This window comes from Pinus tabuliformis, chromosome 8, assembly GCF_031772625.1.
Source record: "Pinus tabuliformis cultivar Carrire ecotype Pingquan chromosome 8, CPIR1, whole genome shotgun sequence".
Lineage (NCBI taxonomy): Eukaryota > Viridiplantae > Streptophyta > Pinopsida > Pinales > Pinaceae > Pinus > Pinus tabuliformis.
The window spans coordinates 1318066345-1318210523 of record NC_142294.1 but is presented as its reverse complement, the minus strand read 5'-3'; positions in this window follow the sequence as shown (position 1 = coordinate 1318210523).

Sequence of the window (144179 nt, the reverse complement as noted above, 5' to 3'; positions counted from 1 at the left end):
CTAATGATCAATTCAGGTAAAATGAAGGACCTTCACGCCTTCTTGTCCCTCCAATAACCCCATCGTTTATAATGAAAATCATCTCTTGGAACATAAGAGGGCTCAATAGCCAACTCAAACAAAGATTACTTAAGAGGAAGTTACAACAGGAAAAGCCAGACATCATGCTTATTCAGGAAACGAAATGTGCTTCTGATCAGCTGGAGAACATCACCAAAAAGCTAGGAAAATCCATCAAATACATCGACACAGCCAGCCAAGGATGGGAAGGAGGCATTGCAACCTTCTGGGACTCCAGAGCCATTGAAATCATTTCTATGGAAGCTACCAGATCATACATTGCCACTGAATTTCAGCTCACAGGTAATTCTGAAACTTACCTTTGTGTTAATGTCTACGGGCCTCAGCGTTTAGAAGAAAAAATTTCTTTCCTGAACTCGTTAATGAAGTTAAAGCTAAGATACCAACATTCAAAGATCATAATGGGAGGGGATTTCAATATGATTACTACCCTCCTGGAAAAAAAAGGAGGCCTTAGGCGACTTAATCGAGACTCAGAACACTTTGTTGCCTTCATGGAATCTGCTCATCTGGTCGACACCCCCCCAAAAATGGGCTCTTCACCTGGAATAATCGAAGAGGAGGGGAAAGCAGGATAGCCTCTCGTCTCGACCGCTTTCTAATCTCTGAAAACATTTTAATGGAAGGAACAACAGTTGACTCTGATATCCTCCCCAGTGGGGGATCAGACCATTGGCCCATCGCCCTGGAAGCTGCCTTTCTTGAGACCCCCAAAAATCGGCCCTTCAGATTTGAGAAATTCTGGCTAACGCACCCAAATTTCCCTGTTCTCTTAAAAGAATGGTGGGAAGAACCCAGGAACATAAGGGGGACCAAAATGTTTAAACTCCAATCCAAACTAAAACACATCAAACTCAAAATCAAGGAATGGAACACTGCAGAGTTTGGCAATATCTTCCAGGAAAAGCACAGTATTGAAGACCAACTAGGTCAAATACATAAGGACTGGGCTGCGGGGATTAACAGAGAGGACTCTTATGAACAGGAAAAGATTCTAATGCAGAAATGGCAGCTCCGCTGCCAACAGGAAGAGATCCTTTGGAAGCAGAAATCTCGCATCCAATGGTTGAAAGAGGGAGAGCAAAACACTAAGTTCTTTCACAGATCGACGATGGACTACAGGGGGGCTAACAAAATACTCAAGCTTTCCAATGCTTCTGGAGAAATCATTCAAAACCATAATGAGATCTCCACTCTGCTTACTAATCACTTTAAGCAAATTTCCCAGGAATCTCAGGAAGACCGATCGGAAGCCAGAGAGGAAATAATTCAGGCCATACCTCAAATCATTACTCCAGCCCAAAATGCCTCTTTGTTAAGAAAGATCTCCATGGAGGAGGTGGAGGAGGCTGTAAAAGACATGCCAAATGATAAAGCCCCGGGCCCTGATGGCTTTACTATAAACTTCTACAAAGCCTGCTGGCAAACAGTCAAAACCGATGTCTGGGAAGTAGTTGAAGACTCAAGAAGATCAGGCTCAATTCTTAAAGCCCTGAACTCTACCTTCCTAGCACTAATCCCCAAAGAAGAGGAAGCCAGAACTCCGGAAAAATTTTGCCCCATAGCTCTGTGCAACGTGATCTATAAAATCATCTCCAAGGTCATCGCCAATAGACTTAAACCTATCCTCCCTGACATCATCTCGGAGGAGCAGTCAGGCTTCGTGGAAGGCATACAAATTCTGGACAACATCCTCTTGGCCCAAGAGATGCTACATACTTTTCAATCCAGAAAAATCCCTGGTATGATGATTCAGCTCAACCTTTCAAAAGCTTTCGACAAAGTGAATTGGAACTACCTGGAGGCCACGCTAACAGCCTTTGGTTTTGACATTCGGTGGACCAAATGGATTCTCGCCCTTATCAAGTCAACAAATTTCTCTATTTTGGTTAATGGATCTCCCTCGGCCACCTTCTCTCCTTCCCAGGGAATCAGGCAAGGAGACCCACTATCCCCTTTCCTTTTTTTGATCCTCATGGAAGGGCTTAGCAGATACATTCTCAGAGCCAAAGCAGAAGGGAAAATCAATGGATTGCGTCCTCTCCCCTCCACCCCTACAACTACTCACCAGCAGTTTGCTGATGATACCATGCTGCATGGCACTCCAACAGTCAAAGAAGCTAAGGCCTTCAAATCTATCTTATCTCTCTTCAGCATGGCTTTAGGTATGGACATAAACCATTCCAAATCGACTATTTTTTTCTTTAACACTCATGTTTCAATTCAGAACAATCTTTCCGGCATCCTTGGTTTTCGAAGAGGCTCTCTCCCTTCGAAGTATCTAGGAGCCCCGCTCACCACCAAGCCTTGGCAAAAGGTCCATTAGGAAAGGCTCATAGCAACCATGGAAAAAAGATGCTCTCATTGGACCCACAGGGCACTTAACTTTGCGGGACATCTTGTTTTAACTAAAGCCATTCTACAGGCTATCCCCCAATACATGCTCTCTATTCTCCCAGCGCCCAAGGCCATTCTTCAGAAAATCCGATCCATTCAACGTTCCTTTCTATGGAGTGGCAATGCAGAGAAGAGGAAATGGGCTCTCGTAGCCTGGGAGAAGGTTTGTAAATCTAAACTAGCTGGAGGATTAAATCTAATAGACCCTGATATAAGCAACAAAACAGGAGGAGCTAAACTGTGGTGGCGATGGCTGAAAGAGACTCACCTTCCCTGGGCCCAACATTGGAAAGAAAAATATGTCCCCAATTGCAGAGATCAAGACCTCATACGACTTCAAGATTTGCCGGATGGTTCTCCAATCTGGAACCTAGCAAAAAGAAACCGCAACCTTATTCAGGACCACAGCTTCTGGGAGATCCGCAACGGGGAATCAGCCCTCTTCTGGGAAGACGCTTGGCAACAGCATCCAAAGCTAGAAAACCCAGACCTTGAAGACTATAAATCAAACTGCCACAACAGGGGCAAACATACCGTCCATTAGTATTGGACCCCTAATGGTATAAACCAGGATTGGAGAGATTGGACCCTCCCGGAAACTGGAAATCCTCATGGGGAAAATAATAACATTCAAGACCTGCTCCAAGTTCTCCACAAACGAAAAATTCGAACAACCCTGGAAGCAGACAGGCTGAGGTGGGGCATGAAGGGCAACGGCAACTTCACCTTAAAGGAAGCGAGAGAGCAGTTGGAACTCACAGATCAGGGGGAGATTGCACCATGGTCCTCCAAGGTTTGGGATCCCTTACTCTGGCCTAAAATTCAAACCTTTCTTTGGCTTCTTATGAGGCGAAAGATGCTTACTTGGGAGAACCTGCGAAGAAAAGGCTTCGCAGGCCCCTCCATTTGCCCTATGTGCCAGAAAGCAGAAGAGACCATGAACCACCTCTTTAATACATGTGACTGGGCTAACCACATTTGGCAAGAGATAGAAACTACCATGCAGCAAAACAGTCGAGATATGGACTCAATCCAATTTACCATATCCAATTGGCCAAGAAATTACTCTAAAAATCCTCAAATCAATAGTATATGGAAAATTCTGCCAGGTTTCATTACTTGGACAATATGGAAAGAAAGGAACCGAAGAATTTTCCAAAATGAGCACAGGAATATAGAGCACCTGAAAATTACCTTAATGGAGAACAGCCGCCAATTGATTCTAGTAAAAAGAAAAGTCGACCCATCCAATCAAGCCACAATGGAAGATCAGAGAATCTTGAAGGCGTTCAACATTAGCTACGATCAAAACCAGAAACCCCAAGCTAATCAGCCGAACTTCCTCAGCACGCCGAAGGGATGGACTCAGCCCCGGATGGCTTCCTGAAACTAAATTTCGACGAGGCCTCGAGAGGTAACCCGGGACCAGCGGGTATAGGCGGCCTCATTCGAAACCAGAGAGGTGAAATAATCCATATCTACAGTCAAGCATTGGGCGAGGGCACTAACAATGAAATGGAATTCGCAGCAATGGAAAAAGGTTTAAAAATTCTACGAAGAAACCAGGTCGAAAATGCAGTAATTGAGGGCGATTCTGAGATTGCCATTTTGGTGGCAAGGAAAATCTATAGGGGAACGCCAGCCAGCAAGGTCACCAAGCACTAGCGTCTGGCTATGGTCACAGAGAACATAGGAAAACTGCTCGGAAAAATGAAAGGCCTCATCTTCCAGGCGGTAAGAAGAGAGGCGAATTCGGTGGCCGACCACCTGGCAAACCATGGGATCGAAAACCCAAACGGAATGGTGGACAGCTGTTGGCACCAGGTCGAGAGTAATCAATTGAGAGATCATTGCTCTCACCTCGCACGAATCGATTTGGTGGCAGCTAACAAGGAAGAATGTCAGGCCGCCCTTTCTCCACCATAATTGTATGGCAAAGCAGACGGGACGAGAGCCATCAACTCACAGCAAAGAACGAAGGACAACCTGGTTGAGGGAAATAATGTGCACCGCAAGCCAAAAAAATTTGTACCGCAACACGATCCGGAGTGACATAAGCCACCGCAGAACTGCTAGCCAGCAGGACACTTGGCACACCCAGAACCGTGCAGGAGAAGGAGATCGCAAACATTCCCAATCATCGCAATTACCCTCCTCTACTATGAATTACAACATTTATGTTGATCGGACATGCAATTTGCATGTCGCGATCCGCTCTACCGCCCAAAATCTCCTCGCCATTTACTATATATCCGCCCTTGCTCTCCTTTGGAGCCTCATTGCTCCAGCGCTCAATAATCAGTTTCTTTCGATTTGCAATTTTCCTCAGGCAAGTAACAACCAGGAGAGGGCTCTCATGGCGGGGGAAGGCAGCTGAAATCATTCTACTAACAGAGACCTGCAGCGGGCTAAAGAGATGTACGAGCGGAGAACTTCCCAGCGGAACAAGAGGAAAATCATCGATCTGGAGGCGTCGGCTCAAGAGGAAGAGAGCAAGCTCTCTGACCATCAGCTAAGCCAGGAAGTAGACTGGCTGGAAGATCCGGGAACACCCAGCACTCGGGCAACCCAGTTCGTTCGCACCCAAGCAGAAGCGTGGCGTATTAAGACTATCTTGGCTAAGGCCATGGACGTCCAAACTGAGCAGGCCGAGAAACTGCGAACTCTTCAAAAATTTGCCGCCACAATGACCAAAGACCACATGGCTGTAGTTGAAAGCAGCGAATTCAAGCTCAGTGCTATTCAACAGGACATGGATACCATCAATACTAAGCTCACTGTCCTGATCAAGCTGCTCAAGAAAGTCATCGAGCCGGACAATAAACCTCCAGAATTTCAACAAGGAGGACCGTCAAAGGTCAACCAGGACAATGCAACCAACGACAAAGAGGTGCCTGCTCCCCTGAAGAAATTCTGATTAGTCTTCCCTGTCCCTCCGTCGGACTTTGTCATGCTATGCTTTATTTTCAGCTTCTCAGTTTATATGTTAGTCAGTCCTTTTTGGCCTTCGTCGCCCTGCGTGGTGTACTTTTCAGCGGATCTCTATCACTTATGTTTTCTACTCTTTCAGTCCTCTGTTTCAAGCTGTTTTTAGCTGGTAAGGACTGCCTAAACGCGGCCAGTCATCTGCCTAGGCAGAATTTTTGTACAATATGTTACTTTTGTTAATACCAAAGCTTACTTACACAAAAAAAAGACAGCCGAAAGAAAGAAAAGGAGCGACAACAAGAGAATGACAGTGAAAGATTGCAAGAGCAGAGCAAGTGGAGAACTACAGCACAAAATATGGAAGCCTGGAAGACAACAGCAGATGACAACAGCAGTGAAGCAATTGACAAGCACGGAAGGATTACAAAATAAAATTTGGGATCCAGGAGGAGATATCCAGACTTATGACCAAGTGGTCATGAATTTTCTTACATGGGGAGTCTGATGCAGGAGCATCAAGACCTTTTTCTCCATTTGTAAATATGGGGTGTGATAATATTAATTTGTAAATATGGGGTGTGATGATTTTTAATATTTTATTAATTAATTTGAATTAGATAGGAGAAGGTGAGGATTTATGTAAATATCTTTTTATTAATAAAAGGATATGAGGAAATTTAATTAATTGAAGGATTTTAGGGATAAAGATCTATCCTTTAGGGATGTTGAGAGATTTGGGGGTTTGTTGAGGAATTGAAGGGATTGAGCATTTAATTAAATGATTTTTTTAAATTGTATAATTAGGAGGGCTTTTTGAGGAAAAATATATTAGAGATGGTGAGAGAGGTTGATTGAGAACAGGCTTGATCAGCAAGGCTGTAAGCCTTCAACACTTTGTAAAAGGGCCATAGATTTGCATATCTGGCCATGAATTGAACTTTTATGAATGCTTTATGAATGCTTGTTTTTATGTAAATATGAGTATGATTTAGTTATGTATGAACATGTTTGGGTTAATAAATTCTGATATATGGATCTATGTATAATGGCAGAAATCGATGTTATGTAAAGTTGAAATTGCATGGCTGCTGATGGTTCTAGTTTTCATCATACAACTGTTGTACATTAATCCGTTATTGGTGTTTCCAGTGCGCAATTGGTATATGTATTGACTGTTGATGTGTGGCTTCAGATGATATACATTAAACTGATTGTTATGCGTCCTCTGCAGATATAGCAGAGAGCGACCTGTCCTCGCAAACTTCGTGCGTTCCCATTTCTATTGTGTTCGGAGCTGTCTCATATACGCATATACGCCTATACGCATCGATTGTGAATGACTGGTGGTGTAATCAGCAACCACAGGCCGTATGTATAAGGATAGCCGCTGTTCAATTTTAATTAATGACCGATTCAGTAAATACGCATATATATCCGGTTAATATAGATTGCAGCGAGCTTATTTATCCAGTTTATATATATCCAGTTAATATAGATTGCAATTAATATAGATTGAGACTACAGCCAACGTCGAAGACCTCTGGAGCTCGGCTGTGAGCGATAAGAGGGTGAACGAATACATGTAGTGAGACTTTAACTGTTAGTTGACAACAGGTTCGAACGCACCAAAGGTTGAACACATTGATAACAGGGCCGCGGAACTGGCCACGTGTTAGAAGCTGCATCAAATTGTATCTACTTGTATTGAGCTATCGCGGAATTGTATTTGTGTTGATCGAACTGTATAGAGGACGGAGATATACATTAGCCAGAACCAGCATACAAGCCTCGGTTGCCTTCCGGACAGAGACGTATTGTGACAGAGGACGAGTTTTGGAAGTGGAAGCGAAATATTATAACCAGTGACATATGTATCCCTGAGCCACCGTTTCAAAGGAATGATAAAGAGCGCGGTGGAATTGCGACTTGATACCTGCATCGACTTTAAACTACAGTCAACCGAGATCTATATGTTAGTGGAGTTCGGTCCATGGTTTAAAAGTCTGCATCTATGACTAAATCCAACGCTTACAACCGGTATAAACGAAGCAGCATATGGTAAGCTGATACCTGTAGTCCAGTGCTCCATCTTTTGTTTAAAATAAGGCGATATCAGAATGGAGGAGCGCATGGCGTAAGTGAATGTATACATTCTCTGAGTTAAATTCCTTTTGGGTATTCGTTAGTTGCCTAATTGCGGTATGCGTTTGCTTGTGGGATTTATGAAACCGTTCATAAATATGTATATGTCTGTCACATATATATATATATATATATATATATATATATATATATATATAGAAAACTAATTGCGCAGGGAACATATGGCGGAGAATATATACATGAAAGTGTCTATGGTAACTCTGTACCAGAAGAATAAACGTCGAATGATAACTTTTGAGATAGAGAGTTGGAGGTCCTGGTGGGAGCGACCTGGAGAGGCTGAGCCGCATCAGGCCACCATGTGAAAGTGAAGTTGCACTGCGCCACTGCTTAAACATAATGGTGTTGGTGCGGTGTCCTTTGCCAAAGTCCCATTTGCACCAATATTGTAACCAATTTTTCAAACAACAAGTTGAGTTTCCACTATAAATAAAATCATAAAAGCAAGATTAATATTCATTTTAGATCTTATTTTATGAAAACAAGATAAATGAAGGACAACAACTATGAAAGTAGTAAAGCTCTCCCATACTAGACAAATGTTGATTAGAAAAAGACCCAGAAATGATCAATACCAAAACATTCAATCAACTTTAATCTCATAAAATTTCATGCCTTGCAGGACAAATACATGAGCCATGACTGACAAAACATACAAACAAATTATATCCATTAATCGTTTATTGATTTCTTTGACGGCTTGGCTTGAGAAAGAAAAGAGATCACAAAAAATTCTCTGCAGATAGGTAGTTCATTTTGTTTTGAAATATGTATTATATCAAACAAATATAAACAATACATGGAAAGAAATTTGCTTCAAAGGAAAGTAAATTGTGGAAAAAAAGACTCAAATATGCCATTACACATAAAGTTAAATAAATTAAAGAAATGAACTCACTGGATAACTCCATAGCATACTTAAAAGCCACCTATGTTCAACTAATGAAATTATTAACACAGATTCATAGGAACCCTCGATCTATTAAGTGTCTAAGTGGATCAAAATAAATAATTGAGTGAAAACCTATATATTCCCTTGATTTATGAAATTCCTAACAAAATTAAATAATTGAGTACAAATCTCTCCATGCATAGAATATCCAATGTATATATATTATCAATTTTATTTTTCCTATCTTCCACTATTAACTACCTCGAGGAAAAAAAACAATACGAACCTCTTTGCACTTAAAGGATCTAGTATGTGTATCTAATCAGTCTTCTTTTATCATCAATATTGTATATATAATCAGTTTTGTTTGCACTGAGAGAGCACCTAGCTTCTCTTAGTGAAAACAAGAGAATATGACTAGCAGACTTAACTAGGAATGTTTCTCTATTGAACAACACTAGGGTCTACACTATATTTTCAAGGATTGGAAAATCCAACTTCCTTAGGTCAGTAGTGGTTATGGTAGCCACAAGATATAATTTCCATGCCTATCTTGTGGTAGTAACTATCAGAGGAATAGGAAGCATGTTGTTTAACATTATTAGGATCGTAGCAAGGTTGACCTTACAGAAAAGAAGAGAAATCAACTTGTCCAAGACTGCATGCCCAATCCAAAGAAACTTGGACAAGTTTAGGGTCAACCACTTCCACTGATATTCAGAAGTCTGAATGGCAATGTCATTAGAAAGAATTGTACCAACATCTATTAAATGTAATGTGTACACTAGATATTTATCGGCATTTAGAGTCCCCAATCCTGCTCATAAATAGGACTTGATCTCATATCCTCGTTGAATAATTCATAAATGTATGTATTGACTAGTATGTCAGGATCCCTAGGAGTTACTGTGTTGTTGAGGACATGTCTAACTTGATTACTATGATAAGTGTCAACATTGTCATCTATGGTAGGAGGTTCAATCTAGACACACTTTGAGGTCCATCTTGTCTCAAACACAACCATTGCAATGTTTGTGAAATTCAAGTTGGCCATGGCAAAGTATCCAACATCAATCATGGCATTGAAAACATTAGTGTAATATAGCATTGTATTGGCATCCACTGCCTCTTTGTTAGTGGGGAGGGGCTAAAAAGGGTGTAGTCCAATCCTACCACTCCATTTATTTACATGTACACATAAAGGGATATATGTTAAGCATGAGAAAATAATCATTTTTCTATATAAAATCGAGCATGAGCACAAGAGTCGACTTAAAGCTCCCATTGAAGAAGGCTTGAGAGGGTGGAAAGGAATCTAAGATGATGTTAGAAAAATGAGGACTGGAAACCTTGACCTGCCTGTCCAGATTGGCTGCAACGAGAGTAGAATGCAAGAACTTCACGGTAGACAATAGATCTAAGGCAACATTGGGAATAGTAGTAAGAACCTCGCCACCCACACAGATTCCTTTGAAATTGGTGTCTAGAAGGTAGGATTCCACATTCATGTTCACCCAACTAGTTGCAGTGGAGCTTGACCACCTTATCCCTAGCAATTGGTTTTTGGGCACTGTTACTACAACATCTATTACTGTTTTCACCTAAAATGTCAAAGTTCCTTGATCTGCATCATGGAGCTGCACATGGTTCACTTGTTGTACCTTGACATGAAGTGAATTATTACTACATTTGAGTTTCATGCCTTTGAAAACAATTTCATTTGCTTGAGTACCCAACCATACAACCAACTTCTACTCACCCTTGACCTTCCCTTCATTTTTCTTGTCCTCAAAATGACACCACTGAAGCGCAAGAAACCACAGTGAAATATTAGGCTCACATATTGCCCAAGCTGCTTGAGGTCCATGAGATGGACAGTGAAGATGAAAACCGCAGAAGTTTCTCGTTGTCAATGATAAAAAAAACAACGACCACAACAAAAACCTTTCCACACTTACGTTTTTTATCTGCCAGAGGAGGACGAAAATGGGTCGTTCAGATTGGCTCGCATGAACAGTGTTTGGACATAGAAATCCCATAGAGAAAATGCATTCGGCATAATTAAATGAATTCTATTTATAGATAGTGTTATAGTAGTTTGTATATATATATATATATATATATATATATATATATATATATATAGACAAAATGAGCTTTTTCACAACATTTTTTCTCGTTAATTTTAACTAAAAATTGCTAAAGATTTTTAAAAACTTGAGTTTAAGTTTTTTAATATGTAAAACTCAAGTGTCCAAGGGTTTATAGGATACTCAATCCATTTATGCATTCAAAAATATATTCTAAACAACAAAAAATAAAATTCTTTCTTGAAATTCTTTTCCAAATTCTAATGAAAAAGTTTATTTCATCTATAAGTTAGACTATGTACCTATATATAATATAAAAAATAATATTTATAATAATATTTACGCCGATAGGAATTTTTTTGTGAGCTTGCAGTGGGACCCTAGCCAATCCAATCGCTCAATTTTCTTCTTCCTAGGACCAACTAGAAATTGCCATTTGGGACTAGCACCTAGACAGTCAACATTGCCTATACCTCCATAGTCTCCCAGCAATCAATTTTCACTTCATGTATGCCTAGGTTGTTTGTTTGTTTCGGTATTGAATTGAATTGAATAGGCATGGAGGTAAGGAATTCATTCAATATCTCCATTCAATTTTTCCTGCTGCATTTGGTGTTTTGGGTGGACTTCCACAATCTCCATGTAATCAATTTTCACTTCATGTATGCATAGGCTTCCTGCTTCTGCATTGACTCTCCCTCATGCAATGTCTTCAACATAAAACTCTATAATCTTCTTGAAGATGAGCTCCATCATTGAAAAATCTTCCTCAAGTGATTATTCTCGATTGTGGCTCTAGCTCAAAGATATGGCAAACATCTATAGCTACTTCAAGGCCTTCACACTATACCAATGTAAATCTAAATCATTCCACGATGTTACCCCTCATGAGCTTGGGTGAATCCACTATAATGAGTTCCCAACCTTTATGTATTCCTTGTTTAAGGACAGGGAATTTGATGCATACCAGCGTTGGAAAACTTCTAGTTGTGCTCTATTAAGCACATGAAGTGAACTCCTGAAGGGACTTCACCTCTCCAACCACATGCTAGGGGTTCCATGCTCCAAAGAAGGCCTGAAAGTGGCTCTATAGCACCTGTCAAGGGTTTCCAAGGCATTTGGCTATTGGTAGGGACTTACAATCCTCATGACCAGGGCCCTTGGGGCAAGAATGGAGGCTACTGAAATTACAAGGCTGAGATTCCTCTGATACATGGCTAAGAGTCTTTAAGGTTGCGAGGGGTGTTTCCCTTGGAATCAACACATAGCTCACATGCTAGTGCATAGTCAAGCAACTATTATAGTTTGTATATGCGCATAACCTCTACAGATGCAGACCATGTCAGCATGAATCCTCTATGTAACCATTATTCATTAATAAAAGTGGTTCTTATGATAATCTTTGTCATATTATTGGTTCATATCTTTTTAGATCCTTTTCTTTGTTCCTTCAAGGATGTACTATATATCTATATCTATATATATATATATATATATATATATATATATATATATATATATATATATATATATATATATATATGATTTATTCAATCACAACAAAGTATGCTCAGGACTTCCTTAACACACCATTCTATCCCATAAATGTAACCTAATCTTTCTTCTTAAGTGTAGACATTACATCTTATATCATATAGGAGCTTAAGGGTGAAAGGAAGTCAACATTTATCTATGAGAGATATGGGCTTTACATGTGCTTAAATCAAGGAATCACATACTAAGTCATTCGAGCTTGTGAATCAATCCCTTGTACAATGTTAGTGGTTGTAAGACCTACAACAATAGTAATTATACCACTGTAACATGAAAGATTCTCTTTGCTACTTATTAGCAAGGAAGTGATTAACACACACATATTATTTGCAAGAAGCTTATGCTGAACATCATAAATGGTGTCATCTCATGAATTGTAACTTCATTTCTAGATTACAATGACTCTTCAGCAATACCAAGCTGCATATATCAGTTAGCCTATGTAAGAATTGAAACTCCACTCAAGGTTGAAATTGGCTTAGAATCAATGTTGGTTTGTGTTATATTCTTTCCACGACTAGCCCTAGTAGTTAAAATGGGGGTTAGGGACGGGGTTGAGTTCCCCCTTCGTTGTGTCGGGCACAGCGGGGGGGCAGTAGCCCCCCTCTACGAGGTCTGGGGCAACACCCTGGGGAATTTTTTTTGGACCATATATTAGGTGGGCGAACCTGTGGTGAACCTACCTATGGTTTTGTGCATGGATTTCGCACATGGTTTTGGGCACGATGGTTTTTGGTCCATGGTATTTTTTACATCTAGTCAAGGGAACTACGATTGTGTTCTAATCCAAAGTTAATGGATTGGGGTTTATGGATGCTTCTACATGTATATATATGTATTTTAACATTGAAAGGAACATAATGAAAAATCGATCTAGTAGTCTCGGTTTTGGGATCCAGGGAAAAATATCTGTGTATATTTGTTTTATGTATTATTCTCTCACAATTTTTTATTTTCTATTTTTAGAATTCATATGCAAGTAATTTATGAATAGGGTTGAAACCTACAATCAACTCACACAAAAATAATAATAATTATCTTTGGCCATTAAGGACATGAAGCACTTATATTTTTTCACACATTTTAACTAGCCATGCGGTAGATAAATGAAAGTGAGCAAACTTGTCATGCAACCATCAGCATATCAATCATTCACATTTCAACATGAAAACCACACAAAAGAACTTATCTTGGATTTATAATGAAGATGACAAATTGAATTTTAGACTTCAACTCTCCACACAACCGTAGATAAGTTGCAGCCAAGCTACTTGCAGCTGCCACCCGAGAGCTAAATTACAAGGGTCTGAGGTGGTCTTGCTCAAGAGAATTAATGTCAATCTACCAGCTAAAACAGGGACTCCAGAGGTACATCTTCCTCTACCCACCAGCTAATCAAAAACTCTCTAATGTAGATGGAGTTCTAAAGGCCAACTGCCTCTACCCTCTAGCTGTCTAATGAAGGACACATAATACTCGAAGAAAAACTAGAGTCTTGTTGCCTCTCCTTTCTTTTGCGCTGCCTCCTGCGACTCTATCTCGTTTCTTTCTGAATTCAATCTTCTTCTTTGTCTACTATTCTTATTTTTCTACACATGACTCTCATGTGTTCCTCGATTAAAAATCACCCTAATGAGTCTCCTCTCCTTCTACTTTCTGCAGCTGCACAGTTTCCTGCCAACACTCTGTCTCTCATTAATTTTCCTATTCTTTTGTTGTTTGTTTTTCCTTGTTGTGGTTTCCAAGACAACATGGGCTTGTCCCTCATATTGAAGCTAATTCATTTCCAACTGAAGTCCCATTCCAAGTACCATCCTTGTCCTTCAATTCTCAACAACCATCCTTTAATGGTTGTCATATACTTCAGACTTTTCTTCCTTCAACAAGTAAGGTGAAATTCCCAAGAAATTGACCTCCACAGACCTCTTGGAATTTGTGTCCCTTACTCAACCCATTTATTTTTTTATAATTCAGTTACATAATGATCCATTCCTGGCTGGGTTGTTACAGACCCCTCTCTCTTGGGGAACACCATCCTCGATGCTCTCTGTCCATTACATAGATAAACATGCTAAATAATGAAAACAACTACATATTGTCCTTGGAGCTTTATATTTATAGCTCTTTACAACATTTAATTATATTTACATCTTTATTATTCACAGTTGTGTGCCCAGTAACTAACATATTATAAAGAAAATGTTAATCAGATCAACCACTTCATGTAGTTCTTTGCAATTTCCTAGTGTTTTTGCTACACCAAATTCGACTTGGATTCTTTTCTTCGTTCTAGAGGGAAGTATTCCTCCAATATTCAACATTGTTGTTCCTTGTACTCATGTTCCATTAGAAAATAGTTCCTAGCTCATTGATTCTTGATACAACCCCAATGTGATTATGATTCTAATAAGCCATATCATGACCAATAATCCCAACTCATTTTCCAGCCTTGCCTTCTCTGCTTCTCAGTCCCTTGGGAAATTTGGTTACCCTTCTATATGTAGTCACTCACCTTCTAAGTTTAGGCATCCCCTTCTCTGCTTTGCAATCCCTTCGGTGATCCATCATTTGGAAAGGCTTCCTCGTGTCAAAAGGAGTTCAAACTCAAGGCACGTCCTTGCCTTCAAAGCTACCATACAGTCATAGCATTCTTCATGGTAATCAATTGAAATCATTGGTGTTAGTGTATCGTAGTGGCCCCATCCTTGAAATATTTAATCACTGTGCCACTACACATTTGACGTATTTCAACTACGCTAATTATCTTGCATCCAAGTCCCTCCACCCATCTGGGTGATTTCATGCTTTCCTGCATCATAGGACAAATGAATCCATAAGTTCCATCATTAAGAAAATTCAAAAATTTTAAGCCATACCTCATCAATAGTTTTCTCGTGAGGTGAACTTGGATTTTTTCCTTTAATTCCTATTATAGCCAAATTAGGTTAGCTCATGTACCAACCATTATAATTCAAATTATTGAATTTAAATTCCTAACAAAATCATGAAATCATGAAATATTGATACTTATCTTGGTTTACTTATTGATGTTTTCTTTGCATACATTGAATTCGTAGTCTATCAGGAAAGCACCTAGTGTCTTATCTTCACTTTGACCACGTACACACACTAGATCGATTGCCTGTCGACAAGTATCCAATGCATTCTCCTCACTTTGATCACATACATACACCAGATCAGTTTCCCATTAGCAAGTATCCAATGCCTTCTCTTCATTATTGTCACATAAACACACCAGATCGGTTACTTATCCTCAATCATCCAATGGCTTCTCTTCACTTTTATCCGATACACACACTAGATCGGTTTCCTGTCGGCAAGTATCTAGTTTCTTCTCTTCACTTCTCTTCTCTTTGACCTAAAATTTATTAAGTGACTCATCGACCTCAAATGAGCACTTAAGCCCAATTTCAATCTAACAATTATGGGCACTACCACCTAGGTAGTATTCTATCGATATGAATGTTGTGTAGGCCTAGGCAGTCTCATGCCTTTTTGTGTGGCACTACACAATATAATGCCCTAGACAACCCCATACTTGTATCTTTCGAACACTTTAACATATACACAACACATAGGCCCAGATAGTCCCATGCATGTCCTTGTTGGCATTATGATGAATGTGTTGTACTTGATGGCAACCCACTTTTAGCAGAACAACTCACTTATATATATATAACTAGATGAATCTACAAAAGAGATATCAGATGTGACAGAATACATGACAGCTCAAAGGAATCAGTTCTGAAATATAATATACAATGACAACTCATTAAGATGACAGTTCTCAGTATGGAAAGTTAACTTTGCCATCAAGTCCAAAGGGGGAGATTCTTGGCATTATGATACAGGTGTTGTCCTTGATGGCAACTTACTAAGATGACAGATCACAGCTCAGGCTCACAGAATGAAGAAAAAGAGATATATGTAGGTTCCTCTTAACAAGGTCATGTATACACGCGGGATAGCCGATAAAAAGTCGCATATGCGTATGCACGCACTTTCATGCACGGAAAAGCGCGTACATGTGGGAAAACTTATTTTTAGTCCATGGTATTTGGACCTATGGTTTTGGACCATGGTATCTCGTCCAAAGTATTGACCCCAGGTATTTGGTCCAAGGTATTGGTTCTAAGTGGTTTTGGACCATGGCATTGAGTAAGGCCTAATACTATAAAAGGAGGAGAAGATCATTAGGCAAAGACACATATAAAGTCCTGAATATCTGATGAAGTATGAGATCTAGTATGCAAGTTATGGGTTCATGATGCTTTGCTTGATCTGAGCCAAGGAGGAATCTCAGCGGTTGATGGAGAACAAGATCTAAGGATAGATCTGGATCTAATGGCTTGGAACGAATCATCTCTATACGGTTTGATCACGCTTATTCTAGATCTGTATACTAACACATGTAATGTTTTGTAAATATTATGATTTGGGTATAACTCAAGTTTGGAATAGCTGCAAATCATGAATGAATATTTACAGATGTATACGCTGGTTGACTTTGATAAAAGTGCGTACATACGTAGGTTAGATACATCTGAATAGTGTATACCATATAAATTATGATGTTTGAAGTTACAGGTGGTTCTGGTTGTTGATGCAAAGTCCGAGTTCTGGTGACTGTTTACTGGTGTCAGTGTTCTGCATATTCATTGGTTGATTGTGTTTAGCTTTAGTGTTGATGGATTAGATCTATAATGGATTAGGATCATAATGAATTATCTTTATGTGATCTGATGGACTAGATCTAGTTGCTAACATATGTATTATCCTTGTATATGTAATGATTTGGGTATGTCTGAAGTCAGGAAGTGCAGCGAATTTATAAGTAAGTAATTGATGACATATACGTTGGTTCGCTTTGGTGAAGTTGCGTATACATGCTGGTTCGGCTCTTCCAAGTAGCATATGCACTCTGATGCATGATTTCTGATGATACAATTGGTTCTGAATATTGTTGCAGAGTTCTGAGTTCTGCTCTGTGTTTTGGTGACTGCATTTTATTGACAGGGTTTCAGTGATTCAGTATTGGGTGATTCAAAGATTGATGATGCAAGTGGTGATTGATTTTGTGCTTCAATGATATTGATGGGTCCAGTATGAAAATTGGATGAAACGTGGCCTTCAGATTATGGTGTTGTGCTTCAGGAGTATCCAGTCTAAAAATTTATGAAACGTGGTACCTGGAGGAAGAAAGAGAAGGTTGTAGCCTTCTATAGGTCAGCACCTACGTACTAGTACATCAACTAGTACAAGAGCTAAGGGGGTTGTAGCTCCCTTCCGGGAGAAGCTAGAGAATGAGACAAGGTTGTAGCCTTCTGCAGGTAGAAGCCTGTGTACTGGTATAAGACTGCTCCAGTACAGAAATATTGTAAAAATAAGTTTCTTGTTAAAGGAAGATAGAGACAAATTGCAGCAGGTGGTTTTCACCCACATTGGGTTTCCACCTTACATCATGGTGTTAATGTGTGCTTCTTGTGTGTGATGATCTGTTCTATTTTACTGCACCTGTTTACTATTCATATGGTTAATGAAGTTCTGATGCACTAACTAAAGATCAACATTTATTGGATTAACTGAATCATAAGTTTACTGGATATACGCTAGTTGCATTAGACACAGTTGCGTGTACACGTGGGTTCCCTTAACTAAAGTAGCGTATATAAATCTGAGTATGGAAATGAAAAAGTTATTAATTTGCTAATATTGATTCACCCCCTCCCTCTCAGTATTATTTCCAACAGTCCTGACTCACAAACACAATACATAGACCTATACAGTCCCATACCTACCTATCCTGACACACAAGCCTAGAAAGTCCCATACCTACCTATCCTGAACACATTTACACAACACAAATACATATGGTACGACACAATTCGCATAATACAATTTTACCCCATTCCCATGCACAACACATGTACATGTACAAAAGAAACACATATACACAACAAATATCACATTACACAACATCACAATAATCCAAAGACCACTTTATCTCTCATGGCATATCACCATATTGTCTTTCATTTAGAGACCATCTCGTCCCATGTATGTGACCCAGGCCATAATGAATAATTTATTTTTCCCATGTTCTTAAACTTGGAATGGGCATAATATAAAATACATGTTCACATAATTATAAATTAGCAGAATTCACCTTTATGACCAATAAGGTTCCCATTTTTGTAGGAATATTTTCATGCTATCCATATCATCAATTGAATTTTTTAGCAATCATCCTTTCATTCAAATGACCTCTGATAGCCCTGTCAGTAGCAATGGTATTTTCATAGGTATAAACATATACATCAATCAACATGAGCATGTATATAATATACGACCCTATATCAATATAATCATGGATGCATCATACAAGTATCCATCAACATAGTCACATATGCATTATATAAGTATTCATCAACATAGTTACTTTTCGAGCATAATCAAGTATGAAAGATATAAGGATCCATCAACATAATCATGTATGCAGTATATAAGTACACGTGTAGGTATAGTGAGGGGTTAACATAACTCCCTTCTTGTCACTTTCCTAGTTGCACATGTCTCCGTCCATTATTCTCGTGGACCTAACTAGCCCATTAGGTTGTTACATTACTTAATCATGGCCACAAAAACCATTAACTTGTTCCCAAATAGATCCATGGTTTATATGACTCCCTGATTGAGGCCAAGCATGTGTTATACAATCTATTCATAGAGCCAATCATGCATTATACAATCTCTTCGCACAGGGATTGTCTTCATCCTTGCCATTATTTTCATGTTCATTGCCCAATAACATTCTATCTCACCTAGAACTTTACTCGACATTTTCCCCTTCATGCCTATCAAGCACCTACCCTTTTTCGAGGTTTTTTTTCCTTCCAGCCACTCCAACCTTCTCATTCCAAGATCCCCAAGCATGCAATTCGAAATTTAAAGATTGAAACCCAATGCAAGAGGAAAATAAGGAAAATATTTCGAAAGGGCATAAAATTCACAACAACAGTCATCCAAAAAAACAAGTAAAGCATCATCATAAATAAAACCAAACCAGCATGATAACCAAGACTAAAAACCAACATGATAACCAAAACCAAAACCAACATTACCATACACAAGTCTAAAACAAATTCATATCAAATCAAGAAATCAATAATTTAAGCCATAACACGTAACTATAAAACAAATATTCCCCAAACTCAACTCAATCTCCATGATTTCAATATTCATGGCACTTTCAGCTATTAGACATGCTTATCAATTAGATATGTTCAAGTCTTCTTCACAAGTCTCACACAGCCTTGAAATATTATATTCCCAAAAATTTCACAGGGAATCTCCAACCTCATACATGTATATATATCTACAAGTCAAGTGGTTTGAGGCAATGCCCCCTTTTCCTTCTTGGCATCTTGCACCATTGTTGGGTGTCCCTGTGGCTCACAACGGTCATTTTCTCTCTCTCTTATCATGGGGACAATCCTTTCTCTAGTGCTTTTCTCCACAACACCAATAATAGATTATCTTCACATCCTTCTCAGTCTAATAAGGAATCTTTCTACTTTTACCATCCTTTCTTTTGGAGGATTCATCTTGACAGTTTACCTCTCGCAACTAATTTTCCAACCTAGCATTCCACTCAGCTAGTTCTTGCAGATTTTTGGTGAGTTTTCCAAGTTCTTTCCTGCATATTTTTAGCTCAGCCTCTAAGCCTTTAAGCTTGACCTCCAAATCCCTAAAGGTTATTTTCCTTTTGATTTATTTCACTCTTTCTTGTTATCTATGGGTTTGGTTCATATTCTACTACACCATGCCAAGATACATGTTTCTTTTTGCTGCCACTAAGTCTTGTTATGTTTTGCCACATACACTTAACAGTCAGTTCATAAAATAAGTTAATAACACATATGTCAATTTTCATATTTACCATGTTAGGCTAATGATGTAATCCTGCATCTGTGACACATCGTTAAGATCATCATCAACCATATGTCATATACCAAAACACCAATTATCATACATAATATTGTTTTCAAAACTTAGCAACACGTGTATTACTATTATTCGTGATCATTATTATGCCAGAGAAACCATTAGAGTTCAATATTTGACCATACTAACAATATTATTTAAAATCATCCTCTCTACTGAGGCCACACCACTGTTTTTAATCAACTTTCTAAACACAAGATGAGTGTGACCTTCCTCTCAAGGTCATTAGCAACCATGGCATCTCCAACTTCAAGGATCAATTAGAAAGATCTTAGATTATGCTAGCATTCATCATGCTTATATTTGTCATGTTCACAATGATGCATTATAGGGCCTGCATCCGAGTAATTACCATGCACTCCTCTTTCTAAATGTTATACAATGTCATACCTCAAATATTTTGAGGCACTATATCACATACTGGTCATTGGATACTCCCATCCAATTGGCGTATCTATACATACATATGCATACTAGGTCAATAGTAGCAACCATGCCAAGCAACACAAGCAATTATAGGATCATGCAAGCATTCACATGCACACAAATTTCAATTTATATGTTAATCACATGTCTTGAAGTCTAGCACCTACATGTGTGTATTTTACATGCAACATAATGTCCAAAGTCATAATATATATATATATATATATATATATATATATATATATATATATATATATGCATGTAAAATACACAAATGTAGGTCCTAGGATTGAAGACATGTGATTAACATATAAATTGAAATTTGTGTGCATGTGAATGCTTGCATGATCCTATAATTGCTTGTGTTGATTGGCATGGTTGCTACTATTGACCTAGTATGCATATGTATCTCTCTCTCTCTCTCTCTCTCTCTCTCTCTCTCGCTATATATATATATATATATATATATATATATATATATATATATATATATATATATATATATATATATATATATATATATATATATCGGTTTGTTTACATTCATGCCTTCACATGAATTAAACCCATCCTTAACTATTATCAACCTGCAGGGAAATTATTAAGGAATTTAGACTTCTGTGATCCACCTTAATTCGGATAATGATATTGGTGATAACGTTAATTTAAATGTCGGGAATAATAAGCATAATGTTATTATAAACGAATGTGATATTAATAGTCATTATGATAATAAAGCAGTAATATATAAAAGTAATAATATAAATGATGAAGTCGATAATAAAGTTTCTAATAATCTTAGTTGTGATTTTAGTAAGATATATAATAATAATAGTGGTCGTTGTAATAAAGTGTTAGATGGGATTAATAGCCTTAATTGTAAGGTTAATATTAAGGGTATGTCGGTGGGTAGTTCGGGTCCCCTCCCTCAGGACAATAAGGTGGTGAATCTGTCGAGTTTTTCCTTTCCGCCTGCGGTTTTTAGTCTCTTAGGGAAAGGTCTTAATTTTGCCTTAGCGCCCAGAAAAATCCCGGTTGAAGACATCATTTGCGATGTAGAATATGGCATTAAGAACCTTCCTGATAAGATTAAAGACACGATTAGGCAGGATTGTGCCGTAACCCTGAGGAGGGCTAAGCCTCCCCGTAGCAATATCAGCAAGGCTGAGTTTGAGGCTCTGAAGAGCTTGAATGGAAATCGTGACGTCGTGGTCTTAAAAGCTGATAAAGGTGGGGCTGCCGTTATCCTGGATAGAAGGGATTACAGAAATAAGATGCTTGACCATCTTTGTAATAGTGGGAGTTATAAGAAGCTTTCGAAAAATCCCCTCAAAAAGGTTTCCAGAGCGGTCGCTCTTGCGATCAAGTCGTGCAATTCCACGATTCCTCTAGCCCAGAAACTGATTGAGGGAAACCCCATCACTCCTAGGATATATGGTCTTCCAAAAATCCATAAAGATGGGGTCCCCCTGAGACCCATTGTCAATACCATTGGTGGTCCGACTTACCTCCTAGCCAAGTTCCTCGCTGCAAAGTTGAGACCCTTGGTTGGGAAGACTGAGTCCTTTGTCAAAGACTCAGCTTCTTTTATTGAGGATCTTAAGAGAATTAAGCTTGAGCCCGAGGACATTCTGGTAAGTTTCGACGTGGTCTCTCTTTATACTTGTATTCCTATCAATGAGGCCATGGAGGTAATTAATAAGCTAACTGACCCTGATACGGCTATGTTAGTTGAGCTTTGCCTTACCTCCACCTTTTTCAGCTTCGAGGGAGAATTCTATGAGCAGACTTGCGGAGTTGCCATGGGCTCCCCCTTGTCCCCTGTCGTCGCTAATCTCTTCATGGAGGAGTTTGAGTCTAAGGCTTTGGCCTCCTCTCGTCTCTTACCGAAGCTTTGGAAAAGATTCGTTGATGACACTGGTGTTGTCTGGTCTCATGGTCCTGATGAGCTGGATCGTTTCTTCAGTCACCTCAATAACCAATCCGCCGCCATTAAATTCACGATGGAAAAAGAAGATAATGGTTGTCTTCCGTTCTTGGATGTTCTCATCTCTAAGAAGGTGGATGGTTCCTTTTCTCATCAGGTGTTTAGAAAGAAGACGCATACTGAGCAATACTTGCATGCTTCTTCGCATCATTTCCCCGCTCAGAAGTTAGGGGTTCTTAGCACGCTTGCCACCCGTGCTGTAAGAATTTCTGATGAGGAGAGCCTGGAAACGGAGAAAGCTCATCTCCTAGATGTCTTTGAGAAGAATGGTTACAATAGGCACCTCGGTCAAAAAGCCTTCCTCAAGGCCAAGAAGGAGCCTTCAATCCAAAGGGTTCCTAAAGATCATATCATGGGTGTGAACCTTCCTTACATCCAAGGGACCACGGATAGGATTGTGAGGATTCTGAGGAAGTACAATGTGCCCGCAACTTTTAGACCTCTCAACACTATCCGTGGCTCCCTCAGGTCTGTGAAAGACCCTATTGACCCTAAGGACATGAAGGGCGTCTATGTCATTCCTTGTTCCTGTGGGACCCCTTATATTGGTGAGACTGGTCGCTCTATCAATCAACGGATTAGCGAGCATTCGGCTGACTTAAGACATGGTAGTACCAAGTCCTCAGCCCTGGCTGAGCATGCGGGGAAGACTATGCATCATGTATGTATAGAAGAGGCTCAAGTCATTGCCAAAGTTGCGCAGTTTCACCATAGCAAATTTAGAGAGGCCCTGGAGATTGAGAAAAGGCCGAACAATCTTAATAGGGATGATGGCTGGAAGATTAGCAGTTGCTGGGTCCCAGCCTTGTCTTCCTAGCCTCCTCACTCCCCTTTTGTTAGGTCTTAGGGCTTTTTTCTTCCCTCTCCTTAGGATTGGAATAATAAATATAGATTATTTAATAAATATGAATTATTATAATTTAATTTCAATGACCATTATATTTAAATAATAAATATGGATTATATAGATATTATATATTTTCATTGTTAGATATACATATACCTTTATTATTAAACGAATACATTTAGTTAAATTAACTAATGAATTCTTTTAATATATTTACCTGATTTAGCTATTTTCTAAGAATAATAATAATTAAATATAACAAAATTATTAGTGGTTTGACTAGGGTCATTAGGTCAAAATTAGCCGTTGGAGTCTCTGCACACTCTATTTAAACAAGCTAAGCCGGATTGGTTCTTCAACTTGTCCTGACGATGAACCACACTGGTTGGTTCGAAACGCGTCGACAAAAGATTGGTTATGTGATTTTGCCGAAGATTATCTAAACAATATTATCAACCTCATTCTTTAAATAAGCAAGTCATTAATCAGACTAGCATGCTAAACATCCATGTAATTAATATGTAATTCTCATTGACAGTGTGAGTAGGATACCACCATACTCACATCAAGGCATTCTAGCTTCCCCCCAAACTAGGGATCCATGCATCATTACCATGGAAGTAGAAGCTTACTTACATATCGGCTTTTAACACCTAAACATTTTCTTCGACAATTTAGTAAAGGTTTATTATGAAACCCCTATTTATTTTAGGAATTCTAGATAGAGCCCATATATTCCAAGTGTTGAACCTAAATGCTCTGATAACATTATGTAACATATCCAACCCCTTCTTCTAAGAGAATGAATGGGGTATAAAAAAGTTTCTTTCTTCCTCTTTATGCAACTACCTTCGAATTGATTCCTCCTACCACCATCAAGATCAATCCCAATGGTTCCTCAGGATCATCGAGTGACCACTCAATAAGCTTGTAGGTGCATGTCATGTTTAAGCACTTCATGGACTTATTTCCCCTTGTGACAGGTTCAACACCACTAGTCTTGCTTCTCCGCGAAAAGCCCAAAGGCTAGGTGCTAAGCCCCGAGCTCCCCACCTACTTCTTACTTCCTTGCACCCCTGATCTTCTCCTACGCGAAATGACCGAGGGATAGCACTTATCCCGTAGCCCTCTATCCTGACACCATAAGCTTCGGCCTCATTCACACCCATCGAGGCCATACCATTGGGTCGACATGTCCCGTGGGGACCTCCCAACCTTACCTCCATTGGTTATGGCCTTGCCACGAGCGTGCCTGTCAGTCCTCCATGTCCCGACTCTTCATCTCCTAGCATATTCCTTAATTGTGCCTCATTACCTCCACCAGGGTATTCTTCTTGGGCTAGTCTATCAAGTGGGACCACCCACAACGTCCACTTAAAAATAAATTTCATACTGGGGTGAGCTATCTCTGACAATTCCCATGTCATCAGACAGTTAGTCATACCAACAACTCCTTCCAGAGTTGCATTGATTTTTTGTGGGCTCAGGCCAATGGGATGACATAATGCTCACGTCACCTTCCATTGTCAGCTCCTAGGAGCCAAGCAAATGATACCATGTGTCTTACAGGAAGAGAGAGAAAATTCCTCTAACCCCTTTGTTGTGCATCAATTACATTATGTTAATCAAAACCACTGAGTTCCATAATACAGCTCTGGCACCACTCTTGAGCGGTTAGCGATTTTGGAGGAATGCCCCCAGAGCAACTCTTCGTCATTGATTGACATGATCAATGGTACAAGAAACTGCTTTCAGGTCCCCAAGACCTAACAAGGTTACCATATTGAGGCTTGTTGGAATGTATTTGCATGGACCGATGCCCATGTTCCAACACTCCCGATTTGCAACACTTTTTTAATCCTTCGGGTTGAATCTTGCAGGATGATGTATCATGTGGGGTACACCCAGTGCATTTTCATTAGCATGTGGTTTCCTTTGTGGCCCAAAAACTTACATCCTGATGCTTAGTGCGACCCTTTTAGTCACGCTAAGTGACTACCTCCGGGATATCACAGGCAGGTGGGCTCTGCCCACTTTGTTCCTTCCTAATGCGTACAACTTGTGCCCCATTTGAAACAACCTGGTGTACCTACCAAGGTTCTACCGCCAAGATGGCGTCATCCCAGTTCCCCTTCACCTGCACCTTTAGAGGTGTTACGGGCTATTTGTTCGAGCTTACGTGAGTTGTGGGCCAACCTTCCCACCAATAACACTAACATACACACGTCATATTCCGTGTCATAATTTTATTGTCATGTCATATTTGTGCTTCAGTCCCAACTCTCCTCTTTGTAATAGGTTATGATATTCCAGGGTTCTGACCTCCGGGGTTCTGGTATCACATTCCCATTACAGTATCTATATAATGACAGTCATGGGTCCATCAAATCACAGGTTTCCTAGCGAAATAGTTAAATTAAGTTTCTGAGATTCAACCCGCCTGAGACTTCTCCAACCACATTGTTCTTCTCCAAACCAATCACATGAAAAGACAACTTGGCCCCTCCAATAGGAAGCCTTCCCACCTAGGGTTATGATCAACGAAGGGAATAAGGTCATATAACCTTTTCCATAAGGTTGGGGCTTCACTCCTTTGCGCCACAAATACTCCTTTTTCCATAGCTTCTTTCTATGGCCCGGTCAAGGATCTTTGACACTCCCTCATGCAATGTATTGGGCATATATATCTGTAATCTCCCCAAAGATGAGCTCCATCATTTCCTAGGCTTCCTCAAACTAGTATTCTCAACTTTAGCTCTGTCATAAAGGTTTGGCAAACATCTAAAGATGCTTCCAGGCCTTGCCACTCTACCAATGTCAATCTAAAGCATTCCACAACATTACCCCTCACAAGCTTGGGTGAAATCCATTCCAATGAGTTCTTGACCTTCAGGTATTCCTTGTTTAAGGATAGGGAATTCCACACATGTAGGTGTTAGAAACCTTTCATTCTCCCTCTATTAAGGACATGAAGTGAACTCTTGAAGGTACTTCACCTCTCTAGCTACACACTAGGGGTTCCATGCTCCAAAGAAAGCCTCCAAACAGGTCTATAGCACTTGTTAAGGGTTTCCAATGAATTTGGCTATTGACAGGGACTTACAGTCCTCATCACCAAGCCCGTTCAGGCAAGAATGGAGGCCAATGAAAATACGAGGCTAAGATGCCTCTGATGCATGACTAGCAGTCTTTAAGGCTGCGAGAGGGTTTTTCCCTCAAAATGAACACATAGCTCACATGTTGGTGGATAGTCTAGCAACTATTATAAGTTTTATATGTTCATAACCTCTACAAATGCAGACCCTATTAGGAGGTGCCCTCTATGTAACCATTATTCATTAATAAATTGGTTCTTATGCTAAAATTTTTCATATTATTGGTTCAGATATTTTTAAATCCTTTTCTTTATGATCTCAAGGATTTAATATATATATATATATATATATATATACACACACACACACACACATATTATTTATTCATTCATAATATAGTACTTTCATGACCTCCTTAGCACACCATTCTATCCCAGAAATGTAACCTACTCTTGCTTATTGAGTGTAGACATTGCATCTTATATCATTTAGGAGCGTAAGCGCAAAATGCAGAAAATGTTTATCTATGAGAGATATTAGACTTTCATGTGCTTAATATATATGCATTGTTAGACTAAATCTAGGAATCACAGACCAAGTAATTCAAGCTTGTGAATCAATCCCTTGTACAATGTTAGTGGTTGTAAGACCTACAAAAATAGGAATTATACCATTGTAACATGAAAGAGTCTCCATGCTATTTACTATCAAGGAAGTGATTAACACACACATTATTTGCAAGAAGCTTCTACTAAACATCATAAATGGTGTCAACTAATGAATCGTAACATCATTGCTAGATTAGAATGACTCTTCAGCAATACCAAGTGGCATATATTAGTTAGCCTATGTAAGCAGTGAATATCCACGCAAGGTTCAAATTGGGTTAGCATCAAATCACAACAGAATATGAATACATATCTCTGGGCATTAAGGACATGAAACACTTATATTTGTTCACACATTTTAACTAACCATGGAGTAGATAAATGTAAGTGAGAAAACTTGTCATGCAACCATCAACATATCAATCATTCACATTTCAACATGAGAAACCCACAAAATAACTTATCTTGGATTTATAAAGAAGATGAGAAACTAAGTTTGGGACTTCAACTCTCCACCCAACCATAGACAAGTTTCATCCAAACTACTTGTAGTCGTCACCCTCGAGCCAAATTCCAAGGGTTTGAGGTGGTCTTACTCAAGGGAATAAACACTAATCTACCAGTTGAAATAGGGACTCCAAAGGTTCATCTTACTCCACCCACCAACTAATTATCAACTCTATAATACACAGGGATTTCCAGAGTCCAACTGCCTCTACCCTCTAGTTGTCTAATAAAGGACACACAATACACGGAGAAAAACTAGAGGCTTTCTACCTCTCCTTTCTTCTACATTTCCTTCTCTGACTCTATCCCCATTATTTCTGAATTTGATATTCTCCTATGTCTACTCTTTTTCTTTTTCTTCCCATGAGGCTCGTGTGTTACTTGATTAAAAATATCCCTAAAGAGTCTCCTCTCCTTCTGTTTTTAGTTGCAGTGCAGTTCCTTGCCAGCACTCTGTCTCCCATTAATATTCCTATTTTACTGTTTGTTTTTCCTTGTTGTGCTTTCCAAGACACCATGGGATTGTCCCTCACATTGTAGCCATTTAATTTCCAACAGAAGTCCCATTCCATATACCATCCTTTTCTTTCAATGCTCAACAACCATCCTTTAATGGTTGTCATATACTTCAGAATTTTCTCCCTTCACCAAGTAAGATGAAATTCCCAAGAAACTGACCTGCCCAGACCTCTTGGAATTTGTGTCCCCTACTCAACCCATTTAATTTTTATAATTCAATTACATGATGAGATTACATGAACAAATTGATTCATTCATGGTCGGGTTATTACAATACTTGTGGTAAGAAATGAAAGAACATAAACCACACTTCAATCCTCATTTGTCAAGTTTCGATACCTAGAATCTAGAGTAGTCACATGATTTTCTAATTTTTTTTCCCTGAGGATCATTTGTGTCAGATTTCAATGGCCACAACATATCAAATTAGGAGAAAATTTTGGGTGTCTCTTTTTCAAAAAAAATTCCAACAAATTGAAACTATTAAATTCTTCATCTCTCATTCTTCCTCCTATTCATTCTTGCTTTTCTAGATCATCCGAAACACCAACGAATTGTTGTATGGTGCTTAGAAAAGGATTAATTTCCATTTTTCAAATCTATTTTCCATAGTGGTGTTAATAATCCTTAATACTTTACACGAATTTCCATTTGTTCACGGTTTTTTCATCTGTTCACGACTTTGTTCACACAAATTCTCTTTCTCTTTTTTACAACTTTGAATATGCAAACAATTGCCTAGCTTATCACATGTTACTTGCACTTTCTAATGCCAATTGTCATTAATACCATCAACATAGGGTAATTCATGTAGTTTCCACCATAATTTAACCTCCACATGCAGATACTAGTGTCAATGATCATTGCCCTGAAATCCTAATTTTGGTCATTTTGGTCATATGCACCACATTTATTTTCCAGTTACTCGCTTTCCATGAGATCCATCTGATAATAAGTTGGTAACAAGTTTAGTCCCATGTCAGCTGAGTTGTGGTCTCATGGTAAACATGTGGGAATTTACTATTTTTGGCCCAGGTTTGATTCCTAGGAAAAATAAAGAAATTATGAGTAGGACATGTTAGTATGCCAGTTCCTAATTGGAAATAAGGAAAAGTGTTAAGTATTCTTATATTGGATCATTTTAATCCATCTTCAAGCCCTTGGTCTCTCCCATGATATGTTTTTTTTCTCAACACTGGCTAGAGACTCTTTTGAATATGAAGAGAACTATTGTCAAGTTTATATTCTTCCATAAGTAGAAATGGTGAATGTCACGGTTTGAAAATGTTATAAATAGATGATAACAATTGCAATCTCCATAAAGGTTATTCCTAGAATGTGTGAAAATTCATCAATGTTTGATGCCGTATTTCTGCAAAGTAATAAGTATTTCTTAATGTCTTGCATTTAGCTTTATGAGTTTAGTTCTAACTAAGTTGCATTATGGAGAAATGGATATGAGTGCCTAAAATAGAAAACAAGTTTCCCAACCTCATGCTTTGCTTAATCCAAATCCCATTTTGATCTGGTCTCCGTATGTTCCCCCTATGAGTTTGATCTGTGGGGCTTGGAAATATTGTTTGGAAAATATTCCTTGCCATTACTGGTCAATGATAATCAAAATTCTTACCAACATAAGACAATAGAAAATGATCATATTAATCCTAAAGCATACAGAATTCATGTGAAAGTGTGTCTTTGTTTTCCTTTCCTGTTAACAAACACCATAAGGGTTTAAAACAATCAAATAAGTTCATTGTATCAATGTAATCACTTATGAATAATTCGACCATCTAATTCATGCCCCATGATGAGAAAATCATTATGCTCAGTTCCAATTGATAATCCATACTCCATAGCATAGCATAGAACAATTATTTAGGTTTTGGTTGTCTAATTCTCTTTACGCTTAAATACCATGAGAAAATTATAAACAATAATATAGTTAAAAATTCCATAGATAGAATGATAATGTCATCTAATATGTGCCTTATGATGAGAAAAGTTAACTCATGAGGTGTGAAGTCATGCCGAGAATAACCTATCCATATAAATGAAACATTAATTCTTGAATTATCACAGAATTTGGAAACAAATTTATATATATTTATACTTCCATTTCCAATTTCAACAACTACATTTCATTTTCGGGGCACAACAAGATTGCCTTTAAAAAACATTATTCTTCCTCACAAAATATTTTGCATTTGTTCTGAAGAATTCAAATTTTATGGAAAACTCAAAAAGATTAATACACAAAGGTCAAATTATACAAAATGTAGTTTATAAATGTATATTAATTTCACTTAAATATAAAATAGAGGCTCAATCCTTGGATGGGTTTAGAACCATAATGAAACTTTCATAAAATTTTCTTCAAGAAAGAAAAAACTACATAGGAGCTCAAATATAACACCAAAAGCCTGGATACAAGTTGTAAATATGCAGTGCCCATATCATGGATACAGTTTGAACTACTACTTATCTAGAGGTGAGTTGTGTAAAACACCTTAGCCCCAGTTAGGCTAACGTGTCAAATTTTTATATTGCTTGCTATCATAGCTAAAGATTATTAAGTACAGATTGGTTGTCTTCCAAATTCATTGAAATGAACATATACAAACATATTGGTTTGTTCATGCATGATCCTCAGACATATAATTGGTAAAGAAAAGAAATTCTTTATAATCCATATACTCACAAACTCACAAATTTAACGTGAGAATTAAAATGTGGTGGTGTTTCCTATGCTGGAACAGGGGCTTACCTCTGGCAACTCTGCAAAATAAAAACTCGTTGGGTGAACACATTGTGACTGGTTAATTAAAACCCTTTTGAGGGAGTAATGGTTAGTTTTTAGCTTTAGGAACCAATGCATTGGTTTTCAGTGAATGGACATAAATTCTAAATCACTATAATATAGGAAATTAATTTTGAATACTTACAACACAATTATGAATTATCCTGAGAAGTGAATGTCCATAAATTCTGAATTGCTATAAATAAAGGAAATTAGTGAAAGGCTCTCTCTAAATTAATATGTCTGGAAACAACTAACTAATATGGAAGATAATGTTATATAAAAACATAAAATATGTAAGAATCAACTTCCATAACTTACATGAAATGCTACAACTATTTTGTAGTTATACATTGTTCTCACCATTAAAACATTTCTTGTTGTGACCCCAATGGCAATGTGGACATGCCTTATCATGCTTTTCTAAGAGAAAAGGTTACTAATGTGGATATGCTTGGTCATGTTATATTTTTAGAAAGACAGGTTATTGATGTGGCTATGTCTTATAGGTTGTTGATGTGGATATGCCTTATCATGTATGTTTTTAGGAAAAAAATTAGGTCATAGCTAAACATATCTTTTCGAAACTAGGAAAATATAATATTTAGGAATCTTACAAGAAAAGAGAATACACCATGGGAATATAATTATTCCAATAAAATTGGATCCTTATATGGAAAAGGAATACATACGTAAGGGGTAAACATTTTGTTCTATGTTCACATTTTGACATTTTTATCTTTCATGATTTGGTGGAGTGAAAATGCATTCATTTATCAGCTAGCCACACATGTTTATATTTGAAATGAGAATTGATACAAAATTTTCATTCAAGTTTTATAGTTTTCATCATCTTTCAGTTGATCGCCACAACGTATTAGTAATGATTGAAATTGAGATGTGGTTGTAGATTTATTATGGTTGATGTGTCCTTTGTTTTTCATTTAGCTCTCATACTCAAAAAGAATTTACTGTCGTGTAATAAGAATATATATGTGATCCCACCCTTTGCGGAACTAAATTCTCTTTCATTTAGACCTAATTCTAGAACCTTTGATTTCCAATGGAAATTGTGTCTTATCCTATTCTATACTCTGGAATGAGATGGAAGTTGTATGCAAATTGTATGTGTAGTTAACATAGGTGAGTGTACTTGTCAAGATGATTAAAACCAAAATACCAAATCAGAATATTCGGTGAGGCATTTTCTTCCTATTGATTTTGGAATTTTCCTTACTAACTTAAAGAGAATCTCAACAAGAGTTGAATATAAGTGTTTCTGGAAGTGGAACTAAATCACCATTGACTTCCCATTTACTTTGGCAGGATTGCCTCAACCAAAATTGAACTTATATCTTTTTGCGAGTGGAATTGTTTCATTGTTGATTGAAAATGGATTTGACATGACTTTTTATGGACCAATGTGGCTTGCAATTATGAAGGATACAACCATTATTTCTCTCTAGATTATATTGTAAATTGTTCTATCATGTACTTCTCACAAAGCACAATTTTCTATGTTTAATATGTTATGAGGATCCCTGTGTTTCACTTTCCATGGGGTTTTCAAATCCTTTAATGATTTCATGTTTATTGATGGCTTATCTCATTTGAATTTTATGTATGTAGATTCCCTTATTTCCTGGCAATAGATAAAATTGTTGATGAATAGTTTCACTTCTAATATCTTTTGTTGCCCAGCGTTATGCACTTGTTTTCCAACCATATAAGGGGTTGTCATAGTAAATTATTCTCATATTATTATTCACCCATAGTAACATATCTACTATTTTTATTTACTAAATATAGGTTACTTAATGTTTATTTCATTTTAACTTGTTTGGAAGCAAATGTCTTTATTTTATAAATATCTCTACCTAGAAAATAACAATGCTAATTTTTGTGCTTTGTTCCTCCATTTTTTGTGTTCTTGTAACACTACCATTCATTTGTCTCAATGAAGATGATATTTCTCGTAATTCCTTGTTAGTTAAGTGGATGCCAAAAAATTATTGTTTCATATCATTGTTGGTTTACTGAACATCTTTCATGACATTGTTTGTCTGATCTCTGTGAAACCTATTACTAACATATGCTTTAATTCAATTACGAAATGCATGGCATAAATTGACTTTCTAGAAACAATTAAAGTGGTCAATCAATTAATTGTTGAAATTTTGAATAAACCCCATGTCTGGAGTCAGAATGTCAAGTGCAAGAGTTAAAGGATATTGACACAGGTTCTTATTTATCCCTTGATTTTTTTCATCATTTCATACAGTGAATATCTAGAGATGAATGAAATGTAATTTGTGTTTAATCTTTTAGATTCCTTCTCCTATTTTCAGGGTCTCACAGATAGAATTATAGTCGTGTATCATTTGATCCTCATTGGGGAATTCGTTTCTGATTTACAATTTTTATATTGTCGTGTATATAGGATTTTGATATCTGTTAAGAGTCAATACTATGTGGCATTGATGAACAAAGTGCAAGGAGTCTAAATGGATACAGAGTTGCAAATCAAATCATGTGCCTTGTCTCTTATTTTTTTCCTTACCATGTTTCCAGTCAGTGATTCTTATCTTTGTGTAGATATAATGGTCAAGTTGTGACCTAAATTCCTATTATCATCTTAAGTAGCATGTATCCACAAGGAGATTGTTGTCAAGATCATTTGAGTTTCTGCCAGTGGATCATTTCATATTAGCAGAAGAAATCCTACATGGTGCTACTTAATTCTCAAGAAGCACCAATCACCTCCTTACGGGTAGGAAATACTTTAAAAACCTCTTATAAAGCTGTTGTTGAAATTTTTCAAAAATAAGTCTAGGAATTTGTTCTTTACCTAACCAAAATTGTAGGAGTTCGAACTGGTATTAAGTTCAGAGAAGCTAATTTAAATTTAAAAGAAAAGAATGAAAAACTTCTAAATACTGTGATGATTTTGTATATGAGTTTTGGGTTCCATAATTTATGATTTCAATCCAATTATTTTACAACACATTTATTCTCTCTTTCTCCCTCTAACACTTATTATAACCAAAAAGAGAGGCCAAAATTTCTCACCATAATACACCCCAAATCTTGTTTAGATGTCATGTGTTTGAATTCCCACAATGAAGGGCCACAAATTTTCCAAAGCCCAAAACTTATGCAAATTGCGTGACTCTCCTTTTGGTGGTCTGTCCATCATTCTTGTCGGTGACTTGTGCAACTGCCTCCCGTTAAGGATAAACCCTTGTATGCAGGTAGAATAGCTTCAAAAGTTTTGTGGGAAAGCTTCAACATTGTAGTGGGTCTTGAAAAAATTTATAGGCAGGAAGGAGATGATCCAAAACAAGCATTTTTTCACAATATTTAACTAATATTAGAAATGAAAAGCCTTTTCTTGGTGACTGGGATCTTCTTATGACGCGTGTTGATAGTTTCTTGGATCGACATGAAAGGAATTTGTTTGATTCTTCTCTTCACTTATTTGCGATGAATAATCTTATCAATTTACAGAATCGAACAATGTTTAAAGCAATAAATTCTCCTATTGCGAGATGTGTTGCAAAAATCAATAGAAAAACATAAATAAGTGATAGTGATGATGTTATGTCAGAGAATGAGGTGCTGCTATGTTGTGGAGAGTGTGTGATGTTAATGCGTAATTTGTGAGATGAAGTTGGTCTAGTTAATGGTGCACTTGGATATATTGAAAATTTTTTCTTTGCGCCTAATTCAAAGCTCCCACAACTTCCAAAAATTTTTGCAGTTATGTTTGAAAAGTATTGTGGTGTTCCATTTGATAGGACTATCCAATTCTTGTGCCGATTACACCTGTTCTTAGGGGAAATATGAGACAAATTCCTTTGAAAATGGCATGGGCATTGACAAAACACAAATCACAGGAGATGACTTTACAACAAGCCACTGTAGATATTGGAGATAGAGAGAGGTAGGGTCTCACGTTTAAAGTTATATCAAGAGTGAAATCAATAGATGTTTTACGAGAGTGAAATCAATAGATGGTTTGCAGATTTCACTACCTTTTTCTTTTCAACGTTATGCAAAAATGAAAGATAGTGCATGTGTTACTCTTAGAAAGAAAGAGGAGGAGCAATTAAAGTCAATATCTTTTTTGGGTTATTTATCTTCAATACATTTTACTATTCATGATTTTTTTAAATTTTTTTTCTTTGCTTTGTTTGAATTATTTTTGTGACTGCATTTGAGAGAAATTAAGATTACTTCTCTTTAGTTGTTATAATGTTTTGCAATTGCTTTTATGCACCTTCATGAGTTGTTTATTTTGCTTTTCTTGATTTCAATACAGTTATTCATTATTGAAGTAAGTAAATTTACTATTTTGGAGCAATTGTTGTTTGATTGATTGAATTGTAGTTTGAATTTTTTCCTCTCCTTCTTTTCAATCCTCTTATATTTATGTTTGAATATGAAACAATCAAAATCATAAATAAATAGTTTTGTTTTTCTTAATTTGTTTTCTTTCAATTTACTGATTTTAATTGTATATTTTTGTCTATGATTCACAGATATGGAGAACAATGATGGTAATTATTACATCAGAGTGATTAGTTCTATTGGGAAAACCATTAGTTTTGTTACCTTTACTCATGCAAGGTTTGATAGAAGACATGGCTTCCATCCTAATTTTGTCGATGAGCATATCCGTGTTTTGAGTGGAATAAAATTAGATGTTCAAACTTTATATCATTTGCACCAAAGAGAATCAGGGAGGAAAATGAGAAGGGATTGTCTTCAAAGCATGAAGTATCATGATCATTATCCTGTTGATTTGAATTGGTGTTGCTTTTTCCACTACTCTAGTTGTGTTTTGGAAGAGGCTGCTATCTAATAACTATGTTATGTTCGAGTGTTGAGACTTGAATTTTGTTTTGGAATGGGTTGTTATTCTTATTGTTATTTCTTTTAATGTTACGAAATTCTCTGTTGTTGTTATTTGTCATATAATGTTTTAAATTGCAGCTCACTTTTTTGTCGCATTGCCACTGAGATTGTGAGAATCACCCTTTCTTAAATATCGTAAATGCTTGTTAGCGATTCACAACAGTTCTTATTGATGTGCAAATTTATATTATGTTCAATTCATTTACTTTTTCTTATGCTTATACTTACTCATCAGTATTTGTATTTATATTTGTTTTTTTAATTTTCCTAAGATAATTTTAATGTAGTTATATTATTTTTTTTATTTTTTTATTTTTATTTTTATCTATATTGTTTTATGTTTTGTTAAATTAATTTTATTTATATTTTTTATGAATAATAATATTTTCCATTTTAAGAAATAGTATTATTATTAATAGTGTGAGTTACCAACATTATTTAATATTTTTAATTACAAGCATTATTTGATATTTCTAATTACCAACATTATTTTAGCAACATTTCACATTGGTTAACAATTGTATTTTGGTTATTAATTTTTATTAATAAAAATTAATTATGTTCTTTTCAATTGTATTTTGGTGATTGTTTATTTCATTGTTTATTTTATGATATATTTGTATATGGTGTTATCATTTCCTCTGTGAAAATTGACTAGGTGACGATACTCTCACTGTTGCGCGCGCGTTCTAAGCTCCCGCACCACTGCTCCCTCGGCCCTTGCAGCCCTCCACAGGCCTCCTACTTGGCAGCCCCTACTGCTGGGCCCTCATTCCTTCCCGGCACCCCCGCAATCGGGTTCTGCCTTCCTCCTCCAGCACAGCATCCGTGCAGAGGAGCGTAGCTACCACCATGAGTGCGCCTGGAGGTGGGGAGCCTTCTCCCACGCCGCCAATCTCTTCATAAGAAGCATTCATAAGACTACTCTCGCAGAAAGGGAAGAAGCGTTTGACTCTAGAAGTCTCAAAATTCATAAAAAAAACTAGAGGAAACTCCTGAGATCACCCTACCAGAAGAACAACCGATGAAAATCGCTCTAGCACTGGCTGACAGAGGGTTGGTAGGACAATTTATGGGATGCTGGCCCTCTACAAAAACAATAGACGACTGGATCCAATGCAACTAGAGGCCCCAGCTGGAAAACAATGTGATCTGTTATGCTGTCGGAAGAGGGTATTTCATTTTCGAGTTCACCTCCAAAGAATATCAAGATTTGGTTTTCAGAAACGGTCTGTATTTTATGGGAAATCGGGGTCTGTATCTTAATAAGTGGACCCCCAACTTCAATCCCTCAATCGACACCCCTAAAGAGGTCCCAGTCTGGGTCCGGCTCCCCAATCTTCCGATCCACTGCTGGAGCTATCACACCCTGCAGAAGATTGGAAATGGTGTCGGCTGCTTCATTGAAAAAGCAGATAACAAGGGCCAATATACCTGCGCAAGAATCTGTGTGGAAGTCGATCTGGAAGCTGGACTGCTCGAAGCGATAAAACTTACAGTTGGAGAATGGCATCACTATCAAAAATTGGATTACGAGCAATTGCCTTTCAAATGCAGAACCTGTCACGAACATGGACACTTCCAACGAAACTGCCCAAAAACTCTTGCTGGGGACAAAGTGGATGAAGAAGGATGGAAAGAAATCAAAAAGTGCAATGCAGTCCCAAAACCAACTAATAAGAAAAATTCAGGGCCATTGGTGAAGCCCCGGCCTAAACCAAAAGCCAAAGAAGTTCCAAAAGAGGGTTCTTCCTCTGGGGAAAATACAGATGCCATTGGGACCCAAGAGGAACCAGAAGACCCGTAGAAGAAAGTGAAACAAGCCAAGGCAAAATCAACTCTTCCTCCAACAGAGGTTGAACAAGTGGAAAAAGAAGAAAATGAGGAGCACATCAATCTGGGCTCCGACTCTAAGGGAGATTCAGAAGGTGGAGTCTCAGATTTAGACAGCTCACAAGTTACTCCTCTCAAGTCGGCCAGGGGTCGAAAGTCCAAGAAGAAACAGAGAGAGGAAAAACTTATCTAGATGTTCTCCAAGGCTCTCAGAAAACTCTCAAAGGAATGATGAATGCCAGATCTAAGCGCAAGCATGATCAGGCTCCAAGAGGAGCCACAACCTTCCAAGCCAGTAAATAATGAAATACGTCTCCTAGAACTGCAGAGGATTAGGCAGCAGGTTGAAAGAAGAATCTCTGAAAGACATTGTAAGGATGTACTCGCCTGAAATCCTTCTCATCCAAGAGACAAAAATGGAGGACCTTCTACTCCTCCAAGCAAGAAAAGCATTCTGGCATAAAGGCCAAGGGAGAGCAGTCAGCGCTAGAGGCGCCTCTGGAGGGATTGCCTCCTTTTGGGACAGCTCCAAATATGATCTAATTCATGAAGAATGTTTCCCCCATTGGCTTCTCACTAATCTCCTCCATAAAGAATCTGGTCACCAAGTAAGTATGTTCAATCTTTATGCTCCGGTCTTACCATCTGAGAAAAAAATTTGTTGGAACTTGCTTCAGTCCTATCTTTTCTTGCACAATCCAGAAAATATTATTATTGCAGGTGATCTGAATGTTACATTAGCTACAGAAGAGAAAAAGGGGGGCTCGTTGGTCAGGGACCCAGCTAGAGAATGGGTTGAAGACATCATTTTAGATTGGGAATTGGAGGATATCAAGCCCACATCTGGGAAATTCACCTGGTCAAACAAAAGGATAGGCCCAAGACACATTGCTGCTCGTCTGGCTAGATTTCTAGTCCAATCCTCCTTCTTGACTTGTGGTCTAATGGCCACCTCTAACATTCTGCCGAACTACACCTCTGACCATAAACCCATTCTGCTTGAGCTCTCCTTGGATGGAATTCTTGGCCCCATTCCCTTTAGATTCAGCTCTCTATGTATTCATCAAGAAGGATTCCAGGACGGGGTCTTTGAGGCCTAGAACCGGCAAGTCCAAGGATCCCCTTTCTTTGTGTGGGAAGAAAAAATGAGAAAACTTAAAAGGGAGCTCAAGGAGTGGGCTAAAAGGCTGAAAACACCCACCGCCAAAAGAAAGGAGATGCATGACAGTTTAGGAGGCCATCAATTAACAATGGAGAATTTCGATGTAACTCAATACCTTCTTCAAAAAGAAGTAGAGCTGCAAAAATATCTCCATAGAGCAAGTAGGGATGAAGAAGAGTTCTGGAGACAGAAGTCCAGAAATCTTTGGTTAAAGGTCAGAGACAAAAATACAAGCTACTTCCATAAGCAAGCTGAAGCACACAAGCACTTCAAAACGGTAAATGAAATTCACTATCAAAACACTGTGGTTAAAGATTCTAAAGGCATAAAGCGAGCAGCCCACTCCTTCTTCAAAGATCTTTACTCTGCCCTGGGAGACCCTCCTATTGATTCTCAAGCCTATCCGATTGATCTTATTCCTCACTGTGTTCAAGATTCTGACAATATTATGCTGACTGCTCCAATCAGTATGAATGAGATTAAAAAAGCTTTGGATTGCATGGACTCGGACAAAGCCCCAGGCCCTGATGGGTTCACAGCAAGGTTCTACCTGACTTGCTAGCCTACCATCAAAAAATACCTTCTGAGAATGATCTGTAAAACTCAGACCTGTACCAAGATTGGAGGCAGTACCAACTCGGCCTTCCTCGCCTTGATTCCGAAAGACAAAGGCGCCACTAATTTCAACAGATTCAGGCCCATCTCTTTGTGTAACACAAGTTATAAGCTGATCACAAAAATAATAGCCAATCGTATTAAGAAAATTCTTCCAGTCATCATCTCTGAAAACCAAGGAGGATTCATAAAAGGGAGAAATATTCTTGACAATATTGTGTTGGTGCAAGAAGCAATTCATTCAAGCTGTCATAAAAAAGAGAAAGGCATGGTGATTAAGCTATATTTGTCAAATGCCTTTGACAGGGTGAGACACGATTTCCTATTTTCCATGATGGAGAAATTTGGCTTCTCAAAATCTCTCATAACTTGGGTGAAAGCCTGCATTGCCTCTCCTTGGATAGCGCCCCTGGTTAATGGTCGTTCAACGGAATTCTTCCAGGCCTCGAGGGGGCTAAGACAAGGTTGCCCTCTGTCCCCGCTTCTCTACGCCATTCAAGTTTCGATGCTCAGCATCTAGCTAGACTACTATCAACAGATCCAAACTCTGCCAGGCCTGAGAATGGCTCACAATGTTAAAGACATAAATCATGCCCAGTTTGCTAATGATACTTTATTGCTTGGAGGAGCTAGCATAAATTCTGCTAGAACCTTCAAGAAGGAGCTGGACATTTATAAGGAGGTTTCGGGCAGCAAGATTAACTATCTAAAAAGCACGATCTATGGTTGGAATTGCTCGATCAAGGATTTGACAGACATAGCCAGGCTTTTAGAAATGGAAATAACCCTGACCTGGGAGTCATTTAAGTATCTTTGGATCCCAATCTTCAAATCAAATCCTAAGGTTGCTCACTGGATGCCTCTGCTAGACAAGCTAAAACTCAGAATACAAGCTTAGGGAGCCTCATGGTTGAATAATGTTGGGAAGGTAATCCTTATGAAATCTTTTCTCATAAGTCTCCCGGTTTATCAGAACTCCATCCTTCTAGCCCGTAAAACCTTTATTAGCAAAGTGGATGGTCTTCTGAGAAGATTTATATGGGAGGGAGGGAAAAATAAGGAAAGAAGGCTCCATTTAGTAAGTTGGGACACTATTAAGAATCCTTTCTTGGAAGGAGATCTCCAAATACAGGATCTGGCAGCCCAAAATCTTGCTCTGGGCTCTAAGCTCCTTTGGAACATTGTTTCTGGGAATCCCAGTTGGAGTAAGAGAGTTATGTGGAAAAAATATTTTCATGGGCAGCGTTTGAGGTGCTTGGACCAGCCTCCAAGAATTTCCAAAGGATCTCCAATTTTCAAACTCTGTCTCATAGCTTTGAAACATTTCAGTCATAAGCTTTATTGGATCCCAGGTAATGGGAAAAAAATAAAAATTTGGGAAGATTCGATTCTTGGAGATCAACCCTTGAATCAGATGGCAGAACTAGAAAATATCATAGTTTGGCTTCAGGCCAGCAATGTGGAAACCCTTTGGGACATCTCCAATTGGACAAATGATGCTGAAAGTCTATGGGATGGTTGGAATTTGGGGGAGGTCCCTCATTGGTTGGAAGGAAAAGCCAACTTATTGTTGGACTTGCTCCAAGGAAAATCTCCCATAAAGGCCTCTTCTAAGGACAAAAGAGGGTGGGGTTCTCTCTCAGGCTCTTACTCAGCAGTAGAAGGTTACAAAAGTATGATGGTTGTCCCTAGCGTCCCCCCAGAGCCAACTCAATGGAAATTTATTTGGTCTTTCCCTGCTCTCCCCAAAATTGACTTCTTTTGCTGGACTCTGGCGCATAAAAGTATCCTCACTAGAGATAACCTGAGGAAACGTGGAATGGAAGGTCCCTCCAGGTGCTCTCTTTGTGCTTTGGATGAAGAAACAACTAACCACCTGTTCTTTTTGTGCCCCTTTGCTCAAGAAGTTTGGAGGGGTGTCCTGATGTTAGGATCAGACAAAATAGAGCTTCCAGGAAATACTCAAGACCTTCTAAGAAACTAGGCCAAATCATCCCCGTTTTATCTCTCCAAAAAAAGCCTTCTCAAGACTGCCTGGATGTGGATCCCCAAATTCACATGCTAGAAACTCTGGCTGGAGAGGAACAACAAAATTTTTAGGGAGGAGAGTTGTAACCCGATCAGAATTATCACTAAGATCAAAGCTCTGTTAGGGGAGGCCTTAGAAACCAATCCCACCATAAGAAATGGCATGATTCTGGACAGCGAGGAAGACCAATGGTTAAAATAGCTTGTCCCAAATCACCAGAACAGACCCATTCCTCCTGCTAAAGCCCCCTCTCACTAGGAAAATTCGTCTGGAAGAACAAGAATTCATCGAATGGAGATCTGCTTTGGATGATCACTGCCTTTTCTTTGATGGGGCCTCTAAAGGCAACCCAGTAAAGGCGGGTGGCAGTGGAGTTATTTTAAGCCTAGGTGGCTCAACTAAGCTGCACTTTGCTTAGGGTCTGGGGCATGAAACAAACAACAGAGCGGAGGCTCTTGCTCTGTGGCAGGGTCTAAATCTAGCTCTCAAGAGGAACCTCCTCTCCATCTTAGTCTTTGGAGACTCCAGACTAATTATACAGGCTATGAACTCTCAAAAGATCCCTTCCCAGGTGTAGTTAGCCCCCATCCTAAAAAAAACAGAGTTATGTTGCCCAAGTTCCACAAAATATCGTTCTATCATGTTCTGAGGAAGTTAAACTCACAGGCGGACTTGGCAGCCAATCTAGGCTCCCTCAGGAGCAGGAGATCTCTATTAGTTTTTGACGTGGAATTGGACTGCAGCATTCCTTATTTCTGTAGATGTCTGGGCCTCTATTCCTTTAAGAATTCTGTTGATTCAAACTCTCCAGACCTCGAGACCGAACCATTCTGTGTTGGCCGCTGCTAGGATCTGCGGACTCACCCACAAGGGAAGTTTAGAATGCATCCTCGGCATTTCGATATCTGTTTGTTGCTAGAAATCACTGTTGTGCCTGGGTAGGTGTTGGGGAGTTCACGAGGGCCTCCTCAAGACCAGTTTCTGCTCTTGGGTTTCTTGAACTCTTTATAACACTCCACCAGATCAAAAATAAATCGCAGTGTTTCTTGGGCTGATCTGGCTCTCCTCCGCGTTGGGTCTCCTCTCTGCAAACTTGGAAGCAGATCTTCGTCTCAGAAAGCAAAATTCCAGAGCTTTCCTCCTCTGGAGATTATCCTCCTGAGCCTCGGGATCGGTCCTCTTTGTTGGCTGTAGTTAGGATGCACTGCGCCTGTGATCAGTTATCAAAGGGGAACAACAAAAACGCATGGGTTGTTCTTTTTGGAAAAGGAATAGCAGAAAATCACAAGGGTCGATCCTTTGGAAAAGGAACAGCAAAGAAATGCAAGAGCTGTTCCATCAAGAAAAAGGAACAGCAGAAAAGGAACAGCATAAATTACAGCAGAAAAGGAACAGCAGAAAAGGAACAACAGAAAAAGAACAGCAAAAAAGGAACAGCAGAAAAGGAACAGCAGAAAAAGAATAGCAAAAAAGGAACAACAAAAAAGGAACAACAGAAAAAGAACAGCAGAAAAGGAACAACAAAAAAGGAACAACAGAAAAGGAACAACATAAATCTGCTGATAAGCGCACTTTCAAGCAATCAATTGCAATTTTGTAACAATGAATTACAGAAAAGCCCTATTAAAGCCCTCAAGAGCTGTTTTGCCGAATCATAAATAAAAACTATTCGTTATTGTCAAAAAAAAAATTGTATATATTTAGGTTATTCATTTTTATTAATATATTTTATTTAATTCCACGGTTTCTTTTATTAAATTGTGTTTAATTATTTTTTATGATATTTCCTTATGTGACCTATTATTAATTTCTAAAATTATTTTCAATTATTATTGATTAATTGATATTTTTTGTTAATTTGATTGTTTGTTTAATCATTTTTTTCTATAATAAATAATGTCATATATTTAGGTTATTAATTTTTATTAATATGTTTTATTTAATTTCATGCTTTGTTATATTAAATTGTGTTTAATTATTTTTTTATAATATTTTTTTATATGTGCTATTATTAATGTCTAAAATTATTTTAGAAATTATTATTATTCATATTATTCACACTATTAATAATATTTATGTTAATATGAATAAATAAATAATATACGCGTATAACAACCACAATTATATTAATATAAATGTGGTTATGGTAGTATCTATTATATAAACCAAGATAGATCCATCTCAACTTTGGATCTATTAAGCCCTGAGTGGGATCAAATTTCTAGAGGTGCAAACATTTTCTCAAGTTCAATATTTAAATCTCTTTTCTTAGTGTAAAACTTGAGCAAAGGTTTTCACCTCTTCAAGAGATTTGATCCCTAGCAACACTTATAGATCCCGAGTTGAGATGGATCTACATTGGTATAGAAAATAATGCACATATTTTTGGACCTATGCAATCAAAACTTTGTGAATATGAATATCCAAATAAACCTATATATGATTATAGGTAATGAATATCAATATGAGTGTGGCACAAACACACACACACACACACAACTACACATAATAAATGAAAGAATATATATGTTAAGTTTGCATATATTTATATACAATTTTAAAAAGGATACATATTTCATAAAAGGTATGTACCATTAATGTGTCAATAGATCTATAATATGACAATAATTTAAGAGGAATAAGTAAATGATTTGATAACAATAGAAACTAGCACAACCATATAAATGAAATGACTGAGCATCAATTCATAATATGAATAAAAACACCTATTTCATGATAGATCCCAAGTAGTTTTTTGTTTTTTGTTTTTTTTTTCAAGATGAACCCAATTTCAATTCATAATATGAATAAAAACACCTATTTCATTATAGATCTAAAGTTTTTTTTTCAAGATGAACACATCTTAGCTACTAGCAAACCTCTAGGGTCTATGGCGTGTCCTCCTCTCCATAAACATGGGGAATTTGAACCTTGGATCTCTTAGTTTTCTAATGGCTTACATTACTTCAATTGAGCTGCCCCTAGGACCAAGTTGCTAAAATTATTAAAAATGTCATAAGAATTAATTAACTATTATTATTATTATTAGTATTGATGATAAAAATAATTGATGTTTAATTTAAACATTGGTACATTGAAAAAGACATTGTAACATTATACATTTTGGAGTTTTTAACGAACATTTTGTTTTAATCCAATCTTGATTTTTGTTGTTTAAAACCGGTTTTTCACTGCACACATATGAATTTGGCACGGTGAAAAACCCATGTGACACTTGAATTTCTAAGATTTCACAACTCAAACTTGTGGTTCCAACAAATCTCTATCTGATTGTGTGATGAAAGAAAAACTGCTTAATGGCAGTTTAGCTTCATCTTTACAATAATCAGACGTGGACCATGGATTATGGGCCCACGTTTATATCTAAAGCCTTTACATTGGTGGATTTTAACAAAAACTCGACCAATCACCAAACCGTGGAATAATACATAACCTGCCAACAAACGTCGGTCCCACTCCGAACACATAAAACCGGACCTCAAATAGAATAAACCCGTGTCCATAAAATTCTCGGGTCTGCTCAGGCCATTAACCACACGCACTTCTCCATGCGATCACTGTCTAATTGATCCTGTGATGAACAGTCAATATCATCGGATCTCAACGAGAGTTTAATCTCATTGCATAAAACCTCATCGGGTCTGATTTGGGAATTGAAAACTGTGCTTGTTCGCACTCGATACACGTCCGATCACCCTTTCAATGGATGGTCCGATCACCTCTGGACTTCAACTCAATTAAATCTCGGTTCATATCCTATCAGGTCCATCCTCTGGAATACCACCTATGGTTTTGAGGTTGCCCGATAATCCACTTACCACCTTATGAAGACTGCCTTTGCCACTTAATGCATGCACTTTTAAACCACGCGATGACCGTTGATCTTCTACCATTGACAGCTGCAATGGCTCCTCTGCCATTCCTCTTCCACGGTTAATATCCGTTGATCTAAACGATCTGACAGTTCCCATTCTTTTCTACCTACGTCATTGATCATCTGCTTATTGGTGGAATTACGTTAAACACAAAGTTATCTACCATAATTTTTTAAGGAGAAGTTCATAGGAACTTTGTCCTTTACACTCGCATCACTCCATACAACATCATGCTCTCTGATATCGAATTAGTATTGGATCACCATCGATCCTTAGTGTGATCGATGGTCGATCAACAAACCTTTACATGGAATTTAACTCATACATCTAACTATGGGTACAACACTATATAGACACCCAAAATACTGATAACACACATATTTATATTATATACAGAACTCAATTACAATCTAAGGCATTTCATCCTTAGTAACAAATTCTCCTTCGACTACATTATATCCTCACTCTTCTTTCTATATCTATGTATTTTCTATCTCTCTCTGAACTATATGTCTCACATAACTTAGACTCTTTATAGAAGATTACAAAGTTGTGGATCATCTCAGATCCACGATTTCCTCTCACAAATCGCTCAACAACCCCTAAATCTCTCTATGGCAAATAATTACATTTAATTAAGTCTTCTAGAGATTTTATCAATTCCATCACTTTAGCTCTATTTTAACAGAATTTTCTCCCGATTACAATGGTTGTCCACGTTCTCCCCGTTCTTAGATTTGACTTTGACTTTTGATTCAGGGTGCTCGGATGCTCCTGCATTAGACTCCTGAGGTACAAAAATTTATGACCTCCTAGTCATATGCTTCTCTTTCATCCCTTAGCAATTCTACCCACATTCTCTATGGAATTTCCTTTATGATCTTTCTATGAGTTGCAACAAAACCTGTGCAGTAACAGGCTACCCTACTACACATGCCTCACTAAGCTTTCTCCTCTGAGCTTAGTCTTTTGGCACCTCTCTGGTTCTCTCCTCTATGGAACCATTTGAGCACTCCATGCTCTAGGTTGCTGCGTTCTTCTCACCTTCCTCTGCCGTGTTGTGGCCACCAATAACCCCCCTTCTTATTTAGTGTTATTACTAATACTAAATAAGTGGGGACCCTTAGTCAAAAAATTTTAAAAATCAATTAGTACTTGTATTTCCTTTTTAATAAAACTTACCATCATAAAGTTAAGAAAATACCCTTGAAAAATCTAAAAAGCTTAAGTTTCATGATGAGGAAATATAAAATCACTCCTTAAGAAATATTGCATCGCAAAAAGGATAATAGGATGCCTCCTTACAAGCCAAACTCTGAGATTGCGAGATCATGATATGAAATTGTGTAATAAAAAACATATATCACATCGCATGCCTTAAAATGTACTTACGTTGGAAAACCACAAAAAATGCCGATATGCAATGGCGCATATCGCAAAATCGCACCTCGCAAGAAACACATTAACACAAAATGGGCACATACTATGATTATGTGATATTGCGATATCGCGATATTGCGATAGAGCGGCAAAGAAATCTTATGATAGAATAACATAATGATATTGCAAAGAAAATCACAAAATCGCTCCATCGCAGATTTTTAGGGCTCATTATTCAAGAAAAACTTTTTCCATAAAACGAGACCTGGTTATGCGCTTTAATGCTAATTAATGAGTTAGTTGCCAGTTGTTAATGAAATATGGTTTTTTGTTTATCGAAGAGCCAGTTCATGTAAGGTGGTATACTTTTGCATGTCTTCGGCATTTAAAGCTTTCCCGTCACTGTTCCTTATCATTACTCTCACCTCACTTGTAAACTGCAGGAACAAAGAACAAAGGGTTATACAAAGCAGTATACAGGAAACTATGGGGAAGAAAGGCAAGACTCCAATGTCTGAAGATAAAGAAATGGCGCCCTTGTACATAAACACCGCATGCAACAGAGACGCGTGTATTTCCACTTGGGAAGGCATGTATAATATACTTGAGGAAGAGAATCCCAAGGTAATGGAGTTTACGACTACTGCAGGCTCATCAAGGTCTTCTGAAGCATCAGTTGCAGATTTAGCTTGTTCATTCCTGCACCGGATAGCAGCGAGACCCAAAATTCTCCCCTACACAGACATGATTAAATGGGTACTGGACAAAGCTGACATTAAAAATAGACAGTTTAAGACTCAGGGTCAAGAACTCACGGAATCATTATTTTCACAAAATTTCAGTTTTACATCCGCTAAAAGAAAGCACGCAAGAGGCAAAAAATGCACCAAGGAAGCCCGGATCAAGAAACGGAGGCAGTTTCCGATGCGCAATTAGCACTTAGCACTAATCGCGCATCGCCAGGCAAAACTTCTTGAAGAGGAGAGCCTCTAATTGCTCAGTCTCCTGGAAGCTCATAAATTTGTAGGGAAAAACGGTAAAAGTAAAAAATGAAATTTAAATCCCAAAAACAATGGTAATTGTTATAAATATCTTCAAAATAAGTATGTATAAAGGTAGAGCAGTTGCAAACAGACTGGAGACAAAAGGCTCAAGAAAAGGCAAGATTAATTAGAATATTAACTAAGTTGAATTGGGATTCTTACTGGGCTTATTTAGTGAAACCACACAGCCAGTGTATGACTCTCAAAAGCATCATCAATTTTGCCGAAAAGATGGCACCAGCTCTAGCTGATTCCATTTTCACAGGGCAATTAAAGGTTGAAGTCGGCCAACCGACTCTTCTCAAACAAATTCTGAATGCTTGCGATTTGTAATAAGTTATTTTTAGATGTAATTAGTAGTATTTAAACCCTTCTCATGCATTCAGAGAAGGGTCCAGAAATTTATCAAAAGCTTGTCCTCAGAACATGCACTTTTGTACCCTCCGAGGAGGTATTGATGAATGAATGGAACAGGATTTATTGATTTTTGCATTTAATATCTGCTACTGATGTTGCACTTCTGTACTCTCAGTGGATGTTGGATTAAGAAGAGATAAATCGTTATCGCTTGAAGCTCATGAGTAGAACTAGTTATAAATGGTACTTCTATCTCTTAACTATTTCTAGCTCTTGTGTTAAGGTGATATTTAAGTTCAATTGTTTATATATTAATGCGTGAATTCCTAAGTTATCATTTGGCACTTTTGTACGGTGATAGCTATTTATTTATGCTTAATGTATGAGTATATTATTATGCGATATGTTTTTCACAATTGTTTCGTCTAACTTTTTATACGAAGTGGTTAATCTATATTGAATTATTTTCTCATAACAGTTGAATGATCTTTATTACCGATTGTTATTTGAAATCATTTTAGATCCCATAACAGAAAGATTACACCCCGGGTTAGTGTAGATTTAGATGTTTCTGCTTTCTAGAATACAATTGCATGACATTAGATTAAAATTAGAATTAGAGCATCTTAATTAGGAATTGTTAAACCAAAAATATCAATCAATCTCACACACACACATAAATTTGGAGACTGGTCCCATATCCCCAGTCAGACCCACCATACCAAACGGAAAAGGAGCTGCCAACCAAGGTGCGGACCGGGTGGGTATCCCCCTTGTTGTAGACCCGATTTTCGGGGCTTCAACATATTTGGCACTAGAAGGAGGGCCTCCGACTATGAATGGAAAGCAATTCTAAATCTGAATACCATTCTGAGAGTAAATTGCCCTCACCATCTCCCCCAACTTCTCCATTTCATTTAGAATCTTTAAATCCACAGCCAGAAGTTGTAGGATCAACAACCACTGCTACAAACCCTGACATTTTAGAACAATCTATTATTGAACCTTCTGAAGTTGAATCTCTGATTCACAAACTTCAGCGATTTTCGATATCTCCTCAAAGATCTGATAAATCTCAAGGCAGCGTGACTTCGCAATATAACCCTGCTCATCCTCTAACCAGATTAAAAAGCGAAAAGTTTGGTGTTCAACCAATTGAGTTACCTCTACCCACAAGGAAGAGAGCAAGGAAATCACCTAAAGGGTTCGACAGCGAGACTCTTTCACCATCATCATCCATTTCAACTTCCTCACCGCGAAGTCAACCATCCACTCCATCACTTCAAATCATTTTCCACCAACCTACTGGTACTTTTACATCTCCTTCTCAATCATCCAGAGTCATAATACCCTCATCTTCTCAACCTCAGGGATCATCTTCTGCACTTCCCTCTGTTAGTGGATCAGTGATGGCCCAGTCTCCATGGAATAACCCAAGGGCAGTCTTAATTCCTGCGCCCTTGAGTCAGCTACCACCCCATCCTGAAAAATGGCTGCCTAAGTTTAATCCTGAAGAAGGCATGCTAGCGGAAGAGCATATTAATAACTTTATGCTATCCATAAATCTTAATGGAGTTACTAACGAAGATGTTGTTGTTCGACTTTTTCCTTATACTCTTCAGGGAACAGCCAGATCATGGTATTTTTCATTACCATCTGGATCTATCACTAGTTGGGATATCTTCCAAGAACAATTCCTCATTAAAGTTGGTGATGATAGGTCTACGGCGACATTGATCAGTGACCTGTCTAACCTTAAGGCCAAGTCAAAAGAACCTATCAAAGATTTCAATTCATGTTTCAATAAACTGTTAAACAAAATCCCTACTACTTCCAAGCCCAGCGAAGAAGTGCGAAGTGAATGGTACATCACTACTTTACCATCAAACATAGCAATCTTCGTGGACAGGGCTAACAAGACAACTTTAGCCGAAAATAAGAAAGAAGCAATAGCTGTAGAGAAGCGTATTATAGCCCTTGAAAAGAAAATTGCGATGGAAGAATGGAAATCCAAGAAGGTTACTTTCAGAGAAGATCCCAAGAAAAAAAATCGAAAGATCCATTCGATTTAGAAGGATTGCAAAAAGTTTTGAAGACCATGTCTAACGAGATGGTCGACATTAAGAAACAAGTGGCAGAAACTTCTTCAAAAAATCTGTACAGACCTTTTAAAAGAAACCCTTCGACTGATTCAAAGCCCCCCAATGCTATTACAAGTGCTGAATCTGAAGAAGAAGAAGAGGAAATCGCTACTAAAGAGCAAACCAATGAAGAAGAAGTTGTAGAGTTACAAGGAATGTGGGATTTCATCCTCCCACAAGAAGAGGATCAAGAAGCATCCCTGGTTAGTACACGAAGTAGAAATCAGCTTGATCCTCCTCAAACTACCCCTAAGCCAACGAGCGCAAGCTCAGCGACGAAGGATAAAGTCGCAGCCAAGAAAACGACACCCAAAGTGACTCAAACCAGCCCAGTCCAAACAGATTCATCTACTCCATCTAAAACAGTGATCGTTTCGGATGAAATGGAGTACAATATTATAGAAGACATGAAAATGACTAGGGCCAACATCACTCTTTATGAATTGAGCAAGTTAAAACACCAGCAAACGATACTTTTGAAAGAATTACACGCTGTGCCAGTTGCACCTTTGCCTGCCACTGTAATTTCTCAAGCTTCCTGTGATATGGGAAGACCTCTGACTAATGTGATTAACAAGGTTGATCCAAACGACATCGCGTTAATTGGAGGAAGATCGAGATCTCATACTCCCCCGTTTCTTCTTACTTATGAAATTTTTAATAAAAATGTGCATAATTGCTTAGTGGATTCGGGAGCTTCATCGAATATTTTACCAAAATCAATATGTACAAAATTGAACGTTCAACCACAAAAATCTGTTGTGCGCATAGTCCAGCTAGATCGATCGCAAGTCGAAGTGATTGGCGAATTAAATCAGGTTACCATAAGGCTGTCATCCAACCCAAATGTATGTCAAGTTATCGACATTTTAGTTGCTGATATTCCAGAATTTTATGGCTTAATTCTTAGCAGAGATTGGTCAGAAAAACTTCATGGATACTTCACAACTGACTGGTCGCACATGTGGCTCCCTTACAATGGTAAACCAAATAAAATAAAAGTTGAACGAGAAAGACATCAGAAATACATAGTAACAGAGCTAGAGGGGGAGAATGAACTAGTAGTATTATTAGCAATTACTCAGTAGATTCTTTCCTAGGGAATTTTAATGCTCATACGTCACCTTATTTAGAACATTTTGTTTTATCCCAAGTCGAAATTTTTTCTCAAATAGATAGTTCTAAATGTATTAATTTTTTAGATATTCCTATAAATAAATCTTTATTTTGGAAATTATTTTTTGATGGTTCTAAATCTAACGAAGGAGCAGGAGCATGATGCGTGCTAGTTAGTCTAGAAGGAGATAAAACTATGTTAACTTGCAGACTCGAATTTGATTGCACCAACAATACTGCAGAATATGAAGCTTTAGTCCAAGGGCTGTACAAAGCAACCGGATTAGACGTCAAATACCTTCAAGTTTTTGGAGATTCTGAAATTGTAATCAGACAGGTACGTAATACTATACATTGTTTATCAGTTCATTTAAAACGTTACCAATCTTTAGTTCAAGATCTGACTGAACACTTTATAGCATTTAATATTTCACCAATTCCCAGACTCCAAAATGCAAGTGCAGACCTTTTAGCTAACGTAGCTTCCAAACTTATCCCTTCAGAAGATTTTAGCCCAGATAGATTCTCAATAGAATTAATCTTTAGACCTTATGTTCCTGATAACATTACAAATTGGAGAATTTTCAACAACGATCCTGACATCGTGAGTTTTCTCACATCTGAAGGATCCTACACCAATCAAATAATTGACAAAGACCAACATGACCGACAATTGCAACAAGATAGCACTAACAATGCTATACCTAAGTCGGTAGTCAAATTAGAAGACCTTTATGATTTGAAAGATCAGTTTAAAAGATCTACCAATTTGAAACTCCAAAGTTCAACTTTGAACTACGAATTAATAAATCTAGGAACTGATACCAAACCACAGAACATCAATCTAGGCCTTGGCCTAGCTCCTGAAGAAAAATTAGCATATATTCGTCTTTTGAGACAATACAAAAATGTTTTTTCTTGGAACTATGATGAACTTAAAATGTATGACACTTCTATCATCCAACATACTATTCCAATGATAGACGATGAAAAACTGGTCCAACAGAAGTTGAGAAAAATCCATCCCAATCTAGAAAACCAGATCAAATCTGAACTCAACAAGCTATTGAAAGCCAAAATAATATTTCCCATTCGACATTCCAAATGTGTATCCAATATGGTTCCCGTTAGAAAGAAAAACGGAGATATTAGAATCTGTATTGACTTTCGAAACCTTAATAAAGCCTGCCAAAAGGATAATTTTCCTTTGGCTCCTATGGAACAAATATTGCAGGCAGTCGCTGGGTCAGAATTAATGTCCTTTTTGGATGGATTCTTAGGATACAATCAAGTGTTGGTACATCCTGATGATCAATTTAAAACCACATTCAGAACCAAATGGGGCACCTACGCATATCAAAAAACGCCTTTTGGCCTGATTAATGCTGGTGCCACGTTTCAGAGAGCCATGGAAATTGCATTCAAAGGTTTAGTTAATAAATCTGTGGTAATATATTTGGATGATATAATTGTCTATTCCAAGAAACGAAGCAACCATCTTAAAGATTTAAAACAAATCTTCCAACGTTGTCTGAGGTATGGAATTTCACTTAACCCGAAAAAGTCCTTTTTCGCATTAAGTGGAGGAAAACTTCTAGGATTCATAGTGTCAAAATTTGGAATTCACATTGATCCTGACAGAATCAATGAGATTTCTGAAATATCCCTACCTCACAACAAAAAAGCCATGCAATCTTTCCTTGGTTAGATCAACTTTGTAAAGAGATTTGTTCCAGATTTTTCAAGAATCGTATCTCCTTTACAAGCAATGATAAAAAAGAACTCAAACTTCAAATGGGGCCAAGACGAATATGAGGCATTCAATCTAATCAAACAAGAAATTGTGAATGCTCCATCTTTAGCAACTCCAAATTTTTCAGAGCCTTTTATTTTATATACATTTGCCTCTGACAGATCATACGCGGTGATAATTACTCAAGCAAATCAAGATAAGGTAGAAGCCCCGATTGCTTTTTTCAGTTCAAATTTACAAGGGGCTAAATTAAATTATTCAGATGTGGAGAAACAAGCTTACGCTGTTTTCAAAGCAATCAAATATTTCAGACCCTTTCTACTCAAAACCCATACAAAAATCATTGTACCATTTCCAGCAGTAAGAAATCTTTTAGTACAAAAAGACGTCGGTGAGAAAAGAGCCAATTGGGTTACTGCCTTACAGGAATATGATGTAGAAATCAAACCAGCAAGTATTGTAAAAGGTCAAGGCTTTTGCAAAATGTTGGCTGGAGCATCGCTTATATCTGAAATTCCATTTTCAGACATACAAATGTACGAGGTAAGCCTAAACGATGATGAGTCATTATATGCTGATATCATTTATTATCTAAAGAATGGATATGCTCCTTCACACCTCAATCATACCAAGAAAAGAGCTCTAAGGTTGAAAGCCAAACAATATGAGCTCCTGAACAATGTTCTTTTTAGAATAAATTATGATTATGTTCTCCTTAGATGTCTTGAGGAATCTGAAGCTAAAAAGTTTTTGCAGGAACTCCACGATGGGCCAGTAGGCGGACACTATGCTGGAGATGCTACTGCACATAAAATCTTACGCGCAGGCTATTACTGGCCCACATTATTCAAAGACTCACATAATTACGTGAGGAAATGTCAAGTTTGCCAAACCGCTGCTGGGAGACAAAAGAAACCATCCTTACCACTACAACCAGTCAACATTGAACAACCTTTTGATCAGTGGGGATTGGACATAATAGGTGAGATCGCTCCTCACTCTTCTAAACAGCATAGATATATCCTTACAGCAACAGATTACTTTACTAAATGGGTAGAAGCAGTTCCACTCAAGACAGCTAATGTTGAACATATCATTGAGTTCATAGATCAATTTATAATTACCAGGTTTGGGTTTCCTTCCACTTTAATGTTTGATAATGCATCATACTTTTCTGGAAAAGCAATGACTGAATTTGCACTCAAAAGAGATTTCAAACTTAAATATTCTGCCAATTACTACCCACAGGGGAATGGGTTAGCTGAATCTACAAATAAAAACCTAATCAGAATTATCAAACGAACAGTTGACCAAAATCATAAAAATTGGCATAACTCTTTAATATATGCTTCATGGGCAGATCAAATAATGCAAAAGGCCTCCATCGGCACTTCTCCATTCAATTTAGCTTATGGAAAAGAAGTGGTTCTTCCGACTCATTTAGCAATTCCCTCTCTGTCTTTAGTTCAATATATTGATGAAGTACCAACTTCCTCCTTACAGCTAAGGCAAATGGAAATAATTAAGTTAGAAGAACAACGAGAACAGACCAAAACAACTCACGCTCATCATCAAGCATTAGTAAAATCCTCTTTTGATTCAAACATGATGACCAGAAATTTTTTTTAGATGGGAGATCTAGTTTTAAAATGGGACAAGGCCCATGAGGAAAAAGGGAAACATACGAAATTTCAACGAATGTGGCTTGGCCCTTTCCAAATCATAGAAGTCATAGGTCCATCCACTTTTATGTTGCAGGATTTAACAGGAAAGAAAGATTCTTTACCTGTTAATGGACAGATACTTAAGAAATATTTTCCTTAGAAGATCATTCTTCTATTTTGTAAATTAGTTTTTATAATAAAACCAGTTGTGAATGGTTACATTAGGGATTTACGAAAAAGACACCAATTCTCTTTCAGATTTTGATTTTTTGCTTGTATAAATAACAAATCTTTTAGAAAATTGATCTTTATTATTGAAAGATACAGTTAAAGACTCTAGCCTAGAAATGATACTAGTTTCAACTTCGTAAAATTTGATGAAAACGACCTTTAGTGAGAAATTGTTTTATATCAGTGCAATGAAAGGTATCAATAACAAAACAAATATTCTCTGTAGAACAGCTCTTTCCAAAAAACTCTACTATTGTCGTCCAGAGCTATCTTAAGGAAACAATGACTTCCTCCCTACTTAGGAAATTACAACTTTCAGAGAAACAATCCAAGGATACACTTTATCTTAAAGAGTGAGAGGTCTCATCACGAGTCGGCTTATCATAATCACAGATATTATAACTTGCTAACTTTGCCAATACTGCATACCACAACAGGGCAATGACTCAAGATTGTTGCAATAGAAATGCAAGGGGTCTCATCACGAGCCAGCTTGTTCAGCAAAGTTATAAATCAAGTGAATGACTGTGTCATAAATTGGCTATCAAACCAAGACATTGTTCTTTAAGGGTAAAAAAGAAAATGAAAGCAATAACTGTGGGTATGGATTCCTCTTTGAAAATTGTATGTTTCTCTAAGTAGGATACAAGATCATTGCTGGGTAACAGGTAACCCTGTCGAGGCTATGAACGCCTACTAGCAACAGAGGCTCTACCTACGACAAATGAGCATATTTAAAACTGATTTACAGAGCAGGCTTTGTTTTATCTTTATAAACCAAGTAATGGTTGATGTAGATACAAGGACTAGCTTGAGGGAGCAAATAATCAAAGTTGAAAATAGAAGAAACAAAATATCATTGACAAGTTAAAGCATAATGTACTTTATTTTTCTATAATAAAGTTTAACTTTCTAGAAAATTTTCTGTTTTGGAAGTTTAGAAAATTCAAAAGAAAGACAGAGATAACTGGTTCTTCCAAGTGAATCGCCAATTGTTGTGGCCACCAACAACCCCCCTTCTTATTTAGTGTTATTACTAATACTAAATAAGTGGGGACCCTTAGTCAAAAAAATTTAAAAATCAATTAGTACTTGTATTTCCTTTTTAATAAAACTTACCATCATCAACTTAAGAAATACCCTTGAAAAGTCTAAAAAGCTTAAGTTTCATGATGAGGAAATATAAAATCACTCCTTAAGAAATATCGCATCGCAGAAGGATAATAGGATGCCTCCTTACAAGCCAAACTTTGAGATTGCGAGATTGTGATACGAAATTGCATAGTAAAAAACATATATCGCATCGCATGCCTTAAAACGTACTTACGCTAGAAAATCGCAAAAAACACCGATATCCGATGGCGCATATCACAAAATCGCACCTCGCAAGAAACACATTAACACAAAATGGGCACATACTACGATTATGCGACATTGCGACCATGCGATATTGCGATATCACGATATTGCAATAGAGCGGCAAAGCGATCTTACGATAGAATAACATAACGATATTGCAAAGAAAATCGCAAAATCGCTCCATCGCAGATTTTTAGGGCTCATTATTCAAGAAAAACTTTTTCCATAAAACGAGACCTGGTTATGTGCTTTAATGCTAATTAATGAGTTAGTTTCCCGTTGTTAATGAAATATGGTTTTGTGTTTATCAAAGAGCCAGTTCACATAAGGTGGTATACTTTTTCATGTCTTCGGTATTTAAAGCTTTCCCATCACTGTTCCTTATCATTACTCTCACCTCACTTGTAAACTGCAAGAACGAAGAACAAAAGGTTATACAAAGCAGTATACAGGAAACTATGGGGAAGAAAGGCAAGACTCCAATGTCTAAAGATAAAGAAATGGCACCCTTGTACACAGACACCGCATGCAACAGAGACATGGGTATTTCCACTTGGGAAGGAATGTATAATCTACTTGAAGAAGAGAATCCCAAGGTAATGGAGTTTACGGCTACTGCAGGCTCATCAAGGTCTTCTGAAGCATCAGTTGCAGATTTAGCTTGTTCATTCTTGCACTGGATAGCGGCGAGACCAAAAATTCTCCCCTACACGGACATGATTAAATGGGTACTGGATAGCGCTGACATTAAAAATAGACAGTTTAAGACTCAGGGTCAAGAACTCACGGAATCATTATTTTCACAAAATTTCAGCTTTACATCTACTAAAAAAAAGCATGCAAGAGGAAAGAAATGCACCAAGGAAGCCCGGATCAAGAAATGGAGGCAGTTTCCGATGCGCGATCTCCAGGAAAAACTTCTTCAAGAGGAGAGCCTCTAATTGCTCAGTCTCCTGGAAGCTCAGAAATGTGTAGGGAAAAACGGTAAAAGTAAAAAATGAAATTTAAATCCCAAATACAATGGTAATTGTTATAAATATCTTCAAAATAAGTCTGTATAAAGGTACAACAGCTGCAAACAGACTGGAGACAGAAGGCTCAAGAAAAGGCAGGATCAATTAGAAGATTAACTAAGTTGAATTGGGATTCTTACTGGGCTTATTTAGTGAAACCACACAACCAGTGTATGACTCTCAAAATCATCATCAATTCTACCGAAAAGATGGCACCAGCTCTAGCTGATTCTGTTTTCACAGGGAAATTAAAGGCTAAAGTCAGCCAACCGACTCTTCTCAAACAAATGTTGAATGCTTGCGATGTTAAGGAGAAAATACAGAAATAGTTAGATGTTAGTTTCAGATTTAATTTTAGAAATAATTTTGCTTTATTTTTGCCTAGAGAAAGGACAGTCATTTAAACCGTATCCTACATTTTTGTAATAAGTTATTTTTAGATGTAATTAGTAGTATTTAAACCCTTCTCATGCATTTAGAGAAGGGTCCAGAAATTTATCAAAAACTTGTCCTCAAAACATGCACTTTTGTACCCTCCGAGGAGGTTTTGATGAATGAATGGAACAGGATTTATTGATTTTTGCATTTAATATCTGCTACTAATGTTGCACTTTTGTACTCTTAGGGGATGTTGGATTAAGAAGAGATAAATCGTTATCGCTTGAAGCTCATGAGTAGAACTAGTTATAAATGGTACTTCTATCTCTTAACTATTTCTATCTCTTGTGTTAAGGTGATATTGAAGTTCAGTTGTTTATATATTAATGTGTGAATGCCTGAGTTATCATTTGGCACTTTTGTACGGTGATAGCTATTTATTTATGCTTAATGTATGAGTAGATTATTATGCGATATGTTTTTCACAACTGTTTCATCTAACTTTTTATACGAAGTGGTTCATCTATATTGAATTATTTTCTCATAACAGTTGAATGATCTTTATTACCGATTGTTATTTGAAATCATTTTAGATCGCATAACAGAAAGATTACACCCCGGGTTAGTGTAGATTTAGATGTTTCTTCTTTCTAGAATACAATTGCATGAAATTAGATTAAAATTAGAATTAGAGCATCTTAATTAGGAATTGTTAAACCAGAAATATCAATCAATCTCACACACACACACATAAATTGGGAAACTGGTCCCATATCCCCAGTCGTACCCACCATACCAAACGAAAAAGGAGCTGCCAACCAAGGTCCGGACCGGGTGGGTATCCCCCTTGTTGTAGACCCAATTTTCAGGACTTCAACATGCCGCTATCTATACAACAATAAGAAGACCACAACTCTCGAGTCTTCAACACAACTATACCTCCTTCTTTTGCTCGCAAGAATCTTCTTCTGCTCTGATACCACTTTGATGAAAGAAAAACTGCTTAATGGTAGTTTAGCTTCATCTTTATAATAATCGGACATGGACCTATGGTTTATGGGCCCACTTTTATATCGGAAGCCTTTACATTGGTGAATTTTAACAAAAACTTGACCAATCACCAAACAGCGGAATAATACATAACCTGCCAATGAACGTCAGTCCCACTCCGAACGCATACGACTGGACCTCAAATAGAATAAACCCACGTCCATAAACTTCTCAGGTCTGCTCAAGCCAATAACTGCACGCACTTCTCCACACGATCACCGTCTGATTGATCCCGCGACGAACGGTCAAGATCACCAGATCTTAACGAGAGTTTAATCCCGTTGCATAAAACCTCGTCGAGTCCAATTTGGGAATTAACAACCGCGCTTGTTTGCACCCGATACACGTCCGATCACCTTTTCAACGGACAGTCTGATCACCTCTAGACTTCAACTCAATTAAATCTCTGCTCATATTCTAGCGGGTCCATCCTCTGGAATACCACTTATGGTTTTGAGGCCACCCGATAATCCACTTACCACCTTATGAAGACTACCTTCGCTACATAATGCTTGCACTTTTAAACAACGCGATGACCGTTGATCTTCTACCATCGATGACTACGACAGTTCCTCCACCATTCCTCTTCCATGGTTAATATCTGTCGATCTAATGATCTGATGGTTCCCGTTCTTTTCTACCTACGTCGTTGATCTTCTGCTTATTGGTGGAATTACGTTAAACACAGAGTTATCTTCCATAATTGTTTAAGGAGAAGTTCATAGGAACTTCTTCCTTTACACTCGCATCACTCCATACAACATCATGCTCTCTGATATCGAATTAGTATTGGATCGCCATCAATCCTTATAGTGATCAATGGTCGATCAACAAACCTTTACATGGAATTTAACTCATACATCTAACTGTAGGTAAAACATTATACAGACACCCAAAATACCGATAACACACATATTTATATTATATACAGAACTCAGTAACATTCTAAGGCATTTCAGCCTTAGTAACAACTTCTCCTTTGACTACATTATATCCTCACTCTTCTTTCTATATCTATGTATTTTCTATCTCTCTCTAAGCTATATGTCTCACACAACACAGACTCTTTACAGAAGATTACAAAGTTGTGGATCATCTCAGATCCACGACTTCCTCTCACAAATCGCTCAACAACCCCTAAATCTCTTTATGGCAGATAATTACATTTAATTAAGTCTTCGAGAGACTTTATCAATTCCATCACTTTAGCTCTATTTTAATAGAATTTGCTCCCAGTTACAATGGTTGTCCACATTCTCCCTGTTCTCATCTTTCACTTTGACTTTTGACTCAGGTTGCTCGGATGCTCCTGCATCATTGTGGAAAATAAGACACGCCAAAAAACCCTCCAAAACATATAAGAGATAAATTATGGCGTGTAAAAATTTTCTTAAACATGGAGATTCATCCCCCACTTTATTATGGAGATTTTTAATCTATAAATAATCTTTGTTATAGTACTATGACTCAATACCATGGCTTATCAATTCCATGTGCCCAACAAACCATAACTCATTTTATACCACACTTGTTCATATGAGAATTTTTTCAATTAATGAATTTAAATAAAAGGGGAAAAAAACATAACTACTCTTGTAATAAATCTCAACCTTTGATTTTTGTATATACTAAGAATATTCTAAAATATTCTATGGAGGTTAAATCTCTATCATCCACCTAATAAAGATTGTTAGGTGAAACTTTGTGGGAAAAAATATAACCATGCCAAGAGCTAGCCTGGTCGAAGGCGGGTGTGATCCTAAGTGATTTTGATGTCTAATATGCTCATGGATCACAACTATTCAAGCCACGAGTTAGGCGTGCCAGTCATTTCATGACACATTATGTAACAAACAAAAATATAAATCGAAACATAAATTTAAAAAGAATTGAAATTAAGAAGATCAAATATATTGAGGTGGAAACATTTTCTCAAATTTTGCATTCAAACATTGGTTTTCACCTTAATATATTTGATCCACCTCAAGAAATATTATCTATTTTTGTCTTTAGGATAGTGGTTAAGATGGATCTATGTTGGTGTATAACTATGTGTAATGTGTGATGGTGTTACTAATTTAGTCACTCTTATTTTTAAGACTATTTTAATATTATTATTTTTAATATAATATTATATAATATTATGTGACGACATCTCACTTATATTATTGCGCCCAAAGGCACTCTACAACATAGTATGAGGGAGATTTCATTGCACCCTAAGGCGCAATGGCTAATATGAGGGAGATGTTTCTCTTATGCCTACGAGTGATCTCACTATGTAGGGAGGCACTCTACAACCGATTATGAGGGTGCACCCAAAGGTGATCTACAACATAGTATGAGGAAGATGTCATTGCACTGATAGGCGCAATGCCTAATATGAGGGAGAATTTGTTGGTGTGCCTAAAGGTGTTCTAACTGTGTAGAGAGGCACTCTACAACCCATTATGAGGGAGACATCATGTTACATTTAAAAATAATAAAATAATATTTAGGTTAACAAATTAAAAAGCAATAATAACAAAAAAATCAAGATCATCCATAAATAAAATAATTCAATTTCCACTTTAATTTTACATCAACTTTATATAGAGAGATAAAGTAATTGAAAGTAAATAATAATAATAATAATTTATTTATTTATTAGTAAAAGAGAGATATTTAGCTCTTTCACTATTTAATATGGAGTTGGCAAATAACATGTAAAAATAATATTATTGGTATTGCATGATGTGCAACTCAATCTATGGTGAGTTAACACACACACATATATTTTTCAAATCTTTTAAGATGGAAACATCTTTTACCGTGAAAAGAGATTTCATCCCTCTAGGCTCTTGGTAGATACAGAGTTAAGATGGATCTAAGCTGGTAAAATATATATGTAATTGATATTGAAATATTTTATTTATAATCCTCTTTATGCACATTAAAACGTTAAAATATTCCCTCACATTTTTTTCCCATATATATACATTTGATTATTTTTATTATAATATTTACTAAAATATTACATATCAAATCCATATTAAACATTGAAAATTTTACAAATATCCCTCATACATTAAATTAGAAAGCAACTATTAATAGAATGTAATATCAATGATATTATTTCTTGTAATGTGAAAAAAAAATACATTTCTTCTTTATAGTAAAAAGTAAATTATATTTTTTTACTCATTACATTTCTTTTTCATAATAAAAGCTAAATTATTATTTTTTACTTTTGGTTACTTTATATCTCTATATAAAGTTATATCAGATTAAGTTGTAAATTGAAATATTGTAATTATGGCCAACATTAATTTCTTTTTTTATTAAGATATTTAATTTGTTATTTTAAATTATTATTTTACTATTTTTAAATGTAATGTTACATGACAACATCTCGTCCATACTAAATTGTAGAATGTCTCTAGGAAATTAATTATAATTAATAATTAAACCATCCTAGATCCATCTCACTCCAGATCCAGAATAGCTGAGAGGGATCAAATTTATTGAGATGCAAACCTCTTTTAAAGTGAAAAGAGATTTGATCCATTTAGTAGCTTAGTACATCTAGAGTTAAGATATATATATATTTCATTATGAGGGACATATGTAATTCATTCCAATGTAACATTTAAAAAATAGTAATATAAATTATTATTGTGGAGTTTTTATTTCATTAATAGGTTCTTTCTAATTCAAAGTATCAAAGTATCATGGAGATTTGTAAATCCTTCAATATTTAACATGCCATTGACATGTAATATTTAAAATTTTTAATTAAAACATCTTATTACTTTGCTATTCAAAACTAGCATATATTGGCCATAACTCTTGATTTACCAAGAGCCAATCAAATCTCTTGACGTGAAGATCCTTCTTCAAATTTTGCACTCAAAGGGATGTTTGCATCTTGAGATATTTGATCCCTCTCTACTTGGTACATCAAGAGTTAAGGATCTATAATAATTTAAAATTAAACAAAAAAAACATCGTATTGTCCCATCTGCAATGTCTTATCTCATCGGCAATGTCTTAATATATATGCTTCTCCTTCATTAATAAGATATGAGATATTAATGTTTAAACATTTCCTTAATTTTCACACCAAAAGATAGTGTAAAAATTTCATTTACATTTATAATACTACACTTTTCCAAATTAGAAATGAATTATAAGTATATTCATATAAATTAAATGGTTTGTAATAATAAACATAAAAAGTTGGGGAAAATAATAAACATAAAACAAACTTTAAAATTTTCATAAAAACTAATTAAATTATAATTTATATTAGTGTTACTAGTATTATTATTACTACTATAAAAAAGAATTAATAATAAGTTAAACATATATACATTTAAAAAAGTATGGAACAAGATTCTATTTATCCATAATTTATTATGAAGATTCAAATAGGTTTTGCTACAATACCATGGTATTGGTTTATAAATACCATATGCCCAACAAACTATAATTTATTTTATATCACACTTTTTCATATGACAATTTTGTAATTTTCAATTAAATAAAAAGAACCAAAAATACATAACTAATTTGAAGATAAATCTAAACATTTGTGTATACTATTATGAATATTTTAGAATTTTACTAGCTAATAATTATTAATATTAAATTAAAATTCTAAAAAAAATGTACCAAAATCAACATATCTATAAACATAATTATTTTTCCCAACAAAAAATTATTTCAATTTATAATATCATAAACACATAAATACTTATATCTAAAATGTTGATATCACATATAATACCTCTTTAAATGCAATTAACCCGTTTCTCACGAGTGTCCAAAAATAACATTGTAGAAAACCCTATATTTTGTTGGAATAATAAAACTTTGTTAACACATATTTGGTAATGGAGACTTTCCCGTGCGAAATCTTGATTTATGTTATTTAAATTAGTTTTTTTGACTGTATATATGGATTCAGCACCCTGAAAAACCCCTAGGGCACTTCGATTGCACAGGGTTACCCATCAAACTTGTGATTTTAATAAATTCCTGCCACATTTTAGAGAAATTTGACCGGAAAAACCCACCCTAAAAGCTTCCAAAAAATAGTACTAAAAACAACTCCCTTTGATAATTAAAAATCTCGTTGTAATAGAATTAAATTTTTCAAAAAAAAATTAAGATCTTGTTGTAATAGAATGGCTATGCCTAATAACATTTATTTTTGGAGATTAAATGAAGTATAATAATTAGAAAAAAAAAAAAAAAAAAAAAAAAAAAATATATATATATATATATATATATATATATATATATATATATATATATATATATTTTAAATATGTGTTAAAAATATATTAGAATTCAATTTTTGTGAGCATCACCTGATGCAATGAGTGCTAAGTGAACTATTCAAAAATCATGAGAAATTAGTCAGTTACGACTACCTCTCATGGAAATGGTCATACATGAATGACTTACTTAACGCAGTTTAATCCCAAAATAATATCTAATAAAAAATTAAAAGTCAATTAAATTTAATAATATAAATTTTATCATAAATTAATTATTAATAAAATGAATAAATAAATTTAAAATATTAATTAACAAAAATAAATTTTAATTAAAATTGAAGAATAATAAATTATAAATAGAAATAAATAAATCATTTATTATCTACCCATAAAATATAAGAGATCGTAAAACTTTTAGTGTGCACTCAATGGCCAAAAGGAACATTTGGATTAAAGAATATATTCAATTTAACCTAAACAAGAATATAAACCGAGACGGGGGACCAATTAATAAAGACCATGAATGGTTGAAAAGCCAATAAATAACAAGGAAACAGGAAAGGAAGAGAATAGTAAAAAGTAAATTTGCAAAAAATTGAGGATCTTATATAAAATTAAAAAGAAATAAAATTATGAAACCAAAATAAGGGGGAAATTTAGATTTAAAAAAAGAAAGATTGGTGAGTGAGGTTATGAATTACAGGGTTTTAGGCTTAGCTTATAATTATCTTTACACAGAAAATATTAAAATGTCTTTTTATTTTAAATTTTTTTTAATAGAGTGTAGTTAGTTTCTGTGGTTTAATTTAAATATGATTAACTTAGATAGAAAGAGTTAAGCATGTTAATAATAAATAATTAGATGTTGAAACGTGATTAGTAAGAAAAATAATCTTTTGGTGAAGGCTTAGGCCATTGATAATTAAATTTTATTGGTTGAAGGATGTCAACAACAAAAAATATGAAAGAAAAAATTTGGTACATGTGAAGGACTAATAAAATGTAGGGGAGCCCATGTCAATATATATGTCTTTCTTGAGAGTTGTCCTTGTTGATATTATAACTAATTTGTCTCCTTAATTAGGTGTTGAAATGTGGTTCCTAAGAAAAATAATAATAGAATATGCAAGTTGTGGAATGTTAGACGATTATAAAAGAAAAAATTTGGTAGTTGTGAAAGATTAATAACACTTAGGGAGCTCATGTCAATATATATGTCTTCTTTGAGAGTTGTCCTTGTTGATATTATAACTATTTTGCCTCCTTTGTTGCAAGGTTGGATTTGTTATAAATCCAATTTCATAAAATTTTAGTTGCATAACTAAAATTACAAGGTAAAATTTCAGTGAAATAGCTAAAGTTAAGGGTTATTTAATTGTCTCCTCACTACCCCACTAATGTAAAATATGCATGAATTGAGATTTTAAAATAAATGGCTAAAAAAACCAATCTCATAAATCATAGGTATTTAAACAAAAAAAAAACATAATTTTAAACCATCATATCAATAATTGACATAAATTATTTCATACACAATGTTATTTATACAATCATAAATAATCAAATTAATCTAAATTAACAAACTAAATTGACATTCATATTAATTGATATTCATATTGAATTAAATATTAATATAACATAAATCATTTAAATTTAAATTTATTATTTATACAATGAATGTATAGATTTAAATTAATATAAATTAATATTCATATTTAAGTTAAAATAATTTTATAGATTTAAATTAATATTCATATTTAAGTTAAAATAATTTTTCATATGAATTAAATTTAAGTTAATTTAACTTAAATATGAATATTAATTTAATACGAATATAAATATTATTAAATTAAATTAAATAATATAAATTATATTTTTTATATTATTAATTTAATAATAGGAGGAAAATTATTAAATATATTATAATAATTTCAAACCATATTGTTTCATATACACATTAATTTCATTTAATGTTTTTTCAATTATTACCATTGGAATAATATTTTTGCAAACAAAAAAAAGATTGCACAGTATGGTTGCAAATTAAACTCATTACTCTTGCAGAACACAATTAATTTTGTATGTGCCTCCAACCACAGTTTAGTTAATTGGACTGTACATCATTATTATATCAGACAATCATTGTGTGCCTCCGACCCCCATTTGGATAAGTTGTGAGGTTAATTGGACTGTACATCATTATTGTATCGGACAATCGTTGTACAACCGCCAATATAATTGAATATCAGTCTACAATGTTGCTCTCTAACTTGTTTTACATATCGTCTTTCTAAACATCTTTTGCTTATTTACCAAGTTGTACAATTTTGCAGTTATATGTCAATTAATGTTGTTTTGCAGTGAGTAGCATAGTAGGCTGCAAGTCACTCAAGTAACTAATTACGATGCAGTGCTTAATAATTTAATAACTTTTGTTGAGTTTTTGGAAAGTGAGAACCTTAGAAACTTGGGTATGGTTTCAAGAATAGTGAGAAGTTTTTCTAATTATTACAGGAAACGGTTAATTCTGAACAGTAATATTATATAATAAATAAATTAATTAAAAATATGTTTTTAATTATATAATTTATATAATAATTAAAATTAATATTGATTCAAAATACTCAAATATTAAAATCAATTTTTTATATATAAATATATTTTCTGGATCTTTTTCTGAGTCTCTCCCTTTTATATATATAAAATGTCAAGTTCATTATCATTACATGTTTCTATAGTTATTTTTACCAGAAAAACAACTCTAATGTTTAAGCATTAAATGCCACATACAATATGCACACACTTATTATCAGTGCTTTTACATGTTTCTCTAGTTATTCTTAGGAGAAAAAACAGCTCTAATGTTTAAGCATTGACTCCCACATACAATATGCACACACAATCTTCTGCGATATATATACATAAACAACAACAAAAAATATTCATGAGCTTACATGGAAGTGCCACAAGCTTCCTTAACCCATCAAAAGATTGCTCAAGTTTCTCAATTAAGGATATTGGTGTTAAAGATGTCTTTGGTCTTTCTTCTAGTTAAGGTTTCAACATAGGCTCATGTTTTGTGGGAAGTTCGACGTACTTCTCTATAGTGTTTATATAGGATATTGGTATTAAAGATGTCTTTGGCCTTTCTTCTAGTGAAGGTTTCAACATATGCATATAGGATATTGGTGTTAAAGATGTCTTTGGCCTTTCTTCCAGTGAAGGTTTCAACATAGGCATATAGGATATTGGTGTTAAAGATGTCTTTGGCCTTTCTTCCAATGAAGGTTTCAACATAGGCATATAGAATATTGTTGTTAAAGATGTTTTTGGCCTTTCTTCTAGTGAAGGTTTCAACATAGGCTCATGATTTGTGGGAAGTTCAACATACTTCTCTACATCCTTTGTATTCCCCAACGTTAGGGAAAGCAGGAAGCCCACAAAAAACAGTATTGAAAGCTCTGAACTTTCCCAAGTTCCTATTGAAGTGCCCTCTAAAAAGGTAACCTTCCCATACAATTCCAAAGTTCCCACCTCTCCCTTGGGTCCGCATGGGGTAGCTCAAGTGGCAATGACCGTGGAAATGAAGTCTCACCGAATTCGATTCTTGTGCTACCTCCCCAGAAATGGGGTGAATAACAGACATGTAAAAAAAAAAGTTCCCACCTCTCCCAAACGGTTATGTGTAGCAAAACTAATAACTCTTAATTTCACAACCAATAAAAGTAAAAATAAAGGTCAATAATTTAAAAAAAAAAAAAACATTAGAAAGTTAAATCTTATTAAATGAAACCATATTTCATATTGGACTAAACTAATAATGGGTCAACCGAAAATCGGTTGTGTAATCCCGCCATGCAGGAGCTATAATAAGTAGAAAGGAGCCGAAACAACAATCCTAAAACACAATCCTAAAACATAACATAAATTAAATTCTACAAAAGGTAATTTGAATAAGCGCGTGAAGAGGGCGTACAGGTATTTTCCACTTGCCATGCGCGCTCAACCCTTCAAATCCCGATCTTGCCCTGCTTCTGTGTCTTGACATTGATTTCAGGTTTCTGATTTTCGCCACAGGGAATGCAATCTGTTGGAAACATTCTTGATATCACTGAAGTCGTAAGTCAGCCTACTGCCAGATGAATAAATTACCCCAACATTTTTGCTCAAAAGAATATTTTTGGTTCAGAGATTCGATCAAACGCTTTGCTAACATTCTTTAAAATTTTCAGTACAACAGAATTTTAATCTTTTAAGGAATCACCCTCTACAATGAACTTGTTGTCCTCGACAGTCCACTTTTTTCAGAAAGAAAAGCATTATATTTATATTAAGGAAATATATACATCATAATTCTGATGGGTCACAAGATGGCGACAGAGAGAGCCATTGTTTTAGGAGAAAAACAGCATAGCATCATAGCTGAAGCATCACATAGAAACATATTGAAAACTTTGAGGCAAAAGGTCATCATCACTATTGACTCATTGTGCATCAGGAATAGGAGAAGAGACCCACAATACATCTGATTACAACCTTTAAAATCAAAAAATATCAACTCTATACCCTTCAGACGTGCAACAGTCATGAGAAAGGAGGATAGAGTGCCGAGACAGAAGACAGCACATATTTGGAGGAAATGTTTGAGTCCTCAAAATTTTTTAGATTTCTCCATTTCTAGAGGCACCAGATTGTTGTGGGGAGGATTGGGTGTTTGATAGCAACCTGTCCTCCCCACCAGGCAAAGGCTGCATCAACAGAAGAGAAGTTAAGGAGCTGAAAGGAAAAAAACGAAGCAAGATCATACCAGATTTGTAGAGAGACCATGCAATTGAAGAACATATGAAAATTCGTTTTCTCCTCCATTTTGCAAAACACGCATCTGTTGGGGCCCTGCCAGGAACGCTTCCTCAAATTTTCCCAAGATAAATTCTTGTTGTGAAAGACAAGCCAGGAGAAAATGATCACTTTGAGGGGGCAGGCGAGCTTCCACCATAACACTGGGAAAATCTTTCTAGCCGGCATAATTTTCTTTGAAATGAGATCCAAGTAGATGACCTTGACAGAAGCTTGAGTGTTTGAGAGAGATAACGACCATACCAGATGGTCATCAATCCCGGCCTGCTTCAGACCTGCTTGATCAATGGATAATTTGAGGTTATCCCAGAGGGAAGAGAATGCCTGAGGGATACCAAGATCAGCAGCATTCTTGAGCATAGGATAGGGTCCTCTCCATCTATCAATAATTCTGTCCCAAGTGAAAATACCAGACCTGTGGAGGTGAAAAAGAAGAGGATCTGGAACCTGAAGATTTCCATTGAAACCAACAAAAGAGTCAAGACCGATGAAGATCTTCCTACCAGAAAAAATTCTCCATTTAAGGTTGTCAAGAAAGTACTGCTCAATTCTCCTGAAACTCAGCCAGATAGCAGACCCCTGTTTGATACCAAGAGAGCCAAACCTGAACCAGAACTCCAAGCTTCTACCTTTTTGATATTTTTGGCGGATAATTGCACTCCATGGATTTGTGTTAAAAATGCCTCTCCATAAGGATTTGCAGAGAAGGGCTTTTCCAAAAATCCTTATATCCTTCAGACCCCAACCACCCAGTTTTTTTGGCAGAGATAAGAAGTCCAGTTTTGAAAGATGGAATTTGCCTCTTTCCGCTTTTGCCCCCCAGATGAAATTGGCAGAGATTCTGTTCATGGCGTGAATAATGCTGGCCGGGAGAAGAAAGAGGTGGGCCCAGTAGACCGACAGCTGCATCAATACTGATTGGGCAAGAACGACCCTTCCACCCAGAGATAAGGATATGAATTCCCATAACGATATCTTGCTATGAAAACGATCAATAAGCCACCTCCAATCATCCTTTGAATATGCCTTTGGTTTAAGGCGAAAACCCAGATACTTGATTCCATCGGACAACGGCCTGGAGATAATCCCAAAGAGCTGGCAAATCCAAATTATGAAGGCCTCATCTGTTTCATTGTGAAAGAGGACCGATTTTGACTTGTTGATAGCAAGCCCGGAGGCCTTTTGAAACCGGTCAAGGATAGACTTTGTGCAAATCCAGGAGACTTTAGAGAGCACAGCGAAAAGCAGAACATCGTCTACGAAGAGGTTATGAGATATATGAATATGCTTGCAGATTCTGATCGGAACATAATCATTTGCCTCCACTGCGCGGTTGATATGCAAGCTCAGAGGATTAATAGCCAAGATGAAAAGAAGAGGTGACAGTGGGCATCCCTGTCGCAGGCCCCTTTCCGCCTGAAAAAAAGGAGAGGGAAAACCGTTAACCAAAATAGCATAGTTTACATTTACAAAACAAGCCATAATCCATCGAATCGGGCCCTGCTCTAAGCCGATTTTTGTAAGGAGACTTTGCAGATATCCCCAATCCAGAACATCGTATGCTCTCTGAAGGTCAATTTTCATGATAGCTGCATTTGTTTTGTGCACAGACATAGAGTGAATGCATTCTTGTGTACTGGCAACTGCATCAAGAATATTACGGCCCTTTAAGAAAGCATGTTGGTTTGGAGAGAGAGAAGATGCCAGAGTCCCTTTAATTCTCTCTGCAATAATCTTTGAAATAATCTTGAAAGTTATGTTGCAAAGAGATATGGGCCTAAAGTCCAGAAAAGATTCAGGCTCTTCCTTCTTAGGAATAAGAGCGATGTAAGTGGATGAGGTGTGTGGATGAATGCTACCCGAAAGTCTGGAGGCTTCCACCATGCTGAGCAGGTCCTTTTTGAATAGGTCAAAGAAATGAATGAGGAATTCAATTGACCATCCATCAGGGCCAGGAGATTTATCCTTTTTGAATGATTTCATAACCTCAAGGAGTTCCTTTTCAGAAACTGGGCAGAACAGGGCTTCATTTTTCGCTTGGTCAAACATCTCTGGCATCAAATCTATTCCCCATCTTATGTCATTGAAGGAAATCTCACCATTCCTGCCATATTGTTTTTTGAAGAAGCCCATGGCCAGCTTAGTAATATCCTCCTGAGAGACAGCTAAATTGCCTTGGTCATCCTTTATTCTCCATATGAAGTTCCTTGCTCTCCTTGCATTTGCATATTTATGAAAAAATTTCGTGTTTTTATCCCCATTCTTCATCCATAGTGCTCTGCTTTTAAGCCTCCATTTGGCTTCCTCCTATTTCAACAAAGAGTATTTCTCCTTTTCCAGATTCCTAATGCGACATTTCATCTCAAAAGAGCATGAGGAGTAGTCTGTGGATGCCAGAACCCGGTCCAATTCATGTTGGATCCTTTGAAGGTCTTTTTTGTCCTTCTGATGTTTTTGAAATTGCCATTTTTTCACCAAACCCCTTATCTCGACCAATTTTTCTCTGAAGGAATAGAAAATAAAATCTTTATCTCTGTCCTTTATCCTGTTCCATGCATTCTGAATATATTCATTGAAGGCGGGATCCTGAAGAAGGCCACGGTCAAACTTGAAGGAATATCCTCTTCTAAAGAGCTTAGCATGCCAGGATAGGAGAATAGGATTATGATCCGAGATGAGGACATTTTCCATAGATAGCCGAGGCATACCAATCTTATCGATGAGGCCAAAATGGACAAAAACCCGATCAAGTCTTTTAGCTATGTAAGCGTCGCCCACTCTGCCGTTTGACCATGTCGGTCTCATAACAGCTGGAATTATGTCGATCATGTTCCTATTGAGCATCTCAGAATTTATGAAATCCGCGAGGCCATTGTTTATCTTTCCCTGTCCCCATACCTCATTTGATTTCAGGACCACGTTCATATCACCAGCGATAAGGAGATTGTTGATATCAAGCAGTTCTGAGTCAAATAATCTATTCCAGAATGATATGCGAGATTTGTATGGAGCATATAGATTAAGAACATTAACTGGAAAGTCGCACCCTCTGATTGAAGCCGAAATTATTATCCCAGCATAGCATTTATATGCCTTTGCTTTTACCCGAGTAGGATCCCATAGGGTAGCCATACCGCCAGACAATCCATTTGCCTCTGTGGCAACCATGAACCAGGAAGGAAGCATTTTTCTGAAGTATGATAATGTGTCCTCCTTCTTGTGCATTGTTTCTTGAATAAGGATGATAGCAGCCCTGGAATGAAAAAAAAAGTCTTTTAGCGTTATGTATTTGGGGTCAACGCCAAGCCCCCAAATATTGAAAGAAATGATTGGGATCATTTGGATGATTCTGCAGCCAGGCTCGCTCTAAGGGGCTGTGATTCAGAAACTTCAAGGATAGGAACTTCGATGAGAGATAAGTTTCTAATACCTTCATTTGAAACTAAAGGTCTACCTCTAAAATGTCTGCTCCCGCCTTTACATTTCTTCAGGACTGTAATGTTTCTAGCCGAGTCCGGGCTTATGATGGGCATGAAACAAGGATCAGGCTTATGGATTGTGAGTGGTTCTAATTCAAGAGAATCCCTGTTAAGAATATGGTCCAAGTCGCTATCAAAAAGGTTTACAGGAGACGATGTCGGGGAATTTAAAGGAGTCGGACCTCCGCATTTGTTTTTCCCCTTGTTATCAAGCCAACCAGCAAGTTCCAGAGATGAGGAGGAAATGGATATGGGAACAGAACCCACAGAAAAGGTTGCCCCCTTTGACGGCCCAGGAAGAGAGATTGGATTGAAGTCCTCTTATTGCATGGGGGGGGGAGGAACAAGGCTATCCTCCCTGGGTTCTGTAAAGGGAGACCTATGGAGATCAAACTTCATGCAGGAGACAGGGCTATTGGCGGATAATGGGCATCCGGGGACTGATTTCATGTGCTCAGAAGGGTCATCCATGTGGATACGATGATCTTGATGTGGCCCTGGATTACAAGGACTGTGGGGCGGAAAAGGCGACGAAATTGGAGAGGATTGACTGCCATTGATGAAAGATTTTTTGATTAGCCGTCTGTTTTTAACCAGATGACCAGTTCTCCTGCAAGCAACACACCTAAAAGGTATACCCCAAAAATCCAGCCTTTGGTTAATGACCTGATTCTTCCAGCTGATTTCAATATGGTCAGGATAGCCCCCCCTGAAAGGCCTTTGAATGAGAATCCAAGCTATACGTTTGTCTCTTTCACCCAGACACCAGGGGTCGACGTAGACAAAACGACCAATAGCATTACCAATCATATCCAAAGATTCATTAGACCAAAGTTCCAAGGGAAAATTCGGGCATTTTACCCAAATTAAATTGTTTACTGGAGTGCTATTGAGCGGGTTGAAGCCTATGTACCATCTATACAGGGCAAGAAAACTCCTCTTGAATACCCAAGGACGACACTGGATGGCTTCTGCATCAGCTGCATCTAAGAAATTGAAGTAGTACCAGTGTTTCATGAGGCTGGAGATTACCGAAACATAACCAATAATTGGTTTCCAAAAGTTAGCAAGCCATTTCCTCATGTCGCTATCAGACATTTCTAGGAAATGCCATTTCCCGATGAGAGCCTTGTGTTGAAGACTATCTATTCTTTCATCAAGCTGTACAATGTCAATTATTAAAGCCTGCGGAGGGTGGGATATTTTGGCCGGCTTATGCTGTTTGATATATTTATGGTCCTTTTCCATTTTGGTGGGGACGTCCCTTGACGTGGATGGTTTGATTACCAAGTCCTCCAGTGTGGCCAGAGTGGCAGCTGACCAAGCATGTTCAGCCTCCACAACAGCGTTGACAAGGTCCTCCGATGCAATGGAGTCGTAGACCCCTTCCATGCACCGTCGAAGGAGGAAATCTCGGGAAGAGATAGAATTCCAGAAAGATCCAAGACACAAATACGGATCAGAATGTCAGACTTGATCTACCACCTTTACTGATCACCCTATGGGATATAACTGGAAAGCATATGAAGAGAGAAGAAAGGACATAGGAGGTAGAAAATGAGATCAATCATTGTCAGGGATATCTGCCAGGATATAAATGGTCAAAGCATATGAAGATAGGATAAAGGATGAGGGATGTCGAAGCAAGTACAAATTATGGCAGAAGCTTCTGCAAATGAGCTTAAAAGGCAATGCCCATACCTACCAAAATCCCAAAACAGATATGTTCCAGGATCTGGATGTAAGGCAAAGTACCGAAATTTAGGCCAGTTTCACATCCTCCTTAATGTCTGATGAAATTTGAATAATCTGATGACGTAACTGCGGCCAGCTAATGGAAAATGGAAACCCCGAACTTGCCAGAATTTGAAAACAGGACCTCTGAGGGAGACTCTATGGTTGTGTAGAAGGTTCATCACATAGCAAACAGCAGCAGTAAACTTTAGCAATGCACCACTAGTAGCCTATCTTGAACCTTACATCATTGCAAGGTTTGTAAATGACAATTATATTCCTGAGTTTGTGGAAAAAGGATTTAATCATCCTGAGGACACTACAGTTGGACCTGTAAACAGGATATGCTAAGCTATGGAGATTTCTACACTATTCAGCATCCATTGATTTTAATAACAGATTAAAACTTCAAAACTGATAATATGAATAAACATCCTTGAATTTCAGAAACCAGAATAAGTAGCGAAAGAGATGATATGTGCTTCGCATTAAAAAACAGCAGAGTTGAGATGAGATTGTGAATATACTAACCTGGAGACAAAGCCAGAGCGCCCAGCACGTTCACTCCATGAAAACCATATTTCCATCATCCAACCAGTGAAAAACAAAGGATAATACAAACTTTATGGTTATGTGGAGTAGGAGTTCTGTAGGAAATCATTGGGGAAGAAAAGCACAGTGCATGCCAAGGAGCGAGTATTGTAGGAGGTGGGGAAAGCTAGTTAAACGGCTGGCTATCGAAAGAAGCATAGCGCATGCCAAGGAGCTAGAATTGAAGGAGGTGGGGAAAGATAGTTAAACGGCTGGCTGTCGCAAGGAAAAGGTGGCGAGAAATACTGGTCTCACCGCTCAGACCATGAGTAAAACAACAAAAGCGATAAAACCAGTCCAAAAGCATAACACAGGTAGAGAATGAGATTAAAAGCTTGTGTAGCCTTTTCACCCACTTACCGCATGAAACTATACGTGTCCGGCTCTCGCGAAGATGAGTAAAAGATGGCGCTGAGGATAGATTACTCGTCGCAGCTCGGCATTGGTTGATGATGACGCATGGAAGCAGAATGAATCATGAGAATGACACAATACAGGCGGTGGCTTCGCTCCAGCAGTGCCTAGTAGCGCCCAAAACCCCTCTTCAACTCCTTGAGAGCTTCTCCTTGTATGGATTACACAATTAAATTGCGCCCGAGAAATAAGTATGGCTTATTATCTCCCTGGCGCATGATCATCGAAGACATCCGAGATTGGATCTCTCGAAAAATCCCTCGACAGTCCACTATCGACTGGGTATTTCGATCACATAGAGACCGTACGCTCTCATGCGCAATGGAGAGATATATGCCATGATTACTGGAGCTGGAAAAGTATTATACATTTTACTTGTCCAAAGGTGAATGGCTGGATATAAAATTGATTGAGGAGAACGCACTGTGCGGCAATGTTAACCACGGTATCAGCGAGAAACAAACATAACTCTGAAGATTATATTACCCATAATGTAGTTACAAAGAAAATAGCAACGAGAGGTAAGGGATACCGCTTGAAATTATTCTCATACGAAAACAACAATGCTGGTCACCAACAACAATTCTCAGCAATAGCAAAAATTTTAGTCAACTCGGACACTCATCACAAAACAACAACGCTAGTCAATGCTAACCAACAGCAATTTGTAGACTCGTTTGTTTGTGGAAGCCAAGGAGCAAAGACATTTTTTATTACAGTTAGATGAGATGTCTATAGTTTTTTTTGTTTGTTGAGTGGTAGTGAGCCAACACAAACAAATGGGAAAAGCCAAGAGGCTAGAAAGCATGAGATGTTTGAGATTTTTTAGATCTCGAAGTGAAGAGGAAAAATTATGTCTTTGCATTCAAATGCATAAAATAATCCGTCGATGACAGCGTTCTTCCCCTTATTTCAAAAGCTAAGACAACTAAGGAGGCCTTGAATACCCTTGAGAGATGTTTTGGTGCAAGGAGGAGCATTGAAGTTGAAGATGAAGGTGGATCTACAACAAGAGATCTACAACCAAATGAAAAGTTTGTTGAATCCCACTATGCTCAGCCACGAGTGGATGATGTCTCTGAAAAAGTTGCAGAAGAAAGAGAGAAGGAGCACATAGATGCTCATGAATCCCACTATGCACAATCACAAGTGGATGGAGATATGTTGATTCCATTAACATAGCTTGCTCATGACAATATGATGATTCCAACAACTGAGCTTGTTGATGAAGATTTGGTAAATCTAGCAATAGAGTTTGGTAATGAAAGTTTAATGAATCTAACAATAGATCTTATTGATGACAGTGAAACTGCCATTGGAGCAGTCAATGCTAATGTAAAATTTGATGAAGAATTGTTGGCTAATGATGAATGGTTGCAGGTGATGCATCAAAAACATCATATAGACATGATGCTATTCAGTGAGAAAAGCCCAATTGAGTAAGTGGAAGACAATATGTTTGCAACAAAACAGGTTAGTAAAGAAGTCAAAGAGACAGAAACAAAGGAAGATGCAAAGAAGGAAGCCCACAAAGAGAAAATAGAGACAGGCAAAAGCAAAGCTAGAAGTGCAACAGAAGGAAGCTCTCATTACAGAGTAGAAGGAACAAAACCAATGTGGTTATGCAAATATTTTTAATTTTAATGTTGATTTCCAATGTGCAGGTACACAAAATGATTACGAAGAATAGTTGAATTTCCTTGAATCATGGCTTGCAACACCATGCCTTGAGAAAGTCTGCAGAGAAGCTGCAGAAATGAACCTTGAAGAGAGCTTGGATGATGAACAAATTAATGAAATTTTCAGGTATCGGAGTCCTAAAGAAATATGTCTTTATATGTTGCAACAGATAGATGATGAAAAGAACACTACATAAGGTAATATGTGGCAACAACCCACATACAAGTTGTTTTTTGAAGAAGTCGAGGATATTCTTAGACATCCTGGAAGAATGGAAGATCTGCACCAACAAATGAAGAAATAGAGGTTTGAAGGATACAACGAAGAGAAAAAATTGAAACAATTTATAGACTATAGGATCTAGAAAAAGAGAAGAAGAAAAGCTGAAGTCAATTCTTAAATTGTAAACCTAGCTGAGACATAGACCAGTAGGTATCTTAATTGATTTTTTATGTGGTTGAAATTAAGGGGGAGTGTTGGAGAATCTAATCCCAACCACCCGTTAGGTGTCAAAACCGTCCCTCCAAGTGTCCCAATTCAGTTTGAGTTAGTCGAGTTTAAGTCGAGCCATTTATTACTGATGTTTCCAATGTAATCTTATTTAAGCTATTTGTAACACTGAGAAGAGAAAGTCCCCTGCTCCATAGTTTTGTTCTCTTCAAATTTTGTCAAATTCCATTCAAAATGTATGCTTTTCCATCTATGGATATTGCAGAATGAAGACCATGTCACTTGATGTTGGGTAGCAGAAGCCCCGCACAATGGTCATGAAGCCCGAAGTTTTGGATAAAGATAAGGTAAAGACTCCGCGGGATGCGCAAGACGCAATTTGTAATAAGTTGAAGTCAAAGGGTAGTCCACCCAAAAATAATGTAAAGAAATGTAAATTGAGTCGGCCCACCCGTGGATCGCGGTCCAGGGAAAGGCATAAATAGAGCAAGGCTCTATGGGTAGAAGTAGCTAAGTTCTATTGTATGATCTTGGATCTGAATTGTAATGGGTTTTTGAGAAGAATAGTCTGAAAGCATCTGTAAGTCCAAGTCGGGGGTTTGGGTAGTGGATAGAGGCTCTGCAGCTGTGTGCGCAGAGGCCTGGAAGAGTCCGCAGCTATGTGCGTGGACCTCTGCAGCTAAGTGCGCAGGGCGTATTTGGATGTATTGGTGCTAAAGTGGAAATAAAGATAAGTTTTTTCTGTAAATTTTGTGTTACAATCTGAGTTATCGCGAATCTAACTGTATGGATGGTTAATATAACTGTTTGATCTATGTGCAAATGCTTATGTTATAGATGTATGTGAATCTGAGTTTATTCTGAGTGCGTGAACGGGTTAAATCTATTAAATGTTTTCTTAAGGACCCTCCTAAGCAGATCTGGTTTATAATACTTCATCAAATAGATTAGATCTATAAACAGCGCGATAATAGAAGGTTAAAGTTATTACGGGTTCGGATCTGTGCGAATATAAAGTAGCGCGAGGCTGCAGAATGGTGCACGAACCCTCCACACCACATCTAGACATCCCAAGGGTGGGGAAACCTAGTTCCAGCACCCTCCCCTGCTACCTTGGGTGAGACCTCAGTCCGCGCTCCGCGGGCTATTGCCAAAAGGGCCAGTAGCTGTAGGATTTGCTTGGCTAAATAATTCTTCCGAACCTGGGTCAAGCCCATATAAGCCAAAAAATGGTTCTGTTGCTGAGATCGGGATCTGCCTAAGGGGTGTCTAATGTGGGAACATTGGAACCATAGAAAGAAAGAGATTGAAGAGTGGTAGGATCTGAAACTCCACGAGTTCACAGTTCAGGAAAATAGAAACCCGCAAGTATCAAAGGAAGATTCGCTGGACTGTTATATAGTCATAGACATTCACGAAATCTTCTTCGAGTCATTTCCGGTAGAGTTGTACAAGTGGATCGCAAGGCTAGCTAACAGCATGGGAAGGTGCAGATTGGACTAGCCTATTGTGTGGACTCTGGAACTGGTGTGCAGGCTAGAAGCCACCAAAGATAAAATCGTGTGCGCAGTAGATCATTGGCTGGATTGAGTAATAGGAGGATTTATCATTGAGTTCGCGATAGATACAACTATGAGCTATAGTGAAGCAGAAAGGCGGTTTCTTCAAGGACCTCGAGGTAGGTTTATCAAATCATTGAATACTTGGATTAAGATGTTGTTGTGTGAAAAATAGATTATGCGCGTTCACTGATGTCTGGAGTAATGTGGAGCGGAAGAGGTTATCGCGGAAGAGGAGGGGTAGAGAGCAGTCCTTTGGCTTCTATTTCACGAGAAAGCGAGGAGGAGCTCGCGAGGTTCTCACCAGGAAGTGCGGTTCGGTTGATCAGAGAGTGCTTCCCACTCATACCACCTCCATCCACGCCACCACCCGCTTCCCCTACATCAAATCCGTCCACTCCAACACCAACCCCACCACCCCCAAAGGTCGAGATGGCAGGTGCAACTAAGCTACCAATATTTAAGGGTGTAGGGAATGAGGAACCGGGACGGTTCTGGTTTTTGATAAAGTCTGTATGGGATGCTTAAGGTATCATAGATGATAACATCAAGAAGGCTACCTTAGTTAGCACGCTGCAGGACCGCGCATTGATCGCTTGAAGCCATGGATCGCTGATATGTTATAACTGCGGAGGGCCGGGACACTACGCTCACGACTGCACTAACCCGACCAAGATCTCGTGCCCTTACTGTGAGCAGTTTGATCATGAAATGGTAGACTGTCCAATGTTAATTGCCCAAATGCGCGAGAAGGGAGTGTTACCAGCTACTCCAGCCCAGACTGTCTAGATGATGCAATCAGAACCTTGCAAAGAGGACCCCGGTATAAATATGGTACTAAGGAGCGGCACAACCATAGGAGGGAACCTGTGACAAGAGCATGCAGACGGCGGAAAAAGGCGCGATGCACCTACAAAGAACCTGACTCTGAGCAGGAACAAGGGATGAAGACACCGAAGGAAGCTCAGAGGAGCTTCGCGGAAGCATCCACTCTAGGTAGGAGGGATCAAACAGAACCAAGATTGGACCCCTCCATGATTACTACCTTTCTCGAAACCTGCATGAAGCTGTTGTGCGGTAGTAAAGCTGTGGAAGGACTACAGAAGCTGATCACTAGGTGCTCCGGATTGGGCGAGCCGCATGTAGTCCAGAAAATACACAGAAATGCTCTGCACACCGAACGAGAGATGAGACTCACAGCGCAAATTGATGACTATGAAATGGATCAGGTCATCCTGGACTTGGGCTTGGATGCAAACGTGTTGCCTAAACAAGCATGGGAGCACATGGGCAAGCCCACACTACAATGGTCTCTGATTCAGCTACGAATGACCAACCAACAAAAGATCTTACCAATGTGCCGGCTGCAAGGAGTGACCGTGGACATCGAAGCCGTAAGTACACAGACTAATTTTGAAGTCATAGAGATTGTGGATGACAGTAATCCTTACCCTGCATTGCTCGGAATTGATTGGGCAACGAACATGAAAGGGATCATTAATTTAAAGAGGCGGAAAATGACGTTCGAAAAGAAGTCACTGTGGGTAGTAGTTCCGTTAGACCCAGCAGAAGGAGAGCGCTACACCGAACCCGTGTGCGATGAGGAAAGTGACAACGAACTAGATTGCATCCATCAAATAACAGTGCAAGACCCAGGTTGGGTGCAGTCCACAGACGATGGAAGAATCTCATGGGAGCGCGAGAGCGCCTGCACAGTGGATTCCAATGAGGAGACTGAGCGATGGCAGAACCAGTTGAAGGAAGTTACGAAACTTAACTATAATATGATGATCCGATCATTGTGACGCGTGACCACAGAGGAAAGAAAATGGTTAGCAGAGAATGGCGCAATGAATGAAGGGCAAACTGGCGCTTTATGCGTAGCACAGTAACGCTTAGTGCGTCGGAAGACGCGCCGCGTGCACCCGGAGGGGGGGCGCAGAAGCTGAGATGTAGGAGGCAGTTCTAGGTACGAATTGGAGGACATGCATGGCAGCCAAGTGGGTATAGAGCGGTCGTTCATCAACAATGAAGGGTACGGGTGCACATCGGGCGACCCTCAATCCAAACAGAGCTGCGCGGAACGAAGGCTCGCACGAACAGGCAGGGAAGTCTCTCTACGACCGAACAAACTAGCACAGATATAGCTCACCCTATCGGTGACAACACCTGCGAAAGGATTCAGCAGCTCTGGGCAGCCATTTTGCATGGTAAAAGGCAACTTGGTAAGTTAGAAGAAACAAGGGCCAGACTCTGAGCAAAGAGTGCAAAGCTAGATGAAGCAATTGATAAACTACAGTTAGAAGTCACTGCCACGGACTACGCGAAGGAACTAGAAAAGGGAACGGACATGGCTGGCTCTCCTACCCTGCTACAAGCAGCGACCCTGCTAGCATGGTTGCGCTTGCACCCGAGAGGACAAGGACGCACACATTGAAATCCGTTAGGAGAACCGAGGGAACGCAAAGGGTGCTCACAGCCCGGGCTAGTCAGGAAACGAAAGACCCGCACGAGGGATTTGCCCACCTGACTATCCGTAGGAGGCCCAGTCCCAGCGCCCCATGCAGTTGGAAGAGGGCACGAGACTATGAAACAGGCTGCTGTGAAGCTGCGCGACATACAAAGACCACACCTATGTCCCTGGAGATTTGCTACCGCGAAGGAAAGATGGAAAGCGACCGTTGCAGGTACTGTTCATGATATGATGGCCCATTTAAGGCACACTGGAGCAGGCGGCAGGCAATTAAGACAAAAGAATAATCGCCAAAATCGCATTTATGAGCTGCCGCAAGGGCGAACAACCAATTTTAAATTTGAAATCGTATATAATCATAGTAAGGGTCACACCACCCTGCTTTACTATCCTGCAAGAAAGTCGCCCTCGGTCCAAGACAAGGGAAAGATAAGTGATAAGCAACTCGAAGAAAGTTCGTGGTTTCAGGCATTGCCAAAAAATTATCGAGAAGCAATCCTCAAAGTGAAAAACCCTACCATAGTTAGTCCACAGACAGCCACGCCGCAAGCAGTCAAGCTCCCTAAATCACCCCAGATGCCGAAGACCAGGAAGGACCCTTAGGTTCTAGAATCAGTAAGAAGGTCACCACGACACGTGCACTTTAGCAAGTTCACAATGGAGGAAAAGGGTAAAACTGTCACAATTGAAAGCGACGAGGAAGCAGAAGGTTCTCCAACATATGTCGAAGAAGTAAACCCTGAAGAGGATCCCATCCAGCCAGTGCGATGACCCAAGTATGTGTTTCCAAGCAAGGGGAAGGCGAAGGTACCTACAAACCTGGGTGAAGTCGACGCTATACTCGTTACCCCGTCTCTTCCAAAAGCAGTCCCAGTGGAAAGATCGGTGGTTGGCCGCATTGCGACAATGAAATTCGAAGACTGGGACCTCGCAGATACAGTAAAATTTCCCCACTTGGCGACTGATGCACTGATGGTAGAGTGTAGAAGGGACGGTGACAATGCTACAACCAAAGGAGTGGCTACGGAAGGTGGACAAAGCCGGGTTGCTCTGTCTCTTGTCTATTCCTCACTTTCTCTAGCCCCCTGTTGAGTCTTGAAAATGTCATTCATTTCCATTACACTTTCACTATTATGTCCATTATATCACCTCCATTTCACCTCCATTTCACTACTATGTCACCACATTCATCCCACTTTCATTATCATTGGGCCACCTTTATGTTTTTCCAATCTTTATTATTTCTAAGCCTTTTAAGTGAATTTGTGGTTAAGCATTAGAAAATAATATGCATATGCTTATACCTAACAAATGGGTTGAGGTTGTTGACATGTGTAGGTTGAAAGGAGACTTCTAGAAGACCCTTATGTGGCACTCTAAGGCCAAATTCGAATTTGGTTGGAAAGAATCATGGGATCATGAGGATATGTGTCACATCTCCTAATTGTATTGTAACTCTAAAAAGACATGTGTCTTATCAGTTCCTATTTTGATTAGGACTCTAGAGGTAGAGGGAGAGATTCATGGATTCTCATTAATGAGATGGCTCTCATCTTTTTGTATAAATAGGAGATCTCTCTCCTTCATTTGTTAGTCTTTTTAGTCTATTTTAGCTTAAGCTTGTTTTGTAGTTCTTCCTTGATGGCTTTTGAAAGCTTTGGAGAACTTTGTTGTACTTTGTACTTTTGAAGAAATTGAATAAAGCTTTGATGTTCTCAACATGGAAGGAGATGTGAAGTAGATGTCATGAAGCATATTAGAATGTAAGGTAGAGTAGATTTCATTTTGTAAATATTGCTTTGTAGAATGTAAGGTAGAGTAGATTTCATTTTGTAAATATTGCTTTGATTTCATTATGTTATTTGATTGCTTTCAAGTTTGATAGATTAGATTTTTCATTCATGCAATTTTAATTCATGCAAGTGTGTTCAATTTTGCTTTGATTTCATAGGTGGCAGAGGGCCCCTGCCTTGTATAGTTGTCATTTAATTTTGCATTTTATTTCACCATGTATATTAGCTGTACATAACAAAGCTTTTTGATTACTGTTGTTTTACATTTTTCTCATGTATATTAGCTGTACATAAAAAGTTGTTTTGATTACTGTTGTTTTACATTTTTCTCATGTATATTAGCTGTACATAAATTGCTTTCAAGTTGATTGTAGATTAGTGATGCACATAGCCTTTTAATGAACTAATGACGTGATAGAATCATCTTGTCCTTTTGCTGAAGCAGCAAGGATACTGGGTCTCATAGTCATTAGCTCATTATTTGGTTATTGCATTTTATTTTGATTGAACTAGTTGTATATTTACACTTTTGTTTAAATACTAACTCCATCAATAACATGTTTTAAGTTCTTTTGAAGTGCTAAGTTTTGGAAGTTACAATTAGGGACATAGGCCTTGTCTTGAAATCTTTATCCATACTTGTCCTTTAAAAGTATTCTTAAGACCTTAGAATAGGATTTCCATTTGCATTAAACACTTTAGAAAACCAACAAGAACAAAACCCCAAAAACAACATAAACTATAAAACAACAAAGTAAGAGAAAGGTTAACTAAGCACATATGGTGCACCACACTTCATCAGTTTACGATACCCGGATTGATAATTTATGTAGAGCAATTTAAGACATTAAATTGACTAGACATTTTGGCGCCGTTGCCGGGGACGTGTAATTAGGAGACCTTATTTCTTACATCTGAAAAAAAAAAGGTTAATAATTCTTGAGTATGCTCTCCTCTTGCACTTTGTGTGATCTGGAGGATCAGAAAAAGAATTGTTAAGAAAAAATAGGAGACAAAATAAACTTCAACATTTCAATTGATTCAATAAAAAAAAAAAAAAATGATGAAAAAATGAAACTCAACTGCTTTGATAGGTTCAAATTGTCCAAACTTGTCTGGTTATGGTTTGTAGTGGTCTTCAAAACACTGTATCCTGTTCTAATAAGGTTTTGCAACTTAGCTGCAGAAACTGCCCTGATTCCGCAGCTAGCTGAGAATTCCGCAGCTAGCTGAGAATTCCGCAGCTGTTTCAAGGTTTAGCAGGTTACAGGCATCCAATGAAAAAACCGACCACATGGGCATCTCCAGAATTGTCCCAACATGGATCCTATCCTAGTCACCTAGCTCAGATCTACGAAAAATCAGCCTAAGACCTCAGTCAAAGTCTTGTTTTTAGCATGTTTTTCTTGAAGTACTTGCCGCCTGAAATTGAAAATCATTAATCCTTTTTATAAAATTTTACAATTTCAGAGAAGAAAAAAAGAGAAAAGCAATCTATGGCTATCTCCATTCCTAGTTTTCATTGTGGCTTCAATAAAAAAATCTGCCTCCTTGATCAAGCTTTGGCCTGAAACAAACCTGCAACATAAAAAAAAATAAAAAAAATTGCACTGTATATATGAAAAAAATCAGATTGAAGCAAGGACATTTTAGAAAAAAAATCTAAAGCTACGAGCAGCACACAAGGGCTAGGTTGTAGAATTGAATAATTCACACTGAAAAAATACACTGAACCCTGCTCATGTCCACTCCCATGACAAAAGAAAAACAGAAGCACATTAAGCTTTTTGTTAGAGGGAACGAATTGGGCCATGATGATGAAAAATTAGCCACTGGAACACCCTATTAAAATCACCATTATTTTGGGTTTGCGGGGCTCACAAATTGCTGTAAAAGGGGCTGTTGTTTTTTTTGTTTGAGCTATTACTTAACATTAAACAAAATCAGAGGAAGAACAACAAACTCCATTGTCTGTAGATACAACAAAAACTTGATCACTGAATAAGTGTCATGCTTCAAAAGGGGTATTAAGTGCCTCTGTCGTGCAATTCTCAGGCTCAGGGTATTAATCAACTGATTCTGCATTTCAGTTTTATTGAACAGATCAACCACCATCTTCTTCAGCCTCTCATTCTCATCTCACACCTTCACAATGCCTTCTTCAACATGAGTATTTTCCCCCGCTCCTGTACCTATTACCTCCCGAGTCTCTTCACAGTCCATGCCTTCACCCTCTCCATGCTGTTCAGGGACTTCATTTGTCTCCGCTTGTCCATGCTGTTCAGGGACTTCATTTGTCTCTGCCATGTCTTCCAAAGAATGCAATGTGGCCTTATGTGTTGCCCAACATGTATGAGAATGCATCCAACCGTTAATTCCAAAATTTCACAGGCCGAATGCAAATTCATAAAAGGCAGAACAGTGAGAAAAATTAACTCAAGAAAAACGTAAACACAGAAAAAACGTCAAACTTCAAACGTTATATTTGCCCAAATGGAGACGAATTTTAAAAAACTAAAACATGGGGTTTTTTTCCAGGTGGGTTAATTAGATAACCCAGAAACCGTTTGAAGAGATTCATGGCGGTTTGGGAGAAATTCATGGTTCTTTGGAGCGCATTTTTGACTGCCGCGTGAAAAAAATTGGATTTCAATTAAATGAACAGGCTGTAATGTAATTCCGTGTGCCTGAAGAAGAGAAATCTAATTAGGAATCAATTATGTGCTGGTATTCAAGCTTAATTACACGTCTTTAATGACTGATAGTCCCATGCAACGCGTCACTGTGCTCAGTTTCACGACTCACAGCAAAGACGTGTCCAAAAAAAATTCTACGGCAGTGGTGTTTATTGTGATGAGATATACGGCCAAAGTAAAGGGAAGAATTGGAAAATCAAACCATTTATTACCTTTTAAATAACTTTGTTATATTTGGTGGAGGGTTAATGGGTTCAGGTATAGCTACATCTCTTGTTCTCATTAATATTCCAGTCGTTCTGAATGCAGGGCATATATACTCTAGTCTTAAGAAGTGGTCTGAATCCTATGGTGGACTTTTCAAACCATTTGCTTATTTGGAAGAATGAGCTGTAAGAGGCATTCCCCTGAGTGCACCCGTTGCTGCTAAAAATTTTGGATCGCGCCTGTAATATGCACATGCATGTTAAACTTCCCAATTATTTTGAGATTGATTTGGGTGTTTCTGTTACAGCATGCATAGGAATTGTTGGTGACAAATACTAATAAAAAAAAATATGAGCAGCACAAGAGTTGGTACTCTGATCTATTTCCATCTTTAAAACTGTTTTGCTTCATATTTCAAAGTTTTTATTTTTCAGGCAAACAACAAAAAAAATAAATAAATAAATAAATTAAAAAAGAAAAAAAAATGATGGGGCTCATTGGGAGAACTAAATCAGTTGAACACACTTAGACTTGGACTTTCTTTGGCTAGATAAAAGGCGCAGTCAGGGATATGTGTCTGATGGTTGACTGTTTTAGCCACTTTCCGCATCTAGCCCAACTTTCCGCAGCTAGCTCAACTTTCCGCAGCTGTTTTGTTAAACTCTAGGTTGCAGGTGTCATCAAGCAAAACAAGTTACATGGGTAGCTGGGGGAATGTTGGTACATGGATGGTGTCCTATTCATTCGATCAAATTTGATGAAAAAGACCCCGGTCAAAGGGAAGTCAAATTGTGTGTTATCACTAAGTCGCCACACTGAGTCACTACATGTCAAGAAAAAATAATAATTTTGAATCAATGAAATGAACAAGTTATTTGCTCACTTTTCTGAAGGTATTGATTAATTTTGGACTGATGATGAAAGATGAATGGCTAACTTTGTATTCAAGATTTTTAGCTACAGAACTGTGCACATTCCGCAGCTAAAGTCCAATTCCGCAGCTGTTCTCCAATTCCGCAGCCAGAAAAAACCTCATTGTTCAAATCAACCTAACTTTTTCATACAAAATCAGATTTTGATGATTTAAGTACCATTGGAAAGATCTCAAGAAGATCTATAGAAAAAGAAATCTATCATCTGAGTTTGAAATGGAAAATAATGAAATAAATTGCTGGAAAGAAGCAACATCAACTTGAGGCACTAATTCCAAAGCAGGTATAAATTCTTTTGATTTTTCCTTTGAGAACTTGTTTCATTAATACAAATTCTTAGTTTTGTGTGTAAATATCATAACTAGAGAGATTGATCACCTCTCTCCTTTGATAATCTTACATTCCATTGCAGAAGAAGTATTAGTTTTTTTTGCAGGTTCCAGGAGGAAGGACAAATGATTACAAGAGAATGGTGTCTCTCTAAGAGACCAATTTGTTTCATAAGAGGATGATAAACAACAAAGAGGAAATATGCTGATGCAAAATCAGATCCAAACACTTGAAAAACTTTCAGATACTATTGTCTCCATCACATCCATACTTCATAATAAACCATTCACCTCATTCCACTCCATATTTTCCATTTACATTCACATACACTTTCCATCTCTTTTTGTCCATTCATAACCCACAAATAAAAGCAAGAGGCTCATTCATATGCTTATTGCCCATTGTCATTTCTACTCTCCATTGCCATCTTCCATTCTCATTTTCCATTCCTTGTCATTTTCATTCCGCAAATAATCCCTGCTTCAATGCAAATTATTGAGTCCATAGTCCTTTGAGTCTAATTTCTTTGTAAAAACACCTTGAGGCTTGCATGCCTTAATGGCAAGTCCTCATGCTGACAAACAATGGGAATACATTAATGTCCCTTGTTCGTTAGATCTTCTAGGTGACTCGACATCAGCAAATTCATTCGTACCTAGCAAGATGTGTTTGGGCATCTTGACTCTCATTGTCATCAATGGTGAGAGTTCTCGTGTTGACTAGTGGCATCCATTAATGGCCACTAAGCTAACAATTTCCTACTATGTTCGACATCAGAACATCTTTTCACATAGTAGGAATTGTGCCAATGAATTTTGAAGACATGAAGACTATTATTTTCATCATTTTGGAGCAGATTCAGCAAGTTTTAGTAGAAGCAATAAAAAGTCATCTTATCTCTCTATCCATGACTCCTCTTGTTCAGCCACTTGAAGAAGAATATGATCAGAAGTTTTCAGCCACCACACATACAACTCATCCATTCCAAAGGGTAAGTGAAGGTACGTCATTTTCTAACTTTTGACCATAGAATTCCATAAAATGCTAGAATGATAATTGTTGGAAAAACATTTCTCTTCCTCATTTCATAAAATTGCCAATACCATCAGTTGGGGGGGGAATACATTCATATTCATATCTTGCCATGTCCATATCATATTCAGGAGCTCACATACTTCCAACATATATTAATTATTACATTGCTATTATGAGCATACAATGGCTTTTGAAAAAGTGCTTAAAGGATAAATTGGATACAAACAAAATCATGGTTGTCACACAAGAACCAACCATCATGCAATCCAATAAAGATATACTTTGCAACAATAATCAAAATATCATTATGCAAAGTTCAAAGATCAAAATAGAAGGCAACAAAAAAAAAAAAAATGGTTGTAACACAAGAACCAACCATGTTGCAATTCAAGTGAAACACTTTGCAGAAATATGAAGTTATCAAATGATATCATGCAAAGTTAAGCCAAAGCTCAAGGATCAAAAGAGTTAATGTAATATATATTGCATGAGGACATGCAATAGCTTCAGTTGGGGGGTATGTTGAGTCTTGAAATTGTCATTCATTTCCATTACACTTTCACTATTATGTCCATTATATCACCTCCATTTCACTACTATGTCACCACATTCATCCCACTTTCATTATCATTGGGCCACCTTTATGTTTTTCCAATCTTTATTATTTCTAAGCCTTTTAAGTGAATTTGTGGTTAAACATTAGAAAATAATATGCATATGCTTATACCTAACAAATGGGTTGAGGTTGTTGACATGTGTAGGTTGAAAGGAGACTTCTAGAAGACCCTTATGTGGCATTCTAAGGCCAAATTTGAATTTGGTTGGAAAGAATCATGGGATCATGAGGATATGTGTCACATCTCCTAATTGTATTGTAACTCTAAAAAGACATGTGTCTTATCAGTTCCTATTTTGATTAGGACTCTAGAGGTAGAGGGAGAGATTCATGGATTCTCATTAATGAGATGGCTCTCATCTTTTTGTATAAATAGGAGATCTCTCTCCTTCATTTGTTAGTCTTTTTAGTCTATTTTAGCTTAAGCTTGTTTTGTAGTTCTTCCTTGATGGCTTTTGAAAGCTTTGGAGAACTTTGTTGTACTTTGTACTTTTGAAGAAATTGAATAAAGCTTTGATGTTCTCAACATGGAAGGAGATGTGAAGTAGATGTCATGAAGCATATTAGAATGTAAGGTAGAGTAGATTTCATTTTGTAAATATTGCTTTGTAGAATGTAAGGTAGAGTAGATTTCATTTTGTAAATATTGCTTTGATTTCATTATGTTATTTGATTGCTTTCAAGTTTGATAGATTAGATTTTTCATTCATGCAATTTTAATTCATGCAAGTGTGTTCAATTTTGCTTTGATTTCATAGGTGGCAGAGGGCCCCTGCCTTGTATAGTTGTCATTTAAATTTTGCATTTTTTGATTACTGTTCACTCATGTATATTACTGTACATAACAAAGCTTTTTGATTACTGTTGTTTTACATTTTTCTCATGTATATTAGCTGTACATAAATTGCTTTCAAGTTGATTGTAGATTAGTGATGCACATAGCCTTTTAATGAACTAATGACGTGATAGAATCATCTTGTCCTTTTGCTGAAGCAGCAAGGATACTGGGTCTCATAGTCATTAGCTCATTATTTGGTTATTGCATTTTATTTTGATTGAACTAGTTGTATATTTACACTTTTGTTTAAATACTAACTCCATCAATAACATGTTTTAAGTTCTTTTGAAGTGCTAAGTTTTGGAAGTTACAATTAGGGACACAGGCCTTGTCTTGAAATCTTTATCCATACTTGTCCTTTAAAAGTATTCTTAAGACCTTAGAATAGGATTTCCATTTGCATTAAACACTTTAGAAAACCAACAAGAACAAAACCCCAAAAACAACATAAACTATAAAACAACAAAGTAAGAGAAAAGTTAACTAAGCACATATGGTGCACCACACTTCATCAGTTTACGATACCCGGATTGATAATTTATGTAGAGCAATTTAAGACATTAAATTGACTAGACACCCCCTATCACAATGTTGGTCATAAAGAAGTTGCTCTGTTTGGTTCCTGAGGAAATATTATGGGTCAGCAAACCCGTTCGCATCACAGCTGAACTTGTTCATCGGGTTTCGCACCTTCCCTGCGAAAGAGACCCCCAGGAAATTGCTGATAGAAGTGGCGATGTTGCGATGATAGAAAACCTGAAAAAGAAGTATAAGCTCGCGAAGGGGCAGTGAGGGCATATCATTGATAGAATTTCAGATAATGCAGTCTGCATTACCACCGAGTTGTTGGCAGGGAAAGCAATGAGGAAATGTCGTGGCACTAAGGTTCCGACAGTAGTCATTGCACTCACTGAGGAATGTGTAGCTAGAGTACAGTTCAATTGGTCACAGTTACTTTGTGAAGAGTTTCTGACCAACTGCCGAGAGGTTCAGGAGGAGGGCAAGACCTTCCATTATGCATGGCTGCTCCTGTCCATCATGTTGGTCACCACTGACTTACCTGAAGACAGCTAGTTTCCTATCTTGGACCCTGAGTGGTTAGAAGCAGCTAGATATGCTTCCCTTTGGGCTACTAGGGATGCTAGATGAATTTGAAACATCAAAATATTTTGGATACTGATGGACACGAATGTGCACCAATGGATTAATGAGCTACCCCACCTGTCCGACGGGATCTATGAAAACATGAAGCATATTGCTGAGTTTAAAGAAGACATGCATTGTATCTACATCAGGGCACGCAAGGACCCGACACGGGCATGGACCTCACTCCGCTTTATTGCCATTCATGACATTGTCGACAGGGTTGTGGATACCTGGCCACTGGCATGGCGCGGACCAGAGGTAGTAGAGCGCAATGAGGTTGCTATCTGGCAGCAAAAGGAGGAAGCTAAGTGTGCCGCGCAACAAAAGCGAAATGAACAGCTCGTCGTGGAAGTTTAGGCCGCTCAGGAGGCGGCGCTAGTGGCAGCAGGAAAGACACCACCAGGAGGGGCTGCATTGATAATGGACAAAAGCAGTCAGAAGGCACCCACTAAGACAGCCACGGACGAACCACCAACAACTGGCATGGATTCGCCTTTGAAACGACTAGCGTAACCAGAATGACTGAAGCCACGAAAGAAGGCAAAGGAATCCAAAACAAACTACAAAGTGACCACCTTAACCGAGGGGGACCTAAATGACATAGAAAACACCGTTCGGGATGCAGTCGACGAGGCCATGTCAGAGCAACAGATTGTGTTAGGGGAACTCTATACGTAGCTACAGGAACTTGGAACAAGGATCACGCTAATAGGCACCAGCACTACTCAAGGGGTTCTTGGTATGACAGCCACTGAACCATTATTGAAGGCCCAAATGGCTAATTCCATCACGATTCTAGCAGGAGCATTGATCACCGCAAATGCGGAGGACCGAGCTGTGCTAGGATGACTTAGAGGGTTGGGACTAAACGTGGCTGCTCTACCGCGCAAAAGTTTGCAACAGCTCCAGGACAGCGCCACAATGGAGCTCCACGTCAAGGTCGGCCACGCCGAACAAGTACTACAGGAACAGAAAATCAATATCGAACAACCACGCCTCCAATGGGACGAAGCAGTCACACAGAAGCAACAGGTGGAGAAGCTAGTAGCGGAAGCCTGCTCAAGTGCCCGTGAGCTAGATATTGCGGCAGAATTGCCTATTGAGACACAAATCCATAAATTGGCTACTGGGTTCCAACACGCAAAGGAGGAGGCCGCGCGGATCCAGCTAGAGCTCAGCTTGCAGATCGCGGACTTAAAACTACAAGTTCCACTGTCGACACCACCAGAGATCCTAGAGCAATGCAGAAACATTATTACTTTGGGGCGCGTGATGCTCACACGTTCAATGGAGGAATGTACCGAGCTGCTAACTCAGTCGATTGTTACGCTCACCTCCCTTCAGGAGTATCCAACACTTCGCCGATTGGAAACCGAGGCCCGGGAGATCTAGCAAGCCTACGATCAGATTAGAGGAACCACGTACACTGTTACTATTACGCAGCGCTTGGCCAAGATATGGGAGGCTCAAGACCTGAAAATCCAAGCTGACGCCACTAGACAGAAGGAAGCAGTGATCAAAGCCCATCTCCAGCCATGGCGGGATGAGGCACTTGCGGTTTCAACCACCATAGAGTGCAAGGTAGTCCACATGCAGGTAGAGTATGCCATTATGGAGACAGTCAAGGCAACGACTGCGGTGTCGGCGACACACATGGAATGGATGCAGCGAATGACGGAAGAGTTTTCTGCCAGCACAAGCGACGCACAGAGGCTGCTAACCGATCTCTGCGCAAAGTTGGCCGAACCAGCCAAGTGACTCAGGACGAGTCGCGATGATTGTGTTGGGGGATTGTTGGGTAGTAGAAGCCCCGTGCAACGGTCATGAAGCCCGAAGTTTTGGATAAAGATAGGGTAAAGACTCCACGGGATGCACGAAGCGTGATTTGTAATAAGTTGAAGTCAAAGTGTAGTCCACCCAAAATTAATGTAAAGAAATGTAAATTGAGTCGGCCTGCCCGTGGATCACGGTCTAGGGAAAGGTATAAATAGAGCGAGGCTCTATGGGTAGAAGTAGCTAAGTTCTATTGTATGATCTTGGATCTGAATTGTAATGGGTTTTTGAGAAGAATAGTCTGAAAGCTTCTGTAAGTCCGAGTCGAGGGTTTGGGTAGTGGATAGAGGCTCTACGGTTGTGTGCATAGAGGCCTAGAAGACTCCTCAGCTGTGTGCGCAGACCCCTGCAGCTGAGTGCACAGGGCGGATTTGGATGTATTGGTGCTAAAGTGGAAATAAAGGTAAGTTTCTTCTGTAAATTTTGTGTTACAATCTGAGTTATCGCGAACCTGACTGTATGAATGGATAATATAACTGTTTGATCTATGTGCATATGCTTATGTTATAGATATATGTGAATCTGAGTTTATTCTGGGTGCGTGAACGGGTTAAATCTGTTAAATGTTTACTTAAAGTCCCTCCTAACTAGATCTGGTTTACAACACTTCATCAAATAGATTAGATCTGTAAAAAACACGATAATAGAAGGTAAAAGCTATTACGGGTCCAGATCTACACGAATACAGAGCAGCGTGAGGCTGCAGAACGGTGTGTGAACCCTCCAGACCACATCTAGAAATCCCAAGGGTGCGGAAACCTGGTTCCAGCACTGTCCCCTACTACCTTGGGTGAGACCTCAGTCCGCGCTCCACAGGCTATTGCTGAAAGGGCCGGTAGTTGCAGGATTTTCTTGGCTAAATAATTCTTCCGAACCTGGGTCAAGCCCATAGAAGCCAACACTTGATAAACAAGGTTATCGATAGTTGCCTAGGGCGAGCTTGTGCAAAATAGGAATATTGTGTCTTCATTACTAGGATATCAGCTAATCGGAAATGGGATACTGAAATATAAATTATTTTGATATTTAAAAAAGTATCAACCACCTGCGATGGGGTGGGAAACCGTGGGTTGAAGGGGCTTTGGGATCCATACCTTTAGCCAACTGTGTCCCATGCAAGTGTTGAAGCAGGCAAGTAGACAATAGTTTTTCATTATATGCTCTAGCTATGGTATTTAAAAGGTTGGTTGTATTAGGCGATGAAAAGAGAAGTTGTGGATGGAGGTAATGGTAAAGTTTGTTATTTAGGCCTATGGCGAAAGCTGAAAGGTGAGGGTGGTGAGCGGTTAAACTCAGAAGTTGAATCCTATGTGCGTTATTGCTCTTAGGATTTTGTTTGGGACGTGAGAGCGTCTGTGTCTAGAAATTCTACTCTGCAGGGTAGCCATATCCTCGTTGGATTATTATTACTCCATCTGTCAGTCACCTTCTTCTATCTGTGTTGGTGGCACCGCTAGAGTTGGCGAATTTGGGTAATGTGTTATAACTTCAGCTGGTTTTTGTTGGTTGTTTTCATCACTATTTCTATTGCTCCTATTGCGGCTATTGCCTATGTGAAAGGGTGGCATCTCTGTCTTAGTTTGGTCATGATTGGAAGTTACAAGGTTGGGACCTCGTTTAGTGTTCTTGTGGGTATTTGGAGGTGTGAGTCAATCATCAATTGTAGCTTGGTGCCCCGGGTCTTTGTGGTGAGTTATTTTGGTTTGTTGTTGTGGATTTGTGGTCATTTGGGGCTCCCAAGCTCGTCTGCAGCCCCAGTCTATCTTGGTTTAGAGCTTGGGTCAGGAATTGGGTTCGTGGCACTGCTCCATGGGTTATATTGTGTAAAGTCTTGGTGGGCGCCTCCTCTCTCAGGGTTGCTACCTTTCTGGTGTTTTGGGGGTCTGGAGAGGATAAACCTTATTGCATTGATATAAGTGAGTTGGCTCCCCACCACATTGTTGCCCTGTGGTGGGAAATTGGGAGCCTGCAATATAGTGGTGACTTTGTGGAACATTTGGTCTAGGGCCATTTTCAGTTTTGGGAACACCTCTCATTTGTAGGTATGTTGTGTCAATGAGGAAGACCCCGCAGAGGGGGTGGAAAGCATGGACATCGAGCCACTCATGAAGGGGGGGCCTCGTCTTCCAGCAAGGATCACTCAACTAGTTTAGAGAGGGAGGAGGAGCTAGCCTAGAATCCAACTCTTTCTCCTGGTCATGTTTTTCAGCCCTCTTCCATGGAAGCGATTGTTGATCAATTACGAGGGATATAGGCCAACATGGATATCCTTAAAGAACATAGATATGAAGTTGAAATGAAATTGTGGAATACATGAATGACATGTAGTTCTCCTAGTCAGAAATCCTAGAGAAATAAGGAGAGTATTCGCAGAAGCCAGAGGTGAACAAATGATCGTCTACACGAGTTAGAGGCCCGCGTGGAGCACATTGACTACCATATGCATGAGAAACAGGGTCAAGTGGTAGCTCCAAGCATGCACCATCCAAGTCTGCCACCTTGATATGCCATTAACACCTCTGCTTATTTTGTCAGTTTTCTAGCTTGTATGGTTTTGTAGCCCTCCATTAATAAGGGGTCAATTGTTAAATTTTTTGTTTTATATTCTAGCTCTCCTCCCCAACAAGTCTGGTTAGAATGAGGCAAGAAAAATTGTTAAAAATATGAATATACCTTTTTTCTCCACAATAATATAATCTAATGTTTTTTATCGAAAAAAATAGAAAAAAGAAAAAAAGAAAAAGAAGAGAGTATCAACCAATGTATACACACTTTTAAGTTGAGCCAAAAAGTGTCAAAGATGGGCAAACAAAATGAAGGCCAAACGAGGATTTAGAACAAAGATAAAGGACATATGCACATGAATTATAATTTATATATGATTTCATAGATGGGCAAACAAAATGAAGGCCAAATGAGGATTTGGAACAAAGATAAAGGACATATGCACGTCAATTATAATTTATATATGATTTAATATTAATGTAAATTTAACCAAGTCAGAATGATGAAATTACGAAATTAATAACTTGTCACGTAGCTGGCATTGGAACTACAACATTATTTCCAAAGTCCAAATGGTTCCTTGATTTTGTGAAAATCTATTCTTCCCAAAATTTCTTAGAAATATGAACCAATGATGGGAGTTCTGTATTGAAATTCTTAGTGACAACAGATATTTTGTTGCAGTATGTAACCTTGTTTGACAAAATGTGTTCTCTTAAACACCTCACCACAACCAACTTGTCAAAATTCAAATTCACATGCTAGATTGTATATATTTAAGTCTCCTTATTACATGTTGTTTGAAACCTTTGCGGAGACTCATCTATTGCACACCTTGTACAGACCTCAATACTAAATGATCGATCATTCAATCGTCGGTTACTCAACTCTCCATTGATTTGAATGATAATCCGTTGTTTATGTTCCAATTTGAAATTGGAGATTAAAAATAAAATTATGTTCTTATATAATATTTTAGTAAGAGTTATAATTCAGACTATAATATAATTGACGTATAGAATAATAATAACATTTAGTTATTATTAATAATACTTTTTTATTTCCCACCATTATATTATGGTGAATTATATATATATATATATATATATATATATATATATATATATATATATATATATATATATATATATATATATATATATATATATATATATATATATATATATATATATATATATATAGATCCTTGGGATTAAAAGACCCAAGGAATTAATATTATAAACCTAAAGGTACTAATAAACCCAAGGGATTATAAACCTAAGAGATTGATATTTAACCCTAGGATTAATATTATAAATCCTAAAATAGTATTATACATATTAGGGATCAATATTATAAACCCAAGAGATTATTGATATTCTAAATCCAAGTGATAATAAACGCAAGGGAATAATACTAAACCCCAATGTTTATATTATAAACTCGAAAGATTATAAACCCTAGGATTAATACTATAAACCCAAGGGATTAATATTTTGAACCCTACAATTATAAACATTATGATTTTAAACTCCTCAACCATGACTAAAAATGGTTGATCATGGTTGAAAAAATTCTACCAGAGAGACCTTGATCATGGTTAAAGAATTTCAACCATGATTCCACGACTCAAAATGGTTGATCACGGTTTACCACACTCAACTATGGTTGACCAAATTCAACCAGAGAGACCTTGATCATGGTTAATGAATTTCATCCATGATTAATCATGGTTGACTATAGTTGATTATGGCTGACAATGGTTGACTTAGTTAATCGTGGTTGATCATAGTTGATAATAGAGACATTGTCCATGGTTGACCATATTCAACCATGATTAGCCATAGTTGATCATGGTTGACCGTAGACACATTGGTTTAACATCAAAAGGAAATTTTGTGTGACCAAACTTGAAATACATTAGTAAATACATTAGTAAATGTGGTTGATTAATGTTAGCCCCTTGAGATTATTTTTATACACCCAAGGGATCAATAAACCCAAGGGATGAATATTATAAACACAAGGGATTAATACAGGGAAACTTTTAGGGGCTAATATTCGCAAGTGGGCTAATTTTCTATGTTTTTTCCCAAAAAAAGATTCACCAATTTCTATTTTATTTTTTAAAGATTCGCCCATATTTTACAATATAAAATTATTTTACCTTAAAAATCTCTAATTTTTTTATAGAATAATATAAAATCATTAGAAATCTGAATATTTTGACAAAAATATTGCAAAACATTTTACAATTTTCATATTAGGGACTAGTAAGATTTTCCAAGGTTTCTAAACTTTAAGATAAAGTTCCATCCTTAAAATTTTCCTTGGATTAATACACTAGGGATGGATATTATTAACCCAAGGGTTTAATATTATAAACCCAAGGCATTAATATCACAAACCATTGGGATTAATATTATAAACCCAATAGATTAAAAAACCAAAGGGATTAATAAACCCATGGGCTTAATAAACTCAAGGATTTAATATTATAAACCCAATGCCTTAATATTACAAACCGTTGAGATTAATATTATAAACCCAAGAGATTAATAAACCTAAGAGATTTATAAACCCTTTCGATTAAAAAACCCAAGGGATTAATATTATAAACCCTAAAATAGTATCATACATATTAGGGATAAATATTATAAACCTAAGGGACTATTGATATTATAAACCCAAGGGATAATTATTCATATTATAAATCTTACATATTGAAATTATTCTTTTTCACACCGAGAGAGACCTTGATCATGGTTGACAAAATTCAACCATGATTAGTTATGGTTGACCATCATTAACCATGGTTGAATATAGTTGACCATGGTTGACCTTCATTAATTATGGTTTATCATAGTTGCTAATAGATACATTGACCGTGGTTGATCATATTCACCCATGATTAACCATGGTTGATCATGGTTGACCGTAGACACATTGGTTGACCATTAATAGGGAATTGTGTTTGACCAAACTTGAAGAGTGTTGGCTACCAAACATACCCCAACATAGTCAAATACATTAGTAAATGTGAATGACTAATGTTAAACCCTTGAGATTAATATTCTACACCGTAGGGATCAATAAACCTGAGAGATTAATAAACCCTAGGGGTGAATATTATTAACCCAAGGGTTTAATATCATAAACCTATGGCATTGATATCATAAACCCTTGGTATTAATATTATAAACCCAACATATTACAAAAACCAAAGGGATTATTAATATTATAAACTCAAGAGATTAATATTATAAACCAAATGGATTAATAAACCCATATTGTTAATAAACATAAGGGTTTAATATTATAAACCTAAGGCATTAATACTAAAAACCCACGGGATTAATATTTTGAACCCTGCAATTATAAACCTTATGATTTTAAAGTCCTCAACCATGACTAACAATGGTTGAACATGGTTAACCATGGTTGACCACAATCAACCATGGTTGACCAAATTCAACCAGAGAGACCTTGATCATGGTTGACAAATTTAAACCATGATTCGATGACTCGGAATGGTTGATCATGGTTAACCATGGTTGACCTTGGTTAATCATAGTTGATCGTAGTTGACAATAGAGACATTGTACATTGTTGACCATATTCAACCATGATTAACCATGGATGGTAATGGTTGACCGTAGACACATTGGTTGACAATTAAAAGAGAATTTTGTTTGACCAAACTTGAAGAGTGTTCACTACCAAACATACCCCAACATAGTCAAATACATTAGTAAATGTTGTTGACTAATGTTAAACCCTTGAGATTAATATTATACACCCAAGGGATAAATAAATCCAAGGGATGAATATTATAATCCCAAGGGATTAATAAATCTTATGCATGAATATTATTAGCCCAAGGGTTTAATATTATAAACCCAAGGGATTATTAATATTATAAACCCAAGGGATTATTAATATTATAAACCCATGGGATAAAAATTATAAACCAAAGGGATTAATAAACCCATGTCGTTTAATAAACTCAAGGATTTAATATTATAAACCAAAGACATTAATATTACAACCTCTTGGGATTAATATTATATACCCAAGAGATTAGTAAACCTAAAGGGTTAATATTATAAACCCTTGGGATTAAAAAACCCAATGGATTGATATTATAAACCCAAGGGTATTAATAAACACAAGGAATTAATATTATAAGCCCAAAGAATTATAAACCCTAAGATTAATATTATAAACTGTAAAATAGTATTATACATATTATGGATCAGTATTATAAATGTAAGGGAATGATATTAAATCCTAGGATTTATATTATAAAGTCGAAGGAATATAAAGACAAGGATTAATATTATTAACCCAAGGGATTAATATTATTAACTCAAGGGGTTAATACTTTGAACCCTACAATTATAAACCTTATGATTTTAAACCATAAATTGAATATGATAAACCAAAATAAACCCTAAACCCAATATCGTAAACCATAATATTAAACCCTAATTTATTCAATGTCAAAATGTGACATTGAATAAACTAAAATGTAATATAACATTGTGATAATGATTGTCACACTCCAACATTTGATAGATTTATGTGTCATTCCAATATCATAATATTAAACCAAATATTATAAACTAAATATTATTGTGACGTTGGATAGATTTATGTACCATTCTCGCATCACAACATGTTTGGTTGACCATGGTTGACCATGGTTGATCATGGTTGACCATATTCAACCATAAAGCAATTGATCATGATTAACCATGGCTGATCATGGTTGACGATATTCAACTATGGATGATCATGGTCGACCACAGAGACAATGAGCATGATTAAACATATTCAACCACAGTTATGCATGGTTGATCATAGAAGAATTGATTGACCATTATAACCATGCTTGATGATGCTTGACCATGGTTGAATGTAATTGATCATGGTTGGAAATGGTTCTCATTAAATGATCATCATTGACAATGGTTGATAATGATTAATCGTGGTTTACGATACTCAACCATGGTTTACCAAATTCAACCAAAGAGACCTTAGTCATGGTTGATCGTGGTTGAAGAAATTCAACCATGATTAATCATGGTTGATAATCATTGACAATCATTTATTATGGTTGACCTTTGTTAATTGTGGTTGATCATCATTGAAAATAGAGACATTTCCCATGGTTGACCATATTCAACCATAAATATTTTGATTGACCGCAATGGTTGACTATAATGACCCATAGAGATCTTGGTTGATGGTGTTTGACCATTCTAACAATCGTTGATTATGTCTGGTCATTAGCAGTTTGTAGAACATGAAATGGTTTTGGTTGACTATGGTTGACCAAATATGACCATGTTGATCACGGTTGATCATGGTAGACTATATTCAATTGTATAGACCTTGATCATGGTTGACCATTTGTTAGGGTCCCACCCTAACCCCCTTATTTATGTCATGGGATCACGTCATAGTCAAGAGTCAATAAAGCCCATATTAATATTTGTAAGTGGTTAACCCGCAATTAATGACGGGACCACAATTAGTTGCAAATGGGCGGTAGTATTAGATAGATGGTAAATGGGCGGTAGTATTAGATAGACGGTATTAATAAAACCCACGGTATTGGCCCGTGGTATTGCATGTATGAGTCATATATAAAGGATAGAGACTCCCTGCGAGGAGTATCGTGTCTTGTTTGTAATCGAGCTCTGCTCTATTGGAGGTTGCCCCCTCGAAGAGGCCTGTGAACATTTCTCTCTGAGTAATAAAATCATTGCTATTCTGTGTTCTGGGTATATTTTCTTCGCATATTCTGTGTTCTGGGTATCTTTTCTTCGCATATTATCTGTTCGATATTACTTTGCATGTTAAGAGCATAACAAGTGGTGTCGGAGCACTTTCCAGGGCTCGGTGGGATCTCCAAATTTTAGCAATTTTTTTTTTTGGCTAGAGACGTGTTCTGGCGTCTTTAAACCACGGGATCTGTCGTTAAGCGCATAAACCTGTGGATTTGGGGAGGCATGCACACAGGAAATACAAGAGGTGGTCACGTCTGTTGGACTTCCTTGTAACCCCTATGGGTACCCCTTCGAGTAGTAGTGCATTAGACAGAACCGCGCATGGACAGTCTTCCACGTACCCTCTGGGTATATAGGAAGCCCCCTAGCTCCCTTGAAACCTCGCCATAGATAAACCTTCGGCCGTCTTGTGGCTACAGTACACCGAGAACAGCACTCGGAGAGATTACTCGCCCGTACGATAGGGTAGTCGGGTTGTACGGCTAAGGGTACAGTCGATCCTCCTTAGTTAGAGCCCTGAAACATTGGGCCGAGTACTACTGTCAGACCCTTATGTATATTGCGATCTGTAGCACCTGACACTCCTCAAGACCATAGTTCCCTTTCTATCGGGGGAACACACATCACCTATTCCAGATCAGCAAGTGCAGCAGCAGCCGACATCAGTCCCGCAGCTCCATCAGATCAGCAATAGCAGTTGTTCCACCATTCAGATCTCTCAGATCCACCAGATCGGAGTAGTTGTGAAGGGTTCCTGTCCCTGGATATAAATTTCGCAGGACTTTTGGCAGCATTGAAATTCTGAGGATTTGGCGACTGCAGTATTGATCAGGAAGGAGTAAAACTCCGTTAGGAGTTTTCCAAAAAAAAAAAAAAGAGTCTGAGATCTTCCGGGGCGCTTATTGGTGACCTAGCCCATCAGAATCAGGACGACGAGCTGAGCAAGGTGGTACCATTCAATTCTTAGTAAAAACTTTTTAGGCGGTCCCAATTTTTCATCAGGTTAGTGTATGGTAGAAACTCGCGCTCAAGCGATGGCCAATGAAAGGATAGAGAAAATTGAAGACCATGTGCACTCCCTCCAAAATGCGGTGAAGAATATTGAACTAGAGCTTAAAGGAATAAGTAATCAGATACATGATGCACTCCCAAAGGGCAAGGAGCCAGCCCACGAGGAGGCGTATAATGGCCATGAATACCATGAGGGTGAGTCTAGCCACTCTCATCATGTCTGGCACACCCATCCACCACCCAGTCAGCGACCTCCCAAGTTGGATATGCATAAATTTGACGGTTCTCACACGTCCGCATGGCTAGCACAAATGGAGCAGTATTTCCAATTGAATCATATCATAGATGAGGGGACTAAGCTTATGGTGGGCACCATGTACTTGGACAATGAACGATGGGAATGGAAGGAATGGCATCAGCGTTGCAATGGACATTTTCAGGATTGGGACCAGTTTGCCAAAACTCTTCGAAGTCGCTTTGAACAGGAAGACTCTTTTTTGGGGCATCTCACTAAGCTCCGACAGATGGGTACAGTGGAGGAATATATTACTGCTTTTGAAGCCTTAGCCTTCCGCACTAGGGGTCTCACAGATGAGTTCTACATGGAATGCTTTATCAGCGGTCTTAAAGAAGCCATCAAAGCTCAGGTTCTACTCCACCACCCTCCCACATGGACAGAGGCTTGCCAGGTAGCTCGTAAGGTGGAACGTGCATTAACAGCCCAATCCAGCCGCCCCAACTTCACCGCTAAAGGGCGTCCCTCACAGGCTCCCAATACGACTCAGACACTTAAGATTCAAAAGGTGTCACCTGCGGAAATGGCCGAAAGAAGGAAGCAAGGACTATGTTACTACTGTGATGAAAAATATTCCCCGGGTCATAAATGCAAAGAGCCCAAGTTTTTTCAAATAGATGCCACTGACTACAGCTCCACCGAGGAAGATCCACCACTTGAGGAACCGGAGGCGATCGAAGAAGATAACCAAAAGGAGATTGTGTCTGATGAACCAATTATTTCGCTAAATGCATTGGCAGGAATTTCTTCTCCTCAAACTCTCAAAATCAGGGGTTTTCTTAAACATCGCCCAGTAGTAGTCTTGATTGATAGTGGAAGTACCCATAATTTCATCCATCAAAAGATCGTTGAAGCAGCACATTGTTTTGTCCGAGCAGTTTCTAACTTCCAAGTCCAGATTGCAGATGGGGGCACAATGAAATGTGAAGGTCGCTGTGAAAATGTCAAACTTCAAATGGGGGATTATCAATTGAAAACCCACATGTTTGCAATACACATGGGGGGTTGCGACATTGTCCTAGGCGCAGAATGGCTCCGCACTCTTGGGCCAATCACAATTGATTTCCAGGAGTTATATATGAGTTTTAAGCAGAACAACTCCACACATACCCTCCGTGGACTACAGGCGGGAGCCCCCTCTATCATCAGCTCGCATAGGATGGAAAAATTGTTAAAAAAGGGCCATCATGGAGTGGTAGCTCAATTTAATGCCATCTAGGTAGTCGACACCATGTCTCTGCCAATTCATCTTGAGATGCAACAGATTTTAAATAAACATCGGACAGTCTTTGACAAGCCTCATGAGCTTCCACCCTCGCGAGGGGAACATGATCATAGCATCACATTGGTTCCAGGGGCCCAACCCCCAAATGTGCGGCCATACAGATATCCGTTCACCCAAAAGAATGAAATAGAAAAAATCATCAAGGAATTGTTGGAAGCAGGTGTCATTCGTCCCAGCATTAGTCCTTATTCATCCCCAGTGGTCATGGTCCTCAAGAAAGATGGGGAGTGGCGGATGTGTCCCGACTTCAAGGCCCTCAATAAGTTAACAATCAAAGATAAATTTCCCATCCCGGTGGTTGACGATTTGCTGGACGAACTCAATGGGGCTCAATTCTTCACTAAGTTGGATCTTCACTCAGGCTACCACCAAATTCGCATGAAGGAAGTCGACATTCCCAAGACGGCTTTCAGAACTCATGAAGGCCATTATGAGTTCCTGGTCATGCCATTTGGTCTCTATAATGCCCCCTCTACTTTTCAGAGCCTTATGAATCACCTCCTCAAACCATATCTCAGAAAATTTGTCCTTGTCTTCTTCGATGACATCCTCATCTATAGTGGCACTTGGGCGGCACATCTTCAGCATGTAGATCTACTCTTGCAACTGCTCCGCACGCATAAATTATTTGTCAAGATGTCTAAGTGTTCGTTTGGCATGGAAGAAGTTGAGTATTTGGGCCACATTGTGGGGCGTGAAGGTGTCAAGGTGGACCCCAAAAAGATCCAGGCAATACAAGAATGGCCTCAACCTAAGACCTTGAAAAGCTTGAGAGGATTTTTGGGTCTCACAGGCTATTATCGTAAATTTGTCCGCAACTATGGCCGCATAGCGAAGCCCCTAATGCAACTCCTAAAGAAAAATTCCTTCTTCTGGAACGAGGAAGCACAACAGGCATTTACCGCTCTCAAAACCGCCATGTGTTCCACTCCCGTCTTAGCACTACCGGACTTCACCAAATCATTTGTCATTGAATATGATGCTTCGGGAACAAGTATTGGAGCGGTCTTAATGCAGGAAGGGCGACCATTGGCCTTCACCAGCCAACAACTAAGTGGGAGGAATCTGGGCCAATCTACCTACGAGAAGGAAATGGTGGCCATCTTACATGCAGTCGAGACCTGGTGACCTTACTTGTTGGGGCGACGTTTCCAAATCCGCATAGATCATCACAGTCTTAAATACTTTTTGGAGCAACGCCTATCTTCCCCACAACAAAACAAATGGTTAGCCAAAATGTTGGGATATGATTATGAGATCATTTACAAGAAAGGGAAAGACAACCGTGTAGCAGATGCATTGTCGCTCAAATTTGAGGAGGAAAGTACTCTGCTCGCAATTTCCCTCCCCATTCCAGACTGGATTGAAGAGGCTCGCAGGGAATGGTTTTCACATCCCGGGCTCTCCCAACTCATTTCTCAATTGCAGGTAGATCCTAATTCCAGCAAGGGCTACTCGTGGCAGAATGATATTCTTCGCTACAAGGACAGAGTCGTAATATCACCAACATCCACCCTCAAAAGTAGCATTTTGGCAGAATTGCACTCATCTCCCATTGCAGGACATTCGGGCTTTCAGAAGACGTATGCTCGCACCAGAAGATCATTTTTTTGGACCGGCATGAAACAGGACATCCTTACTTTCGTAGCAGAATGTGACGTCTGTCAACGCCACAAAGGGGAAACCGTCACACACCAGGCACATTACAACCATTGCCCATTCCAGCGTCAATTTGGACGGAGGTCTCCATGGATTTCCTTACAGGTCTTCCAAAGTCTGGGAACAAGTCAGTCATCATGGTGGTTGTGGACTGACTGTCGAAGTATGCTCATTTCTGCGCCCTACCCCAACCATTTACACCAACTTTGGTTGCTCAAACTTTCATGGATCAGATCTTCAAATTGCATGGCATGCCCACTTCTATTGTGTCCGACCGCAACCTAATCTTCACCAGTAATTTTTGGCAGGAGCTCTTCAGAATACAAGGCACTCAACTCAAACTTAGTACTTCATATCATCCGCAAACAGATGGTCAAACCGAAGCCGTCAACAAATGTCTAGAAACCTACCTTAGGTGTTTCACTTCAGAAAAGCAACACCTTTGGGTACAGTGGTTACCTCTGGTGGAATGGTGGTATAACACCAACTATCATGCCACCACCAAAATGACTCCCTATGAAGCAGTCTATGGTCAAATTCCGCCTTCCCCTACTTCTTATCTCAAGGGGTGCTCCAAAGTACAAGCCGTGGATCAACTCCTACAACACCGCGCAACCATGCTCGCCCATCTGCGCGAGAATCTTCATCAAGCTCAGAACCGTATGAAGCAAAAGTCTGACCAACATCGCTCAGAGCGCCAATTTCAAGATGGGGATCAGGTCTTTTTGAGGCTGCAACCATATAAGCAAACATCACTCAAAGACAAGGGTTGTCAAAAGCTCTCTCCAAAATTCTACGGACCATACCAAGTACTTCAGCGCATTGGAGAAGTGGCTTACAAGTTGGCTTTGCCACCTATAGCAAAAATCCACCCAGTTTTCCATGTATCGTGCCTCAAGAAAGTGATTGGGAACAATTGCCGAGTTCAAACCAGTCTACCTGAATTGGACGAAGAAGGGTCAATCTGGATTCAACCGGAACAGGTTCTAGACACACGAGACAAGCACCTGCGCGGCCGCATGATTAAGGAGGTCCTCGTCAAATGGAAAGACACCTCTCCGGAAGATGCAACTTGGGAACCAGCCACTATTCTTCAGCAGTTTCCGCAGCTTCAGCCTTGAGGACAAGGCTAGTCTTAAGGGGGAGGGCATGTTAGGGTCCCACCCTAACCCCCTTATTTATGTCATGGGATCACGTCATAGTCAAGAGTCAATAAAGCCCATATTAATATTTGTAAGTGGTTAACCCGCAATTAATGACGGGACCACAGTTAGTTGCAAATGGGCGGTAGTATTAGATAGATGGTAAATGGGCGGTAGTATTAGATAGACGGTATTAATAAAACCCACGGTATTGGCCCGTGGTATTGCATGTATGAGTCATATATAAAGGATAGAGACTCCCTGCGAGGAGTATCGTGTCTTGTTTGTAATCGAGCTCTGCTCTATTAGAGGTTGCCCCCTCGAAGAGGCCTGTGAACATTTCTCTCTGAGTAATAAAATCATTGATATTCTGTGTTCTGGGTATATTTTCTTTGCATATTCTGTGTTCTGGGTATCTTTTCTTCGCATATTCTCTGTTCGATATTACTTTGCAGGTTAAGAGCATAACACCATTGCTGACTATATTCAACCATGAATGATCATGGATTACCGTAATCAACCATAGTTGACCATGGTTAACCACAACTGACCATTCTCATCATGGTTAATCATGGTTGACCATAGAAATATTTATTGACCATTATGACTATAATTGATGATGTTTGACCATAGTTGATAGTGGTTGAACTTTGTTGTTCACTATTGACAATGGTTCACATTAAATGACCATGACTAATAATGGTTGATCATGGTCAACCATGGTTGAAAAAATTTAACCAGAGAGACCTTGATCATGGTCAAAGAATTTCAACCATGATTAATCATGCTTTACCATAATTGACCATGGTTGACTATGGTTAACCATGGCTGACCTTTGTTAATCGTGGTTGATCGACCATACTCAACCATGATTAACCATGGTTAATCATGGTTAACTATAGAGACATTGATTGACCATTACTACATAATTGTGATTGATGAAACTTGAAGAGTGTTGACTACCAAACATACCCCAACATAGTCAACTACATTAGTAAATGTTGTTGACTAATGTTGCAACGTTGCATTGTGATGCTACATAAATCACAATGTAATACAACATTCTTACTATGTTTGTCACATTGCGACATCTAATATTTTTTTTTTACCATTATGGTATCGTAACATGTTTAATTTTTAATATTAATAAATAATGTTAATAGGTAATTATGTTTGAACGAAGTTGAAGATTATTGATTGTTAAACATAGTCAAACATAGTCGTAGAGTCACTCATATTATGAAAAGTGGTTGAACACATTTTATAGTGTTGCACTATGGCATTAGAAACATTTTTGTACAATTCCAACATAAAAGTATTATTATTATTATTATTATTGTGATTGACCGAGGATGACCATTGTTGATTAAGGTTGACAATGAATGGCTTTGGTGTCATTCATTGTCAACCATGGTTGACTATAATTGAATATGATTATTATCAAATATGGTAAACATAGGGTTGACCAACTGTGAATGTGGTCATGTTTAGCTATGTTTGACTAATGTGGTAGATAATAATAATTATGTGTTAAGCAATTTTTTAAAATTGTGTATTAATACTTTAATTAATATACCAATGTATTAATGACACTTAATTAATTAATTAATATCATTTTCAATTAATATATTGTCAAATGTTTTAATTAATTAAAGTTTTAATGTTTTAATAAATAAATTAATTAATGTTACATTAACTGATGACGACTTTCAATGGACAAGGATGACTATTGTCAAATACTGCAAACATAGGGTTGATCAAGTTTCAAGGTGTTCATATTTCCCAATGTTTGAATAATGTGTTGGCTACAATAATTATGCATCAATTAGTTTTTATAATTATTTATTAATGTTGTAATTAATATATCGATGTATTAATATTAATAAATTAATAATTTAATATGATGATGAATTAATATTGTCCACAGGGTCCTTGATAGATGGTGATCGGGTGCTCTGTTAATACACTCCTTGATGTGAAGTCATTGGTTCAATTCTCTGCCCCAATCAGGGTGATATGTTGGACATGATGAAGATGTAGTCTTGCCAAGCTTACAAAAAAAAATATGATGGTTAATTCTTTTTTTTTGGGTCAAGTAAGAATGGAGCCTTCTATTAACCATACAAGTACATTACATATGTTACATGTCTTTGCAAGTGCAAAGACCCAAACAAGAACCAACCTGTTGTGGGAATTCCATCAACAGGAAAAACAAAACCCAGGATCAAACCAATTCTCACGGATTTCCAAAAAATTTTAAACAGGAAGGAGTGTTAAACTCCCAAGGGCTCTCTGTCATCCACTGACAACTTTAGAGCTTCCACTAAGCTAACAGACCCCTCCAAAAGTCACAGAGTTCCACTAAACTTCCACTAATCCAAACCCGATGGTAACACAAACCATAGTTTAAAAAAGTTTGAGATCCGCCCTCCAAAATATTCGTCGACACTTCTACACCATTGATCTATTCAAGATCCAATGGTCACAACACTTCCCGACTTTGAAACATGCTCCTCGTCTGTCAACCGTCCACCTCGCACCACCAGATCTAACTGCTCACATGTATTTCATCCAGTTAACGTGCACACTTCAAATCCGCCGGAAAAGTGGTTTCCCTCTCTCACCTCGCTGCTACGTGTCATTCAGTGAGTGGAATTGGAGCCAACTGGGAAATACCATTTACAGCTTTTCCTCCACCAAAAATCCACTTGTGGGTTTCTCCAACTTGTTTCTACTAATCTAGACCCAACGGTAACACAAACCATAGTTTAAAAAAGTTTGAAATCTACCCTTCTAAAGATACGTCAGCACTTCTTCACCATTGATTTATTCAAGATCCAACGGTCATAACACTTCCCAACTTCGAAACATGCTCCTCATCTGTCAACCATCGATCTCGATCCACCAGATCTAACAGCTCACCCATATTTCGTCAGTTAACTTGCGCACACCAAATCTGCCCGAAAATTTGTTTCCCTCTCTCACCTCGCTGTTACGTGTCACCATGTGTGTGCAATCGAAGCCAACAGGGAATTACCATTTACAGCCTTTCCTCCACCCGAAATCCACTTGTGGGTTTCTCCAACCCACTTCTTCTCGTTAACTGTCGGGTAACTTCCTCGCCCAAACACCATAGATCTATCTCAACCGAGATATATTGGTCCAAAATCAATCTCCACACCACTGCATCCATGGTCTTCCTCTACGGATCTCAACCATATGCTCAAATCCATTGGAATACTGATGCCAATACAATCTACGGATCGTTGCCAATCAACAAGCAAACAATTTAAGCATCCATGTACTCCCACTTGTCTCCCGAGCCTCATCAATCCATCCTGTAGATCCATCTATCCCTATCTTTGGAAACCTGACAGAGACAATCCTCTAATAGTTTTCTTGGGGGTATCAACTCCCAAATGTGTCGAGTGTCCCTTTCCTTACTAATCACTCCTTCATTTGCAAGATGATCAGGTGACATATTAGCTATTCTTTTCACATGTACAAAGTTTACAAATTTTAAGGTTTGCAGGTGGGTATAAATACGAAGAAAGACTTGCGATAGCCTCCAATGTTTCAACACTTTATCCGGTGCCATACCATTGCTATTTTCTTGGCCACTCTAATAATCTATTATGAATCTGCTTCAATGATGACATTGTGTGAATTTGAGTCCACCAATATTTCCAGGCATTTCTCTATGGCCATGAGTTCTACCATGTTATTAGTGGCCTTCCCCAAGTGGCCATGAAAGATCTCCTTTATTCATCCCTATTTGTCTCTTATAACACCGCCATAACCAGCTAACCCTGGGTTGCCCTTAGATGCTCTATCTATATTGGCTTTTAAGAAGCCATGTGGAGGAGGCTTCCAAATATTTATATCTGCATTTATTTGGCTCACACCCTTAATTATGCCCTGTGGGCCCATAGACTGGGGACCCAAATGTAGCAGTATATACACATCTTGGGGTAGAGGAGGGTCCTTAGGAAGTCTCCACAACAAGCTTTTAGCTGTGCCTTTGAGCTGCCTTAAAATTTGATCCATTAAGTGTTGGGGCTTGCTTCCTTTGTTCTTGAAGATCCTACTATTACGTTCTTTCCAAACATCCCAGATGACAAAGCCTGGAACTAGAGTCCAAGATTTCTTGATGATTTCATTCCCTGAGAAGGTTTTCCTCCAATTCTTCAAAGTGTTGGAGATGCTGAGTCTATCCCTATCAGCGTGCCTAAAGATTGAAGCCACCCATTCCCACATGATAGAGGTGAAAGGGCAGAGGTTGAGAAGGTGATCCATCATCTCCTCTTGTAAGCCACATAGGTAACATTTGGATGGGCCAATGAAGCCCTTTTTTAGGAGATTCTCCCAAGTTAAAATTTTCCTTCGATGAACTAGCCAAATGAATAACTTTATTTTCATCTAGTGGGGGTTCTGCCAAAGATTCTTCCATACTTGATCGGGGTTTTGGTAGTTAAACCCTGTTACTACCTGTTTATCTTATTTGAGGTAGAAGTTTCCTTTGGTGTTCCTTCCCCATCTTAGTTGGTCAGGCAAGGAGGATACCAATATCCTCCTATGCTCTAGATCCTGAGCAAGAGACACTGCCTAGGCCTTCAGAGGGCTTTCTTCACTGTGGCCTAGATCCTTCCAAATTATCCATTTTCAATTGTTCCTTACCTGGTCCCAGAAGTCATTTACCACAAGTAGACATTTGTTATCGGTAACATTCTTGAGAGTTGCTAATTCATCCTTATACATGTTGGGTTCATGTTGCCAGTTATCCTCACAAAACCGAGCAAGGTTCCCAGCTCGGATCTCCTAGAAACTATGCTGTTGAACAATACCTTTATTTTCCCAGGTAAGCTTCCAAACATGGGAGCCCTTAATATGCCCTAACATTCGAATTTGATCCAGTGGGTTGCCGATTCCTTGATCCACCTCCACTAGAGTTTAGCTCCGGAAACTCTGCTGGGGGTTTTAGAGTCATGAAGCCCCAAACCACCATGGCTCTTGGGTTTACAGATCTTGTCCGAGGCCACTAGAGCCCATTTATTTTTCTCTTCTCCCATACTCCATATAAAATCCCTTTGTATGCTCTGAACTCCTTTAGGAGTAGGAAGAGCTGAGAACATGAAAATGGGAATTGCCTGCAAGACAACCTGTGTGAGCACAAGGCACCCTACCAAATTTAAAGACTTGCATGTCCATTTTTTGATCTTATCCTGAAGTTTATTTATTATTGGATCCCATACTCCCTTGCTTAGAGGCTTATCTGTAAGAGGTATGCCCAGATACTTGGAAGGTAAACTGTCCCTTTGAAACCCAAGAATCCTGGTGATGTTTCTTTGAATAGCAATGTCAGTGTTAAAGAAAAAAACACTTGATTTGTTGAGGCTTACCTCTATGCCAGCTGCCATAGTAAAGTCATTTAGGATTTGTTTGATTGCTCTGGATTCCCTGACTGTGGATATGCCCTGCAGCATTATGTCATCCACAAATTGTTGATGAGTATTTGCTGCTCCATCCAATGTGAGTTTGAGACCCTGGATTCTTCCTTCATCATTTTCCATTTTAATCGCTCTGCCTAGCCCTTACATCATGAGAACAAAGAGGAAAGGTGAGAGTGGATCCCCTTATTTGAGACCTCTGGAGGGTGTGAAGGTTGTTGAAGGAGTGCCATTGAGCAGGATGGAAAAAATGGTCATGGTAACTAGTGCCATAACCCATCTTATCCAATTTTGGTCGAAGCCATAATCTCTTAGAACTTCCCTTATATAAGACCAATTTAGCTTGTCATAAGCTTTCGCTAGGTCTAGTTGAATGATCATACCGGCTTGTTTGTTTCTTTTGAGAGAGTGTACCACCTCGTGAGCTTGGATGATGTTATTGAGGATTTGTATTCCTTCCACATACCCCGTTTGCTCCTCTGAGATTAAAGTTGGTAAAAGGGGCTTGATTCTATTGGCAATCACCTTGGAAATAATTTTGTACACCACATTACATAAAACTATGGGCCTGAAGCCATTCAGAGTCATGGCTTTTTCCTATTTTGGGATCAAAGCTATGAAGGAAGCATTAAGATCCTTCAGAACCTTTTTGGATCTTCTTGAGTCTTCCACCACCTCAAGGATATCCTATTTGACTGTTTTCCAGTAGGCTTTGAGGAAGTGTACATTGAACCCATCCAGGCCTGGAGCTTTTCCATTTTGTATTTCATTAATCACTTCACTGACCTCCTCTTCCGACACTGGCCTGTTAAGATTGTGGTTGTCCTCTCTGGTAACCAGGTGAGGGATGTACTGATTGAAATTGTTGATGAACCTGGATCTATCCACTAGAGGCTCCTCTACTATATTGAGGAAGTGTTGAACAAGGACAGATTCCATATCTTTGTGAGAGGCGAGTTCTATCCCTTGAGAATCTTTGAGCTTCGTGATTCTGTTATGTGCCCTGTGATCCATGGTGGATTTATGAAAGAAATTTGTGTTTCTTTCTCCCTATATAATCCATTGCACCCTCGATTTCTGTCTCCAGAAAACTTCCTCTTGCATTCACTGATCTTCCCATTCTTCCTGCAAAGAGTCAGCTAGATTTTTTCGCTCCTCGGTAAAGCCATCTATGATGCTGATCTGATTGATCTCCTGGAGTTTCTGATTAACTTCTCTTTTGGCTTTGGTGATATTGTCAAATTCCTTTTTGTTCCAATATTTAAGCCTGGATTTGATATGTTTAAGTTTCTGTTGGAGCAAAAACATTCTAGTGCCTTGAATGTTCAAATCCTCTCTCCACCATTTGTCAATATTGCTAGTGAATTCAAGGTGAGAGAGCCATGCATTTTCAAACTTGAAGGGTATGTTTCTTGGTGTACCCATAAAAGTGGCTTCTAGTTGTATAGGCCAATGGTCCGACCCTCCAAAGGGAAGAATAGAAGCTGACATGGTAGGGCCTGAAAGAAAGAGGTCCTCTAAAATAATAAATCTATCGAGTGTAGAGGCGATTTTTGAAGCCCCTCCCCTCTTGTTGTACAAGGTGAAGGTCCCATTTATTGTTTCAATGTACACTAACCCCATGTTCCTTATGAACTTCTGGAAGGCCATGGAGTCTCTGCCTAGCTGTATGATACTGCCTTTTTTCCTTGTAAGAGATCTTATCATATTGAAATATCTTGCAACGATCCAGGGCATATTAGGGTGTCTTGCTCTTAGTTCCTCAAGGGAGGTGAGAAGCTTGAGTTTATCTTCTTGCTTTTGAGGTCCATAGACATTTGTGATCATGTATATCTTCTGATCACCTAAAGGTTGACATACCAAAGAAAGATTGCTCCTGAATGCTTTAGCATCCAGGATTCCAAATTTTTGGGGATCCTAGAGTGTAAGAATCCCCCCCCGCCGAGTTATTTTCTTTAACCTTTAGATACTCATACTTGATTAGCCATTTATTATGAATTTCTCTAATCTTATCCATCAAACATTTTGTCTTGTGAATAAAAACCATATCTGGTTTTTCTTCTTTTATTCTATTGCTAAGATTTCTTTGTTTCCTTCTATTTCCTATGCTTCTAATATTCCAGGTTGTGAGCTTCATTAAGAAATGTTTGTAAAGGAATAACTGGTGAGATCTTTCATCTTACCTGAGTTGATCAAGAGTTTCCCACATTCGTTTAGCAACTCATTCTATCTTTGTCTTCCTCTTTTCTTGCCTGGGTTCTTTGGAGATTGTGCCTATGTCTCCTCCATAATTTTGACCCCTTTATGCTCCTGGCTTTCATGATATCTTTTGACTCTAGATCCCTTCAGTTGTGATCTCCATAGGAAGAGTTGTTGAACCCTATCATATTCCTCTTTTGGCAGGGAGTCTACTCCTTTGGTCATCCCTTGTTCCAGAAATTTCTTTAGATATAGATTTTCCCTTTCTAGAATCTCCTGCAGTTCATGGTCCTCCGTTCCCGCCTCACTTGGAGTCATCTCGTGGTCCCTACTTATCTCCATAATGCTTGGCAAATCATCCTTTTGTTGGTTGTTTTCTATGATATCTTCCATGCTGGCATCCCTTTCCTTCTCAATGATAATGTTCTTTGTTTCCGGGTTTGTTTCTTTATTTCCATCTTCTTCTTCTAGGATCTTAAAGCTATTGTGGCTCGGTTGTCTTTCCTCATTGATCTTTTTCTATGGTCGCTTCCTACCTTTCATTTCTCCCCCAACCTTGGTGAAACGTAGTGGTTTTCACATTGCTCTCCATATTGTTTGTTGGGCAGTCTCTATATAGATGCCCATGTTCATGGCATTTGCGGCACCTAAATGAGATGTGCTCATAGTCCACCCCCTCCACCCATTCTTCATCATATACTTCTAAAATTATTGTGTTAGGAAGTGCTCTAGATAAGTCCATTTCCACGCATATTTGGGCGAAGGAGGTGTATTTTCATTTTAGATTCGCATCTGAGATCTTTAGGAAATGTCCCAGTTTGATGCCTATTATTTAAGAGATTCCGGTAGCCAATAATCCAGAGGAAGGGAGTATAGTCTAATCCATACCAGTACCGATGTGAATGTTTTGCGTTCTGGGAGGCCTACAGCATTGTAGAAATATAGTCCTCCTTCGAACACTCTATCTTTATCCTCTAGGCTTGTGAACACTACTGTGAAGAAGCCCTTAGATCCCAGATGAAGGTTTATTTCCCCCTTTGGTTTCCAGTGGCTCCTTATCCATACGTGCAGCGCCCTCTTTGTCGGCCATATCCCCATGAATTTTCATATAACCCAATATTCTGCCATATGATCCCTATGCGCTTGTAGCACTGGGTCGCTTAAGATGACCCGGGGAATGATGTTCGACTTGGGTTTGCATACCCCAATTGTCCTTATAGAAGTAGTTTTTTGACTGCTACCCCCTTTCTCCTTCTCCTTACTAGCTTCCTGTTGATCCCCTTCCTGTTCATGAGGTCTGTTTCTTCCCAATATTTCCGTGTTACTTGCCTCTGTTGTCTTCTCCAGAGGTTTCTTGAAACGCTGCTTTCTAGCATCCTTGCTTCTGTCTGTAACTGCTTGACTGTAGGAGGGAGCAGCACTCCCCCCCTACGCCTCCTGCCATGGTACCCAACGTCAAACCCTAATGCCAACCCTAGATCAAGTTGCAGAGCCTCTGCCGTGTCTTCCTCCAATCAAATATGATGATTAATTAATATTAATATATTTATTAAAATAAATATTTTAATTAATTAATTAATGTTAATGTTAATTAATGTTTTAATTAATTAATGTTACATTAAGTGTGGACTACTTGGAGCAAACGAGGTTGATTATTGTCAAATACGGTAAATATAGGCTTGACTAAATAATGTGGTCATATTTGGCTATGTTTGACTAATGTGGTTGACTATAATAATTCTACATTAGGTAATTTTTTTTAATTATGTGTTAATGCTTCAGTGAATATATGAATGCATTAATGTTAATAAACAAATATTATTATTAATTAATATTAATATATTTATTTAAACCTTTTTAAATTAATGTTTAGCGTCATTAAACATTTTTAAATAAATTCTTTAATTATTATATTGTCAAATGTTTTAATTAAAGGCATTAAACATTTTAATTAATATTATTAATGCTTTAATTAAAGTTTTAAGTAATGTTCTAATTTTTTATTAATGTCACTAATTAATTGACTAACGATTTATTGACTCAGTAAGAATTTGAGCGAATAACGTCATAAAGTTGATTTTTGTTAAATATGGTAAACATAGAATTGTCCAAGTCTGAATGTCGTCATATTTCTCTATCCTTAATTAATGTGATTGACTATAATAATTATGTATTAATTTTTTTTAATCATATATTAATTTTTTAATTAATGTATTAATATTAATTAATTTATTAATAATTAATATTAACATATTAATTTAATTTTTTTAAATTAATGTTTTAATTAATAAAATACATTAATACAACAATATAAAATAATATAATATAAAAATAATCTTAATATATTTAAAATTATTTTATGTAATAATAAAAGTTCAATAATTTAATAAAATAATGATTGCATTAAAACAAATTAATCATAATTTTACCTACTGTTTATTCATTATAACCCTAGCTATATAATAATGAAATTCTACCGTTTTAATATTATATAAATATAACAATGAGACTCGATTGTTAAGTGAAACGTTCAATACACTGGTATAATGAAAGTGTTAACACTAAGTACTACATACACTGCGAAGTGTTGATAACAATTATGTTTATTTTGTATACATGTTAACCTGTCATCAACAATTTAGCGAAGTGATATATGGTGAGATGATTATGATTTATTAGCATTGTAATTTAATCTTACACCCAAATTATGAAACCTAACGTTATGCTGTAATTTAACCCTACCATTTATTAAGTATTCATGATATTGTTTAAATAATAATGAAACATTACGTATTGTTGATTAAATATGATTGTAATAGTAAATATTCACATTCCTCAAAGTGCTAAACCTTAAAAAAAAAAAAAATCTGAAGTGTGTTATGATGATGGTAAGGGGCTCCATTTTTAACTCTGGTTTAATGATTGTAAGACGCTCTATCTTGACCTGTTTTTCTTAGATGCCCCAACCTAACAAATAATAGGATATACATGTTCTCAAGCTTTTTGAGAGAAATCGTAAGTGACGATCTATTTTAAAGTCGTGTAAGAATAGGTCCAACTTACTATCGATCGTCGTCGAAGGGATAATTTCTTACGACACATTTAAAATTTTGATCCTAACTTTTCACAAGTGTATGGGTTGCACGAATGAATAGCAATAGCACAACTAACACTTTGTATCTTCATCTATTCTATTATAGGATGGTTGGAGACCTCATTTAAAGCCCTAATGAAAATACCCTAACCCTCATTCTGTCCCAATATCTTTATACATGGAGAATCCTAAAAATCCCCAAGGTTTGCACTAAAAATTCAAACAATCATAAAGAAAATTAGTTTTTGACATCTTGAAAACATCATTTCACAATGACTCCTTCCATAATGTAGAAGACATTTTTACCTTTCTAATGAGCCCTCACTCAACCTTTAGCTCCGATTAGTCTAAGAGAAATTGATTTTTTAAGATAATGTATCCTATTCTCTTACTTAGCCAACCTATGCTTAGTGCCTTCATGTCGGCCCTCCAGCCCAACAGAAAGGTATTTCGTAAAGACGAATTACTATAAATATACGTCTAAACTCATCATTCTAATGATCAATTAGGTGATCATTTAAGAGAAAGAGCACATAGATCGAAAGGAGGCTGGGGAGATCAAGAAGAATTATGTTTGGGAAATTTCAGTGATTAAATCATCATTACAGCTCGGATCATTGATTGTAGGAGCTCAAAACTACAAACAAGCATATGTGATGATTGTGGAGCTCGGACTACAACTCAAAAATATGTGGAAGAAGTCCATTACATCTCAAATCTTTGTACGAACAGTCACAACTCGAACCTTGAGTGAACAATCGAATCAGTGAACAATCACCTATGGAGGGCTCAAACCTGTCCTATTTTCTGTGATTCGATCTAAGGTAATCCATTAATATTAGAAACAAACTTGTGACTCAATTTTTGAGGCAATCTTATAATCACATTTAAAGCAACTTGATGACATTTTTTGAAGTAGTCCATTGAGTCACATCCTTTGGAGCACATTATAGTCATTATTTGAAGTAGGCTTTGAAGTGAAGTACTTAGATCTTTGAATAGTGGAGTATTTGAAGCATTGGGAAGCGATGAAAATTGAAGCTTTTGGACAATGGAAAAGGTGAAAATCTGGTGCAATCTTATAAAGCAGTTGTGAAGAAGATATCTTATTGGAGGACCCTTGAAGAATTAAAGATCTTGATGACAACATTGAAGCACACCTATTCAAGACTAATATTTTAGAGCACACTTGTTGAAGCACATTCTGGACGAGCATTTGAAGACAATTGTGGGGCATCTTGATGAAGCCTTGAAATAGAGTCTGTAGTAGTCCTTGTACTTGAAGCTTTGAATTTAAAGGTTTCTTTGGAAACTGTCTTGAGCATCTAGCAGACTTGTTTAAGTCTAGTTTGGAAATCTTGTGAAGACTTGTCGACAAACTTGTTCATTTGTGAAGACTAGTGAAGAATTATTGACTTGTGAAACACTCTTGAGCATTCCTTGGAGAATCCTTCATTGTCTTGGATAGTTCTTGGGAAATTTATTGAAGACACCTTGAGGCGTTATTGAAGAAATATGAAGACATCTTGAATCTGATCTTGGAGACATTATTGGAGACCATGGTGCATTGAAGCCATCATGAGGTAACCTTGGAGAAATTGTTTGGGTGACATGAAAAGTAGTGGTGACACCTACGTAGAATACAAGGTTGTCATTGATGAAGTTTTTTGGAGAAGGGATTACTGAAGAGATTAACAAGGATATTTGAAGAAGATATTGGGAGCTGTGAAGAATAATCAAACACATCTTGAGGAATTGAAGCTGAGGGTTGGAAATTCATAGAGACAAGGTTGGTGCCTTGGAATATAGGGTTCGAGCCCTAGAGGATAGGATTCCTCAAGAAACTAGGATGGTTCCTGTACCAAAAATAGGGTTTGAGCCCTAGAGGTTGGTGCCTCAAAGTGACAAGGTTGGAGCCTTGGGAGTTCAAGTCGATGCTTGGAAAACTACAGGTTGGAGCCTTGGAGATTGAAGATTGGTGCCTTCATCTAGGGTTGGAGCCCTACACATTATTGTATTGAATTTATTATAAAGAAGAGATTAATAAAAGTATTTATTCTTATTGTTCATTTTGTGTTCTAATTATAAGTTATCTAACTGGTAAAGTGACAATTGAAAAGAAATATTGATTCACCCCCCCTTCAGTATTTCCAGCAATTAGGACTAGAGCCAATAACTTTACTCCAAGCCTAACATCTTTAAGGTTAATCTTATAATACAAATGGCAAAGCCAAGGAAGAAAGGCCCCAATCCCTCTAAAGATGTCTCTTCCTCATCCATGAAAACTAAAGACAATCAGATCTGAATTTGAACACGAATGCAATAAATTACAGATATAACCATAAATACAGAGATGTAGCATAAATAATAATATCTTTCATTAATATTAAATAATGAAATATGCTTACAAATAGAATGGAAATGAGACTAGCTCGGGCGATGGTAGCTTATCTCTAAGAAGAGATGTCACAGCTACATGCCTCTTAACTGAGTTACAATGAGGCTCAAGGGACTTTTTATTATTAAACAATAAGAGAACCATAAACAACCAAAACTCTAACCCGAGGAGATGTAACACCAAGAGTTTATGGGCCCTGTTGGGGTTATTTAGGCATCCAACTTTCTAGGGTCGTAACTTGGTCATATTATCTCTGTTTGATGCACATGATACCTTGTTGAAAATAACTCTCCGAGGAATTCAAATGAAAATGTTATTTCGTTAAAATCTCTTGGGGGAATATTGCCCAAGTAACATTTTTTATGGCCTCAAAATGTCTCCAAAAGTTCAAGACCCAAAAAAACTACCAAAAATAGTAAATTGTGCTATAATTAAGGAAACTGAAAAACTGAAAGAAATATTGGTGGGGGTCCATGTGGAATAGGCAGGTGGCCACCAATATCCACATAGATCATTCCTCCCCCGTTAGGAAGCAAAGGTCTCCATTGCATTGAGTTCCTCCATGGGATGAGGAAACTTCTGCTGAACTTGGTCCCTAGTGAACCATTTTCCTTGGTGCAGGATTTGGGCAGCTTTGAAAACTCGATACAGTTGTATCTTTTGTTGGTGAGTGTTCTTGATCTGTGTGTCCATGATCCAATTAGTTGCAACTTATTCTATGCATTCTGGATTTAACTCTGTTGGTGTAAGTTGTTCTGCAATGTCGGATGTGTCCAGTAATGGTGGAAAGTATGGCCGAAGGCGATCCACATTAAACACTAGGTGAAAGCCAAGGAATGGGGAAATGCTGAGCTCAAAATAATTATCTGCCACAGCCTTGGTGATGGTGTATGGCTCGTATCGAAGTGGACAAATCTTGCGGTGGGACTCAACGAGGTGCTCCTTCTGCAAATGTATCCAAAGTTTGTCACCCACCTAGAACTTGTGTGTCACCCTATGCTAATCATGTTGTTGCTTGTACTTAGCATTGGCTTTGTCCAATATGTCATGGACCTATTGGCGGACGTGTTGAATGTGCTCAATGAATCTATTTTCCTTGTCGCCTTCGAACTAGATATGAGACTAATCTTCCTAAGTTGCTGCAAATGGTATGGCCACATCAATGGGGCATAGTGGCTCGAATCCCAAGCCCACCTAAAAATGGTTGTGGCCAGTCAAGTTGTGGAGAACCTGGTTGTAGCTGTGCTGGACATAGGGGAGGTTCTCATTCCATGTGTGTGGATTCTTTGAGTTTTACATGCGCAGAATGTGTATGATCATCATGTTGATGACCTCTGTCTCGCCATCAATTTTGGGATGGAAAACTATGGACTTAGTGAGCTTGGTGTTCAACATCGACCAGAGACTAGACCAAAATGTACTGAGGAACCTGCTGTCCCGATCTGAGATGATAGAGTGTGGGATCCCAAAGTGTACCCAAACTTGTTCAAAGAAGAGTTTAGGAGTGGCTTCTGTTGTGATACTCTTCTTGCAAGCCGCCATAATGGCCATCTTCGAGAATCTATTGAAAACCACAAAAACATAGTTGTTGTCATGCTTAGTAGAAGGAAGGCCTGTCATGTAATCCATGGAGACAGATTCCCAAGGTTGACTAGGGGTAGGTAGTGGGCTATGGAGACCTTGCTTCTTGATGGTCAGTTTGGAAATGGCACAAAAGTGTAGGTTCTGATGTACTTCCCAACATTTTGTCAAAGATTTAGCAAATAGAAATACTTATGTAGTACTGCCACCATTTTATCGACCCCGAAATGCCTAACAAATTGGGTGTATTGTGCTTCCCAAATCATCTTCTCACGCTCGCTTGAAGGAACAAAAAGGTGTCCCAGGTGGCATAAAAAAGCATCCCGGAGGTGAAAATATAGAACTTGTTGACCCTCTAAGAGCATATGGCATGTGTGGCCGAATTCTGGGTCACTTTTGTAGAGAAGTGGACAATCAGAAGTCTCGTGCCCACAAGAGTTGAGCACGGTGGTTAACACCATGATTGGTGGTCGGTTGAGGGAGTCTGCAAGATTATTTGTGTTTCCATTCTTGTACTTGATATTCAAATGGAACTATTGTAGGTATGTGGACCACTTCTGATGGCGATCATTCTACAACTTTTCTTGTGTCTGTATGAACTGCAGGGGTCGGTGGTCTGTGTGGATGACTGTTTCCTTCCACAAAATGTAATGCTTCCATTGTTAGTAGGCCTGCACAATGGAATACATCTCCTTGTCATAAGTGGGATACTTCCTGACTGTGTCTGAAATTTTCTCACTATGATATGCCACTGGATGCCCCTGTTGAGTAAGGATTGCCCCAATAGCATAGTCAGAGGCATCTGTCTTGATCTCAAATTTTTCTTGCAAGTATGGTAATGTGAGCACTGGTGTAGAGTAGAGGAAATGTTTCAACTCTACGAATGCCTTCTATTGAGATTCAAACCAAAAGAAATTCCTTCTGCTCCTCCTTTGGTGACTTGACTCAAGCACCAAGTGATATGAGAGAACCCCAACATGAACCTGCAGTAGAAATTGGCAATACCCAGAAAGATGCGGGGCTCTGTCAGAGTGGTTGGGGCTATCCAATCCAAATAACTTGGATCTTGGCTAGATCCACATGCACCCCCCATTCATCAATAATGTATCCTAGATATTGAACCTAGTGTTGAAAATAGCAACAAGAAATGATAAAAATAGAATCCAGAATATTCCAATTTAATTTGTCCTTGAATTAAATTGTGAATTTTGAATTTAGTCTTAACAACAACTCGGAAAAGATTAATTAATTCAGTTTGGGTTAATTAGTTGGAGAAATTCAAGTTAGCAGTCTTTCTAAAGTCATGCAAGAGTTATCCATTTGATTAAGGAGATAATATTGAGTTATTCCTTAAATCAAGGAGATATGGTTGAGTTATATTTGAGTTGTAATTAGTTAACTCAGTTTATTGAGTTAAGTCCAGTTAAATTAGTTCCAAACTATTTGAGGAACTAATAGAGAGTTATCAGCCAGTTGATGCATGCATGCATGCAACTAGTGCTACTCAGTTAACTAAAGATTCTCTCATCAGAAACTCATGCATGTCTATTCTGAGAAATACCCAGTTAAGTTAAATGTCAAGGAAAATGTACTATCAGTTGCATGTGTTTGCCTATAAAGGAAACCAAAGCATGTAGTCAAGGTAAGGTTCCTTGAGGATTGCGCAGTTTTACAGGGTGTGAGATCAATGTGAGTGATCAGTGTTACACTTGGTAAAAGGAGGATCACCCAGAGAAATTGCACAAGGAAATAGGAGGCTTGGAGGGAAGAGGAGAAGGCTTAAGAGAAGTCTTGATTGCCTATGAGCATCCGGGAGGATTGTACTGAGAGCTGGCTAGCTATGAGAGTAACGCTTTGTGTAATTCTAATGTATTTCCACCTTCTATGATAATACAGATAGTGGGGTTTTTAGTTGAGGCTTTCCCCTGGGTATATTCTATGTTTCATGTGCATTGATTCCTCTTCTTATGGTTATATGTGTTCAGCTCTGATTCAGCTTGATCTTTAATCTTCTGCAAGTTTGATATAGAAGTAGATTATAGTATTTTCCTTTGGTATATTTCATTATCGAGTTAATCTACAATTAGATTTTCTACACAGATCTCAGAGGTATATTTGTAGAGAATTTGCAAAAAATTCTACATGGTATTAGAGCTAAGTTTATTGGAGCTGTGAACAATATACGGAGAAGAGAATTCGAAGTTTGAAGTTTGGGGTTGCATGTGCAAATCGAATTCACATCATACTTCAAGGTTAGCCAATGGCATTCTATGGCTTGAGACTTGAGTATGCCTTGGAAGGAAGCTCAAATTACATAGCATGGAAAGATAGAATGGAAGTTGTGTTAGAAGACAATGGCTTGAAGGATTTCATTGATCAATAAATCCCAAAGTTAGCTTTAACTAATGCACAAGAGTTGGCTGAGTGGAAGAAGTGTGTGGTGAGGGAGAGACAGATCATTCTTGAGGGAGTTCAAGACCATATTGTCTCGAGTCTTCATGGGAAGCATACTCCATTTTCAATGTGGAAGACATTGAAGGACCTCTACCAAAACAATAGCGACCAGAGGAAATTGGCGCTCAAGGATAAGCTTCAAAGAATCAAGATGGACAAACGTGATACTATTTCCACATATCTGAACAAGCTCACCACCTACAAAGATGAGCTTGGAAGTGTGGGAATAACTACTGCCGATGATGAAATGGTGAGCCTCGATCTCCTTGGCCTTCCAAAGAGTTGGAATAGCTACCACGACTCTATGAATGGAAGGGAGAAGCGACCAGATTGGGAATGACTGTGGTAGGATATCATGCAGGAGGAGATCAGGAGGAGCACACGAGATGGTTCTTCATCCAAGGATGATGATGAAGAAAATATGGCCTTAGCAAGTAAGGCAAGGAAGGGAGGGGGAAGGTGTCCCATTCCGAATCGAGTTCTTCTCAGGGAGGGAAGAAGGGTGACAAGTCTAAAGTGAGATACTTTAATTGTCACAAGATGGGATATTATGCGACTAATTTCCCATCGAAGAAGTCCAAGAAGGGATGCTCAGAAGGATTGGAAGGTGGCATTAGCCTCTCAGTTTGAAATGGACTTTACCCTCATCACATGCATGGTGTCATCAATGATGGGTTGTGGTTGATATCTTGATAGTGTAGCCTCATTCCACATGACCGATGATAAAAGTTTATTTAGTGCCTTGGAGGAGAAAGACCTCAAGATGTGCATAGAGATAGGTGACGACGAAAGGTATAGTGTTTTAGGAGTGGGCACGGTTTCTTTTCACAGGGAGCATGGAGGTCCTATCACCTTGACAAATGTGAAGCATGTGCCTGAACTGAAGAAGAACTTGGTATCAGTCACAGTATTGGAAGACCATGGCTATGATGTGTTTTTTAATAAGGGAAAGGTTTTCCTTAGATACATCACCATGAGACAGGTGAAACAAATTGGTTCATGGGTTAAGAACCTGTATGCTCTTGAGGTTCAAGATGCATGCAAAGCCTTGACGAGAAAGGAAAATGTTAGAGACTTGGTGGTTGAGAGGGAGAATAGATCACCTCTCAATATGCAGTCCCAAAAGAAGTCTTAGACAATTGTGGAGGAACCACAATTGGTGAAGCATCTTCAGGCAGTTGTGGAGCAACCACAACTATAGAAGCTAAGAGGAGACCGAGTGGAGGCATCCATTCATCTATAGACCTCTAGTAGGGGGAAATTTCGAGCCAGGTGGGCAGAGGGATCGCATGCAGCCATACCTCCAGGTGTGAGGTGGGGCGATGTGGAATGATAGTCCTAAGAAGGCTGAAATTGGGTAGGGTCCATTGAGGGGTTTTATCCCATGGATTATACCTTGCTATGGGAGCCCAAAGTACATAGTAGCGGGAGGAATTAGTGGGATTGAGGTAGTCAGAGATCAAAGTGACAGAGGCTAGAGAAGTTAAATACTAAAGAGTGTAGAGAAGGATTGGCAACAATTCAGAAAGGCAGAGTCAATTGAAGCGCAAAGTTTTCAGTCGACAGAGGCAATAGTATTCAGAGGCTTTGATGATAGAGGCATCATTTTGATTTAGGTTGGATGTTTTTTTGTTCTGGAGTTGCTGGAGCAACAACACTAGAGAGAAGTGTTGCATGCAGAACATTCCAAAGGTTCAGGATTGGGATAGAGTTGAATTCCTTTCTTGTTGAGAGGGAGTGTTGAAAATAGCAACAAGAAATGATAAAATAGAATCCAGAATATTCCAATTTAATTTGTCCTTGAATTAAATTGTGAATTTCAAATTTAGTCTTAACAACAACTTGGAAAAAAATAATTAATTTAGTTTGGATTAATTAGTTGGAGAAATTCAAGTTATAAGTCTTTCTGAAGTCATGCAAGAGTTATCCCTTTGATTAAGGAGATAATATTGAGTTATTCCTTAAATCAAGGAGACATGGTTGAGTTATATTTGAGTTTTAATTAGTTAACTCAGTTTACTGAGTTAAGTCCAGTTAAATTAGTTCCAAACTGGTTGAGGAACTAATAGAGAGTTATCATTTATTTGATGCATGCATGCATGCAACTAGTGCTACTCAGTTAACTGAAGATTCTCTCATTAGAAACTCATGCATGTCTATTCTGAGAAAGACACAATTAATTTAAATGTCAAGGACAGTGTATTATCAGTTGCATGTGCTTGCCTATAAAGGAAACCAAAGCATGTAGTCAAGGTAAGGTTCCTTGAGTATTGCGTAGTTTTATAGGGTGTGAGATTAGTGTGAGTGATTAGTATTGCACTTGGTAACAGGAGGATCACCCAGAGAAACTACGCAAGGAAATAGGAGGCTTGGAGGGCAGAGGAGAAGGCTTAGGAGAAGTCTTGATTGCCTGTGATCATCCAGGAGGATTGTACTGAGAGCTGGCTAGCTGTGAGAGCTAAGGATTTATGTAATTCTGATGTATTTCCACCTTCTATGCTAATATAGATAGTGGGGTTTTTAGCTGAGGCTTTCCCCTAAGTATTTTTTGTGTTTCATGTGCATTGATTCCTCTTCTTATGGTTATATGTGTTCAACTCTGATTCGGCTCAATCTTTAAGCTTCCGCAAGTTTGATAGTAGAAGTAGATTATAGTATTTTTCTTTGGTATATTGCATTATCGAGTTAATCTATAGTCAGATTTTCTACATAAATCTCAGAGGTAGATTTGTAGAGAATTTGTAGAAAATTCTACACCTATGTCATGCCAAAAGTGCATTTCTATAAATTGGCACACAACTTGTGTTGCTGCAGTGTTTGGAGAACCTATCACATGTGGTGGAGGTGCTCTTCCCAACTCTGGCTGAAGATTAGGATGTCATCCAAGTATACCACTACATATGAGAGGTGAATAGTTGCAAGATGTCATCCATAAGCTTCATGAAGGTTGGAGGAGCATTCGTCAACACAAAAGGCATAAACAACCATTTGAAAAGGCCCTCCTTGGTTGTCAAGGCAGTCTTCCACACATCGAAGGATTTGATTAGTACCTGATGATATCGAGACTTCAAGTCGATATTGCTGAAATATTCCCCCCCCTAAGTTGGTCCAGAGGGTCATCAATCTGCGGGATTGGGTACCTATTCCAGACAGTGATCTTGTTCAGTGCCCGATAGTCAATACAGATTCTCAAATATGGGATGTCAAAGTTTACTTGTACCTTAAAAGGTGTGGATCCTCTAGAGTGGTTATTGGATGTGGGTGCGCCGCCGGTGGGCAACTATTGAAGGATCTGGGTAAAGTTATCCATCATTGCATTCATTTGTTTCTCAAGGGCCTCCTCAAGCAATATTTTGATAGGATATCCTACTCCATAATCTTTCTTTTCTTCCCCCATGGGAGGTCGTCATGATTTCCGAGGCTGGTCTTGTAAAGGTTCAACCAATTCGATCCCTAACTCTTTATATCCCAACCTCGTTGGGGACATGCAAAGAAAAATAGAGAAAGAGCATACTGCTTTCATACCATTGATCTAAATTTAAACAAGAACACAAAAAATGATAGATATAACCATAAATATAGAGATGAAGTAGAAATAACACTATCTTTCATTAATATCAAATAATGAAATAGGCTTACATAGAGAATGGAAATGAGACTAGCTCGGGTGATGGTAGCTTATCTATGAGAAGAGATGTGGTAGCTATATGCCTCTGAACTGAGTTACAATGAGGCTCAAGGGAATTTTTATTGTTGAATAATAAGATAAAACCCTAAACAACCAAAACCCTAACTCGAGGAGATGTAACACTAAGAGTTTATGGGACCCATTGGGGTTAGTTGGGTAGCCAACTTCCCGAGGTAGTAACTTGGTTATATTATCTCTGTTTGACATCCATGATACCTCGTTGGAAATATCTTTACGAGGAATAAAATTGAAAACATGATTTTCAAGGAAATTTCTTAGAGTAATATTGCCAAAAAAACATTGTTTAGGGCCTGAAAATGGCTCCAGAAGTTCAGGACCCAAAAAACTGCCAAAAATAGTAAATTGTGCTACAATTAAGGAAATTTAATAACTGAAAGAAAAAAATAGTAAGGGTCCATATGGAATAGGTGGGTGGCCACCAATATCCACGTGGATCATAATCAAATTGGGAAAGTTCCATTGTTCAATGGAAACTTTTATATATGGAAGATGAGAATGAGGAATTTCTTAATGGCTCAAGGCATTGAAGTCAGTGAATTAGTGATTACTGAAAAGCATGATGGAAGGAAAATCCATGTTATCTAATACAAAAGTGATGAAGGAAATCTTGAATGGGCTACTGGATGCTATAAATACCAAAGTGAAGAAATGTTCATGAACAAAAGGTATGTGGGACAAGCTTCAAGATCTTCACTCAAAAGGAGCATTGAACATGACTGATAGTCAAGAAGATGATGGAAAGCAAGAAGGAAATCCATAACCCGTTAAGGAAGCTGAAATAAGAGTGAAGACATCAAGGCCAAGGAAGACCTAGAAGATGAAGAAAATAAAGAGATATCATGGTGAAGCTTCTAGCTTCTCTAGAAGAGATTAACAGTTTGAAAAAGGAAAATGAAGAGCTTAATAAGCAATTACAAGATGGTGACCATATCCTTGAGAAGACAAGGAAGGAACTTGACCTATTTAAGCTTCAGGTACAAGAAAAAGATAAGGAACTCACCAAGCTAATGGAGGATTGTCGTCAAAACAAGAAAAGACATCATGAAGAAGTCATATCCATGAAAATCAATTGGATAAAGAAAAGAAAAAGGAATACACTTGTTAAGATACCTTGAAAAAATACACAAGGACATGAAAAAACTTGAAATGGAAATTGGTCAATACAAGGAAGAGGTCTCCTCCCTTAGACTTCAACTATAAGAAGCAAGGAAACAAGCACAAGGAGTTGAGAAGGTGATGGAAGCCTTGCCTCTCATAGAAGGACAAGATGATGAAGAAGAAAAGGAAAGAAACACCATGACATTCCAACTAGAAGAAAAGGGTGATGACATCACAAATTTAAGATCAGAAATCTCCTCACTTAAGGCCCAATCATGTGAAGCAACCAAGATGAAGGAATAAATGGAGATCAATCTATCAAATAAGGATGAAGAATGAAACAAAATGAAATAAGAAATTGATATCCTTAAAAATTAATTTTATCATCTGAATAAGAGCCTAAAGAGCTCTCAAACCCTAGATGACATCCTAAGTCATCAAATATCTCCTACTAATAAATCAGGTCTTAGCTATGTGGGTGAAACCTCAAACAAGAATGATACAAACCCTAATGCTTCAAACAATAAGGATGTGGAGAAGCCTGGCATAAATATTGATGCCCTAAGTCCTAGTAAAGGGTTAATATGGCATTGGAAGAAACCCTACTACAAGAAGATATGCATATGGTGTCAAGAATGCAAGAGGCAATGGATATCATGAAATCATGCCAAGATAGAATGACTTCAGAAGTACATCAAGGCAATCTCCATTCTCTAGGTATCAAAGTATATTTCTTGGTTATTGCTATTCTTGTACAAATTTTGGGCATATGGCAAAAGATTATAGGGTATACCACAAGGACAAATCTAATGGTCTACATTAGCGCCCTATAATAAACTATGCAAGAAGAAGCCATGATTCCTCATTCATGAAAATATGGAATGCTTCAATTGTCATAACATTGGACATATGGCTAATGATTGTAACTTGACTTGGGTCCCTAAACAAGCTAAAAACATGTCTACCAAGCAAGAAACGAAAGTTACACAAGAATGGAGAAGGAAGAAAATTGGATCTGAAAGTCTCTTGAACACTCAAGACATCCACTCATGTTGTTGATCTGATGATTACATCTTTGGCAGATATGATATTCCAAGTTTAAATGATGAAATTTTACCAAGAAGAAGACCATGCATATTGTTATGGGGAGCTTATGATTCTTGACTATTATTTCAGAATCTATCCGTGAATATCCCTATGAAATCCTTGATGAGTCATATATGGACAATATTGATAGATCATCTCTTGGGAATAGATATTTCATAGGCTAGAGGAGTTTATGCAGGTAGGGGGAGTTGGTTGATCATCTACCTCATCCATTTCCATGAAGGCATGCAAAGGCTTAGGGGGAGAAATTTCATTGAAGCAAGAGCACCATGACAGCGAGAGAAACATATCTATCATGGAGAAATATTATTAATGAAGAAAATATGATGGAGCACTATGAATCATCTTGATAGGAGGAGTACTTGGGCACCCCATTTTCCATTGATGTCAAAGGGGGAGAAAATGTTGAAAGGGAAACAATATTGCCATCAATGACAAAGGGGGAGATTGTTGGTCAAGGTTATGATTAATGTCAATATGGCATTATTTTTTATGGAAAATATTCTTGTCATACATGTCCTAAAGATGTTTCCCTAATCTAATCATGAACATGATGCATGATTTAATAATGAACATTGAAGCCCTAGAAATCCTCGTAGGAACATGTATGCATAATAATAACAATATGATATTCTAGCCTTGTTGAAGATGCTAATTATTCCCTTAAATCCTTTCCCTAATTAAACCCCAGCTATATGACATCCTTGTTCTTGATGAAGAAACCCCAAAGCCTCATGATAATAATGATTGCTATACGTCCTAATCCTAAGGCCTATGTCTATATAGAAGGTGCCCTAACATTGTCCAAATAAAAAATTCCTAAAGGAAACCATGGATAAATTAATTGATAAAAATATGAGCTCATTACACTTGTGAAATGGATTGATGACCACACTTGGGGACAAAATGATGACATGGATGATGGTTGGAGACATTACAATGGAAACATGACAATTGGAAACATGATGGTTACATGATAGTTGGAGACCATATATGAAACACTTCTATGATGGTTGGAGATCTCACTTATAGCCCTAATGAAAATACGCTAACCCTCATTTTATTTCAATATCCTTATACATGGAGTATCCTAAAAATCCCCAACATCTGCACTAAAAATTCAAACAGTCCTAAACAAAATTATTTTTTTACATCTTGAAGACATCATTTTACAATGGCTCATTCTCCAGAATGTAGAGGTGAATTTTACCTTTCTAATGAGCCCTCTCTTAGCCTCTAACTCCCATTAGTCTGAGAGAAAATGATTTTTTGAGATAATGTATCCTATTCTCTTACCTAGCCGACCTATGCTTAGTTCCTTCATGTCAGCCCTCCACCCAATAGACATGTCTTTTCGTAAAGAAGAAGTACTATAAATATATGTCTAAACTTATCATTATAGTCATCAATTCGATGATCATTTCAAAGAAAGAGCATAGAAACAGAAAGTAGGCCAAGGAGATAAAGAAGAATTATGTTTGGGATATTTCAATGATTAAGTCATCATTACAGCTCAAATCATTGATTATAGGAGCTCAGAACTGTAAACAGGCATCTATGGTGACCGTCGAGCTTAGACTGCAGCTCAAAAACCTCTATAAGAGGTCCATTATAGCTCGGATCTGTGTACGAACAGTCACAACTTGGACCTTCAATGAAGAGTCACCTGTGGAGGGCTCAAACTTGTCATATTCTCTGTAATTCGTTCTAGGGTAATCCAGTGATGTTAGAAAGCAGATTGTGACTCAATTTTTGAGGCAGTCTTATAATCACATTTAAAGCAGCTTGATGAAATTTTTGAAGCAGTCCATTTGTCTTCTTTGGACTAGATTATAGTCATTATTTGAAGTAGACTTTGAAGTGAAGTACTTAGAGCTTTGAACAGTGGATTATTTGAAGCCTTGGGCAATGAAGAAATCAAATATTTTGGACAGTGGACAAGGTGAAAGTCTGGTGCAATCTTATAAAGCAGTTGTGTGGAAGATATATTATTGGAGGACCATTGAAGAATTAAATATCTTGAAGACAACATTGAAGCACACCTATTAAAGATTGATACTTTAGAGCATAATTGGCGAAGCACATTTTGGACCAACATTTGAAGAAAATGTGGGACATCTTGATGAAGCCTTGAAACAGAGTTTGCAGTAGTCCTTGCACTTGGAGCTTTGAATTTAGAAGTTTCTTTGGAAACTATCTTGGGCATCTAGCAGACTTGTTGAAGTCTAGTTTGGAAACCTTATGAAGACTTGTTGATAGACTTGTTCATTTTTGAAGACTAGTGAAGAATTATTGACTTGTGAAGCATTCTTGAGCATTCCTTGGAGAAGCCTTCATTATCTTGGATAGTTTTTGGGAAATTTATTGAAGACAACTTGAGGCATTATTGAAGACATCTTGAATTTGATCTTGGAGACATTATTGGAGACCATGGTGCATTGAAGCCATCATGAGGTAGACTTGGAGAAATTATTTGGGTGACATGAATAGCAGTGGTGACACCTACTGAGAAGACAAGGTTGTCATTAATGAAGTGATTTGGAGGAGGCATTGCTAAAGAGATTGATAGGGATCTTTGAATAAGATATTGGGATATGTGAGGACTAATCAAACACATCTTGACGAATTGAAGTTGAGGGTTGGAGCCATAGAGGTGTCTACAAAATTTATCCAAAGGTGTCTACAGAAGATAATAACCTTTATCTGTTTTTGTCCAAAAGTGTCTACAGAATTTGTGGGCAGTGGTTGTGACCGCAAAAATGTGAGAGCATATCGTGCATAGATGTCAGGCTGAAATGAAATGAGTAGACAAAATTTGGAGGTGAACTCATTTAAAAATAAGGTCTATCTACCTAATAAACATTAATAACAAAATGTTTTATCTTTTTATTAAAAAAGTAATGTTTATCTTGATAAATTGATTTTTTATTTTCTTGAAAATTACTAATTTTTTTAAATATATAATTTATAATTAAAAATATAAAAGATTTATATTATATCAACTACATTATAAACTATAATAGATAAAAATTCAAATAGTATAATAAATAAATATTCAAATGCTAATTAGCAAATAACATGATATAGCTAATGTTTTACATATAAAACATGATGCTAATGAATGGTAATATGAGTGTGTTTATGATCCACGACATTTATGTTACAACAAAATACATTCACTTTTACAGTCAATTTCCTCGCCTAGGTGGATAATTTACCAAGGAAGTCGAAATGCCTCGCATGTAAGTGTTAAATACACTAGCAACAATAACAATTCAACCCGTGGCAGTGTGAATAATTTACTAAAATGGTATTTTTTGCGATACAACTATCTCACAAGTACTTTTGAATGGTATGCATATGCAACCACTCAGGTAATGGAGTGCACAAAGAGCTTGCCAACCGTTGAATCTGAATAAGCTTAAGAATGTGAATAGTCATAAGTTTCAAAATCAATAGACTTTTCAATGTATGTTTTATAATTTATTTATTTTTAATTTAATTTTTACCAATTAGAATTAATATTAACAGGAAAAATAAATTGTTAATTATGATTTATAAAAAAAAAATCAAATGGTTCAGATATGTAAGAAAGTTATCATTTTTAATTTTATTTATTGATGGAGTGGTGAGGATGACATGGGTATCTTTCAATTTACACTATCTAATTAAAAAAATTAATTAGCAAAAGACTGAAGTAGTCAATTTTAGTAAGAGAGATGAGAATACACTAACATCTTTCAATTTACACCATCCACTCAAAAAAAAAAATCAGAAAAAAGATTAAAATAATCAATTTCAATAAAAAAGATGGTGTAAATATGGTTCTTAATATTTTCACATGTTTACTAAAATATATTAATATCACTATTTCTCTTGTTTATATATATATTAATATTAGTAAAATTGATTCTTTTGCATATATCTTTCATACAAATTCTCTTACATTCATCTTCTAAAAGTGGAAAAAATATCCCCAATAAGGAAAAAAAAATACAAATCACAATTATGAATTAAATTTTGCAGATGATTTTGCAAATTTTAGATAGTGTCCATTCACCTTCTCCGTTTATAACCTTATAATTTAACCACTCAAAAACGTATGATGGGTAACTTAATGTCTACCCATCATTTAAAAAATTACTTGTCGTTTTTTATGTTGCAGTGTATTTATTCAATGTCAAATAAGTTTGAAAAATTAAAAAACGTTCCACATAACGCCAGATGCTTCTAGCACCTCAGTTGCTTATAGTCAATAGACATCCATAACCCCTAGTTGCCTCAGTCAATATTGTTCTAGAAGATAACTCTAGAAAAACATATACGAGGAAGAGAGAAAGCTCCAGGAGCAGTGGCTCATATTCGCCTGCCCCCTAGAATGTTAGATGAAGGGTTGCCAGCTATAGAATGGACATCAGAACATGTCAGGTCAGGTTCGTCTTCACTCTCCCCATGTATGAAACTAGACCTTTTGGGTGACGGAAGGTCCCCATCATTTGTCACCATCCACACCACCTCGAACGTTGAAGGACACAATGTTGCAACTCCTTGTGTACACAAAAGGCCAATTTTAATCACTTGAATCGCTTCGTCCCACAAATAAATGCCTTCCAATGTAGGGTCCATAACTTATAAAGCTCGTTGTGCTTGATACAATCTCCATGTCTAATGATTGGCCAACATCAACAAAACATAAAAGTTCAGCTAGCAAGGGATCACAATACTACGGAAATCTTAGAAAATTTCTACTCCAAAGTTGAGATTCAAAGAAACCATACGCTTTGAAGGAGAGGCTCCATGTCATTTGAATTCTTCCTTTCCACTGATAATCTCAAGTAGAAGCACTCCAAAGCTATATACATCCACCTTGTTTGTCAACTATCCAAGTGAAGTGTATTCTGGGGCTATGTAGCCACTGCCCAATGCCATATGTAAGCAAACCTCCATATAACTATTATCAGTATCATCAAACTGTTATCTAAAGAGAGGTCATCCTCAACAACTTATATATTGGAACTTTTCTCAAAACTCGATGAACATCGCATTGTCAATATTTGTGGAACATATATGTGGAACCCCCTTTGAATATGCTAAAACTCTCCCCAGGAAAATATTTATAACTTTTCATATTTAACATTTAAAGTTTAACTTTCATGCATAATATACCATGTAACACACACATTTATTAAAATTCAAAATTTTATAAATATAACTAAATATATTGATAAGGAATGATAATAAAAAAAAATTGATATATAATTTATTGATAATTTCCATTTATTAAAATTCAAAAATTTTATAAATATAACTAAATATATTGATAAGGAATTTTGTATTTTTTTCGTTTAAATTTTAATTGTTTAATTTACTTTGAAAAGGTGGATTATCAAAATTTCTCTAATTTACTTTGAAAAGTTGGAGTATCAAATTTTTTCTATTTCAATCACCTCAAACTTTCTCTTTCTATCTAACATTGCTATCTGTTATGCTTGGCTAGAGTTTTTATAGATAGAAATTTTATCAAAAGCTAAAGTCTAAACACAAAATCACAGGCCTCAAAAGCTTTCCTGGATTATGCCGCATCAGAAGCACGTTGCTGACACGTGACCTCCTATCAACATGTCATCACCATATTTTTCTAGGTAACATGATATGTGGTTGACATGTGGCATTACTTTGTCTACATGTCACCACAATATTGTCCTACCTCCATAGGGTAGAAACATTAGTGTTCCAACCACACTAGGATCTAGAAAATATTTAAAAGTGTATATTTCCAAAAGCATCAAATTTCTAGATTAATGGTTTCTAGATCCAATTTCTTTCAACTTGGAATGCCTGGTAGAAAAGGTAGTTAATAATTGACAAACCTAATGGCATAATTCCCCAAAAAGTTGGATTTCCAGTTTGACAGAGTTTGGATCCTATTTTCAATAAATGATAGGAAATATTAGTCGACAATTACAATTGACAGAATCCAATCACGATTTTTCAAAACACATCCAGATCTAGGAAATCATTAAAAGGGAACTTTATAAATATTTGGATTCTGAATTAACATATTAGTTGGAAACAATTCAAGGTGATAGAAACTAATCAAATCATATTTGCATTATATTAAACACACCTTGTTAGGCCCTATACTACTAGTGTAACCCCTTATTATTATTAGTACAACCCACTTATTATATTGATGTACCTATGTAGTGCCCAGTGCCTCATAGAAGCCCACTATTGTTATTATTGTGCCCTTACATTATTATTGTTATGTCAGTTTTGATTATGTTATGACCCCTTAAACTCCTATATATAGAAAGGAGGTCTTTTCATTTGTATCATCCAAGAATTGTTCATTTATGTAATGTAAAGGAAGTTTCCCCCTCGAAGAGACTGAATTCTAAGGCGTTGATATATCTTTTCTATCTTTTCTTGAGCTGGTTTCATAACATTTGGTTTCAGAGCTTTGCATTCTAGGGTTTCGCTGCTTCAAATAGGTCATCGTGGCATTTTCACTATAACTTTTTTCTGCAATGTTTCAGAAGTTGGAAAAAAAACCCATTTGAGAAGAAATCGCACTAAACCTCGGATTTGAATTTCAGAGCTTTTTGCACTATATTTGGAGATATGATCTGAGGAAGTTGGTATTTTTGCAGACTCCTGAATTACATTCCAAACAAGTGACCTAGGGAAAATCATCATAAATTTATCTCTAGGGATCGGATTGAAATTTCGTAAGAAGGTACAGAAAGAGGACAGACTGTAGTTTCTTGTATGCAATTTTCAGATCCAAAGGTCGAAACAGTGACTCGTGGCACGTCGTACAAGTTCGCTCTACTAAACTAGTCTATAATCAAGTCACTGTGGGAGATTTCACTCTTCCTTGGAGAATCCAATTTGGGTCAGACTTGTGGCATTGGAAAGAGGACACATAGGGCTACCATAGGTCACAATTTCAGAACTTAAAGATACGAAAGTACAGAGTTACAATGGTTTCAAGGTCGAGCTCCTAAAATCAAGAAAAAACAAGATGAGGAAGTTTGATGGCAAGGATCCGGTAAATTGAATACTTTAGATGGAGCAATATTTTGATCTACATGGTGTACAACTGTTACAAAAGGTATGTATTGCATCTTCATATTTAGAACCAGATCAATTTTTATGGTACGAAGGGCTTTGTTCTCGTAAACAACTTGTTACGTGGTCAATTTTCACGGAGGAAATGATAGCACATTATGAGGATACAAAGAGCAAGACCTTCTTTAGAGCAACACCACAACAATTGGAAAGAGTAAAAGGGCTTTGTGACATATTGGAAAGCAAAATTATGGAAACCAGGAAGCGTACCCCTCACAACTATAAATATGGAAGCGTTGCTTCTCCTAGCCTTCCACAACCTACAAGGGTTACACCACAACAATTGGAAGAAAAAAGAGAAAAAGGGCTTTGTTACAATTGTGATAGCAAATGCACTAAAGGTCATAAGTGTGCTAAGAAGAAATTATTTTACATAGAATATGAAGAGGAGGAAGAAAATGATCAAGAAACATCAAAAGAAGAAGATATATGCCAGGACCCCACCCCAGAGAAAGAAGAAATGAATCAGACCATATCTTGTAAAGCATTGGCAAGAATTACCACTCCTCAAACTCTCAAGATAGAAGGACATATCAAGAAGAAAAAGGTACAAGAAGTGAAAGATCACATTGACAAAGAAGAAATGAATCCAACCATATCTTGTAATTCATTGTTCGAAATTACCACTCCTCAAACTATCAAGATAGAAGGATATATCAAGAAGAAAAATGTTCAAGAAGTGAAAGATCACATCAAGCATCAAGAAATGAATCCGACCATATCTTGTAAAGGATTGGAAGAAATTACCACTCCTCAAACTCTAGAGATAGAAGGACATATCAAGAAGAAAAATGTTCAAGCAGTGAAAGATAACATCGAGCATCAACAAAAAGTTATCCAACTTTTAAAGGATAACGCCACTTCGGTGCAAAATCAAACGAAACAACAGGTAGATCAACATCGTAGTGAAAAATGTTTTGATGTAGGTGATTGGGTATTTTTACTGCTACATCTCAAGCAAGCTATTTATGAGAAGGAAATATTGGCAATACTACATGCACTTAAAAAATGGCGACCTTACCGAATGCGAAGACTCTTCAAGGATGAGGATGTGGAAGCATTGTTTTGTGCTATTTCTATTATCCAACCAGATTGGATAAACAAAGTAAGGGATGAATGGAAGAAGGACGAATAAGTATGGCCACTTATTCAAAAGTTGCAAAAGATCCCAATTCAAACAATATTTCCAGAAATTGAAGAGGAAGGAAAAATCATATTGGAACCTGGAGTAGTCACAGAAACAAGAACCTGACAGCTACAAAATCGATCAATTTCAGAGTATCTCATCAAGTGGAAGAACTTACCGGCTGAAGATTCCACATGGGAGGACAAGAATTTTATACAGAAGCATCAAGAACTACTCAAGCGTTGAGGACAACGCTTTTTGAAGGAGAGGGGCATGCTAGGCCCTATACTACTAGTGTAACCCCTTACTATTATTAGTATAACCCACTTGTTATATTGATGTACCCATGTAGTGCCCATATTGTTACTATTGTGCCCCATAGAAGCCCACTATTGTTATTATTGTGCCCTTACATTATTATTGTTATGTCGGCTTTGATTATGTTATGACCACTTAGACTCCTGTTGGAGAGGTAAATCCCCTCTGCGGACAGAGGCGATCCCACTAGCCCAAAATGGGTCTAGCAACAATCAAACAATACTATCATGTAGGCTCCTAATTGCAAATTAAAGGTGGATTACGAGAACCTACTTGGATTCCAACGCTAGTGTTGTAGGAGAGTTGACGCTCCCGTTCCTTTGCTCCGGCCGGTCACGATCCTCATGATCTTCGTGAATGGACACCTGCACATGCAAAGAATGATACGAATACAAGCATAAAATCCAATAGATGCAATTATATATCGGTCAGAAAAGATATAATTCAATCATCATTATAATGAACAGCAAGAATGGAACCATAATGATAGTCATCTATTATTGATAATCAACAAAGGAGTATACAACCGAAGTTCTGATGTCAAATCCTCCTTTGGCTGGGTGATCAGCTACACATGTCTTGCAAAGCTTGTCGGGATCAGGAACAAGCTTCTCTCTCTCTTTGACTATGAATGCAAAGAAGACTCAACAACAATCTCTCAGACTTCTTACAGTATCATTCTCCCTATACTCAAAAACTCTAGCTTGTCAAATGCACCAAAACAAGCTTTTATAGATGGAGGAGGAGGAAGAGATACAATGAATCCAGACATTCATGGCATAAGCATTATCCTCGAAAAGCTATTGTGGATGATGATTCTCGACCTCCATGAGATTGAAATTATCCCTGAAAAGCCACATGAGTCGAAAGGAAAAAACTCTCGGGCGTGCGTTTGTGAACAAACTTTTCCAAACTTGGTTGGCGCGGGTAAGACTCTGAGATAGAGCGCCAATCAGCGCGCCCTCTTTGGAGAATTTCCTTCATTGGCGCGGTTTGATACACTGTGGATCCGGGCTAATGGAAAAAGGGGACTTTTTAAGGATATTTTGCAGGAGATGTCTTCAAGGCATATGAAGTCCATACTTAGGGGAACATAATGCAAGTGTTTTCAAGTTATGTCACTGCTCACAAGTCCCGAAATGAGTCCTCCAAAGTGCGGGAAAGGGGTAACAGGGACGGTGACCAACGGTGACAAATTACTGTGTAACAGATGCCCCCTAAAGCATGAGGCCCGAGAGAGAGAGAGGGGTGAAATGCTTTACAAGAACACATGCAGCTGTCGCCGGAGAATCTGCATAGAGAGATACAACTGATAGCTCAAGTACATAATATGTGTGGTATGGTCGCAACCATCCATAACGGAGTACATAATAATCTAGATCCATGGTATGGGCGCAGCCATCCGGTTAGGATTGATGAATAGACTCAGGTATGGTCGCAGCCATCCAGTGAATGAGTCATGTAACAAGAATCCACAAAATCACAGCCTAGATTCCAACAGACAAAATCCAGGGTCTTGCGCTCCATCTCGACCCGAACAAAAGTACAAGTTCAAGCATGCAAATACATGACCTGAAGTTGAACATGCATGGACATCGTCTGATTACCAGTCAATAATGAAAACTGTTAACAGACGCGAGAGGTACCACCAATAATGACAATGGCCCTCAAGGTACTATAGGTACAATCTACGGTGTGTGAATCAGTGAGCTGGCGTTGAACACCCATAGAATTCATTCGATCGGAGGCCAATGATGAAAACCTCACGTCGAACACGAAGAACCTGCCATTGAGGCATGCAGGCTCCAAGGCACTGGAAGGGAGTCTCTAGATCAGCTTCCTGGATAATGAGCTGAAGTTGACAGGAAGTGACCTTGATCGAAGGTGGGCCAAAGTGTTTCCCACATCATCGACACGAGACAGAGAAAGAATATTGTGGTGGATCAAAATTGTGTGAGCTATCAGAAGGAGGTTGTTATTCTGCAGAGGTCAACTTCTCTTGAACATATCGGCGGCACGACAGTGGAATTGGCAGTATTTGACATCAATGGATCAGAGGTCATGGTGACGAGGCAATGAGTAGATGAGAGGTCAAACAGGATTACCCAAATCCACGGAGGCAAGTGAAAAATGAGATGAGATATCCCCACCCAGACACGAAAGCAGACAACTGCCATGTTCAAGAGCGACATACTGCCGACACGACAATAATTATGGTTCCATTTTCCCCCACCATTTCTGGCGAGTACCCCAATTATTTTTATTTACAAGCTTGATGGGGATAGCATATGCTTGTAACGTCATCTTAATGGACTCCAATGTCATCAAGTTTTAACGAGTCTGACAAAGGAAAAACTCAGCGTCTTTTCATGTTTAGAGAGTTTGAAAAGACTGCGGAAAAGAAAACTCCAAAGGTGTCCTTTTCCGTAAAGTTGTGTCTCTCGATCCCAAAAAAGTATAAAATAATGCTCGAAAGAACCGCCCGACCATTACGATCGAGGAGTACTTTTCATAAGTAGTGATTTCGACCTGAAAAAGTAAAAAAGCGATCGAAACCACGTCGTTTCGAAACCATTAATGAACCTGAAACGACAAAGGTCCGATAATATTTTCGTTTTTTACACGGTCAGAAAAGAGTTTAAAGACGACCTCCTCTTATTCACGTTTAACGAGTCAAGAGGGGTAACTCGGCAATCTTTTCACATTTAAACGGTCGGAAAAGAGATGAAAGTAGACCTCCATTTTTATTCTCTTTGACGAGTCAAAAAAGGAAAAATACTCGGCAATCTTTTCATTTTTTACGAGTCAGAAAAGAGCTTAAAAGGAGACTCGTCCTAGAGGAACGAGTGGTATAAAGGGTAGCAACTGGTTCCGGTAATGGTGGAACTACTCAAAACATATAATGGTCAAGAGGTTGGCTAATAAAACCACTCATCGCTGCGGTTCCTCAGGAAAGGATAAACATCCAAGTGAAAGCATATGATCGGCCAAAGAGATGGTGGCGATGGAATGAAACAACCAAGGCTCATTCAACAAAATTTAGCAGATAAAAGGCAATCACGTGATGTAAATCAGGTATAGGTTCATTTTTCACAAGCTTGAACCATGGAGAACTCTGCTTAGATTCGGTTTCATGTTTACACAAGCTTGAAATGAAAAACTATGCTTGTCATCAATTCGCATGCCCCCAGCATAATAACGCAAATCGAGGTACATGCCCCCCAAGCTTCATTGCATTCAACAAAGTGGATGGAATGAAGGTTCACTCTCGAGATCTATGAAAGACTCGACTTGTATTTTACGAGATCTTAATCAAAAGACTCGATTTGGAAAGGGAGTTGTTTCATTTTTAAATGAGGTTGATGCAGTAAAAGAACTATCCTCATAACCCTTGTTTCATTTTTTAACGAGGTCGCCACAAGATCAAAACTATCCGCGGACAACTAGTTTCATTTTTTAAGGAGCTTGACACAGGAAAACGAACTATGCTCCGACCAAACCTAGTTTCATTTTTTAAGGAGCTTGACATGGGAGAGGAACCATGCTCCGCCCAAACCTCATCATAATGAACAAGAAGTCGGGGCTTCCAAGAGTGCCACTCCCGGTGGAAGGGCAACATCTGGGAAGTTAGGACCCAATGCCCCCAGGACACTATGCACAACAGCGGCATCACTGGATACAGGCATGAGATAGGTGTCCACGTAGTTGATCTGTGCTGGGGCAGATGCAACAGGTGGATGAAAACCAGGAGGGGATGAGAACTGCGCAGGAGGGACCCGTGGACGAATGAACGGTAATTGATCGATAGTCACAATTCTTCCATCGTGTGGAAAGCAAACCACACGGAAAAGTGAAGAGACAAGGGCCCCCATGGCATATAGTCACGGCCAAGGAGAAGACTGAAATTTAAAGCACCTTGGGTAACCGATACGTCTATATAGACGGTCTTGCCTCCCAAAGTAATAGGGAACTTTGGAAGGACCCCTAATGGTTGACTAGTTCCTCCGTCAAAAGCCGTCAGATTCGGCGTGACTGGCACAAGCTGTGGGGAACCCAAAGCTTGCCAAGTAGTGGCAGGCATAAGACTGACAGATGCACCCTCATCCAAAATAGTGCCAGGTATCACCTTATTATAGGCGTGTACCGTGACCCAGAAAGGCACATGGGATGGAAGGCGGGAGGTAGTCAAACGACTCCAGTCGAAGGAAACGACTGAACTACTTGGTGGGGGAATCGTATGATTGGCCCCCTGCTCTAAAGGGACCGAAGCAGGACTCTCGGGAGCAGCTGGGATAGGAGAGTCATTTCCGGATTCAGGAGAATCTGAGGAGACGAGAAGAACATGGGAATTATGCTCTTCCGAAACAGAGTGATCGGGTGGTGAACTCGAGTCGACACTCTTTCCGACCAATGGTTGGTCTGGAACAGGCTTGGCAGAGCCAGGTTCAGGAAGAGGAGGTTGGACAAGAGAGGAATCTTGGTCGATCTCTTTGTCAGCAGGGGAACAATTTGCGGTTGCAGAGAGACGTTGATAGCCAATGGGTAGTTGGGGTGAAGGAGCTGTGAGACTTTCCAAGACAATAGAGGCTTTATCCATGAGTGGACAAAGGTGAAGGGGATGATTACCTTCACAAAGTCTATAAGGGATTCGAATCTTCCCTTTTCCCTTACCATTTCCAGCTAATAGAGTAGCATCGCCGTGAGCTTCAGAGGACGATGAGGGGCGGGCTGGATCGTGACACCATACTTCTAAGACCTTGGGAATCACGACAATCACAAAGAAGATGGTCCTCCTTGCACAACCTACAAGGAAATTTGACCTTCCGCGGAGGAGCAGAAGGTGGCTCGACTTGAGTTGTACTTTTAACCTCTCGCTTAGGAGTCTTCTTCTTCTTCGTCTTCTTCTTCTTGTTGTTAGCCACCTGGTTACTTGAATCCAGACTTTCGCCAAGCGAAGTAGAAGATGAGGACGTAGAAACAGGCAAAGAAGGGGAGAGGTCCACCTTGGAATCAACATGATGTTGTTCGGGTGGAGGAGATGGTGGAACAAGAGTCATCACACTCGGGACCACCGAGGTTGAAAACAACCATACAGGAAAACTGATGGTTAACCCAGGCAAAGACAAAGTTGCCATATATGGAGCACTGGCATTTCCAAAAGAAGGAAATGGACTAGGGTTTCCATCCAGGGGAACACCTTGGCCGATAGACTCGGGGAAGGTTGCCATTGAAAACGAGAAAGAACCCTACTCAAGCTAATGCAAACAAGATCTAACCGGGTAAATGTGAATCATGGCTGAATAAATTTTAAGACAAAGGAACTGAACTTGACCTTTTCATGTTTTAAGAGTCGAGAAAAGGACAAAAAGATGACTCTAGTCTCCTTCGAATATTTAGTGAGCCCGAAGTGACAAATGCTCAGGTGAACCTTTTCTTTTAGGGAGTCCGAAAAGGGTCAAAAGTGACTACTCTGGAGAACTAGGCAAAAGGTTTACCAAACAATCCGTAAAACTGCTTATACACCTTGGCAATCAAATGAAAACCAAGGACTTCCCGTACGATAGTCAATCTTCCCGAATGCTGTGTTCAGTGCATTACGGCTTGTAAGGCGACAGACACGGCTTCCTGTGGATAAAGGATGATAACCTAGTGGGGTCTCCACATATACTCGATGGTACGTGGGAGCACAAATCCGTGCTAGACCACTATCGAGTCACAAAAGGAGGAATCACCCAACCATAATGTGAAACAACAGTGACTAGGTTTAACGACGCCGGAACACGTCTCTAGCTTAGACCTCTAGAATGTATGTGTTAAGTTCCAATGCGTTTTTAGATTCATTCAGTTCATTTTACAGTTGATCTTTGATTAGGTTTCAGTTTTCAGGTCCTACCGTATGTGATCTCTCACAATTTCCTAAATGCAAGCTATATGCCAAAATATATCATTCCATTCAATGAATGCTAACTACAGAAGAGTTGAGATCTTTCAAACAATCAACAAAGATTCTAATGCAGCGAATGGCAATAAACGAAACTT